The sequence below is a fragment of the Oncorhynchus mykiss genome, chromosome 18 (genome assembly GCF_013265735.2).
Source record: "Oncorhynchus mykiss isolate Arlee chromosome 18, USDA_OmykA_1.1, whole genome shotgun sequence".
In the NCBI taxonomy this organism is placed as follows: Eukaryota; Metazoa; Chordata; class Actinopteri; order Salmoniformes; family Salmonidae; genus Oncorhynchus; species Oncorhynchus mykiss.
Window position 1 is genome coordinate 34,849,214 of NC_048582.1, and position 109,907 is coordinate 34,959,120.

Below are 109,907 nucleotides of genomic sequence, written 5' to 3' on the forward strand. Positions count from 1 at the left end.
CATGAAAAACTACAAGTAATCTAGTAAAAACCTTTAATTCACAAGAGTATAAAACAGAAAATTAAAAACATTGACAGGTCAGGGAATCAGCCTCAAAATCCTTCATCAGTGATTTAAAAACACCAATCGGGACAAGTTCTTCCAGTTTAAAAGTATTTTGTAAGGTGTTCCAAGACGATGGTGCAGAGTTCATAAAAGCCCTATTACCAAGGATAAAGTCCAGCGAACGAAGAGAGTACCCACCACATTTCTGAACAATAAAAATGCACAAATAAAAAGGTAGTAAACCCAAAATGGCTTTGTAAATAAAAGTATACCAGTGACTGAGCCTACGAGTGACTAGAGAAAGCCAGCCAACCCTGGTATACAAAGTGCAGTGGTGCGTAAGGGTTTTGTAGTTTAAAATAAATCTCAAAGTGCCATGGTAAAGAGTGTCAATTGATCTCAAACACTGAGCGGAAGCATTCATATATAAAATATCCCCATAGTCTAGTAAAGGCATAAATGTAGCTGATACTAGCCTCCTTCTGGCTTCAAAAGAAAAACAGGCCTTATTCCTAAAATAAAATCCCATTTTCATCTTCAATTTTGTGGAAGTTGTGGAATATGCAATTTAAAAGAGAGGCCGTCATCAATTAAAATTCCAAGATACTTATATGAGGTTACAACCTCAATCTCCTTGCCCTGACAGGTAGTAATAGGTGAAAGGTTCAGAGGTCTATTTCTTGCATTAGAAAACACCATTAGTTTAGTTTTGTCAGTATTGAGGATAAGCTTCAATTGACACAAGGTATGTTGAACAGTGTAAACAGTATACTTGTGTGGACTACCACTTCGCGGCTGAGCTGTTGTTGCTCCTCGACATTTCCACTTCACAATAACAGCATTTACAGTTGACCGGGGCAGAGATAGCAGGGCAGAGATTTGATAAACTGACTTGTTGGAAAGGTGGCCTTCTATGACGGTGTGAAGTTGAATGTCACTGAGCTCTTCAGTTAAGGCCATTCCACTGCCAATATTTTCTATGGAGATTGCATGGCTGTGTGCTCTATTTTATACACCTGTCAGCAACAGGTATGGCTGAAATAGTCAAATCCACTAATTTGAAGGCGTGTCCACATACTTTTGTATATATAGTGTATATCCCAGCTACCAAACATATATGTAGTGCGTCCTTAATAGACCCACTAGAGTCGATTGACACGCTGCATCTCAATCCACCGCATCCGCTAAGGTCGGCCTTCAGCATCTGTGTTGGAATGTGGCAGAGCTACAGCGTGTTTGTCAGACCAGGAGACATCCCCAAAACTGGTCTTCTCACGAAAACGTCTTTATCGTCTGAATGGTTTGGTCTACAAACTAATATTACCCCCCACCATCGAAAGCTGAGCCTCTCATGAACATGTACATGTTTTGCTCTGTGACGCCCACAAGACTCATCTGAATGTAACCCGGTACCAGTTAAAAAAATTATTGAAAGAATGGAAGTACTTTAGTGCCCCCCCAAAAAGAGGTTAAAAATGGGTCCATTTTTAAAATTTTTATAAATCCTTATTTCTCTCAGATAAAGGACAGACACTTCAAAACCTACTTCCTTTCAATGTATTTTTTTACTATCTTAATAAGTATGAATATGTTATTCAATGCGTTTCTATGGGATAATACCAGTAAGGCCAAATTCAATATTTCTTTAAATAATACAAAAATATATATATTTATACCTACAGTGGCCCTAAAATTACAAATCAAATACCGAAATGATCCTTGGTATGACTATCTTAAATCCAACCAACAAAAATCTTTTGTCTAAAATACTTTTTAGTCTTAGTCCCATTTTAGTCATTTCATCGTTCATAGTTGTCGTCATTATCAATCTACTAAAACTCTGAACAATTTTTGTCTGGTTGTAGTCACAGTCATTTTAATCACATTAAACTGTTCTTTCTCCATGAAATAACTCATATTTACTTGTAACTTCCATAATGTACACATTAAGATAGCCTAGTTCAACCTGGCCTTCCTATCCCCCTCATATAGCTGGAAACATTGCTATTGCAGCAGATTGTAACCAATACCAGCCATAATTTACCATATAGAATACAAAGCCTGGGATACACTTTAAACAATTTAGGCCGACAGCTCAGATTTTCTCCCCATCATAATCTTGTGATAGGTAAATAATAGTGATTCCCTTAAAAATGGTTTAACCTTTTAAACTCTGACACCCTCTGGTGGCATTTTGTCAGTGACACAAATTGTAAACTACCTTCGTTAAATACATTTTGATTTCTAAACTACAAGTCCTACAAATGTATTCTTAGTACTCTTAGAAAGGTAATAACTGTGGGATTCTGATACATGTGTACAGCAACAAAGTGATTATTATAGAGCCAGAGCAACAGCAGGAAAATATTATATGAATAAATATATATACAGTACCAGTCAAACGTTTGGACACACCTTCTCATTCAAGGGTTTTTCTTTATTCTGACTATTTTCTACATTGTAAAATAATAGTGAAGACATCAAAACTATGAAATAACACATATGGAATCATGAGTAACAAAAAAAGTGTTCAACAAATCAAAATATATTTTACAATTGAGATTCTTCAAAGTAGCCACCCTTTGCCTTGCTGACAGTTTTGCACACTCTTGGCATTCTCTCAGCAAACTTCATGAGGTAGTCACCTGGAATGCATTTCAATTAACAGGTGTGCCTTGTTAAAAGTTAATTTGTGGAATTTCTTTCCTTCTTAATGCGTTTCAGCTAATCAGTTGTGTTGTGACAAGGTAGGGGTGGTATACAGAAGATAGCCCTATTTGGTAAAAGATCAAGTCCATATAATGGCAAGAACAGCTCAAATAAGCAAAGAGAAGCGACAGTCCATCATCAATTTAAGACATGAATGTCAGTCAATCAAGTGCAGTCGCAAAAACCATCAAGTGCTATGATGAAACTGGCTCTCATGAGGACAGGAATGGAAGATCCAGAGTTACCTCTGCTGCAGAGGAAAAGTTCATTAGTGTTACCAGCCTCAGAAATTGCAGCCCAAATGAATGCTTCACAGAGTTCAAGTAACAGACACATTTCAACATCAACTGTTCAGAGGAGACTGTGTGAATCAGGCCTTCATGGTTGAATTGCTGCAAAGAAACAACTACCAAAGGACACCAATAATAATAAGAGACTTGCTTTAAACACAAACAATGGACAATAGACTGGTAGAAATATGGCCTTTGGTCTGATGAGCCCAAATTTGAGATTTTTGTTTCCAACCGCCATGTCTTTGTGAGATGCAGAGTAGGTGAACGGATGATCTCTGCATGTGTGGTTCCCACCATGAAGATGGAGGAGGAGCTGTCTGTGATTATTTAAAATTCAAGGCACACTTAACCAGCATGGCTATCACAGCATTCTGCAGCGATATTCCATCCCATCTGGTTTGCTCTTAGTGGGACTATCATTTGTTTTCAACAAGACAATGACCCAAAACACACCTCCAGGTTGTATAAGTGCTATTTGAACAATAAGGAGAGTGATGGAGTGCTGCATCAGATGACCTGGCCTCCACAATCACCCGACCTCAACTCAGTTGTGATGGTTTTGGATGAGTTGGACCGCAGAGTGAAGGAAAAGCAGTGTGGCAAGTCCTTAAAGGCTGTTGGAAAAGCATTCAGAACATGAGGATATCTTCTGCTGCTAAGCTTCCCAGTAAATCAATGAAAGCAAGTAAGCATCCCGGAAGAAAAGTGCTCAAAATAGCCCACGTTAATATATGTAGCTTAAGAAACAAGGTTCATGAAATCAATAATTTGCTAATAAGAGATGACATTCGTGTTCTGACTATCTCTGACACTCACTGAGATAATACCTTTGACAATACAGTGTTTTGCAATACAAGTTTATAACATTTACCGAAAAGACAGAAATGCCAGTGGTGGAGGTGTTAATGTTTCTATTCAGAACCACATTCCTATAAAGATTAGAGAGGATCTCATGTCAAATACTGCTGAAGTAATATGGCTACAGATTCATCTGCCTCACCTAAAGCCCATTCTGGTGGGAAGCTGCTGTAGACCACCAAGTGTTGATCACATATTTACTAATGCTGCAGAAATTAGCTTTAACGCAGTATCCAGGTCCATTGGATCTGGTGATAACAATATAGTAGCCATATCTAGGAAAACCAAAGTTCCAAAGGCTGGGCCTAATATAGTGTATAAGAGGTCATGCAATACGTTTTGTAGAGATTCCTATGTTATTGATGTAAAGAATATCTATTGGTCCATGGTGTGTAATGAGGAGCAACCAGACACTGCACTTGACACATTTATGAAATTGCTTATTCCAGTTGCTAATAAGCATGCACCCATTAAAGAAATGGCATTAAAAATGGTTAAATCACTGTTGATTGATCAGGAATTGAGGCAAAAGCATGAGGCGTGATGAAGCAAAAGTAATGGCAAATAAGTCTGGCTGCACAACCGATTGGCAAACTTACTGCAAAATGAGAAATCCTGTGACTCATCAAAACCAACTGACACTGCCAAGAACTTTAATGATTTTTTCATTGGCAAGATTAGCAAATTTAGGCATAACATGCCAGCAGCAAATGCTGACACTACACATAAATTCTGTAAAGTTCATGTGGAAGAGGTGAAAAAATGATTGTTGTTTATCAACAATGACCAGCCACCGGGTTCTGACAACTTGGATGGAAAATGACTGAGGATAATCGCAGATGATATTGCCACTCCTATTTGCCACATCTTCAATTTAAGCCTACTGGAATGTGTGTGCCCTCAGGCCTGGAGGGAAGCAAAAATCATTCAGCTCCCTAACAATAGTAAAGCCCCCTTCACTGGCTCAAATAGTCGACCAAAACAGCCTTTTACCAACCCATAGTAAACTTCTGGAAAAAATGGTGTTGACCAGATACAATGTTTTTTTGACAGTGAACAAATTGACAGCAAATGTTCAGCATGCTTACAGAGAAGGACATTCAACAAGCACAGCACTTACACAAATGACTGATGATTGGCTGAGAAAAATTGATGATACAAATATTGTGGGTGGTGTTTTGTTAGACTTCAGTGCAGCCTTTGACATTATCGATCAGTCTGTTGCTGGAAAAACGTATCTGTTATGGTTTTACACCCCCTGCTATATTGTGGATAAAGAGTTACCTTTCTAACAGAACACAGATGGTGTTCTTTAATGGAAGCCTGTCCAACATGTTCCAGGTAGAATCATTAATTCCCCAAGGCAGTTGTCTAGGCCCCTTACTTTTTTCAAATCTTCATCATGAATTGCCACTGACTTTGAGGGAAGCCAGAGTGTCTATGCATACGGGTGACTCAATACTATACATTTCAGCCACTACAGCGACTGAAATGACTGCAGCATTTCTTCGAATGCTGTCTTTTATCTATTTATAAATACTACAAATAGAATGTTGAAAATGTATTATTTTACAACATTCCCTATCTTGAAGAGTATAGTGTATTTTTTGTTTTCCTGTTTTTTATTACAATCCCTACCATGGATAGTATTGGGTGTTCCATTTTTCGACTCCTCTATGGGAACTTTGTAATATTTAGAATAGCCATTAAGTAGTCTTGGTGTCTCAGAACATTTGGTTATCTATGTACTGTTTATCGACTACGAGAGCTACACATTTCCTTTTTTAGTCTATTCACTTTGAGGAGTAGGTACAGAACTTTGCTTCATTCTGCAAGTTCCTTCGGGAACTGATCATTCATGCCTATTTTCGTCCCGAGTCTTTGGCCCGGGCTTTTAACCATTATTTTATGCTAAAAGAATGCAAATTTGGCAACGATTGTGCGCTCATATCTCTGTCCTTTCTGTCCAAAACGATGTACACGTTCGAGTTTGATTTTGCTGACTGGAATCTGTAGTGCTTTAACCAGGAAATGTTTCACCGCACTCCCGGATCTTCACCCTCATTCTCTTTAATACCAGTAAGTACCATATTTTCTCGCATAGATCTAGTATGTTTTTCAAGTAAGGCTTCTCTCAGAAGAATGTTCTCTTTTTTAAGTTCTTTAATGTTCATTTCAATAGTGTTGACTGTACGTTTTAGCTTGTTTGTTTCTTTATCAATTGTCATGGCTTTTCTTCACGGCATTTCGTCAACTCCTTTGTATCTTTACTGACTAGTTCAAGTATGCCCAATTTATAATTTATGAACTTTAGCAAGTCGGTTTCTACACTTACCCTTCCAGGTGATGAAAATCATAAATCGTCTGTCAGTTGAGGAGTCTCGTTTTCTTTTGGGAATTGATTCTCCATGCTTACACTCCGACATGTTCAAATTAAATCAAATAAAATTGTATTGGTCACGTACACATGGTTAGAAGATGTTAATGTGAATGTAGCAAAATGCTTGTTCTGTTGTGACTGTGTTGGTAATATTGGTCGATACATTTCTTTAGCCTTATAAATTGTTTTGTGTTGTTATCCAGACTGAAAGTTATTGCCCACAAGTATTTGAGTATTGTTACATTACAGCTGTACTCTAAAATGGATTAAATCATTTCCCCACCTCATCAATCTACACACAATACCCATTACTGACAAAGCATTTTTTACATTTTAGCAAATGTATTAAATGTAAAAAAAAACTCTGATAACCATGGTGGAATTGTAGCCATATTGCTTACATCTGACACCTGGAGGTGGTCTTGAGAAGGGCCGACCGGGCTCTCTTTCAGTTACGACAACACGGCTCAACGGTGGACAAACATCTGGGCCGAAGGTATGCCGAACTCTTCCTCTTGCTCAGGGAAGAGCGGGGGCTGACAGCCCAGGGAACACTCAAAGGGCGAGAGACCCGTGGCAGAGCAAGGAAGGGTGTATCGGGGCGTATTCGACCCACACTAGTTGCTGGCTCCAGGTGGTGGGATTGGCGGAGACCAGGCAGCAAAGAGTCATTTCCAAGTCTTGGTTGGCTCGCACCGACTGGTCGTTGAACTGGGGGTGGAACCCGGATGACAGGCTGGCCAATGACCCAATGGGCGTGCAGAATGCCTTCCAGAACCGGGACGAGAACTGAGGACCCCGGTTGGAGACCACGTCCACTGGGAGTCCATGGATCTGGAAGACATGCTGCACCATGAGCTGGGCTGTCTCATTGGCAGAGGGTAGCTTGGGGAGAGGAATGAAGTGGGCAGCTTTGGAAAACCGGTGCACTACTGTCAGGATTGCGGTGTTGCCATCAGACAGGGGAAGACCTGTGATGGAGTCCAGGGATATGTGAGACCAGTGACGGTGAGGGACAGGCAGTGGTTGAGGAAGATCAGTCGGAGCTTGCCAAGGTGTCTTGTTCTGCGCACAAACTGTGCAGGCAGCAACGAACGCGGAGACGCCCGGGACCATGGTAGGCCACCAAAAGCATTGTCGCACAAAGACCAGGGTTAGACGGGAGCCTGGGTGGCAAGCCTGAAGGAGTGGGCCCACTCCAGGACTGAGGAGCAGACCGTGTCAGGCACAAACATCTGGTTATCTGGGTCCCCTCCAGGGATCAGCTGGCAACGCTGCACCTCACGGGCCTGCTTACCTAATCCCCAGCTAAGTTCTGTCGCTAGACATGAGGTGGGAAAGATCGTCTCGGGGTGCAAGGGTGTAGCCGTGGGGCTATAGCGACGTGACAGCGCATCGGCTTGATGTTCTTGGATCCTGGTCGGTATGAGAGGGAGAACTTGAACCGGGTGAAGAGCAGGGCCCACCTAGCTTGCCTGGAATTGAGAAGCTTGGTGGTGCGGATATACAGTGCCTTGCGAAAGTATTCGGCCCCCTTGAACTTTGCAACCTTTTGCCACATTTCAGGCTTCAAACATAAAGATATAAAACTGTATTTTTTTGTGAAGAATCAACAACAAGTGGTCCACAATCATGAAGTGGAACGACATTTATTGGATATTTCAAACTTTTTTAACAAATCAAAAACTGAAAAATTGGGCATGCAAAATTATTCAGCCCCTTTACTTTCAGTGCACAAACTCTCTCCAGAAGTTCAGTGAGGATCTCTGAATGATCCAATGTTGACCTAAATAACGTCCCTTCTTGATGAGCCTGGTTCTTTAATGGCCAGGTAGCTACGAAATGTCCCGTAGCTCCACAATATAGACAGCTCTGGTTGTGGATTTGGCATAAGCGCTCAGCCGGAGTCAATCTAGCCCTGCCCAGATGCTTCCCCAGAGAACTCAGGTGACGTCGGGTTCACTCGGACCTGTAGACTTCGGGGGTCTCCGAGATTTGTCTGAGGCAAGGTGGGAATCGATGGCGAATAAGGACGACTGTACACAAATTCCCTCTCCCTCCTATGTTCTCAATGCTGCCCATCAATCCGGATGGTCAAAGCTATGAGGGAGTCAAGGTCCATGGCCAGCTACCGGGCTGCAAGCTCCTCTTTGACCACCTCTGAAAATCCGTGAAGAAACATGTCAAACAATGCTTCCGGGTTCCAGGCACTCTCAGCCACCAACGTGCAAAAATCCACAACGTAGCCAACCACACTATGGGATGCTTGGTGTAGCTAGAGCAGCTTATGAGCAGCCTCTCTCCTGGACAACGGAGAATCAAACACCTTTTGAACTTCCGCCACAAACTCCTCTAGACTGAGACAGACGGTGGACTGTTGCTCCCAGACATCAGAGTTATGATGTACGCTATCCCCGAGCGGTCCAGGGTGAATGAAGAAGGCTGCAGCTTGAAAATGAGGGAGAGATAAGCCTGGCAGGTGCTGGAATCCCCAACGTAGCGCTCCGGAGGAGGTAAGCAGGGTTCTTGGGACACAGGCGTAGGCTGGGAGGTTATGGGTATGACCCGCTGCCCAGTGGGGAATCCGCAGAATTGCTCCAGCAAAGTCTCAAACGCCTGGTCATGGCAGACAGTGTGGAAGTAACAAACGTTCATTACTAGAACAGGGGGCAGGCAGAACGACAGGTCAAGGGCAGGCAGAGGTCAGTAATCCAGATCAGAGTCCAAAAGGTACAGAACCTCAGGCAGTCTCAGGGTCAGCAGAGTTTAATAATCCAGTGTGGTGGGGCAAGGTACTGGACGGCAGGCAGGCTCAGGGCAGGCAGAATGGTCAAAACAAGGAAATCTAAAAAACAGGAACCATAGAAAAGACAGGAGCCAGGGGGAAAACATTTCTAGGCTTGACGAACAAAACGAACTGGCAACAGAAAAACAGAGAACATAGGTATAAATACACAGGGGATAATGAGGGGAGATGGGAGACACCTGGTGGGGGTAGAGAAAGCACAAAGACAGGTGAAACTAATCAGGATGTGACAACAACCTGAATATAAAATGTATGAATTATTTTTTTTGTCACTGTCCTACACACAGGTGAAACTAATCAGGGTGTGACAACAACCTGAATATAAAATGTATTAATTATTTTTTTTGTCACTGTCCTGAACCCCATAATTTCAAAGTGGAATTGTGTTTTTCAATTATTTTTTTTACAAATGAATAAAAATTGTAAATCTGAAATGTTATGAGTCTTACGGCAAGCCTAAATAAGTAAAATTCCTAAAAAAATACAAATGTGCTTAACAAGTCACAAAATAAGTTGCATGGATATACACTGTGTGCAACAATAGTGTTAAACATGATTTTTGAATGACTATCTTATCTCTGTACCCTCACACACATATGTAAGGTTCCTCAGTCAAGTAGTGAATTTCAAACACAGATTCAACCAGAAAGACCAGTAAGGTTTTCCAATGCCTCGCAAAGAAGGGCACCTATTGGAAGATGGGTAAAAAAAGAAGCCAACATTGAATATTCCTTTGAGTATGGTGAAGTTATTAATTACACTTTGGATGCTGTAACAACACACCCAGTCACTATGAAGATACAGGCGTTCTTCCTAACTCAGTTGCCGGAACGGAAGCCAATCGCTCAGAGATTTCCCTGTGAGGCCAATGGTGACTTTTAAACCTTTACAGTTTTTAATGACTGTGATCGGAGAAAACTGAGGATGGATCAACAACATTGTAGTTACTCCACAACACTAATATAAGTCACAGAGTGAAAAGAAGGAAGACTGTAGAGAATAAAAATATTCCAAAACATGCATCCTGTTTGCAAAAAGGCACTAAAGTAATACCTCAAAAATATTTGCAAAGCAATTCACTTTTTGACTTGAATACACATTGTTATGTTTGGGGAAAATCCAATACAACACATTACTGAGTACCACTCTCCATATTTTTAAGCAGAGTGGTGGCTTCATCATGTTATGGGTATGCTTGTAATCGTTAAGGTCTGGGGAGTTTTTTAGGATAAAAAATAAATGGAATGGAGTTAAGCATAGGCAAAATCCTAGAAGGATTGTTCAGTCTGGTTTCCCACCAGACACTGGGAGATTAATTTACTTTTTTAATGGGACAATAACCTAAAACACAAGGTCTGAGATGATGGTGTTGATGTGACCAGCCTTTCAAAGCATTTCATGGCTACAGATGTGAGTGCTTTGGGGCGATAGTCATTTAGACAGGTTACCTTGGCGTTCTTGGGCACAAGGACTAAGGTGGTCTGCTTGAAACATGTAGGTCAGGGCTGCCCAACACTCTTCCTGGAGATCTACCGCCCTGTGGGATTTCAGTCCAACCCTAATTTAATACACCTGATTCTACTAATTAGCTGCTCAACAAGACCTTAACTAGCTGAATCAGATTAGGGTTGCACTGAAAACCTACAGGACAGTAGATCACCAGGAAGAGGGTTGGGCAGCCCTGATGTAGGTATTACAGACTGTCTCAGGGAGAGGTTGAAAATGTCAGTGAAGACACTTGCCAACTGGTCAGCGCATGCTCTGAGTGGGCATCCTGGTAATCCGTCTGGCCCTGCAGTTTTGTGAATGTTATCCTGTTAAAAGGTCTTACTCACATTGGCTACGGAGAGCGAGATCACACAATTATATAGCTATGTTCAGCAGTAAATATATCTGAATCCAGTGGAGGCTGGTGAAAATTAAGAGGATGGGAGACCCAGGGTATGGGTGTGAAACGCACGGAGACGACAAAGCGTGTTTAAAAATGTGTCAAAGACTTATTATTATTTTAACCTAAAGCATTTAATAAAGACTGTACAATATTATGGGGAATGGGAATGAGAGGGCTACTTACACATTGTTGGGAAGGGATCACAGCAGTGAATGAATGAGGGTATGCAGCATGAGTTGAGGTGTTCAGATGCTTGAGTGCAGGACAGGCGCATCATTGATGGATAGGGAAGGAGAAGAGCTCAACTCTTCCACTGAGGACAGGACAAGATTTGACTAGGAAGACAAAAAACAATAACACAATACATTACGCAGTTAGACAAAAGAGCTAAGAATTCATGAGTTCAAGCGAGGAGTAAAATCCTTGATGTGAAATAATGTGATTGTGATTGTGTGTGTGATTGATTCTACATACAGTAATGAGAGAAAATTGATGTGGCTACTCACAGAGCTTGGAGAAGAAACATTCATGGTGCCAGTGGATGAGTGGGCACATGAGACGTGGCTTCACTGTCAGGAGAGAGTTGACAGTGGTAGTGGAGTGGTCACCACCTCTTAAACAGGGAACAGGAAGGGACATAGTTGTGTACAAACAGCAGATACATTCCATTACAGGCACGCTATCGTAACTCCCCTGGGGCCTGTAGTTTTTCTGTTATCCTCACCAAGAAAACTCTGGACCCTGTAAGGTATGACAGTGATTGATCAGTTGTGAAACGGTTTCAAATGGAGTATGATGGGACCAGTTTTTCCAAATCACGTCACATGGTTTTAAAGAAACTCCTGAAAAAAAACTCCTGGCTCTGGGGGGGGGGGGGGGGGGGGTGAAAACCCTGTCAAACTGCTGCTACCTTATACTTGTTCATATTCATTCCATTTAGAATAGATTAAGAGGGGGATTTCCTCTTCACAGAGACAACAACTGATAAGCAATAGAACTCACAGGGCTGAGCCTGCTTTATGAACGTTTCATCATTCATCGTTTCATCAAAAACTAAAACAAAACCCTCAGTGTTTCCGTTAGGATGGAATGTAAAATACGGCGCTGTACAACGTGATTGTCGGGAATAGGCTACAGGATTGGTGGATTTTGTTCCAATATTTATGTAAATCAGTGATATTTATTCCCATAGTAATTCGTTATGGATCTATAACTAAATCATCATCTGCATGTTGAAAGAGTATTTTTATCATTATTTTATTAACGAAATGTATTTATTTATTAGGCTACTGTGCAGTCTACAATACATAAAGGCATGTTTGTCTATTTCGCCAAATATCTTGCAATGTGTATATTTATTTTTTCAAGTCGGACTCCATTTTAATCATGAGAATCTCCTCTTTCTAATTATGTAAGCCTGGGAAGCTAGTTCGATTGTCATCAAATGCTAGCCCCAAAATCATTTTTGCCCTTGGATGATCCAGAAGAAGATTGGGAGAATGTCATATGGTCAGATCAAACCAAAATATAACTTTTTGGTAAAAACTCAACTCGTCGTGTTTGGAGGACAAAGAATGTTGAGTTGCATCCAAAGAACACCATACCTACTGTGAAGCATGGGGGTGGAACATCATGCTCTGGGGCTGTTTTTCTGCAAAGGGACCAGGACGACTGATCCGTGTAAAGGAAAGAATTAATGAGGCCATGTATCGTGAGATTTTGAGTGAAAACCTCCTTCCATCAGCAAGGGCATTGAAGATGAAACGTGGCTGGGTCTTTCAGCATGACAATCATCCCAAACACACCGCCCGGGCAACAAAGGAGTGGCTTCGTAAGAAGCATTTCAAGGTCCTGGAGTGGCCTAGCCAGTCTTCAGATCTCAACCCCATAGAAAATCTTTGGAGGGAGTTGAAAGTCCGTGTTGCCCAGCAACACCCCTAAAACATCACTGCTCTAGAGGAGATCTGCATGGAGGAATGGGCCAAAATACCAGCAACAGTGTGTGAAAACCTTGTGAAGACTTACAGAAAATGTTTGACCTCTGTCATTGCCAACAAAGGGTATATAACAAAGTATTTAGAAAAGTATTTGGTCAATAAAAAAAGTTTATTTTCCCCCATAATTTGCAAATAAATTCAGTAAAAATCCTACAATGTGATTTTCCTGATTTTTTTTCACATTTTGTCTGTCATAGTTGAAGTGTACGTGTGATTTTCTTTTTATTATTATTTGACCTTTATTTAACCAGGTAGGCTAGTTGAGAACAAGTTCTCATTTGCAACTGCGACCTGGCCAAGATAAAGCATAGCAATTTGACACATACAACAACACAGAGTTACACATGGAATAAACAAAACATACAGTCAATAATACAGTAGAAAAGAAAAAGTCTATATACACTGAGTGCAAATGAGGTAAGTTAAGGAAATAAATAGGCCATGGTGGCGAGGGTAATTACAATATAGCAATTAAACACTGGAATGGTAGATCGGCAGAAGATGAATGTGCAGGCAGAGATACTGGGGTGCAAAGGAGCAAAATAAATAAATAAATACCAGTATGGGGATGAGGTAGGTAGATACAGTAGATGGGCTGTTTACAGATAGGCTAAGTACAGGTGCAGTGTTTTACTCCGTCAGCCACGGAGAAGGAGGGGGAGGCGCACTCATTGTTAGCGTGCCGCAACGGTGGCACTGTATTGAAATCAAAGCGGTCAAAGAAGGTGTTTAGTTTGTCTGGAAGCGTGTCGTCGGTGTCCGTGACGTGGCTGGTTTTCTTTTTGTTTATTTCCTGTAGACCCTGCCACATACAGTGCCTTGCGAAAGTATTCGGCCCCCTTGAACTTTGCGACCTTTTGCCACATTTCAGGCTTCAAACATAAAGATAGAAAACTGTATTTTTTTGTGAAGAATCAACAACAAGTGGGACACAATAGTGAAGTGGAACGACATTTATTTAATATTTCAAACTTTTTTAACAAATCAAAAACTGAAAAATTGGGCGTGCAAAATTATTCAGCCCCTTTACTTTCAGTGCAGCAAACTCTCTCCAGAAGTTCAGTGAGGATCTCTGAATGATCCAATGTTGACCTAAATGACTAATAATGATAAATACAATCCACCTGTGTGTAATCAAGTCTCCGTATAAATGCACCTGCACTGTGATAGTCTCAGAGGTCTGTTAAAAGCGCAGAGAGCATCATGAAGAACAAGGAACACACCAGGCAGGTCCGAGATACTGTTGTGAAGAAGTTTAAAGCCGGATTTGGATACAAAAATATTTCCCAAGCTTTAAACATCCCAAGGAGCACTGTGCAAGCGATAATATTGAAATGGAAGGAGTATCAGACCACTGCAAATCTACCAAGACCTGGCCGTCCCTCTAAACTTTCAGCTCATACAAGGAGAAGACTGATCAGAGATGCAGCCAAGAGGCCCATGATCACTCTGGATGAACTGCAGAGATCTACAGCTGAGGTGGGAGACTCTGTCCATAGGACAACAATCAGTCGTATATTGCACAAATCTGGCCTTTATGGAAGTGGCAAGAAGAAAGCCATTTCTTAAAGATATCCATAAAAAGTGTCGTTTAAAGTTTGCCACAAGCCACCTGGGAGACACACCAAACATGTGGAAGAAGGTGCTCTGGTCAGATGAAACCAAAATTGAACTTTTTGGCAACAATGCAAAACGTTATGTTTGGCGTAAAAGCAACACAGCTGAACACACCATCCCCACTGTCAAACATGGTGGTGGCAGCATCATGGTTTGGGCCTGCTTTTCTTCAGCAGGGACAGGGAAGATGGTTAAAATTGATGGGAAGATGGATGGAGCCAAATACAGGACCATTTTGGAAGAAAACCTGATGGATTCTGCAAAAGACCTGAGACTCGGACAGAGTCTTCCAACAAGACAATGATCCAAAACATAAAGCAAAATCTACAATGGAATGGTTCAAAAATAAACATATCCAGGTGTTAGAATGGCCAAGTCAAAGTCCAGAACTGAATCCAATCGAGAATCTGTGGAAAGAACTGAAAACTGCTGTTCACAAATGCTCTCCATCCAACCTCACTGAGCTTGAGCTGTTTTGCAAGGAGGAATGTGAAAAAAAATCAGTCTCTCGATGTGCAAAACTGATAGAGACATACCCCAAGCGACTTACAGCTGTAATCGCAGCAAAAGGTGGCGCCACAAAGTATTAACTTAAGGGGGCTGAATAATTTTGCACGCCCAATTTGTCAGTTTTTGATTTGTTAAAAAAGTTTGAAATATCCAATAAATGTCGTTCCACTTCATGATTGTGTCCCACTTGTTGTTGTTGATTCTTCACAAAAAAATACAGTTTTATATCTTTATGTTTGAAGCCTGAAATGTGGCAAAAGGTCGCAAAGTTCAAGGGGGCCGAATACTTTCGCAAGGCACTGTATGTCTCGTGTCTGAGCCATTGAATTGCGACTCCACTTTGTCCCTGTAACGGCATTTCACTTGTTTGATTAAATGCAGTTCTACACGAATGTCGCCTTCCATCCATGGTTTCTGGTTAGGGTAGGTTTTAATCGTCACAGTGGGTACAGCATCTCCAATGCACTTCCATACATAAAGGAACATTTTGACATTTGCCATATGGTTAGTGAGAGTCTACATTGCAAATGTACGGTCCCTTACTAGACGTCCGAAAAACGTTTCTAAAATTTCGGCATCGGGCCGTGCGGCAGGGCCGGATCTTCCAGGAAGTCATCAAACGATCTCTCTCGGACATTCGGTTTCCTTTTTATACAATAATCAAATTTTGGTTATTTTTCCGCTGGCACGGTAAATCCCACAAGAGGGTGAATGGAATCATATTGCAAATGTACAAAACATCACGAATCACGACGTGGCCTTATCTCCTAAACAGAAAATATTTTGAAGCCGAAATTTGGTGAGCATAGGTTTGGCAAAATGGGCAGTTGGCCCCGAACAAGATGGTGTCTAGGCCTCAACTGTTTTTGAGTTATGGCCATTTTTCTGGGATTAAACGTCCAAAATTAAAATAGAGCAATAATTTTTCCGCTTCACGTCAAGGTAAAGGAACCTACAGTGTCCATTAAAAAAAAAACAGCCATCATTTAAGAGAAATCATACAATGCCAAATTGGTGATGTTCAAAAATAGTTTAAAAAAAAGAAACAGTTACAGATCCAGTTGCAGCGTGTTCATACTAATCTTTTTAAAGAGTGTTTCGGAGCTCTGCGAGATTTCTGTGATTTTCTGTGATTTTTTGAAATAACACACACTCACTAAACCCTCCGTAAATAAGTCAGTTCTTAAAGTAAAGACTTAAAACTCTATAATAAAATTATATAATTGCCTACCCCAAGGAGGATATGTGTTCACTTTCAGCTTCCTGTGTAACCCGAAAGTGCCTTAAAATGGTGTCATAGGTGCTGTTTCGAAGGGTTAAAAAGGTCAGATCTTTTCAAAACTTCATATGTGTGATTAGGCAACCCTCATGAACTGTAAGTCAGTCATTTCTCCCAACAGATGTCAAAGAAAAGCTCTCTCACACACACACACACACACACACACACACACACACACACACACACATATTCTCTAGGCCGTGACGAGTTCAAGGAGATGACCCGCTTGACCGTAGCTCGCTCTGAGTGCAGCGACCGTGAAAAAAGTAGGCCCAAAATGAAGCCTATCAAAATAAAGAAAGTCGCACACTCAATGTGGAATCTCCCAACAATTTAATGGGTATTTACCAACGTTTCAGCATCACGGTACCTTCCTCAGGGTGCCTTCCTCAGGGTGCCTATTAAATACCCATAAAATTGCTGGGAGATTACACATGTGTATATACTGTATTTTATACCATCTATTGCACCTTGCCTATGCCGCTCGGCCATCGCTCATCCATATATTTATATGTACACATTCTCATTCACCCCTTTAGATTTGTGTGTATAAGGTAGTTGTTGGGGAATTGTTAGGTTACTTGTTAGATATTACTGCACTGTCGGAATTAGAAGCACAAGCATTTCGCTACACTCGCATTAACACCTGCTAACCATGTGCATGTGACCAATAACACCTGCTAACCATGTGTATGTGACCACTAACATCTGCTAACCATGTGTATGTGGCCAATAACACCTGCTAACTATGTGTGCGTGACCAATAACACCTGCTAACCAGGTGTATGTGACCATTAACATCTGCTAACCATGTGTATGTGACCATTAACACCTGCTAACCATGTGTATGTGACCATTAACACCTGCTAACCATGTGTATGTGACCATTAACACCTGCTAACCATGTGTATGTGACCATTAACACCTGCTAACCATGTGTATGTGACCATTAACATCTGCTAACCATGTGTATGTGACCATTAACACCTGCTAACCATGTGTATGTGACCATTAACATCTGCTAACCATGTGTATGTGACCATTAACACCTGCTAACCATGTGTATGTGACCAATAACACCTGCTAACCATGTGTATGTGTTAGGTAACATCTGCTAACCATGTGTATGTGACCATTAACACCTGCTAACCATGTGTATGTGATCATTAACACCTGCTAACCATGTGTATGTGACCAATAACACCTGCTAACCATTTGTATGTGTTAGGTAACATCTGCTAACCATGTGTATGTGACCATTAACACCTGCTAACCATGTGTATGTGACCATTAACACCTGCTAACCATGTGTATGTGACCATTAACATCTGCTAACCATGTGTATGTGACCATTAACACCTGCTAACCATGTGTATGTGACCAATAACACCTGCTAACCATGTGTATGTGTTAGGTAACACCTGCTAACCATGTGTATGTGACCATTAACACCTGCTAACCATGTGTATGTGACCATTAACACCTGCTAACCATGTGTATGTGACCATTAACACCTGCTAACCATGTGTATGTGACCAATAACACCTGCTAACCATGTGTATGTGTTAGGTAACATCTGCTAACCATGTGTATGTGACCATTAACACCTGCTAACCATGTGTATGTGACCATTAACACCTGCTAACCATGTGTATGTGACCATTAACATCTGCTAACCATGTGTATGTGACCATTAACACCTGCTAACCATGTGTATGTGACCATTAACATCTGCTAACCATGTGTATGTGACCATTAACACCTGCTAACCATGTGTATGTGACCAATAACACCTGCTAACCATGTGTATGTGACCATTAACACCTGCTAACCATGTGTATGTGACCATTAACATCTGCTAACCATGTGTATGTGACCATTAACACCTGCTAACCATGTGTATGTGACCATTAACACCTGCTAACCATGTGTATGTGACCATTAACATCTGCTAACCATGTGTATGTGACCAATAGGATAGTGGATAATCAGGGACATACAGTAAGAACATTTCTGATTAGCCTAGTATGTAAATGTAAATTAAAGGACATATCGTGCTGCAGGCATTGTCCTTTCTTTTTGTCATTAGTTCCAATAGGAACCCTAGCCATAGCTCACTATTTGGGAGACAGAGATACTAACGAATATCCACCAACAAACTTTATTCTAGAGCTGAATATGTTTTCACGTATAACTATTTCAGGTTTGATGATGAATACTACCTCCAAACGCGGGCTACATATTCGCTCCGAGCTATGTTAACCTCTATGTGGGTCTTTTTGAAGAACGTTTTGTTAATAATGAAAACGAAAATCAATTTTTGAATAAAGTCCTGAAGTGGTATGGATATATTGACATCATTTTTTGCATATGGGAAGGAACGGAAAAAGAGCTGTCAGATTTTATTGCACGACTCGATGACATTGACCCCAATCTCAAATTCACTATTGAATGTGACACTCAACGTGTTCATTACCTTGATATGTAGATTGAGAAATCAAATGGAACCCTGTTTACAACTCTGTATAGAAAAGAAACGGACAGAAATACTCTATTACAGGGGGACAGCTTCCATCCTGAGCCATTAAAAAGAGGACTTTCAAGAAGCCAGTTTTTCAGACTGCGCCGTATATGCCACTCCACAGAGGATTATCTAGAAAAAGCAGCGGAGATGCGCATTATGTTTCCAAGAAGAGGCTATTCGCCACAATGTGTGGATGAAGCTCTTAACTTGGCATTAGGGAAAAACACGAGATGAACTGTTACAAAAAAATACCCGTTTAAGATAAACACTCCGTAATGTTCACAACCACATATACTTTAAACTCGCGAAAAGTGGGAGGTGTGGTCAAGAAACACTGGCATATTTTATCATCGGACCCAGTTTTGCCTGCTGAATTTAAAACTCCACCACGTATTGTGTATAGGAGAGGTCGCAATTTACGCGATAAATTGGTTCATGCCAACTGCCAGCCACAAAAGACAATCAGCCAGCCCCTTTTACGCTTCCTACCAAATGGTAGCTATAAATGCAGAGGATGCGCACAGTGCAACAATATGATGAAGTGTGAATATTTCTGCCACCCACATACAGGAAAACGGTTCCAAATAAATGACATTATTACGTGTTCCACCACCCATGTTATTTACATTATTAAATGTCCATGTGGGCTGTGCTATGTCGGTAAAACCTCTCCTTCTCTCAAGCAGAGAATCAGAGAACATAAAAGTTCAATCAGGAGAAATGACAGCGATTATCCAGTCGCAGTACATTTCAATGGCATGAAGCATGACATTTCTACCTTTAGATTTTGTGGCATAGAGAAAGTTAAGATATCAGACACGGGAGGTGATATTAATAATACTCTGAGTAGAAGGGAACGTTTTGGGATTTTCACCCTCCAGACATTATTTCCTAAAGGTCTTAATGATGAAATGCCTATGTATGTTATGTTGTGAATTTGAACATGAATTATGCCCCTATTTAAGATTACTCTGATTTCGTACGATGTACCCAATGATTAATGAAAACTTGTCCTCGTGTCCTCATTGTGGTTTTACAGACGTGTTTAATACGTCTTATTTACACACTTTATTTTAATATTTATGAAATGCATGTTGTTATATTTGGTAGCACTTATTTGTTTTTCCCTCGCCTCCAAACACATTCGATGCGTGAGACGGATGTGGGTGGGGCTAGGTCTACATAAGGGTGCTAATTTAAAAAAACTCACAAAAACTCTGACGAAGGCGGTGAGGACAATACGCAGAGCTTATTAAAGATCAGTGATACTGTCAAGAGCAGAGTGCGGTTTCCTTTTTCCTTCATCTTGTTCAACTTTTGCCAGGCACCTGCAAAAAAGATTGCTCAGATGTGCGAGTGCCTTTTGAAATTTGGAATAATACTGTCAAAGTGTGAAAATTATTGCTCTTTGCTAAGAAGCTATTTTCGTTTCTTTTGATCATTTTAATTGAAAACAATCACAGTGAGGTACTTAATTGTTACTTAACTGTTAAACCCCCACACGCGCGCGCACACACACACAGTTTTGAGCCTAGTTAGAATATAACAATGACAAATACAGGCAGTAGTCAAAAGAATGCTGTGGCATTCAGTGGAAAATGTGCATAATTCGTATTAGTTTAACATCCTTAGTGTGGCTATAGGGGGCAGGAAGAAGGGGCTAGGGGTAAAACAATTTACAACAATTTTCATACGTAACTCAAACAGTTTTATTGTAATTTAGCATGCATTTTATACATCATAACCTCATCTTTAATGTGGAAAAAACTGCATTTTTTTGTAATTAAACTAACACAAATCTAAACAGCATCTCTCCATAGTAGAGCGAGTTAATTTGCACCTGATTTGCATCATAGGAGAGTGCTGCCATCTAGTGAGAAAGTCTACTCTGTGTGAATTTGATCAGGGACCTATAGTATGGTGCGGCATTGTTTATTTGATTGAAAAATACTCAATAAATTAACTTTTTTCACAATAAATGTTTGCATTGATACAGTTGTAATGCTAAATATTTAATCCAATAACATTAAAACTTCAAACGTACTTTGGTATCATCCAGCTGCCAGATAAAGGCCTGTACTGTAAACAACATTTACAGTACGACAATCAATAAAAATGGTTGGTTTCTGAGAATATGAAAATATACTTATTCATGTCACTAATGGAATGCTACGGTTTAGAGGGTCTAGACCAGAGGTTAAGGGTTATAGGAGGAAAGTAGATAGTGTGTGCAACTATGCTTGGAAGGTGTTGAATGCAGGGAACACGATCGCATGTGACACTACTGATAAGGGGAGAAACCACTGAAGGCTCATATCACTTAGTTCCCTGCTTAGCAGTAATGATGCAATGTTTAGAGATAAGGAGGAGACTCCACTCAAAGTGGGGTATGAATACCACCACGGGGTAAGCCATGTCAGTCTGATTTACAGCTGTATCGACCCTTTGGGAAGAATTCAACTTGGTTCAGCTTCTCTAGTGTCCGTGAGTTATTTATTTAAGATTAGAACCTAAGAAAATTAATACACTAAATGTAGACCATCATTTAGTCAAACTCATAATTCATGCTATTAAGTATTTCTTAAAGATGAAACATGATCTTTATGGAGTTCTCTTCCTGGAAACATCATCATCCTTCTTCTTCTTCTTCTTCTTCTTCTTCTTCTTCTTCTTCTTCTTCTTCTTCTTCTTCTTCTTCTTCTTCTTCTTCTCAGTCCCTTTTTGGTGGGAGATAAATATCTCAGCCCCCATATCTACATCCCAAATAGCACCCTATTCCCTATAGAGCTAGTGCACTACTTTTGACCATTGCCAATACGGCTCTGGTCAAATGTAGTGCACTATGTAGGGAATAGGATGCTATTTGAGACGTACCCTCAGTGTGTTCCTTACCTCTGACAAGCTGTTCATCACAACACTAGGTGTCAGCATTAAATAATTTCAGCGGTTATGACAGGAACATACTGCCTTGGACCATGACTACTTGTTGAGCAAGAGAGAGAAAAAGAGAGTGAGAAAGAGAGTGAGAGAGGGGGGGGGGGGGGCAGGCTGAAAAGAAGGGGTATAAATTCATACAGGTTTGTGAAATCACTGTGCTTCCGTGACACTCCTTGTTAGAGGTCTCATCCAATTTGCTTCAGCTTTGAGACGTTTTTGGAAAGGAGAGAAAATGGCATCAATTTTCCACCAGATAATTATCCAGCAAACAGATGAAATGTATTTGTCCACATGGGGAAGTAATGGACAATAGAAAGTGTACTGCAGGTTAACGCAGGTTTTAGGCTACCTTCCCACATACTTCTTATAGGCTGTGATAGCCCTGGATTAAATTTAACAACCATTATTACTAAGCACAGGCGAATAAAGCACTCTTGACTGCTCCTTAACAGAAATACCATACACCCCCACTTTGTCAGCAGTTTGGAATTAATCGGCCCCCACTCGACACGATGATAGGAATAATCTCTAAGAGCGAGACTGACAGTTCATTTCAAAATCAATATTTACAATTTACTTCTTTCAAAGTTCATTCTGGGAGAGGGCTCCATATTATCCTCCTCCCAAATAAGCTGATCATATCTCCGCCGGCCCTGGAATGAGTTTCCTCCCCAAAATGTGGATTTTTTCCCCCTCTCTCTCTCCCTCTCTCTGAAATCAATGTCTGCGTCTGTGCGATTTAATCTGGCCTCTGATGACAGTAAATCTTTATCTCTTTATGGGCGAAGCAGCAGTGGATTCGCTGACACCATTTCCCATCAGAACAAAGCAGGCAGGCCTGTGTGGACTCTGGGAGATACATGAGCTACTAATGTGGCTGGACATGTTTCAACAGGGTCATTAATCAGACGAGGTGACAGCCAACCCTTTCCCATTTGCAGCCCAGAGGCCTGCCTGCACCACCACCACCACCACCACCTCTCCACATGCTGTAGATGGGGATGGGCAGCGAGTCTAGGACAGGTGGATAGAGGAAAGAAGATGAGTCTTCTATGCAGGATTCTTTTCACCTTTGTGACAATAATACAGTGTAGATACTGCATTATTTATGTACTTTACTCCTGTCATTAATGGTTTATCAGTAGTTTAATTTACAGTACCAGTCAAAGGTTTGGACAAACCTACTCGTTCAAGGGTTTTATTTATTTTGACTATTTTCTACATTGTAGAATACTAGTGAAGACATCAAAACTATGAAGTAACACATATAGAATCATGTACTAACCAAAAAAGTGTTAAACAAATCTAATTATATTTTAAATTTGAGATTCTTAAAAGTCCATATTATGGCAAGATATCAATATTAACAGCTCAAATAAGCAAAGAGAAACAACAGTCCATCATAACTTTAAGACAAGAAGGTCAGTCATCAGGAAAGTTTCAACAACTTTGAATGTTTCTTCAAGTGCAGTCACAAAAACCATGAAGCGCTATGATGAAACTGGCTCTCATGAGGATCGCCACAGGAAAGGAAGAGCCAGAGTTACCTCTGCTGCAGAAGACAAGTTCATTAGAGTTACCAGCCTCAGAAATTGCAGCCCACATGCTTCACAGAGTTCAAGTAAAAGACACATCTCTACATGAACTGTTCAGAGGTGACTACGTAAATGAGGCCTTCATAGTTGAATTGCTGCAAATAAATCCCTACTAAAGAACACCAATAGGAAGAAGAGACTTGCTTGGGCCAAGAAACACGAGCAATGGACATTAGACGGGTGAAAATCTGTCCATTGGTCTGATGAGTCCAAATTGGAGATTTTTGGTGTCAACCGCTTTGTCTTTGTGAGATGTATTTCCCACTGTAAAGCATGGAGGAGGAGGTGTTATGGTGTGGGTGTGCTTTGCTTGTGACACTGTCTGTGATTTATTTAGAATTCAAGGCACACTTAACCAGCATGGCTAACACAGCATTCTGCAGCGATATGCAATCCCATCTGGTTTGCGCTAGGTGGGACTATAATTTGTTTTTCAACAGGACAATGACCCAACACACCTCCAGGCGTAGAAGGCCTAAAAGGCCAGGATCCCTGCATCACCTCCTCACTGTTGATGTTGAGACTGGTGTTTTTTGTGTGCTATTTAATGAAGCTGCCAGTTGAGGACTTGTGAGGCGTCTGTTTCTCAAACTAGACACTCTAATGTACTTGTCCTCTTGCTCAGTTGTGCACCGGGGCCTCCCACTCCACTTTCTATTCTGGTTAGAGCCAGTTTACGCTGTTCTGTGAAGGGAGTATTACACAGTGTTGTACAAGAATTTCGCCGAACAAGAATGAACTGACGAGTTTCAGAAGAAAGTTATTTGATTCTGGCCATTTTGAGCCTGTAATCAAACCCTCAAATGCTGATGCTCCAGATACTCAACTATTCGAAAGAAGGCCAGTTTTACTGCTTGTTTAATTATCTTAACAGATTTCAGCTGCCCTAAAAAATGATAAACTTTGATTAGCTAACACAACGTGCCATTGGACAGCAGGAACGATGGTTGCTGATAATGAGCCTCTGTACACCTATGAAGATATTCCTTAAAATATCTGCCATTTCCTGCTACGATTGTCATTTACAATATTAACATTGTTGGAACTGTATTTCTGATCAATTTGAAGATATTTTAATGGACAAAAACTGTGCTTTTCTTTCAAAAACAAGGACATTTCTAAGTGGCCCCAAACTTTGGAAGTAGTGTATTTGTGTTCTCTATAAAGATTATAAAAATATAATAAAATACCATTAGGTATTGGCTAGCTAGTTGCACACTTAGAAAAACAGGTTTCAAAAGGGTTATTCAGCTTTCCCCATAGGATAACCCTTTTTGGTTCCATGTAGAACCCTTTTGGGTTTCTGTAGAAAGGGTTCTACATGAAACCCAAAAGGGTTCTTCAAAGGGTTCTCCTATGGGGACAACCAAAGAACCATTTAAGGTTCTAAATAGCACCTTTTTTTTCTAAAAGTATAGGTCAGGGGTCCCCAAGTGATTGCCCCGCAGGCGGTTTTATTTGCCCCCCCAAGTTTTCTGAGCAGAAAAATATTATCCTTGTTGGACATAAAAGACTGTAAAAACATGTTTCCAAGTATTCACACACATAATAGAGAGACAAGTGATCACATACAAATGTTAGCAAGGTTTGAAATGATTGTGTTTTAGTCAAATATTATATCTGTTTGGGCTTCTTACAGTCGATTTGAAGTCTACAAATTATTTGTAATTATAAACTGGGTGGATCGAGTCCTGAATGCTGATTGGTTGACAGCTTTGAAAATTCCAGCAAATGATGTCATGGCTTTAGAAACTTCTGATAGGCTAATTTACATAATTTGAGTCAATTGGAGGTGTACCTGTGGATGTATTTCAAGGCCTACCTTTAAACTCAATGGCTCTTTGCTTGACATCATGGGAAAATCAAAAGAAATCAGCCAAGACCTCAGAAAAATAATTGTAGGCCTCAACAAGTCTGTTTCATCCTTGGGAGCAATTTCCAAATGCCTGAAGGTACCATGTTCATCTGTACAAACAATAGTACACAAGTATAAACACCATGGGACCACGCAGCCGTTGTACCGCTCAGGAAGGAGACGCGTTCTGTCTCCTAGAGATGAACGTACTTTGGTGTGAAAAGTGCTAATCAATCCCAGAACAACAGCAAAGGACCTTGTGAAGATGCTGGAGGAAACAGGTACAAAAGTATCTCCACAGTAAAACAAGCCCTATATCAACATAACCTGAAAGGCCACTCAGCAAGGAAGAAACCACTGCTCCAAAACCGCCATAAAAAAGCCAGACTACGGTTTGCAGCTGCACATGAGGACAAAGATCGTACTTTTTGGAGAAATGTCCTCTGGTCTGATGAAACAAAAATAGAACTGTTTGGCCATAATGACCATCATTATGTTTGGAGGGAAAAGGGGGAGGCTTGCAAGCCGAAGAACACCATCCCAACCGTGAAGCACGGGGTGCTGGCAGTCCGACAGACAAATCTGGGTTTGGCGGATGCCAGGAGAACATTACCTGCCTGAATGCATAGTGCCAACTGTAAAGTTTGGTGGAGGAGGAATAATGGTCTGGGGCTATTTTTCGTGGTTCGGGCCCCTTAGTACCAGTGAAGTGAAATCTTAACACTACAGCATACATTTACATTCTTTACGATTCTGTGCTTCCAACTTTGTGGCAGTAGTTTGGGGAAAACCCTTTCCTGTTTTAGCATGACAATGACCCTGTGCACAAAGCAAGGTCCATACAGAAATGGTTTGTCGAAATTGGTGTGAAAGAACTTCACTGGCCTGCACAGAGCCCTGAACTCCGACAAACACCTTTTAGGATGAAATTGGAATTGGAACTGTAATTGGATACTTCAGTTGTAGCTGGTTCTGTTGTGCTGTTTACAGTTGAAAAAACAACTTGAGCCAAGTTCCAAATTTCTACTTTATTTGGCTTATAGAGAAATCTAAATGTCTCCAGGGCTGCAGCATGGGCTCTTTGTGGAATTAAAGATTCTGCTCGTCTCCAGTCATGTAAAATGATTATTTTTAGAACCACAAATAGGATGATAGATTCATGCAGTGTTTTTAATTTAATCAAGATCTTTTCACCCCTACCTACTACCCTGTCCACGATGCTCTGTGAATCCACAACCCCAAATAAAATAAAATTAAATTTGATTGGTCACATACACATGGTTAGCAGAAAATATTGCGAGGGTAGCGAAATGCTTGTGCTTCTAGATCCGACAGTGAATATCTAACAAGTAATATCTAACAATTCCACAACAAATACCTAATACACACAAGTCTAAGTAAGGAATGGAATACGAATATACTGTATAAATATAAATATAAGGATGAGCAATGTCAGAGCGGCAAGATGCAATAGATAGTATAGAATATAGTGTTTACATATGAGATGAGTAATGCAAGATATGTAAACATTATTAAAGTGGCATTATTAAAGTGGCCAATTATATCAAGTCTGTATGTTGGCAGCAGCCTCTCTGTATTATTGATGGCTGTTTAACAGTCTGATGACCTTGAGATAGAAGCTGTTTTCAGTCTTTCGGTCCCAGCTGTGATGCACCTGTACTGACCTCGCCATCTGGATGGTAGCAGGGTGAACAGGCAGTGACTTGGGTGGTTGTTGTCGTTGATTATCTTTTTGGCCTTCCTGTGACATCGGGTGCAGTTGGTATCATAGTTTGCTCCCGGTGATGCATTGTGCAGACAACCCTCTGGAGAGCCCTGCAGTTGCCATATCAGGCAGTTATACAGCCTGACAGGGTGCTCTCAATTGTGCATCTGTAAAGGTTTGTGAGGGTTTTAGGTGACAAGCCACATTTCTTCAGCCTCCTGAGGTTGAAGAGGCGCTGTTGCGCCTTCTTCACCACACTGCCTGTGTGGGTGGACAATTTCACTTTGCCAGTGATATGTACGCCGAGGAACTTAAAACTTTCCACCTTTTCCACTGTTGTCCAATCGATGTGGATAGGGGGGTGCTCCCTCTGCTGTTTCCTGAAGTCCACGATCATCTCCTTTGTTTTGTTGATGTTGAGTGTGAGGTTGTTTTCCTGACACCACACTCCGAGAGCCCTCACCTCCTCCCTGTAGGCTGTCTCTTTACTGTTGGTAATCAAGCCTACTCCTGTTGTGTCGTCTGCAAACTTGATGATTGAGTTGGAGGCATGCATGGCCACGCAGTCATGGGAGAACAGGGAATACAGGAGAGGGCTGAGCACGCACCCTTGTGGAGCCCCAGTGTTGAGTATCAGAGAAGTGTAGCAGTAACAGTTGGATAAGTTGTAACAGTTGGATAAGATGAGAAAAGTTTGTTGAAACCTTCTGGCTACTTTGCCATGTAATGCTTACAAAACAAAAAACAGTTTTTAAAACTGCATATATAAGACTCTGGTCTGTCCTAGGAGTGCAGGTAAATGGAATGCATGTTCTCTGCTCTCCACTTTGATTTAAATATTATTTTGGGAATAGCGGAGGGTCACTAGTTTTTTTTCAAGCGTTCAGGTAGCGGTAAAAATATATTTGACTAAAGGGAGGAACATTGTCACACCCTGACCTTAGAGAGCCATTTTGTTTCTCTATTTGGTTAGGTCAGGGTGTGATGTGGGGTGGGCATTCTATGTGGTGGAGCGCACAGTGTCTCCAGTGCGCGTTCACAGCCCGGTGCGCTACATCCCAGCTCCCCGCATCTGCCGGGCTATGGTGAGCATCCAGCCAGGTCGGAGGATGCCAACTCAGCGCGCCTGGTCTCCAGTGCGTCTCTTCGGCCCAGGATATCCTGCACTGTCTTTGCGCACTGTGTCTCCGGTACGTCTGCACAGCCCAGTGCATCCTGTGCCAGCGCCCCACATTTGCAGGGCGAAGATAACCACCTAGCCAGGACGGGTTGTGCAGGCTCTAAGCTCGAGACCTCCAGTGCGCCTCCACGAACCAGTGTATCCGGTGCCTCAGCCAAGGACAAAGCCTCCTGTATGTCTCCCCAGCCTGGTGAGTCCTATGCCTGCGCCCAGAACTAAGCTTCCTGTATGGCTCCCCAGCCTGGTGAGCCAGGCCTCCTGTGTGTCTCTCCACTCCAGTGATGATCAATGGCACAAAGCCTCCAGTGATGATCCATGGCAAGAAGCCTCCAGTGATGATCCATGGCAAGAAGCCTCCAGTGATGATCCATGACACGGAGCCTCCAGTGTTGATCCATGGCAAGAAGCCTCCAGTGATGATCCATGGCACGAAGCCACCAGTGATGATCCATGGCAAGAAGCCTCCAGTGGTGATCCATGGCACGAAGCCTCCAGTGAAGTGTCATGGCACGAAGCCTCCAGTGAGGAGTCATGGCACGAAGCCTCCAACGAAGGACTCCAGTCCGGAGCCTCCAGGGACGGTCTCCAGTCCGGAGCCTCCAGAGACAGTCTCCAGTACGGAGCCCCCAGCGACGGCCTCCAGTCCGGAGCCCCCAGCGACGGCCTCCAGTCCGGGGCCCGCAACGAGGGCGCCCAGTCCGGGGCCCGCAGCGAGGGTGCCCAGTCCGGGGCCAGCAGAGAGGGTCTCCACACCAGAGGCGCCACCAAAGTGGGGTGAGCCAGAGGTGGAGCAGGGTCTATGTCCTGCATTCTATGTTTTGTTTTTCTATGATTTTGTATTTCTAGGTTTTGGCCGGGTATGGTTTTCAATCAGGGACAGCTGTCTATCGTTGTCTCTGATTGGGAACCATACTTAGGTAGCCCTTTTCCCTCATTTCTTTGTGGGAAGTTAACTTTGTTTGTGGCACTAATGCCCTGTAAGCTTCACGGTTGTTTTTTCGTTTGTTGTTTTGTTGGCGACATTTTGAAATAAAAAGGAAAATGTACGCTCACCACGCTGCACCTTGGTCTTCTTCCAGCAACCGCCGTGACAGACATTTATTTTAATTTCAGAGAGGTCAGATAATAGGTGTCCCTCATTATTAAAACATACAGTCCCTTATCAGTGAACTGTTGTCTAGAGAGCATGCACGAAAACCAGATTGAGTAACTTTGCCATTTATTTCATTAATTTGTGTGACAAAACCATTGATAGAGGGGAAAATGCAATGGATACACATTGAACTTTTGTTATTTTATTCAGTACATGAGAAATTTAGCGCAAAACTGTAAGCCTTTTCTACACATCAAGTCCGTTTTGATGGGAACAAACCTAGTGTGAAAATGTACATATTTTATAACATTTGCATAGACATTTTATCAATTTAGCAAATGCTCTTATCCAGAGGGATTTACAGGAGCAATTAGGGTTAAGTGCCTAGGTCAATGGCACAGACGGATACATTGTTTTACCTGGTCGGCTTGGGGATTCGAAACTGCACCTTTCGGTTACTGGCCCAACACTCCGCTAGGCTACCTGCCGCTTGCATGAAAATATGTCACAAGTTGGATGGAAATCTAGCTACTTACATTTCTCTTGGAATCATATTAGTGATACTCAGTGGCGTAGGACTGAACGACCATATGATTTGCTTCAGAGACAAAATAACATTACTTTTGTGGTTATTTACGGTTTTGAATTGGGCCTGACTTTCATAAATGTTTATGTCATATAAAATGTTAGAATAAGCAATAGAAATGCTGAAACAAGTTTTACAGCTAATATGGTCAACCATGTCTTTCAACGTGTACATTTACATATTCAGCTGAACCACTAAAGTTTTCTGAAGAGGGCAAAAAATTCTGCACTTTCGCCTGACAGCTAAGCCAACTAATGAGTCATGACTGGATGACATTCTGGGCCCAGAAAAACTCAGGGTCCTATATATGACTACTAATTTACCATGGTGGTAAAGACTCTCCAGTTCCAAATATAATCATGTTTATGACTAATATTTCATTTTTGTATGCATAATATAGTAGGTTAGGACCACCTATGACATTTAAGTAACACCCTGTGCTCTTTCCTACTCACTCTCTTTTAACAATGCTATTGCTTTGCCATTGGAATACGACTCCGACTGAATAAGTACATTTTTTTTGTGTGGTTACACTCTTAAAAAAAAGGTTTAAAAAAGGGTTCTACGGCTGTCCCCATAGAAGAACCATTTTTGGTTCCAGGTCGAAACCATTTTGGTTTCAGGTAAAACCATTTTGGTTTCCATGTAGAACCCTTATGGAAAGGGTTTTGAATTGGGAGCGTATATATTACACATACACTGAGTGCACAAAACATTAGAAACACCTGCTCTTTCCATGACGTAGACTGACCGGGTGAATCCAGGTAAAAGCCTTGATCCCTTATTGATGTCACTTGTTAAATCCACTTCAATCAGTAGATGAACGGGAGGACACTGGTAAAGAAGCATTTTTAAGCCTTGAGACATGGATTGTGTATGTGTGCCATTCAGAGGGTGGTTGGGCAAGACAAAACATTTAAGTACCTTTGAACAGGGTATGGTAGTAGGTGCCAGGCGCACTGGTCTAGGTGTGTCAAGAACTGCACCGCTGCAGAGTTTTTCATGCTCAACAGTTTCCCGTGTGTATCAAGAAAGGTCCACCACCCAAAGGACATCCAGACAATTTGACAACTGTGGGAAGCATTGGAGTCAACATGAGCCAGCATCCCTGTGGAACACTTAACTCCTTGTAGGGTCCATGCCGTGATGAATTGAGGCTGTTCTGAGGGCCAAGGGGGTGCAACTCAAATAGATGGTCTGATATTAAGCTATTGAGTAATAGCCATGGTGTAAAGGTACAGTCGCCATCAAGGAGTTTGAATAAATAATATGTTCAACAGCTGCTCGGTAATGCTTGCTTTCCTGCTTATACTCTCTTTCAGAGGGTTTCTGAGGTTACAATCCAACCATTGCTACTGTCAGTCCTGATAAATACAGGTGAACAACACTAATATGTATTGTTTATGAGACACACTAAAGGATCACTATGAGGCTCTGCTATACATCTATGCTGATTGAGGTGTCTCGCTGATGCCACTCAGTATGACCTGGATGACACGCTTGTCCCATGACCTTCTTCTATAAGGCCTTAATACGTGTGATATTGGTGTCCTAGCCCTACATGACCTTCCCACGTTTTAGGCAGCCTGTAGATGAGGACATGGGCATGGCCATAATCTTTCACCATTCAATTGACACAGGCCAGGAATGGGGCTTTTGACTGTTTCCTGTGTCTTATAAAACATTGTCCGTCTGTGGTTATTGTCTGTTGGATCATTAGGATGTGATACATGGCACTCAAATAGAACAGTATTTATGTAGTACCTTTAAAGCATAGTTCTGTCGTACAGAGTGGTCAATGACTTTGATGTAAAGGGTCGGCTTGGTTTCTGGAAAGAGCCCATTGTTTGGCTGTGAACTCTTAAGACCTCTGAACTCATCAGATCAGCTGTAAGACTTTAGCTTTTCCCACTGAGTGTCCTCAGATCCTTTTGGCTGGTTGAAACAATGCAAATGTCTCAACTCTAGAAAGCCAGCGATTCCATCAACACTTGGCAGAGGCCACTGCCCAGGCCCGAGCACAATGCGGCCATTTGTTTTTTGTCACAACAATGTCATGCTCTTTTGTTTCGACCCAGAAGCCAAATCATATATTGTGCTGCTGCTACAAGATGCTTTGATAAAAAACCAATGCTGATAGAAGGATAATAAACAAGCTCCTAAGCTCTTCTGACATGTGTAACATGCGATAGCATACTCATGATAACAGACAGAGGACAGTTATCTGTTATCAAGTTTATCATTTGAAATCCCAGTTTTCATTACAGACCTAACGGTCAGTCAAGACTGAATATCAAATTATACTGTTTCAGTGTATGATCTTGGAGAAACAACTTAATAATTTCCAACAACCAACCTGTTACAATGGACGAGCCCTCAAATAAGTCACAGTACCATTCGTAGCCTTGCTGATGTTATTTGTTTATGTACTGATACAGTATGTTCAAGAAGCAGTATAACTGCTGTTGTGATAAGAGGCCTACCAAACAACCTCCTGTATTGTCTATCCCCAGCCACGTGATGAAACAGAGGAGATTTGTCTCCCTGACTGGTGGGCTCCTAAGGCACATTGGCAACACAATGCCTTGTTAAGTAGTAGAATCTCCTCTGCTACCCTAGGTGGGTGTCCTGGTTTCTAGATCTACATTCTTCTCGTGGTTCAAGGATATCTCCCGTGTTTGTGTCCCACAGTTTTCCTCCATGGCCCGTATTGTTTTCCCTGCGGTCTCTCTCGACCCTCCAAACTGGTGGGACAAAGCCAAGAGTCTTTTAGACACGAGGGCACATGCAGTGCAGTCGACCCACTCTGTGCATTCCTTCTCTCTATCAGGCCAGTGGGCGCTGTTCAGAGACCCTCCCTGACAAAATAGGTGGACTACTGTAGACATGACATAATGGACAAACATGTCTCCCTCCAAGTGTACTCCATTTATAGAGTGGCCAAAAGCCATTAAAACCGTGCTACTATTTAGACACCATCTAGGCCACATACTATATATAGTAAGGAGGCACATGTGCAGTACACGAAGCAATGTGTCTACCCATGGACAACATAACTCAATGGAATAGCATAACTCAAATTCTCAAACTCTTCATCACATTCCTTCATGGTTCTTATGTGGTTTGTTCCATGTCAGTGAGTCTGGTCCTTTATAGAATTAACTGTAACTGTTGGGCAAGCCACAGTCTGTTCTCATGGAGTTTTGACTAATGACCAGCATGCAGTGAAAAATTAGCATTGTGCAGATTTAGTTTAACACACAGTTTATAGGCCAAAGGATAATTGCTTTTTTTTTGCATGGCATACAATGTGTAGTTCACATTTTCTGAAGAAACATTCTATTTTACGCTCCTTTTAACACTACGATTTTATTTTAGCTGCTTATCTGTTCTTCTGATGTTTCACAGCAGTCTAATCTGACTTTGTGGAAGTTATTATCTGTGCTCTCATTTGGTGTGCAGAGCAGAGGCCTCAAAGTTTATCGGAAAACAGAGTGAGATCTGTGAAAGTATTATTTGGAATGTCTTTAAGGCCATTGCAGGTTAATCCTACTAGGTCAATATTTTGCAATGTGAACTGTTTAACTTTAAAATGGTATTAAATATTTGGAATTCACCCCAAATTATCACGGGAAAACTAGAGTTTAGAAGAGTTGGTTCTTTTGCTCTTAAATTTACCTTCTTGACATAGCTTTCTTTGTAAAAAAAAAAAACCACCTAAAAAACAAAAGGCATCTGTTCCAAAATATGAATATGCTAATGTTAGGGTGTTTTCGAACAGAATCCGCTTTGTTTCACAGCTGCTGCGGCGTCTATGGATTAAAACAACACAATCGAGTTTGATTAAAAAAAAATAGGTAAATGTGTATATTGCATTGGCAAAACAGCATGAGTAAATATCAGCTATAATAACTATTACCTAATAAATGCATTGAATTTCGGATGAATTATGAGATAAATAAGTAGGTATGGTTTCTATGTCTGTTTCCATAACTGACCAAAACTTTTGTGTAGTTGTGATTAACAACTTATTTCATGGAGAAATTATTTCCGTATGTTTCAACATTAGTTAGCATTTACGTGTTTCCTTTTCTAGTCAACTGTATGGAAAAATCTTATTTGAATATAATCAATCAAAAAGATATATGGGGTCCATTTAAACAATGGCCTCACAGTGCTGGAGACTGTTTTGCATCAGGGCCCTAGTTCAGGCCGGGGGGAGGGTGGGGTGGAGTGGGGTGGGGGGGGTACAATGGCTGGCCCACGCAGAGGGCGGTAGTGACTGACTCCACAGGCACTGTGAGGCCAAAGAACGCCTGGAGTCAGGCCAGCACCATGTACGCCACTGTGCCCGCCTACCCCCACCTGACCTGCCTCATCTCCCATGATACATTTGGGCACAGGGACGGCACCTTCAAAGACTGCCCATTCAACGTCAGACAGATAGAAAAGTATCCAAGGAGCAACATCAGAGTGTTTACAGAGTTGGTTTGAAAGGTCTTCATCCAAGATACAGAGCGGTCGTCCAACCCTACCTAACCACTATCCAGCATGGCCACAGCGAGTACCTCAGGGCAAAGCTCATTTGGACTGAGCAGGAGGAAGAAGGCCCCTGGCCTGATGGATCAGATTAGCACGTTCTTTGGAGGTGACAAAAATAAAAGGGGCAAGGTGAGCATCTGGGGTTACCAACTGTTATGATCAATGGCCTCACCAAGACTCTTCCAGTCTATAGAGTTCTAATATGACGATGGTAAGGATAGATCTGTCCGGTTTTTGTGTGCGGTCGAGAGAGATTCTTTGAAAAAAGGTGATTTATTTATTGTGCAGAGCTAAAATACTTGTAGAATACCTGATGTAAGAATCTTAGATAATTTGTCATTTAATGTTTATTCTAGATCTACCCAAAATATCAAATGGACTACTTGCTGTACAGATTGTTTGGCATTGTTTCTCCATGTTAAGGATTTTTTGGGGGGGGAAATGAATAGCTATAGAACCGCTAAAGATAACAGGGATTCTCGTTGATTAACAGGAATACACCATTTATTTGCTGACAATCTCTTAGAGATTTTCCAGTACGTTTGTATACTTTTTGGCCTGTAGTTCTTATTAAAGTAGCGCTCATAGGCCAAAACTGGTCCATGAAAATTGTGTACTACGGCAGACATGTGCACCATGTCGTCGATGTCTCTCTTGCTCTGCTGTGTATACATCCTGCTAGCTGTCACTCAAATGGCGAGGGGCTAGAGCTCATTGGCTGGAACTTGAATTGCATGCGGTTGGCCCACAAGTGGGAAAATGGAGGGGAAATGGTGCCGCACAGCTTCCAGTAAACAGTCGCTTTCAAACTAGGAATTTTGTGGCTAATTGTGCTAAAAACGTAATTCTGCTCATAGATTATGCATGTATGAACTACATATTGACACGTTCAACCCAACCCAAATATAAAAAAATAGTTGCTAGTTGTCAAAGTTCCGAGGCATGTCTTTAATGTTTATGACCAACATTGAAAAATCAATACCTTACCTCTTAAAATATTGTTAAAATATAGTTCCTCAAATTATTGCAATAGTCAGAATCAAGTCGAGTATATTCCAAAGGGTTCATCTAATTTCCATTTTAGTTCTAAACTTCTTTTTAGGCTTGAATCTCAATTGACCACTGAATTTATTTTACTGACCCCAACCTGGATAGCTGTGTGTTTGACTGGGTGTTTGCTGTGATAAGTGCATTGCTACAAATTCTCCAGAAGCTTCCCCATTTAGATAGTGTGAGAATTTAACTTTTGAAATGGACAGGTGTGTTTCGTATGATCACAGTTTGAAATCAGGTGTCTAATATACAACTATTGCATAGCTTGAATTCATAAAACTTTGATCACCATTTATTTAGCTGTACAGACTTGATAGCAAACAGAATATCCAATGTGATCTGTCTGCATCATGCACCAGTTGTTCCTCTTACAAGGTCTCATGTTTTTTCCTAAAGCTAAGCAAGTCGATCAAACACCCCCAAATGATTCTGAACTTCGTCTTCAGCGTATTTTCTCTAGAGTTTATTGCAACCAAAACTAGGGAAGGGGGGCACATTGCTGAGTGATGGCAGGTTAACAACTGCTTATCTCTGATGTTATGAATTTAAAAAAAATGTTTTGTCAATATATATGCAATTTAACCCGGAAGATTGCATCATTTTCCCATTACAGACATTCTAAAATAATATCCAGTCTTCTCCACTCATTGCTTGTATTAATCACTGTCAGCTATGATCATGGAAATTAACATAATGGTGTAGGTTGGGTTACAGACCTAGGATCTTATTTTGACCAGTATTTATCATAGCAAAATAATCCTGCTGCAACAGGATTTGAACGTTTAGCCCATAATGTTGCTTGATCTGTGGTTATGGGCTGGACAAAAGTAGGCTACAAAGTGCAAGACTGTTAATATAATCGTGTCTTAGTGCGGATTTTCAGTACTAATTTGTGTAAATCACAAAGCTCCTCCACATTTCCTGCAGTGCAGGAAAATTCTTAGCAACAAAAAAAATATCCAATTAAAACCTACATCTGGAGGGAGGGGCCTTGAAAAGGCTTGAATTCAGGCTGAATTTTCTTGCTGTAGTAAAGTTCTTGGATATCAGAATTTATTTCTGCACAATTATACTTTACTTTCTAGAGTAGGTTATTTATACACATTTTGAACATCTTCCAATGAAGTGCAATCCTCCAGGCAGACAGCTTTTAAAAAACAACTCCCAATCACTTTCACGTAAGGGAGCATTTGGTTATGCAACCCTTTTTTAAAACTCATCCGTGTGCATTTAATTGAATTTCTAATTCCCATGTAAAAAAAACTAACTCTGTGAACTAGGTTGCATAACATTGCAAAGAAATACAGAGCAGAGTATCTGTTCAGAAAGTCCCCTCAAGTTGAAAAATTGATTAAAATACATACAGTACATACTGTACAAAGTAGTTTATGGACCCATTTTCGCCTAAAATGACATAGCCAAATCTGTAGCTCAGGACCTGAAGCAAGGATATGCATATTATTGACACCATTTGAAAGAAACACTTTGAAGTTTAGGGAAATGTGAAATTAATGTAGGAGAATATAACACATTAGATCCGGTAAAAGATAATACAAACAAAAAAACATGCATTTTCTATTATTAATTTTTTTCATCATCATTGAATGCAAGAGAAAGGCCATCATATAATATTGCAGTTTAGGCACAATTTAGATTTTGGCCACTAGATGGCAGCAGTGTGTGTGCAAAGTTTCAGATTGATCCGGTGAAGAATTGCAATACTGGACAATATTTTGTATCAAGTCTGCCCAAATGTGCCGAATTGGTCAATTAATACATTTACAAGTACATAACTATAGAGAACATACAAAAATGATATGGTAATGCAAAATGTAAGTTTACACACTACCAGGAATGTCATACATGATGGATTATTAGCTCATACACTAACTTTCACACATCTAGATGGCCGGGCATGGTGGGTGTGGAGCAAGAGACAGCGGGGGTTCAAACTGTAGAACCCAGTTCCTACATTTGACTATAACAATAGATTTTATCAAACAAAACTATGCTATATTTTATCTCTGGGACCCTCAGGACGACAAATCAGAGCAAGATTACTGAATGTAAGTATCAGAACTCAGGATAAGACCCAGAGGCAGACAGCTAGAAACACAGATGTTTATTGACCCAAACAGGAGGCAGGGAAAAGACAGGTCAAGGGCAGGCAGAGGTCTATAATACAGGGCAGAGTCAATAAGGTACAGAACAGCAGGCAGTCTGTTCTAGAAACAGAAGACAAAGGACAGTGAGACACAGGTTTTTATCTTGGACATGAAACGTAGGATGGATACAGAGGGTGTGGGGCAACAGAAGGCGAACAGCAGAGGGGCTAAATATTTTAGAGATGGGGAACGGGCCAATGAAATGGGGGGAAAGTTTACGGGACTCCACCTGGAGGGGTATGGTATGCTGACTTCTTCCTCTTGCTCAGGGAAGAGCGGTGGCTGATATCCCAAGGAACACTCAAAGGGCAAGACACCAGTGGCCGAGCAGGGAAGGGTGTTGTGGGCATATTCCACCCACACGAGTTGCTGGCTCCAGGTGGTGTGGTTGGCAGAGACAAGGCAACGAAGGGCCGTCCCCAGGTCCTGATTAGCTCACTCCGACTGGCCATTAGATTGGGGATGGAAACCAGAGGACAGGCTGGCCGATGACCCAATGAGATTGCAGAACGCCTTCCAGAACTGGGACAAGAACTGGGTACCCCAATCGGAGACCATGTCGACCGAAAGTCCATGGATCAGGTGCTGCACCATGAGCGGAGACGTCTCCTTGGCTGGGGGTAACTTTAGAAGGGGAATAAAATTGGCGGCTTTAGAAAACCTATCCACCACCGGCAGGATAGTAGTGTTGCCGTCTGACGGGGTACAGTAAGCCCAGTAACAAAGTACAGGGAAATATGAGACCAGGGGCGGGGAGGAACAGGGAGTGGTTGTAGAAGGCCAGCTGGAGATTGCGGAGGAGTCTTATTTTGTGCACACACCGTGCAGGCAGCGACGAATGCAGAAACATTTGGCACCATGGAAGGCCACTAAAAGCGTCCGATGGGAGCCTGGATGATAGGTCAGTCTGGAGGAATGTTCCCATTCCAGGACCGGGGAACGGGCAGAGTCCGGGACACTCTGCCAGTTCCCCGGTACTCCGGATTCCAGCTGGGAACGCTGCGCCTTACAGGCCAGGCTATCTTTTCCCCAGGTTTCGGGGTCAGATGGAGTAGCAGCGGGGCAATACAACCGTGAGAGTGCGACCGTCTTCACGTTCTTGGACCCTGGGCGGTAGAAAATAGTGAAATTGAACCAGGCGAATAACAGGGCCCAACGAGCCTGCCTAGAGTTGAGGCGCTTGGCGGTGCAGATATATTTCTGGTTCTTATGGTCAGTCCACACCAAGAATGGGTGTTCTGCCTCTTCCAACCAGTGCCTCCACTCCTCCAGTGTCATCTTGATGGTGAGGAGTTCTCCCACATCATAGTTCCTTTCAGCAGGGGTAAGATGATGGGAGAGGAAAGCACAGGGGTGCAGCTTTTGGTCCTGGGCAGAACCCTGGGACAGGATGGGTCTGGATGGATTAAGATGGTGGCTGTAGTGAATTGAAGTTTTAGGCCAGAGAATGCCTGGTCACCTGCTGTCGACCATGTGAAGGGAACCTTGGGAGAGGTGAGTGCTGAGAAGGGGGAAGCCAGGATGCTGTAAAAACGGATGAAGCAGCAGTAGAAGTTAGCAAACCCCAGGAAATGTTGCAGCTGCACTCTGGATGTTGGTTTAAGCCAATCCACCACCTTGTCTGGATCCATCTGTACTGTATATGTCCTATATGACGTATCCAAGGAAGGAGATAGTGGAGCGATGGAACTCACACTTCTCCGCTTTAATGAAAACCTGGTTCTCCAGGAGACGCTGAAGGACTTGTTGGTGGTGGAGGACGTGTTCTTGAGCTGACCAGGAAAAGACCAGGATGTCGTCGAGGTACACAAACACGAACCAGTTCAGCACATCCTGAAACACCTGGAACACAGCGGGAGCGTTGGTCAGCCCTAATGGCATAACTAATTACTCATAGTGCCCGCTAGCTGTGTTAAAGGCAGTCTTCCACTCATCTTCTTCCCATATCCGAGCCAGATGGTAGGCGTTCCCGAAGGTCCAACTTGGAGTAAATGGTCGCTCCCTGAAGCCGAGGAGATGAGTGTTGTTTTTTTACAGTGATATCATTAAGACTCCTGTAGTTGATACACAGGTGCAGGGTTTGGTCCTTCTACTCCTCAAAGAAAAAGAAGAACCCTGCGCCGGCATGGGGGGGGGGGGGGGGGGCAATGGGCGAAACCTCCCTGCAACGAGTGAATTCTCAATGTACTCCTCAATAGCCTTGGTCTCCAGACCTGACAGGGAGTAAAGCCGCCGCCGAGGGGGTGTGGTGCCCGTGAGAACTTCAATGGCGCAGACATAAGGGTCGATGGGGATGGGGAGAAGTAGCACTGGCCTTGCCGAAGACCTCCCGGATGTCCTGATACTCCGCGGGCATGGCGGGGAGGCCCGAGGCTTCTCTCAAGCCTTCTCTCAAGACATCCCGGAGCAGGCTGGGCTGACTTGAGACAATGAGTATGGCAGAATGGGTGCCAACCCACAATAGCACCAGTAGCCCAGTCGATCAGGGGATTGTGCTTCTGGAGCCTTGAATATCCCAAAACCACAGGTACATGGGGAGATTTGATGAACAGGAACTGCATACACTTTGAAACTCGTAGGTCGATAGGAATCGTATTGCAGGTGACTCTGCCCAATAGAGCGCCCATCCAGCTCTCTGACATCCATTGGAATGGAGAGGGGCTGAGTGGTGATACCAAGCTCTGACACCAAGGTAGCATCGATAAAGCTTTCATGGGCCCCAGAGTCATGGAGCACCCGGAGTGATTCGTCCTGGTCACCCCATAACAGGGTGGCATGGAGAGGGTGCGAGTAATGATTGGAAAATCTCTGTTCGGCTCACCAGATTATTTTGTGCCTACTGATGAGCCTGATCTTTTCAATGGACAGGTGGAAATATAATGTCCTGTAGTCTCGCAATACAGACAGCTCCTGGTGTTCAGTCTGTGTTAACATTCATCCTGAGACAATCAAGCCCTTCCCAGTAGCTTGGGCTCTGGAGGAAGCGAGTCGACCGCTCTCTGCGATTCCTGTGAGCACTCGGGTGATGTCAGAGTCTCTCAGAAATGCCTTCGGGGGTTTCCAGGATTCCTCAGAGTCGAGGCGACAGGGGACAGATTCCCTCTCCCTCCTACATTCTTGTAGCCGCCCATCGATTCAGATGGTGGAGGCTATGAGGGAGTCGAGGTCCATGGGCAACTCCCGGACTGCCAGCTCATCTTTGATCACCTCCGATAATCCGTGAAGGAACATGTCGAACAATGCTTCCGGGTTCCAGGCATTCTCAGCCACCAACATGCAAGAATCCACTACATTGCCTGCCACACTGAGGGCATCTTGACATAGCTAGAGCAATTTACGAGCAGCCTCTCTCCCCGGACAACGGAGACTCGAACTTCCGTACTTCCACCACAAACTCCTCCAGACTGAGGCAGACGGCAGACACCGCCGTAGCCCAGGCGAGTGCCCTCCCGGACATCAGCGTTATGATGTACGCTATCCTCGAGCGGTCCTAGGGGAACGAAGAAGGCTGCAGCTCGAAGACGAGGGAGCACTGGGAGAGAAAGGCCCGGTAGGTTACTGAGAGTCTGGGGAATAACTGGTGTGGCTTGCTGCGTTGTAGGGAATACGCGGAATTGCTCCAGCAATGTATTGAACGCCTGGTCATGGCATTCCGCCAGGGTATGGAGTCCCTCCATAAGGCATTGCATTAACTCCTTGTGTCTTCCAATGGCTTCTTGCTGGGAGACAGCATTGTGGAGCTGGTCTGAGTCTGCTGGGTCAGTCATGGCCAGTTCCTACCATCAGAACTCAGGATATGACCCAGATGCAGACAGCTAGAATCAAAGATGTTTATTGACCCAAACAGGGGGCAGGTAAAAGACAGGTCAAAGGAAGGCAGAGGTCTGTAATCCAGGGCAGAGTCAATAAGGTACAGAACCGCAGGCAGGCTCGGGGCATGCAGAGGGTCGTAATCAGGTCAAAGTCAGGCAGGGACAGCACGGCAGGCAGGCTCGGGGTCAGGGCAGGCAGAAATGGTCAGAACCGGGGGAACTAGGAAACAGAAGCGTGAGAAAGCAGGAAGATGGGAAAACAAGCTGGTAAGACCTGAAAAGACAATACGAACTGGCAACAGACAAACAGAGAACGCAGGTTGAAATGCACAGGGGATAATGGGGAAGATTTGCGACACCTGGAGAGGGGTGGAGACAAGCACAAAGACAGGTGAAACCGATCAGGGTGTGACAGTAAGTACATTATTTACCTTCAAAGGTGAATGTATCAAACCAGTTGCCGTGATAAAAGTGTTTTGTTGTTGTGCACTCTCCTCAAACAATAGCATAGTATTTTTTTTCACTGTATTAGCTACTGTAAATTGGACAGTGTCGTTAGATTAATAAGAAGTTAATCAGCTTTCTGCCCATATAAGACATGTCTATGTCCTGGGAAAAGTTATTGTTACTTACAACCTCATGCTAATCACATTAGCGCACGTTAGCACAACCGTCCTGGTATAGGGACACCAATCCCGTAGAGCAGGGGTGTCAAAGTCAAATGGACGGAGGGCCAAATAAAAAAATCAGCTACAAGACGAGGGCCGGACTGTTCGAATGTTCATTGAAAAATTTTTAAATGACGCATATAGTCTAGTGAACCTAATTGAACCTACTGAAAACCTAACAAATATATTACAATATGATCAGATAAATAAAGCAATATTTTCTTATGGCTCTGTCAGTAATCTTTAATTTTCAACAGACACAAAAGACAAATTTCCTTTATATAAATATCCCCATAACATGAACATTAAATGAAAGAAACCGGTATTCAAGGCACCATCAGTAGACTATATTTTCTATTTTAGCAAAAGTGGGCTAAATTTACTTCAAAGAAAAAACAATAATAGCAATTTTCTATCATCCACTCAACTGAAATATTTTTAAAATATAATTGGATTGAAATACAAAAAAATAAAGTGCAAAAATCTATTAATCAAAAACAACACTTTGTTTAAGGAGAAGTAACATGCAGTGAAAACAAATATAAAATTTTAACTTTTAAACTTGAACTGAGTAAAAACTCTAAATATGTGATTGCACAGTAATGTTCACTTGTTTGAGGTTGAGGGTGATACTTGGTGGTGTCCCATCTTTTCCACAAGTTCATCAATGTTCGGGGTAAGGCTCTGAGCTGAAGAAATCCTCAGAATTGAGTGGAGGTGTTCAGCAGTAAGTCGACTTCTGTGTGATGTTTTGTTCAGGTTCATCAAAGAAAACAGTTGTTCACACAGGTATGTGCTGCCAAACATAGACAACGTTTGAGCAGCCTGGATGCGCAGCTGGGGCATTGTGCCGGGGAGGAAACGGGCGAACTCCGCAGCACCCACTGCCGCATATTTTGCCCTCAGTGCATCATTGCATTGGAGGTCAATCAACTCCATTTGGAGGTTTGGTGGTGAGCTTTCCACGTCAACAGCAAATGGGTTACCGAGCAGTTCCAACCTGCTTTTTTGTGCTTCAAAGTCAGCAAATCGGCGTCGAAAGTCAGCGGCAAGCATACCTATTTTATCAGCCAACTGTGTGCTCGGGAACGCACTGGTAGAGAGCTTGTCTTTCATGGTCTGGCAGCTGGGAAAGTGGCTCAAATTTTCTTTCCGCATCTGCGTCTCCCACAGAGTCAGTTTGGTTTTAAATGCCTTCACTGTACTGTACATATCAGAGATGACACGATCCCGACCCTGCAGCTGCAAGTTTATTGCATTCAGATGACTCGTAATGTCACACAGAAAAGCCATTTCACACAGAAACATTTCGTCTCGGAGTTGTGTTGTGTCTTTCCCTTTGCTGTCCAAGAACAGACAAATCTCCTCACGAAGCTCGAAACATCTTTGAAGCACCTTTCCCTGGCTTAGCCATCGCACCTCTGTGTGATAAGGCAAATCACCATGCTCCGTTTCTAACTCCGTCAGAAATGCCTTGAACTGGCGGTGATTCAAACCTTTGGCTCTGATAAAGTTAACTGTGCGCGTGATGATGCTCATTACATGCTCCATTTTCAAGGCTTTACCGCACAACGCTTCCTGGTGTATGATACAATGATAAGCTGTCAGCTCACCTGTCGCGTTTTCCTCTTGCATCTTTTCCCGTATCTTCGCCACCAGTCCGCTCCTGTGTCCACACATCGCAGGTGCTCCGTCGGTTGTCAAACCCACGAGTTTTTCCCAAGGCAGCTCCATCTCATTTACACATCTTGACACCTCTTCATACAAATCATGCCCCGTAGTTGTGCCATGCATAGGACGTAAAGCCAAAAACTCCTCTGTCACGCTTAGGTTGGAGTCCACTCCGCGGATGAAAATTGACAACTGGGCAATGTCAGAAATGTCGGTGCTCTCATCCACAGCCAAGGAATATGCAATAAAATCTTTTCCCTTTTTCACAAGCTGCTCTTTTAGATTGATGGACAACTGGTCTACTCTCTCGGCAATGGTGTTTCTGCTCAGACTCACATTTAAAAAGAGTTGCCTTTTTTCTGGGCAAACTTCGTCACAAACTTTAATCATGCAGTTTTTGATGAAATCCCCCTCCGTAAATGGCCGGGCTGATTTAGCGATCTCTTCTGCCAAAATAAAACTGGCCTTGACAGTTGCGTCCGCGTGTGTGTCCGCGTGTTTCGTTTCATAATGTCGTCTCAGATTATACTCTTTCAGTACCGCCACACTTTCTCCACACAGAAGACACACAGGTTTTCCAGCTACCTTCGTGAACATATACTCCGACTCCCACCTTGTTTGAAACCCCCGGTTCTCAGTATCCACCTTCCGTTTTGCCATTTTTGATGGGTATCTGAAAGTTAATTTTACTGTGATGCTGACGACTGCTGTGCCAATAAATATTGAAATGAAGCAGCCTACTGCTCGGTGCGTCACCTTTGCATTGTGGGAAATGTAGTATTGGTGCGTGTAAAAGATCTGCGGGCTGCCGGCTTGCTGCGGGCCGGTTCTAATAATAAATCAAGATCATCCCAGGGGCCGTAAAAAACCTTCTTGCGGGCCGGATGTGGCCCGCGGGCCTTGACTCTGACATATGTGCCGTAGAGGTTCATGTACTCATAGCCATTTAATTGAGCCTGATTGTCCAACGTTAGCAGTGAGACTTCTGTGAGTTTTTGACTACTGTTTATACCTTTAGGGGTCCTTCCGGGGTCACGCCACCTCCCCCAAGCCAGCCCCTCGACGTCGGGCTAATGAGAATGCAGTAATGCATTTCTTCAGGAGCTTGAGCGTGAGTATCTTAGATTGACTACCTCTGTGCGATTTTATATATTATAACTTGTATTGTATTTGTTTTCTTTAAACAAATTGTAATTGTAAAGTTGAAAAGGTTGTAAAATAAATATATTGAACTTACTCTTACACAAGATGTTTTGTTGTCGAAGAATTTTAAACTAGTTTAATTCTCAATGGTATTTATCTTACATGAAGCATTGTAGAGACCTTGGAGAAAATGTATTACCTGAAGTTACATCCGCTTTGGTCAACGGTGATTGTTTGATGCAGTATAAGAAGGGCATGATCAAACTTGCCATACAATTGGAACAAGATTTACTAGTAGCTGTAAATAAGCGGTTTGTTGTGCATACAGTATTCATCTTCACCCATTCATGTTCCTGCTCACAGAATAATGTAGCAGTATGTTCTCTCATCAAGATACATGTAAACTTGGACAAAGTTATTTTTCACCTATTGAAGTTCTCCAGCAACTTTTGGTTTCATTATTCATAATCTGGACAGACCAGATGTTTTGCCGAGCTCTGGTCCTCAAGTGGAGACATATCCACAAGATATTGGGTAGAGTAGTTATCTAGCACAAGTCAGTTTCTCTAGGCCTGCACCACTGCTTCAAACTTTCCAAAGTACTGTTTTTTAAATCTGCTGTTGCAAAGGGTTTTCCCCATTAGCCAATGTCCATATGTTTCCATCTTTGAACTCATGGAATAGGACCTTATCATTTGTTGGGTTCTGTATCCTCAGGTGACAGCCTCTCCCCGTCCCAAGTCCAGGGTGAGTTCCATTACCTCCTTTAAAAAACATTTGACTTTACTGTGGTTACTGTTTCTTTAGGCCTCTGTCAGGTAATTAGCTTTAAACTGTTCCTTGCTTTTTACAGCGCATGACTTCATGGGCCTGTGCAAGTTGGCTAGCTAGTATAGTAGGTTTACATTTTTTGTCGTTATAGTAACAGGCGCTGCTCCAGTAGGCCTTCATGAATCTTCCTGATTCTCTCTTTTTCTTTCATGTCTAGTGGAGGGAGGTCTTGGGCTTGGTAGGTCATTCAAACTCAACCCTAAACCCCCAAAACAGTGTTGACCTCACAGCCCTGTGTTTGATAATGACATCTTAAATGTTTCCCTCTGTCTGAAGACTTTCTCTAATGTCCTTCTGTGAGCGTTTTGATTGTGTTCTTCCCTCTTATTTAACTTTTACTCTCCCAACTCTGCATCTTCCTTCCCTTGTGTGATTCTTCAAGACAGTTAACATCCAAAAGAATGTATATATATTTCTTAGAAAGCCTAAATAACATTGTTTACCTTACTCTTCTTACTCTAATGGAAAATGTCAGATGCATGAATCAACGTCGAACACAGTTTTCCTCGCATTGGAATTATTCATGGGAACGTAGTGGCTGATGAAAAGCTCAAATACAGCTTATACTGTGGTGACATTACATCTCATGATTTCTGTTTTTCTGACATTTTAATTTAGAGTCACTGCTTCTGGATGACTTTGACACTGCTCAACTATTTCTGAATCGCAACCGGTAAAGACACTCTTCAGGGACCCCTATATACGACAGTTTCCGCCTTCCTTTCCACCTTTCCTTTCCTCATACCAGTCTGTTAGACTCTTTCATCGCTGCCCCATTCTCTGTTCATGGTGACTCACTAATCTTCCTGCATTAGTGTGTTTCTTCATTCAACTCCTCTGTGTCCACAGAGTGAGCTGTCCAGGGTGTAAGAATTGAAATGTGCTCCTCGCCAGTTCTCTGTGTTATGTGTGCTCTGAAGTAATGCATGCCTTTGTCTTCCATCTTTTTTCCCCCTAAAGGTTGCTGTAATGTTGGTCATTCCTCATTTATTTCTCTTCCTGTCTCGTTCATACCATTCTTTTACAGTAACAGACCACTGAATGAAGTAAACTGATTTTGATAGAAACATGACATTTCTGGGTTTAATGCAAAAGAGCATTGTAGTAATGTAACATTTATACCTATTGTGTTTACCAAAATATATTCAAACTCAATATAACTACTAGTTCAACACCATTTTGGTGTCCTCTCCCTACTTCATCCAATGAGAGCTGAGCACTGATTTATACCCAGGTCCAGCCACGTTCCATGTGTTTATAAAGCATCTTGTTCTAGGCCTCGCCACCACATGCTGATGCCACAAAGTCATCTTACAGATGCCGCAGAGACCAAGGGACACTGTCCAAAATCTTCAACCGGGTGAGACATCCTGATGTTTGTGTCCCAGGTTTATCTTGTCGCTACACAGTTACACTGTCTAAAGAGTGCACCTGGTAAACATTGTTTCTTATTTGTGTTTACCTCCCAAAACAACAGTGGTGATATTATCAAAGTGAGTACATTAGAGATATCCATCCCGAATCTTCATTCATTTAGACATAAATCACAAAAAAAAAAAAAAAAATTACATTGTGATTGATTTGACATCATACTAAACTAACATGTGCATTAATTAAATTGACACAATTATATAATTTTAACTTGACTGGTTGAGCTACACTTTATGATATACAGTATGCTCCTGTAGGTACACATTGATATAAACAGGTATTACTGTAAGCAAACAGGTATATAAGTACACTGTAATTACACTGTACCTGGCTATGTCATTTTCATGTAAATGCATAGGTATTAGAGAAGTGAATGGTAAAGTGGATGGTGTCTTTTGTTATCAATACTTTTTCAGTTTAATCTCTATTGCACAACTCATTGATGTCTTTATTGATGTCTTTATACCTACCTCAACCCTCTTTCCTGAGAGTATGTACTAACTTTGAATCCCTGAAAATGTGACTTTTGACAATCATGTCAATACAAATAACAAATTTAACCCTAATCTTCTCATAGAAAATACATTTCCTTCTTTCCATCGAAAAGAGACACTCGTACAACCATGACAAGCAATTTTAAAGCTCTATATTTCCTCTTTTGGTCGTATAGAATTGAATATTTCAGATATCAGTCTAATGTACTGCTTCCCTCTGTTTACAGGAGACCAAGTCCCGCCTTCCCCCCAAACGCTGGAGCACCATCTTCTGAGCTCTCCTTAGATGAGAAAACCATGGAAAAGGATGAAGAGGAGAAAGTTCTCCGTTTGACAGACTCACAACAACCCTTGACAACGTTAACACACTAACACCAGCATGTCTCCTTTGTTTGTAGATAGTGACACAATCTTGGCGCCTAATATTTAGCATGCTGGGATGAAAGTGTGCAGTCATTGAGGGTGGGAGCTGTTGAGTTTGTCAATAGCCTTATAATCTGAGTTTTAAGGGAAAGTTCTCCTTTAGAGTTTTGGAAATGCAACAAAATGATTCTACTCTAACATCTGGCTCAATGGGCTATTCGCCTCATCTAGCGCCCTGTTCTGATGACGCTAGAGTCTACTATTAATGGGTTGTTGTGTTTTTCTATTTGTCTGCATTTTGTACGTGGATGATCTATTCTACTCATAGAAATAGGCTTTATATTCCCCCTTGTTTCTTTTAGGTACTCAAACACACAACTGTGTTTCGTTTTGTACGTCGCCAGTTATGTGAAATCTAGTCTAAGAAAGTGTTTGTGGGTCTTGTTATGCATGCAATTGTCAAAATTGTCTTGTGAAAGTATGTTATGAATGCAGTACTTGCGCATTTGAAAATGTAATGCGAAAACCTGCAAAAGTTATAAACTAACATTATGTAGTATAAAAATTGCAGTTGATTCGTTTAGCCATACTACAAAAGTCGTGTTTTATTTAGGCACTTAAATCATCAATGTTGTATAGTGTTATGGTGTCCAAGCCTATTAAAACAGCTAATTAAAACAAACGCCCTTCCAAACTGCACTGTTAAACTTTGCAAATATATATTTCAAAACTGTTTAAGAGCATTTAACATATTTTCTGACTAATCTTTAAATTTGTAGTTTCAATGCTTTGGTTAATTTGAAGTTAGCTTTTTGAGTAGAAGAGATGGTGAAATGGAAAGTTGTTAAGAGGTCTAATAAATCTCCAAAGTAAAAACGCGGGTAAGAGCATGTAGTTTTGCAAATTCTCTCTCAAACAATTGTATTATGTGTTTGATTAATTTGTCACTTCCCTTGTGTGCACATATCTGTCTGTTCACTGTGAGTGTTCAATAAAAAATATGATTAAAACTTTATAAAATCATACATTTTTCTGAGGGTGCTCAATAACATAGACTTGGTGCTAAAGGTGGAGAAATGGATTGAAGACCAGAATAATGTGTTTCTTGTAAAATGCTCTTTGAAATAAAGATTTTTAAATTGCCAACAAGTTCTCAGAATCATACATTTAAATAACTGAAATTGAAGTCCAAAATCCACCTGTCAGGAAGATGGATTATCTTGGCAAAGGTGAAATGCTCACTAACAGGGATGTAAACAAATCTAGGTTTTAGGTTATTGTCCTTCTTAAAGATACATTTGTAACGTAGTGTCTGTTGGAAAGAAGACAACCAGGTATTCCTCGAGGATTTTGCCTGTGATTAGCTCTAATTTGTTTATTTTAATCAACAAAAAAACTACCTATTCCTTGCCGATGAGATGTATACCCATAACATGATGCAGCCACCACCATGCTTGAAAATATGAAGTGGTACTTAGTGATGTGTTGTGTTGGACTTGCCCCAAACATAACGCTTTGAATTCAGGACATAAAGTTCATATCTTTGGCACATTTTTTTGCAGCTTTACTTTAGTGCCTTATTTCAAACAGGATCCATGTTTTGGAATATTTTTATTCTGTACAGGCTTCCTTATTTTCACTCTGTCATTTAGGTTAATATTGTGGAGTAACTACAATGTTGTTGATCCATCCTCAGTTTTCTCTTATCACAGCCATTAAACTCTGTAACTGTTTTAAAGTCACCATTGGCCTCATGGTGAAATCCCCTGAACAGTTTCCTTCCTCTCCGGCGACTGAGTTAGATAGGATGCCTGTGTCTTTGTAGCGACTGGGTGTATTGATACACCACCCAAAGTGTAACTATATAACAACTTCACCATGTTCCTAGGGATATTCAATGTTGGGTTATTTTTATACCCATCTACCAATAAGTTCCCTTTTTTACAAGGCATTTGAAAACCTTACTGGTATTTCTGGTTGAATCTGTGTTTGAAATTCACTGCTCGACTGAAGAACCTTACAGATAATTGTATGTGGGGGGTACAGAGATAAGGGAGTCAGACCCCTTGGCTTTTTCCACATTTGTTATGTTACAGCCTTATCCTAAAATGGCTAAAATATTTTTTCCCCCTCAATAACCTACACACGATACCCGATAATGACAAAGCAAAAACGAAAATATCACACTGACATAAGTATTCAGACCCTTTACTCAGTACTTTGTTGAAGCACCTTTGGCAGCGATTCCAGCCTTGAGTCTTATTGGATATGACGCTACAAGCTTGACACACATTTATTTGGGGAGTTTCAAGGATTCTTCTCTGCAGATCCTAACAAGCTCTGTCAGGTTGGATGGGGAGTGTTGCTGCACATCTATTTTCAGGTCTTTCCAGAGATGTTCGACTGGGTTCAACTCCGGGCTCTGGCTGGGCTACTCAAGAACATTCAGAGACTTGTCCCGAAGCCACTCCTGTGTTGTCTTGGCTGTATGCTTAGGGTCGTTGTCTTGCTGGAAGGTGAACCTTCACCCCTGTCTGAGGTCCTGAGCTCTGTGGAGCAGGTTTTCATCAAGGATATCTCTGTACTTTGCTTCGTTCGTCTTTCCCTCGATCCTGACTAGTCTCCCAGTTCATACCGCTGAAAAACATTGCCACAGCATGATGCTGCCACCAGCATGCTTCACCGTAAAGATGGTGCCAGGTTTCCTCCAGACGTGACGCTTGGCATTCAGGCCAAACTTGGTTTCATCAGAACAGAAAATATTGTTTCTCATGGTCTGAGAGTCTTTAGGTGCCTTTTGGAAAACTCCAAGCGAGCTGTCATGTGCCTTTTACTGAGGAGTGGCTTCAGTCTGGATACGCTACCATACAAGGCTTGATTGGTGGAGTGCTGCAGAGATGGATGTCCTTCTGGAAGGTTCTTCCATCTCCACAGAGGAACTCTGGAGCTCTGTCAGAGGGACCATCGGGTTCTTGGTCACCTCCCTGACCAAGGCTCTTCTCCTCTGATTGCTCAGTTTGGCCAGGCTTCCAGCTCTAGGAAGAGTCTTGGTGGTTCCAAACTTCTTCCATTTAAGAATGATGGAGGCCAATGTGTTCTTGTGGACCTTCAATGCTGCAGGCATTTTTTGGTACACTTCCCCAGATTAGTGCCTTCTCACAAACCTGTCTCGGAGCTCTATGACAATTCCTTCGACCTCATGGCTTGGTTTTTGCTCTGCACTGTCAATGGTGGGACCTTATGTAGACAGGTGTGTGCCTTTCCAAATCATGTCCAATCAATTGAATTTACCAGGTGGACTCCAATCAAATTGTAGAAACATCTCAAGGATGACCAATGGCAACAGGATGCACCTGAGCTCAATTTTGAGTCTCATAGCAAAGGGTCTGAGTACAAGTATTTCTGTTTTTATTTTGTATACATTTGAAAACATTTCTAAAAAACCTGTTTCCTTGTGATTATGGGGTATTGTATGTAGATTGATGAGGGGAAAAAAACAATTTAATCAATTTTAGAACATGGCTGTAACGTAACAGAATGTGAAAAAAGTCAAGTGGTCTGAATACTTGGGCGCCGACAGACAGCTCTGCTTCTAGCTCCTAAGTAACTTTGCAGTATTATATTTTTGTGTGTTATTTCTTACATTATTAGCCCAGAATGTTTTTTGTTTTATTACATACAGCCTTAATGAACTTTTGGATATCAGAGCGGCAGTAACTTTGTTCGAACTCCCCAGGGCAATTGAAGTTATTCCAGATGCTGCTCCATGATGCTGCCGGCGAAGAAGAGGTATTCGGTGTGGACTTGAAGTCTGACTCAGGAGGCACACCATCCACCGCTTCCGAGTACATTACTCGCTAAATAAAGTAGAGTCTCTGAATAAAGTCGACGAGCTCAGGGCGAGGATCTCCTTACAGAGAGACATCAGGGACTGTAGCATACTCTGTTTCACGGAATTATGGCTCTCTCGGGATATACTGTCCCTGTCCATACAGCTGGGTTTGCAGTACATAGACAGGAATAAAGAACTCTCCAGGAAGAAGGGCGGTGGTGTATCTTTCATGATTAACTACTCATGGTGTGATTGTAATTACATACAGAAACTCAAGTCCTTTTGTTAATCTGACCTAGAATACCTCACAATCAAATGCCGACTGTATTACCTCCCAAGATAATTATCTTATAGTTATAGTCACAACTGTGCATATTCCCCCTCATGCCGATACCACGACGGCCCTCAAGGGACTAACCTGGACTTTGTGCAAACTGGAAACTACATATCCTGAGGCTTCATTTATTGTAGCTGGGGATTTTAACAAAGCAAATTTGAGGATAACGCTACCAAAGTTCTATCAACACATTGACTGTAGTACTCGCTCTGATAAAACACCCGGCCACTACTACTCCCCCTTTTGAAATGCCTACAAGGCCATCCCCCACCCTCCCTTTGGCAATTCCTATCACGACTCCATTTTGCTCCTCCATTCCTACAGGTAGAAACTCAAACAGAAAGTACACGTGCTAAGGTCAACTCTGGGCTGACAAATCTGAATCCATGCTTTACGATTGTTTTGATCACGCAGACTGGGATATGTTCCGGTAGCCTCTGAGAATAACATTGATATACACATGGACACTGTAACTGAGTTAATCAGGAAGTGTATAGGGGATGTTGTTCCCACTGTGACTATTAAAACCTAACCAAACCAGAAACCGTGGATAGATGGCAGCATTCGAGCAAAACTGAAAGCGCAAATCATCGCATTTAACCATGGCAAGGTGACTGGTAATATGGTTGAATACAAACCCTGTAGTTATTCCCTCCGTAAGGCAATCAAACAGTAAAAACGTCAGTTCAGAGACATTGTGGAGACGCAATTCAACGGCTCAGACACAAGACGTATTTGGCAGGGTCTACAGACAATCACGGATTACAAAGGGAAAACCAGCCACGTCGCAGAGACCAACGTCTTGCTCATGGACAGGCTAAACACCTTCTTCGCCAGCTTTGAGGATAACACAGTGCCACCGACGTGACCGTTCCCACGGACTGTGTGCTCTCCTTCTCCGTGGCCGACATGAGTAAGTCATTTAAACGTGTTAACCCTCGCAAGTCTGCCTGAACAGACGGCATCCCTAGCCGCGTCCTCAGAGCATGCGCAGACCGGCTGGCTGGAGTGTTTACGGACATATTCAATCACTCCCTATCCCAGTCTGCAGTCCCCACTTTCTTCAAGATGTCCACCATTGCTCTTGTACTCAAGAAAGCAAGGTATATGAACTAAATTACTATCGCCATGAGGCACCCACTTCTGTCGTCAGTGCTTTAAGAGGCTAGTTAAGGATCACATCACCTTACCTGACATCTTAGACCCACTTCAATTTGCTTACCGCCCCAATAGATCCACAGATGATGCAATCGCCATCAACTGCACACTGCCCTATCCCATCTGGATAAGAGGAATATATAAGTAAGAATGTTGTTCATTGACTATAGCTCAGCATTCAACACCATAGTACCCTCCAAGCTCATCATTAAGCTCGGGGCCCTGGGTCTGAAACCCACCCTGTGCAACTGGGTCCTGGACTTCCTGACTGGCCGCCCCCAGGTGGTAAAGGTAGGAAACAACACCTCCTCTTCGCTGATCCTCAAGACAGGGTTCCCACAAGGGTGCGTGTTCATTCCCCTCCTGTACTCCCTGTTCACCCATGACTGCGTGGCCACGCACGCCTCCAATTCAATAATCAAGTTTGCAGACAACACAACAGTCGTAGACCTGATTACCAACAATGACGAGACAGCCTACAGGGAGGAGGTGAGTGCACTGGAGTAGTGGTGCCAGGAAAATAACCTCTCACTCAACGTCAACAAAACGCAAGACCTGATCATGGACTTCAGGAAACAGCAGAGGGAGCACCCCCATCCACATCGACGGGACCGCAGTGGAGAAGGTGGAGAGCTTCAAGTTCCTCGGCGTACACATCACTGACAATATGAAATGCTCCACCCACACAGACAGTGTGGTGAAGTAGAAGAACCTCAGGAGGCGGAAGAAATTTGGCTTGGTCCCTAGGACCCTCACAAACTTTTACAGATGCACAATTGAGAGCATCCTGTCGGGCTGTATCACCGCCTGGTATGGCAAGTGCACCGCTCGCAACCGCAGGGCTCTCGAGAGGGTGGTGCAGTCTGCCCAACGCATCACCGGGGGTACACTGCCTGCCCTCCAGAACACATACAGCACCCGATGACACAGGAAGACCAAAAAGATAATCAAAGCCATCAACCACCTGTTCACTCCGCCATCATGCAGAAGGTGAGGTCAGTACAGGTGCATCAAAGCTGGGACCGAGAGACTGAAAAACAGCTTCTATCTCAAGGCCATCAGACTGTTAAATAGCCATCACTAGCCAGCTTCCACCCGGTTACTCAACCCTGCCCCTTAGAGGCTGCTGCCCTATATACATAGACATAGAATCACTGGTCACTTTAATAATGGAACACTAGGCACTTTAATAATGTAACGCTAGGCACTTTAATAATGTTAACATTCTGCTTTACTCATCTTGTATGTATATACTGTATTCTATTCTGCTGTAGATTAGTCAATGCCACTCTGACATTGCTCGTTCTAATATTTATATATTTCTAAATTCCATTCTTTTACTTTTAGATTTGTGTGTGTGTTGTTGTGAATTGTTAGATAGTACTGCACTGTTGGAGCTAGGAACACAAACATTTCGCTACACCTGCAATAACGTCTGCTAAAAATGTAAATGTGACCAATAAAATTAGATTGGATTTATTGCACAGTGTGAGTTTTTTTTACCCATCTACCAATGGGTGCCCTTATTTTCGAGGCATTGGAAAAGCTCCCTGGTCTTTGTGGTTGAAATTCACTGGCCGACTGAGGGACCTTACAGATAATTGTATCTGTGGAGTGGTCATTCAAAAATCTTGTTCAGCACTATTATTGCACACAGAGTGTGCATGCAACTTATTATGTGACTTGTTAAGCACATTTTTACTCCTGAACTTATTTAGGCTTGCCATAACAAAGGGGTTGAATATTTATTGACTCAAGACATTTCAGCTTTCCATTTGTTCTTAATTTGTAAAATATTCTAAAAACATAATTCCACTTTGACATTATATGGTACTGTGTGTAGGCCAGTGACAACATCCCAATTGAATCCATTTTGAATTCAGGCTGTAACACAACATGTGGAAAAAGTCAAGGGGTGTGAATGCTTTCTGAAGGTGCTGTATATGCATCAGCTAATACCAACTCAGAAAGTCATTGTAGGATTGTGTAGGGGTCTTCTTTTTCCCAATATTGCATGTCCCTTTGGAGTGGAAATCTCTATACCCCCTGGTTTAAACTGTGCACCTGAACACATCAAAACCCTATCAGTCCATAATCTCCATCTCTTACTGGCTCAATGTCTAGTATTTCAGCTCAAGGCTTTCTTGGCATAGTGTCCTTGTACAGGCTTTGATCAACTCTGTGTATTCTATGTGTGCATCCCAAATGGCACCTTTTCCCCTATAATAGTGTACTACTTTTGACCAGATGGTGCACAACCTGCACTATATAATGAATAGGGTGACATTTGGGATGAAGCCTATGTGTGTGTTTGATCATGAAAACAATTTTAGCAGCAAACTATGAGGATCACAAGACATCACCCTTGCTGCGTTTAGCAAGAGACACTCGCTGTGTTCCCTGAGTTCTACTACTCATAATTATTGTAGAAGTGCATTTAGCCGGCATATACTCAGTGGTCTAAAGTACTTAAATAAAAATATTTTGGGGGTATTTGTACTTTGCTATTTATATGACTCTTTTTTTTCACATTTTTCACCCCAATTTCATGGTAGGTATCCAATTGGTAGTTACAGTCTTGTCTCATCGCTGCAACTCCCATATGGAGAGGTGAAGGTCAAGAGCCAAACCCTCCCCTAACCCGGACGGGTCAGCTGCGACAGAGCCTGGACTCGAACCAGGATCTCTAGCGGCACAGCTAGACCACTGTGCCACTATTTATATTTTTGACAACTTTTACTTTTACTTCACTACATTCCTAAAGAAAATATTGTACTTTTTACTCCATACATTTCCCCTGACAACCCAAAGTAATCGTTACATTTTGTATGCTTAGCAGGACAGGAATATGGTCCAATTCACACACTTATCTAGAGAACATCCCTGGTAATCTCTACTGCCTCTGATCTGGCGGACTCACTGAACAATAATGCGTTGGAGTGTGCCCCTGGCTATCTGTACATTTTAAAAACAATAAAATGGTGCTGTCTGCATTGCTTAATATAAGGACATTAAAATGACTTATATTTTTACTTCTACTTTTGATAGTATATTTTAGCAATTACAGTTACTTTTGATACTTAAGTATATTTAAAACCAAATACTTTTTGACTTATACTCAAGTACTATTTTACTGGGTGACTTTCACTTTTACTTGAGAAACTTTCTATTAAGATATCTATAATTTTACTCAAGTATGACAATTGGGTACTTTTTCCACCACCGCATAGACTTTCAATGTCATTTCTTCAAAATTCCTGGGAAGCAAAGGACCATACTTGCGGCATTCCGTAAGTTACCCAATTTGACATGAATGAACCTGATAACTTATTGTTCAAACCATATCTGTGCAAACAAGATTTTATTGTCTCAATTACATTCACAGAAGGCTCATGATAAGATCATTTGGCTCATTTAAATATACAAAATATCAGGGAAGCAACTTTTATTCGGGAAATTGCATTTTTGTCCCCCCCGGTTTTATCGTTGGAATGTGATACAAAAATAGGCAACATTAGGACCATGCGGACACCTCCAAGCGGTCAGGTAGGCTGTTTGGAGTGTTTATCCAACTAGATAAAATATATATATATATATATATATATATATATATATATATATATATATATATATATATATATATATATATATATATATATATATATATATATATATATATATATATTATATATATATGTATATTATATATATATGTATATATATATATACAGTTCCAAATACAATTCCAGGCAAGATTTTAGACACACCTACTCATTCAAGGGTATTAATTTATTTTAACAATTTTCTACATTGTAGAATAGTGAAGACATCAAAACTATGAAATAACACACAAGAAATCACGTATTAACCTAAAAACTAATCAAAATATATTTTATATTTGAGATTAATCAAAGTAGCCACCCTTTGCCTTGATGACAGCTTTACACACTCTTGAAGAGTTGAAGTTTAAAATTGTAAATATATTTGTTCAACCCTTTTTTGGTTACTACATGGTTCCATATGTGTTATTTCATAGTGATGTCTTCACTATTATTCTACAATGTAGAAAATAGTACAAATAAAGAAAAACCTTTGAATGAGTAGGTTTGTCTAAAATCTTGCCTGGTACTGTATACATATACTACCGATCAAAACTTTGGGGTCACTTAGAAATGTCCTTGTTTTTGAAAGAAAAGCAACATTTTTGTCCAATAACACAACATCAAATTTATCAGAAATACAGTGTAGATATTGTTAATGTTTTAAATGACTATTATAGCTGGAAACGGCTGATTTTTTATGGAATATCTACATAGGCGTACAGAGGCCCATTATCAGCAACCATCACTCCAGTGTTTCAATGGCACGTTGGGTTAGCTAATCCAAGTGTATAATTTTAAAAGGCTAATTAATCATTAGAAAACCCTTTTGCAATTATGTTAGCACAGCTGAAAACTGTTGATCTGATTAAAGAAGCAATAAAACTGGCCTTCTTCGGACTGAGAATCTGGAGCATCAGCATGTGTGGGTTCGACTACAGGCTCAAAATGGCCAAAAACAAAGCACTTTCTACTGGAACTCGTCAGTCTATTCTTGTTCTGAGAAATGAAGGCAATTCCATGAGAGAAATTGGCAAGAAACTGAAGATCTCGTATACAAAATCAAATGCAAAATATACACACTCACATCACACTTCAAACTTTTAAAACCACATGATTCACATTGAGCAAATGACATGTTTCTTCCCTCTCTCGAGATATCAATGACATGATGGGATAGTCCTTTAAATAAATAATAACGCAGAAATCTCCCTCATACAAGTTGTTCAAACAGGCGTATCAACATTGATCTGAGTTAATGGTTTACACATGGACCATGATGAACATAATTATCACCTTACCTAATAGCACTTTCAAGTGCTGCGGGCCCTATATTACACAATATTTCACCGTCCTCCTTCCTTTAGCTTCAGCTAAACCTGTTGCTGGCTTCCTCCTTAAAGCTGTGACTAACCACAATCCTTGACTGAGAGCCTAATTCAGCCCCAACCCCACCCCCACCCCCACACTCATCCCAGACTCCGCCTCCCCCTGACAGTCTGCCTGCTCCACTTTCACCTGACCGCCCTGTGAAAAAAAACCCTCCCCCTCCTTGAACCCATAGGCATAACCATCGTCCATGTCAGCAGCCGCTGTGGTGTTACTACTGGCAGCGGCTCCATCGTAGCTTTCGGCCAGTCTCTCACAGCGTGCCTGGTGGCGCAGGAAACTATCCCTCCAGATGACCTTCTTCCCACACAGGCCACACTCATAGGGCCGCAGCCCGCCGTGAGTCTTCAGGTGCTTGGTGAGGTGGTGCTTCATCTTGAAGCTCTTGGCGCACACGGGGCAGGCGAAGGGCCGCAGGTTGAGATGCTGCATCTTGACGTGGCGGTCACGCATACTCTTCAGGGTGTAGGCCTTCCCACAGTGGCAGAAGTGCACTTTTCCTGTGTAAGGGGCCCCGGCAAGGGAGATGGAAGAGGAGGAAGATGGGATGGGGGGTGAGGAGGAAGGGGGGAATGGAGCAGGAGATGGGGACAGGTGGCAGCTGGAGGTGGAGGTTGGGGTACCACCATCATGGGTCATGTTTGACCCATTGGGCCAGTTCAACCCTGAGGCCCCCAGGATAAAGTCATTGTCATCAGGAGAGGTAGGTACTAAGGGTCTCTGAGAAACTTGTCCGGTGCCATCCTCAATCTCATCATAGGTTTCCCTTCCAAAGGCACCATCCGCAAATCGGCCAAAGTCCACTTCCCCCTCGTCATCTTCTTCGTCGTCTTCTCTTCTGTAGTCTTCCTCTCCAGGTTGCAGCCTAGCTACTTGCTGAGACCAGGGACTCGCCTGCCACTGCTTTTGGGTAGAGGGTGTAGAAGCTAAGCAGGAGGGTCCAGGAATCACCTCATCTGGTTCCCCAGCATGGGGAGAAGTCAGGGCTGAACTTCTCCCCAACTGTCTCTCCTCTTTCTTCTGCAGCTCCCCTGAGATCTTTCTCCCCTCTGGCTGTCCTCCCTCCTCACCTTGGTGTACACTAGAGTGGAAGTCCACTGGAGAAATACAAACAGAGTGATGTACAATGGACATAGAGAAATATATAAAGATATTGTATTTAAGGCACTGGGAGGTGTGCTTATCACGGATAAGTGCTTATCCTCTCGTAAATATGAGACACATGTTTAAAGGGACAATCAGCAGTTGAAACAATAACAATGCGAATCCCCGCCCCCGGTTTCGGTAAAAAGCTAAGGGATGGGGCTAGATAAATGTAGCCACTCTCAAAAACATACACAGAGCTATGGATGCAAGGACTGACCATCCATGATATCAAAAATATAGTTGTAACCATGTTTTGAGGCTATATAGTTTTTGTTTACATTACTTTGTGTACAAACATTGGAGTAAAATTTATATATAATTATATATTATATTTTATATTTTGGCTTCTGATGGGGTACGTCTTATAAATGAATGACTTATAAAAGAATGATATGTTACCCAATGATTATTGAAGAATATAACTTATAAAGAATATATATATATATATATATATATATAACTTATAAAGAATATATATATATATATATATATATATATATATATATATATATATATATATATATATATATATATATATATATATATATATATATATATATACATACACTACCATTAAAAAGTTTGGGGTCACTTAGAAATGTCCTTGTTTTTGAAAGAAAAGCAAATTTTTTGCCCATTAAAATAACATAAATTTGATCAGAACTACAGTTTAGACATGGTTAATGTTGTAAATGACTATTGTAGCTGGAAACAGCAGATTTTTGGGGGAATATCTACATAGGTGTACAGAGGCCCATTATCAGCAACCATCACTCCTGTGTTCCAATGGCACGTTGTGTTAGCTAATCCAAGATTATCATTTTAAAAGACTAATTGATCATTAGAAAACTATTTTGCTAGTATGTTAGCACAGCTGAAAACTGTTCTGATTAAAGAATCAATAAAACTGGCCTTCTTTAGACTACTTGAGTATCTGGAGCATCAGCACTTGTAGGTTAGATTACCGGCTCAAAACGGCCAGAAACAAATAACTTTCTTCTGAAACTCGTAAGTCTATTCTTGTTCTGAGAAATGAAGGTTATTCCATGCGAGAAATTGCCAAGAAACGGAAGATCTCGTACAACTCTGTGTACTACTCCCTTCACAGAACAGCGCAAACTGGCCCTAACCAGAATAGAAAGAGGAGTGGGAGGCCCCGGTGCACAAGTGAGCAAGAGAACAAGTACAATCGAGTGTCTAGTTTGAGAAAGAGACACCTCACAAGTCCTCAACTGACATCTTCATTAAATAGAACCCGCAAAACACCAGTCTCAACGTCAACAGTGAAGAGGCGACTCCAGGATGCTGGCCTTCTAGGCAGAGTTCCTCTGTCCAGTGCCTGTGTTCTTTTGCCCATCTTGATCTTTAATTTTTATTGGCCATTCTGAGATATGGCTTTTTCATTGCAACTCTGCCCTTAAAAATGATAAACTTGGATTAGTTAACACAAGTGATTAGTGATGGTTGCTGATAATGGGCCTCTGTACGCCTATGTAGGTATCCATAACAAAATCTGCCGTTTCCAGCTACAACAGTCATTTACAACATTAACAATGTCTACACTGTATCTCTGATCAATTTGATGTTATTTTAATGGACAAAAATGTGATTTTCTGTCAACAACAAGGACATTTCTAAGTGACCATATACAGTTGAAGTTTACATACACTTAGGTTGGAGTCATGAAACTTGTTTTTCAACCACTCCACAAATGACTTGTTAACAATAACTATAGTTTTGGCAAGTTGGTTAGGACATCTACTTTGTGCACAACACAAGTAACTTTCCCAACAATTTTTTACAGACAGATTATTTCACTTATAATTAATTCACTGTATCACAATTCCAGTGGGTCAGAAGTTTACATACACTAAGTTGACTGTGCCTTTAAACAGCTTGGAAAATTACAGAAAATGATGACATGGCTTTAGAAGTTTACGAAATCAGCCATGACCTCAGAAAAAAATTTTGTAGACCTCCACAAGTCTGGTTCTTCCTTGGGAGCAATTTCCAAACGCCTGAAGGTACCATGTGAATCTTTACAAACAGTAGTACGCAAGTTTAAACACCATGGGACCATGCGCAGCCATCATATCGCTCAGGAAGGAGACGCATTCTGTATCCTAGAGATGAACGTACTTGGTGTGAAAAGTGCAAATCAATCCCAGAACAACAGCAAAGGACCTTGTGAAGATGCTTGAGGAAAAAGGTACAAAAGTATCTATATTCACAGTTAAACGAGTCCTATATCGACATAACCTGAAAGGCCGCTCAGCAAGGAAGAAGATACTGCTCCAAAACCACCATAAAAAAGCCAGACTACAGTTTGCAACTGCACATGGGGACAAAGATCGTACTTTTTTGAGAAATGTCCTCTGGTCTGATGAAACAAAAATAGAACTGTTTGGCCATAATGCCCATCATTATGTTTGGAGGAAAAAGGGGGAGGCTTGCAAGCGGAAGAACACCATCCCAACCGTGAAGCACGGGGGTGGCAGCATCATGTTGTGGGGGTGCTTTGCAGCTGGAGGGGCTGATGCACTTCACAAAATAGATGGCATCATGAGGATGGAAAATTATGTGGATATATTAAAGCAACATCTCAAGACATCAGTCAGGAAGTTAAAGCTTGGTCACAAATGGGTCTTCCAAATGGTCAATGACCCGAAGCATACTTCCAAAGTTGTGGCAAAATGGCTTAAGGGCAACAAAGTCAAGGTATTGGAGTGGCCATCACAAAGCCCTGACCTAAATCCCATAGAAAATTTGTGGGCATAACTGAAAAAGTGTGTGCGAGCAAGGAGGCCTACAAACCTGACTCAGTTACACCAGCTCTGTCAGGGGGAATGGGCAAAAATTCACCCAATATATTGTGGAAAGCTTGGGGAAGGCTACCAGAAACATTTTACCCAAGTTAAACAATTTAAAGGCAATGCTCCCAAATACTAATTGAGTGTATGTAAACTTCTGACACACTGGGAATGTAATTCTCTGAAATACCAATTGAGTGTTTGTAAACTTCTGAACCACTGGGAATGTGATGAAAGAAATAAAACCTGAAATAAATCATTCTCTCTACTATTATTCTGACATTTCACATTCTTAAAATAAAGTGGTGATCCTAACTGACCTAAGACAGGGAATTTGTACTGGGATTAAATGTCAGGAATTGTGAAAAACTGAGTTTAAATGTATTTGGCTAAGATGTATGTAAACTTCCAACTTCAAGTATATATATATATATATTATATATATATTACACACACATACACACATTGTATATTTAAAAAAAATATATATACAAATATAAACACTTTATAAACACATCAATGTCCAAGTCCTGTTTACATTTCACATTCTAGGACTACTTACCAGAGTGTCCTCTCAGCTCAGGACCCTCCCTCTTCTCCTCTTCCAACTCTTTTCCCATTCCTTCACTTGCTTCAATCACTCTTTCAGTCCCCTTCTTCTCCTGAGGATCTTCCCCATAGCCACTTCCTCTGTCCCTGCCATGCAGCTTCTCAGGACTTGGTGGTGCTGCCCTCTGTCTCTGTCTAGCTCTCAGTCTCAATGCCTCACCAGGAAATCCCCCGTGCCTGGTGTGGTTATGGTCCAGTCCTCTCCCATCATGATGGCTTAGGGGGCTGGCTTTGCTGTGGCTGGACATCCACACCTCCTCACAGCTGGAGTAGTCACTCTCCCCAGCAGGGTGGGAGTCCAGCTGTGAGTCAGCTAGGTTCTGGACAGGCATGGACATGGCTGGCTGGGGTGAGGGCCTGGGGTGGCCCCACCTGGGGAACTGATGGGGCCTCCTCCACGTGGCCAATGGCGGCAGAGCATTCTGCACCTGGCCGTAGGTCCTCGTCTCCTTCTCTTTCCCCTCTCTCTCCATGTATAGGCACTCAGTGCTGCTTGGGGACTGCTGCCTTGAGGAGGCACCATGGCGTGTGGCAGCTGCAACATCCACAGGGTTGCATTCTGTTGGGGGTCGGGGTCTCTTCAGGATCTCTGTGCATTTGTCAACAATATGCCACATCTGGAGAAAGCTGGCTACCGTTACATAGTTGACAATGTCATCACGCACTATGCTCAGTCGGCCGGTGTAGGCTGAACTCAGGACACTCTCAAAGGCCACAGGGTCCATGACAGAGGGCAGAGACACTGTCGTCACATTCTTCAGCAACACCTGGCGAAAGTAATGGAAAAACCTAGGTTTTCGAAGCTATTTTTCCAGACAACAATGCACATGACAGAGCAAAGACACAAACTACTATTGTGTAGAGACAGGCAAAGACAGACGTCTCGCTCTAATACACTAGTCACGGAAACCCAGACCTAGGCAACTGCAGTGACTAGCCTATGTTTGGGATCAATAACGGACTCTCTTGGTACCTTCGAAAAGGGGTACCAAAAAGGGGTACCTTCGAAAAAATTCAGGGGAGGGTCCTCTTCAGATAGACATAGGCTAGTCACATAGGCTAACTCCGCCTTTTCCTCTATGCTGTTAACGTACAGAGAGACTACTAGTACACACGCTCATAAACACAGACAGACCTGATCGTGAAAGTATGGCGAGGAGGCAGCCAGCACACAGCGGTGGGCCCTGAACACCTGTCCCTGCACCTGGATGGAGAGGTCACAGAGCCGGCCCTCCTCCCGCTGTCCATTCAGGCTGTCCAAAACTGCTGCACGCACACTGGGGAAGCATACTTGGACCACCGGGCCAGCAGGGGCACCAGAGACAATGCAGTCCTGATCCATTGTGCCTAAAGAATAAAGAAGAATAAAATCATCCTGTTAGCTAGCTAGCATTTACAGTTAGTGCTATCTGGGGATCCTTGGGATGTCCCTAAACCATAACCTGAACCCCTACCCTTGTTGGGTTTTGAGAATGTGAAATCTACTTATTCATGTCACTGATAGAATGCTAAGGTTTAGAGGGTCTACACCGGAAGGGTTATAGGAGGAAGGTATATAGTGTGTGCAACTAAGCTTGGAATGTGTTGAGTGCAGGGAAGTGATTACATGTGGCAGGCATTGATAAGGGGAGACGGGTGGAGATCTTAGAAACTAACAATGTCACTGAGGGAGAGAGGGTCATGTATAACGTTTACATTATGTCAGGATATGTTACTGTTAACCCTCAGTGATCTTATGGGAGGGATCCTCTGGGAGGAGAAGACACACAGTCTGGTATCAATAACCACGACAGCCTTGAGTTGGGGAGGAGTAAGCACTATGGGGTAGAGGTCAGGTTAGATGAAGTGAGGAAGAACAGATATCACTAAGGTTCTGTCGAAACAACAGAGATGGATTGGCTGTTCAGTTGATTAGGTGGAGACTCAACCTAGGAGAAAGGGTTAAATATCAGTGCTTGTGTGAAACGTCATTTGTCTGAATTACAGCTGTAATGACTCTTTGGGAATAATTCAACTTGGTAAAGCTTCTCTAGTGTCCGTGAGTTATTTACTCTGAAAATTAGGTTCTAACACCATTTTAAATGTACATTTCAATGGAGAAGGGTGCAATTGTGGCCTGCAATTCAGGGTGTTCCTGCATGTTGGCATTCCTGCATCTGCAGGAACGCCTCTTTATACTTCTATTGGTCCATTTTTAACCTAGGACAGGCGAGAGGTGGGGGCACTCCAGTACAGTAAGTTCCCGTTGGTTGCCATCCGCCAATAAACCCCACAGAAGAAAAAGAGGTGAGGGTGACAACGGTAGACAGTGTCCTTCGTCTCCTCCTGTCGGGCATTGTTTTCCTGCAGTTTTGTTAACGACGGCGAGGACAGGTGTTTGGCCGGCGGGAGCAAAGGACATTGTGTGCTAGCTAGCTAGTCCTAGGAAAACTGAGGTACACAGCATGCGGGAGCAACACCGTGAGCTCGCTAACTACCAAGTTAGCGAGCACACAGTGTATTTAACTAGCAAGCTAGCTAGTTAGTTAGCACACAGTGTCGTCCCCACCTCCCGACTGCTGTGTACCGTAGTAGCTAGCGGGAAGTGGGGATGACCGGTAGGCAGTGTCCTTTGCACCCGCTGGTTGGGGCACTGATTTCCCGCAGTTCTGTAAAATATGGTCAGGGCAGGTGTTCTGCCGGCGGAAGTGAAAGACACTGGTGTCGCCCCCGCCTCCCGCTAACGTAAACTCACTCACTTTTGTACATCGCCTTGGTCCGTACAATTGACCTTGTTTTAGCGCCCCGAAAACATAATACTTCCAGATCAACTGTAATGTCAATACCATTGTAAAGCACAATTTCTTCCCTTTCCAACAAAATCAATAACATGACCTAAACGCTGCCCGTTTCTGCATAATTCAACAAGACAATGAGCTCTGTCGGGTCTTTTTAAAAATGGCGGGTGGGGAAGCGAAACTAATGCGTGATAGTGAGAAGGACAGTTGTCGTGTGGGAAAACTGCTTTTTTTCACTCGATCTGTCCAACTTATCACCTTATCGCATCTAAAATTTAAATACAACACTATAAAGAGTTTATATAATGTGTCATTACATACTTATTTGAAGGTTTGTGTCGAATTTGAATATTTTTTTCAGGGCGGTGCTAAAGTGATCTTCAGAAGTAAACAGCGGCTTTGAGAGTCATGATCGCATGCAATGATGACGCAAAAAATGACTAGGTATCCCCCCTCTTACCCCCGTCACTGTCCATTTCTTGTTTTTAAACGATGAGAGAAGTGCTAAAACTGTGACTAAGAAAGTTCTTAGTCAACAAAGCATGCAAGAGTCATGAGGCTAATAGCAAAATGCACAAGTAGGCGTCACCCACTTGGGAGAAGCTTTTATTTTTTCTGAAGGCAGATTTCTTGTAGAAAATGCCAGTGGATGGTCTTTGAACAGCAGGAGGCGGCTTCAAGGCCTCTGGATCTGGGTGGGGTAGCCTGCCATGTATTGGGCTCAAAGGCTTCAACAGTGTAGGGAGCATTGAGTGTAGGAAGCATTCCAAGTAATTCCATCCAAAATCCGGTTGTAGGTTTGCTGTTTCGATTTGGAATGAAGGTTATGTTGTTTAGGGTAGCATCCTGTGTATGTCCATCCCAAAAAATCTAAGTTAATCTAACTCTAAATCTATCTATTTTTAAAAACATGCTGAAAAATGTGGGAGCTCATCTGCTCAAGACCTCTCTCTCCGGGGTGACCTCTCTCATGTAATGGACATACACAAAATGTTCCAAATTGGTGAAGTGAAATGAAAAAAACTACTTATTAAAAAAAAAAAAAAAATTTTTTTTTACCTGAAAACTGTTGCGTGCGGATGTATTCACCCCCTTTGCTATGAAGCCCCTAAATAAGATCTTGTGCAACCAATTACCTTCAGAAGTCACATAATTAGTTAAATAAAGTCCACCTGTGTGCAATCTAAGTGTCAAGCTAAGCTACAAAGCTCCACAGCGGAGATTGGAGTATCCGTCCATAGGACCACTTTAAGATGTACACCCCACAGAGCTGGGCTTTACGGAAGAGTAGCCAAAAAAAGCCATTGCTTAAAGAAAAAAATAAGCAAACACATTTGGTGTTCCCCAAAAGGCATGTGGGAGACTCCCCAAACATACTCTAGTCAGATGAGACTAAAATTGAGCTTTTTGGCCATCAAGGAAAACGCTGTCTGGCGCAAATCCAACACCTCTCATCACCCCGAGAATACCATCCCCACAGTAAAGTATGGTGGTGGCAGCATCATGCTGTGGGGATGTTTTTCATCGGCAGGGACTGGGAAACTGGTCAGAATTGAAGGATGGCACTAAATACAGGGAAATTCTTGAGGGAAACCTGTTTTAGTCTTCCAGAGATTTGAGACTGGGATGGAGGTTCAACTTCCAGCAGGACAAACTGCTAAAGCAACACTTGAGTGTTGTAAGGGGAAACATTTAAATGTCTTGGAATGGCCTAGTTAAATATTAAAGATTGCTGTACACCAGCGGAACCCATCCAACTTGAAGGAGCTGGAGCAGTTTTGCCTTGATGAATGGGCAAAAATCAAAGTGGCTAAATGTGCCAAGCTTATAGAGACATATCCCAAGAGACTTAAAGCTGTAATTGCTGCAAAAGGTGGCTCTACAAAGTATTGACTTTGGGAGGGTGAATAGTTATGCACGCTCAAGTTTGATGTTTAAAAAAAATCTTATTTCTTGTTTGTTTCGCAATAGAGATTGACCTTAGATTCTGCATCTTCAAAGTGGTAGGCATGTTGTGTAAATCAAGTGATACAAACCCCCCAAAAATGTATTTTAATTCCAGGTTGTAAGGCAACAAAATAGGAAAAATGCAGAGGGGGGTGAATACAAGCCACTGTAGTCTGCCACTTAAAGAAGAAGAAGCAGAAGCTCCAACTAAAACATTGAATTGAAATCTGTGCTTCACGCGCAGGCTGCCAGTTTGAGCGCATCCGTCAACCTTCCAATATGATTCCATAAGGAAGTTTGGTAAGAGCGCCCGGTAAAGCTATACAACAACAACAACACAGCTGGAAAACAACGACAGTTTCTAGAAATGTACACCTTTTTTTGAATTTATTTTTTTAGATTTGACTAAGTGGTAGTCCCTGTTCCCCTGCATTCTTGTTTGACTTTTGTAAGTAAATCGGAGGTTTGTTGGGGAGAAGAACGTGAAAGAAAGATTTGCAAGCAAGCTACTGTAAAGCTAGTTAATTTAGCTGGCTGGACACGTTACATTTTTAACATTCATTGCATCTGCCATAGAGTCCAGTTTCATAATATTACCATACGTCCCAGCTGCCCACGTCAACATCGTAGGCTTGCCTCAGGTAACTTATTATTAACAAGGTTACGACTACTTGGTGCGCAAGCTCACTGTTCACCTGGATACACGTGTTGACCCACAGTGCGAAGCGACGGATGGCGCTTATCCATCAAATGTTAAACAATTATTTTTTGGGGACAAAAGTGTAAAACCTAAAGAAACGTGTGTCCCTGTCCTCTTTTTCAAGTGTCCGATTTAAAAAAGAGGAAGATTTTTATTTATTTATTAAGAAATAACATTTTATGTTTTTACGATTTGTTGTTTCTAAATGCCTGCTGGGTAATTTCGAAATCTGTCGGTTCGTAGACATCTAATTGAGCGAATGCTGCGCAGGTTCACTGAGTTGAAAACCAAATTAATAGGGCTATCTCATTGATTTGTAGATCTGATGCAGTTGCTTCCTCAGATTATGAGCCTAGCAAGTGTCGTAAATGAGTTATGTAGTACCCACAGAAGGCCACAGGGAGGAGCAAGAGATCTATAAACCTATACTGTTTTTTTGCCTTATAAACCCTAAACCTACGTATAACCTATTTTAGTCCTAACCCTAACCCTAGGTATAACCTATTTTAGCCTTAACCCTAACCATAATTCTTGGGTAACGTAACCTAGAACACTTTTAGATAACAATTTTACTAATAATATGATGTTAGTAAATACCAACGAGCTCTGCTGTCATCAAATGCTAGCCTTTCAAATGTCAGAAATTTCACATTACTGTTGGAACTCTAAGGATGCCCCATTGTTTACCCATGAGGATATTCTACACAGACATGTCTGTCTATTTCGGCAAATATCTCACAATGTGTATATTTCGATTTTTTCAAGTCGGACACCATTTTAATCAGGAGAATATCCTCTTTGTAATGATGGAAGTCTGGGCAGAGAGCTCGTTTGTCATCAAATTCTAGCTCCAAAATACTTCTTGCCCTTTGAACCCTGAGCTCCGGCCATTGTTTTCCTATGGAGAGACTGGGCAATGAGCCCAATATTTTCCCTACTTACGCAGACATAAGCACAGTTGACACCATAGAAGTGCAGATGTTTACTTTCTACATGAGTTGTTCTTTTTCAGTTTCATGCTAAGAACAGATTGTAGTGGTAAAATAAAAAGGGATACATTTCTTTGTACCATTTAGAGGACATTGAATTCCAAGCATCACTCCAGTTATAAGAGGCTCTGCGAAGGTTCGTTTCAATTCATTTGCTAAGGCCTCGCGCTAGTGTTCTAGCTCAGCCAACGTTCTTTGGCCATTTTTCAGCCTTGGGTGAATATTGACGTGTTATATGGTCCAGCCGAGTGTGAGATAGAGAGGGGGAAGAGAGATGATGTCAACATTGTCGTGCTAGCTGTGTGTGTATATGAAAGAGGGGGGGATGGTACATGAATACACAAAACATTAATTGTTTGTGTGTGTAAGAGAATAAACTAGGCTCATTCTTGAAACTTGTACCCCCAATATGGATGTGAACATTTTCCTGATTCATCACAGATTTTGTATTTGAAAATACCGTACATTTTGCCAATCCCTGCTCTCCATCAACACACATTCCAAGGTTATACCTGTCAACTGCCCTTTTCAATTCTTGATTCTCTGTTTTTGCATGGATCTTCTAGCTTGGATGGAAGGAACAATTGGAAGGACTACAGAAGTTATCCAGCCTGCTGACTAAGAAATGTAAATAGACAGCAAAGCATAGGCTCTCTCTCTCTCTCTCTCTGTGTCTGTCTGCCTAACTGCCAGATTGCTGAGGGGCAACATAGTCAATGTACTTGCTAGGCTAAGTCTAACTTGGTGAAGACCTTAGGTAATTGTTAATAATGATTAGTCTCTGTCTTTACATTTCCTGAAATATGTCAATGATATGATGCCTCTACAGCAGTTACCAATGTCCTATTCTACCACGTTCCACATTCTGCCACAGTCATGTAAAGTTTCTCAAATTCTCTCTTGCTCATACTCCCTGTTGCTCAATCAAACACGTGTGCAGTTGCAGAGAAGAGGAAGAGATTTGCCAATTACACCCATTTCTAGCACTGTTTGTTGCAGCAATGGTATGACGGGACAACTTCTGAACAATATCATATTTTATTGTATCTTTACACACTACCGTTCAAAAGTTTGGGGTCACTTAGAAATGTCCTTGTTTTTGAAAGAAAAGCACATTTTTTGCTCATTAAAATAACAGCAAATTGATCAGAAATACAGTGTAGACATTGCTAATGTTGTAAATGACTATTGTAGCTGGAAACGGTGGATTTTTAATGGAATACCTACATAGGCGTACAGAGGCCCATTATCAGCAACCATCACTCATGTGTTCCAATGGCACGTTGGAACAGCATCCCGGAGTCGCCTCTTCACTGTTGACATTGAGACTGGTGTTTTGCGGGTACTATTTAATGAAGCTTCCAGTTGAGGAATTGTGAGGCGTCTGTTTCTCAAACTAGACACTCTAATGTACTTGTCCTCTTGCTCAGTTGTGCACCGGGGCCTCCCACTCCCACCTCCCATTCTATTCTGGTTAGAGTCAGTTTGTGATGTTCTGTGAAAGGAGTAGTACACAGCGTTGTACGAGATCTTCAGTTTCTTGGCAATTTCTCAATTTCTCACATGGAATTGCTCAGAACAAGAATAGACTGATGAGTTTCAGAAGAAAGTTATTTGTTTCTGGCCATTTTGAGCTTGTAATGGAACCCACAAATGCTGATGATCCAGATACTCAACTAGTCGAAAGAAGTCCAGTTTTATTCCTTCTTTAACCAGAAGAACAGTTTTCAGCTGTGCTAACATAATTGCAAAAGGGTTTTCTAATGATCAATTAGCCTTTTAAAATGATCAACTCAGAACGGCAGGTAGCCTACTGGTTAGAGCAGTAGGCCAGTCACGGGCCAGTCACCGAAAGGTTGCAAGATCAAATCCCTGAGCTGACAGGGTAAAAATCTGGGCAGTTAACAAGGCAGTTAACCCACTGTTCCTAGGCCATCATTGTAAATAAGAATGTGTTCTTAACTGACTTGACTAGTTAAATAAAGTTTAAATAAAAAATATATAAATAAAATAGCTAATACAACGTGCAATTGGAACACAGAAGTGATGGTTTCTGATAACGGGCCTCTGTACGCCTATGTTGATATTCCATAAAAAATCTGCCGTTTCTTGCTACAATAGTCATTTACAACATTAACAATGTCTACACTATATTTCTGGTCAATTTGATGTTATTTTAATGGACAAAAAAAATTGCTTTTCTTTCAAAAACAAGGACATTTCTAAGTGATCCAAAAACCTTTGAACGGTTGTGTACGTACTTGAATTTTTGCATTTAACTTTCTTTTTTTAAGACTGCCAAACTGTCCTCAATTGGGAAACCTCTGACAGGAACAATGTCCTCAGGATTATGGAGCGGTGTGTTTATAAAACGTTGTTTGAATTACAACATGTATTAGGATTAAGCAAAACTTTACCATTTAGAGAGGAGTTAAACATTTCCATTATCCAACTGTTTAATTTTGATATCCTCTTAAAATGTTTCAGATTGATGACCAATTAATTAATGTACCACTTCAATATGAAGGGACAGAGGAGCAAACATGCTGTTGCTATCGCTCTTAGTACTGTAGATTCTGACTGTTAAAGATATTTTACTGTGCGTTACCGTTATGTCTAATGTCCTGCATGCCCACATGATGCCAATCATCTTTTTATTTGACATTTTTTAGGCTTACAGTGTCATGAAAACCAAAAAACTCAGGAGGTTGATGTGTTGCGGGCCCTCTGAAAATTCCCGAAATGTGCCCCTAAGTCATGTTGGAGAAGGACGCAAAGTATGTAAGCAAGTTGCTCTTTTTTAAAGACATTTCTAAGCTGCCACAAAACTCAACTAGTACCATGGAAATACTTTTAGTCAGCTGAGTCCACAAAGTTTCTTCAAGAATCTCCTTTCTAGTTTGCTTATAAAATCTCTAATTGATGAAGTTGTAATGCGCTGATTCTCTCCGCAGCAGATCTGATCCATCACACGACTCTTCAAGAGGGCCACTACGCTCTAGATGTCAGAGTTCCCTGATGAGGATCTACCCCATCACACCACTCTAATGAATCATTCAATAAAACAATGGGTCTTTATATACTCCCAGTATTTCTATGCATTATGAAACAATTACTGTATGCAGATGTGCAGAAAATTGTGATTGCTTGACCTACTTTAAATGTAAGAATATGTTGCTGATTAACTTGAATTGGGGACTATGGAAACAAATAGAAATGTAATGAACAATGTCTGCAATATCCAACTTCATCCTCTGCAATACTTTTTTACAAAAGGTAGAACCTAAAAGGGTTATTCAGCTGTCCCCATAGGAGAACCATTTTGGGTTCTATATAGGACCCTTTCCACAGAAGGTTCAACATGGAAACCAAAAGGTTTCTCCCTGGAACCAAAAAGGGTTATTCTATGGGAACAGCCAAAGAACCCCTTTTGAACCCTTTTTTTCAAAGAGTGTAGGTAATAAGCTGTAGTCAGGGGGTTATTACCAGTTTATAACAAGGTCTTAACTATGACCTTGAGAGCGTTGGGGAGTGTAGGACTAGTAACCGAAAGGTTGCAAGTTCGAATCCCCGAGCTGACAAGGTACAAATCTGTCGTTCTGCCCCTGAACAAGGCAGTTAACCCACGGTTCCTAGGCAGTCATTGAAAATAAGAATGCGTTCTTAATTGACTTGCCTAGTTGAATAAAGGTAAAACATTATTTTTAAAAGTAGGCTACATATGGCAGTCCAGAATATGGTTTATTTTCTGTCAGTAAAAAAACATTGAAAAAACCTAATTTTTTAACCAGTTTGCAACCTGAATGAGGCATACAAAGTTGCCATATTGACTTATTTTCAACCAGGTTTTGCTCACTGAGAAGCCCCCCTCTTAGTGTGAGTGAGGTGAATTTGAAACAACTGATTGTAATGTGTATTAGAAGTAGTGTTCACATGCAAACTTTACATGTCTGAACTCAGAATCAAACATGCTTCCCAAAAAGAACATGTTTGCTGTGGTAGAATGCTTATTTTGATTGGCAATTTTCTGCATTTATCAGAGTGCCATCTTGTAGCCTGATTTCAGATGTTTCCATGTAAAAGGGATTTTTAGGGGAATCGTTCTTGCAAAGCATGTACATTTTTTTATCGAACTATATTATATTAATATGACTATCCACAATCATCACATTTTTGTGTGCAGGTAACCATACTATCAAATCCTCACTGCAAGTTCGCTAGCTACAGCTTCACTTGCAACATTGTATTAACTAACCTATTCTGTGCCCTCAGTTTCCTGGGCCAGTGAGCTCCGGACAGACAGCTGTTTTTTTAGGACGTTTCCACTGGATATATGGGATCATCAGATCACGATATTTCGCTCTTTCACTTTGAGACTTGGTAATTATCGACGCCGAGGGAGCGAAACAACGCCCCTCTATATGTAGCCCATGTATCTGAAGCTGTATGGCCGGAAATAGTGTCATGTCATACTCTTTTGATCCAGACAGCATCAGATACATGGTCTACAAATATTGAGACAGAGGGGCGCTGTTTCGCTCGCCCGGATACGTCTTTCTGTCGGTGCGCGTCTCGGTCAAATAAATGAACAATATTTCAATATTTGATTTGGACGGGCAAGGAGGTAAGGTAGGGCGGGCAAGGAGGTAAGGTAGGGCGGGCCAGACCCTTAAAACGACCCTGAGTTCTGGGAACCATTTCGCTCCATCTTCCCCCACTGTCGGCCGCTGGGCGTGCTCTCATCACCATCTGGTGGTGAGTGGAATGGAAACGCCAACCGGATGCTTCAGATTTATACAACCGGTGAAACATTTGGTTCTATCTGTGGTGTGGCTAGCTAGCTTGTTAACATTATCTAGCTACATTAGCTAGCTAGCTACAACCAGAAAGGGTTGAACGGCCCAACCGTAATCTTCGCAGCCCTAACTGTGCGCAAATTCATTGTCAGTCTAATATAGCCAGGAACAGTGAACATTAGCAAGACCAATAATTGTTTATCTAGTCCATTCAACTCGTAGTCAGTGGCTAGCTAGTTAGGCTAGCCAAGTTAGCATGAAACAAAAATGTGTGCAATTCTATTAGCTTCAGTTAGCTAATTACCTCTTATCAGGTTCTCCAAACGCGAAACGAGTCTTCAACATATGCCAGTGATTTCAGCTAAAGCACATTCTTTGCAGCGTTGTTCAATCACTCAGTCCTTCTCGTTTGGTAACGCACACTCAAACTCGACACAGTTCCATCATGTCAAGTGGGTGTAGGGTGGGAGTGTAGAGCTTGTCTGCGACTGCCCGTCATGTACCAAGTTCCAACCATTGCTAACTCATGTCGTTACAGTAGCACAGAACTAAAATAATGTAGGTTTGGGCAGCTACCAACCCCTCTTTATTTATTGTCAATATACCCGATTCCTAGAACTACCCATCCATTATCAGAGGCTGATAATCATTAGAGGCATGGTCATTATAGCCTTGGCACTTTTAGTGATGAATTATCTATTTATTCATCTATTTATTAGGAGTTTAGGCCTATCATCACAATGAACATAATAAAAAGACAAGAATACTTGTGACTTTATGATTTTCATTTAAAAGAATGCAGACTACTTAACCTTTATTCATGATTTTACAATTAGAATATCCCTATAAAAAGGCTGGCTGCTACATTCTTGTCCCTTTTTTCATTACCATAAGCAGTTCACTTTGCAGAAAAATTCATTGAAAGTATAGGGAGCATTATTTTTTCCACCGCGATCAGCGTTTACCCCCTTATTGTTTTTACCCCTACAACAATGACCATGTGGTAAAGGGACCAGCACACTGTGTGCTTTGAGTTCCACCCATAGACTTAGATAGACATTGCTTTATTGTATGTCCCATTATGGCATCTCTGAGAGCATGGGAAGTGCCATTGAGGCCATCTCCATTTTGAAGTAGTCCATTTTCTCCTTCTGCTACTTCTATGAGTTGGCAAGCAAATTGAAAGGGTGCATACTGCCCCCTGGAGGGTGTTGTTTGAACAGGTATAAAGACACTGCCACCTGCAGTAAATGTGTTTACTGACAACAAAGCCCTGAGACAGGGATTATACTACCAATGTAGCGAAATTGTTGGTAACAGCTCCATGGTGTGGCATGAACCAACAACCCTGCTAAGGGTGATCACACTGTCACCTGTGCCATGAAGATTCAGACCTCTTGGCATATAGTTTAGCAGATCCCAATGAGTTCTGGAGCAGTTGCAATCATTTTCAATGTATTTCCAATTGTCAGTGGAAAGGGAACCATAGCAGAACACATGGCAGTCTCATCTCGCTTAACAGTTCTTATTCCTGCACAGAGTCACACACAACAAGAACAATCCCAACATAGGTATGCTAAAACTCCCCATTATGAGTAGTGAGGTAAACTGGGAGCGGTGTGCCTGGGTGCTACTGTGGAGCAATTTCAATACCAACAGAAATTGTATTTGAATTCCATAATTTTGAATTATTGCACAAATGTAATCATTAAATTCAAAAAATGAACATGTGTTTCGTAATTTCAAACTGAATTGAATGAATATTGCATTGTTGTTTTACAATTAAATGCCTACTTTAATTGAATATTCAAGTTCAATATTTATATATTCAGTTTCAATATTGTAAATATTGCATTCAGTCTTTGTATCAAGTTTACAAACTATCATTTCAAGTTTATCAAAATGTCATATATTCAACTTCCTCAGATACAGATTCAGATTCAGTTTTGAAATTCTGTTCTCTAAATTCAGATTCAAAACCAGAGAAAACATTATAGCCAGGAAAGGTAGAGGAGACCAGATAGAATCAAATAGAAGCTTCTGGCAGTTTCTCAGTTGTGGAAAAAGGACTCAATTGTCATACTTGAGTAAAAGTAAAGATACTTTAAAAGTAAATGACTCAAGTAAAAGTGAAAGTCCCCCATTAAAATACTACTTGAGTTAAAGTCTAAAAGTATTTGGTTTTAAATATACTTAATCATCAAAGTAAATGTTATTTCTAAAATATCAAATGTAAAAGTATAAATCATTTCAAATTCCTTATAGTATGATTAAAACTAGACGGCACCATTTTATTAATATTTTGTAGTTATTTAAGGATAGCCAGGGGCTCACCAACACTCAGACATCATTTACAAACTAAGCATGTGTGTTTAGTGAGTCCGCCAGATCAGAGGCAGTACAGATGACCAGGGATGTTCCATTTATAAGTGCGTGAATTGAACCATTTTCCTGTCCTGCTAAGCATTCAACATTTACCGAGTACTTTTGGCTGCCGGGGAAAATGTATGGAGTAAAAAGTACATTATTTTATTTAGGAATGTAGTGAAGTAAAAGTAAAAGTAGCCAAAAAATATAAATGGTAAAGTACAGATGCCCCAAAATACTGTAATTTAGCTGAGAAAATAAAAAATAAGGCCCACAATGGAAATAAATCCACAACTTTATTTTGTAATCCCTTTTAAAGATCTTTGTGTATATACAGTACCAGTCAAAAGTTTGGACACACCTACTCATTCAAGTGCTTTTCTTTATTTTACTATGTTCTACATTGTAAAATAATAGTGAAGACATCAAACTATGAAATAACCCAAAAAGTGTTAAACAAATCAAAATATATTTTCTATTTGAGATTCTTCAAAGTAGCCACCCTTTGACAGCACACTCTTGGCATTCTCTCAACCAGCTTCATGGGTTAGTCAGCTAGAATGCATTTCAATTAACAAGTGTGCCTTGTTAAAAGTTAATTTGTAGAATTTATTTCCTTCTTAATGCAATCGAGCTAATCCGTTGTGTTGTGACAAGGTAGGGGGGTATACAGAAGATCGTCCTATTTGGCAAAAGACCAAGTCCATATTACGTCAGAACAGCTCAAATAAGCAAAGAGAAACGACAGTCAATCATTACTTTAAGACATGAAGATCAGTCAATCCGGAAAATTTCTAGAACATTGAAAGTTTCTTCAAGAGCAGTCGCAAAAAGCATTAAGCGCTAGGATGAAACTGGCTCTCATGAGGATCGCCACAGGAAAGGAAGACCCAGTTACCTCTGTTGCAGAGGAAGAGTTTATTAGAGTTAACTGCACCTCAGATTGCAGCTCAAATAAACGCTTCAACTGTTCAGAGGAGACTGTGTGAATCAGGCCGTCATGGTTGAATTGCTACAAAAAAAACACTACTAAAGGACACCAATAAGAAGAGACTTGCTTGGGCCAAGAAACACAAGCAATGGACATTAGACAGGTGGAAATCTGTCCTTTGGTCTGATGAGACCAAATTTGAGAATTTTGGTTCTAACCGCTGTGTCTTTGTGAGACACAGTGTAGGTGAACGGATGATCTCAGCATGTGATGTTCCCTCCATGAAGCATGGCGGAGGAGGTGTGGGGGTGCTTTGCTGGTGACAGTCAGTGATTTATTTTGAATTCAAGGCATACTTAACCAGCATGGCTACCACAGTATTCTGCAGCGATATGCCATCCCATCTGGTTTACGCGTAGTGGGACTATAATTTGTTTTTCAACAGGACAATGATCCAACACACCTCCATCAGCCAACAAGTGCTCAGCATATGTGGGAACTCTTTCAAGACTGTTGGAAAAACATTCCTCATGAAGCTGGTTGAGAGAATGCCAATGGTGTGCAAAGCTGGCATCAAGGCAAAGGGTGATACTTGATTCCATATGTGTTATTTCATAGTGTTGATCTCTTCACTATTATTCTACGATGTAGAAAATAGTAAAAATAATATAAAAACTTTGGGGACCTTTAACTGTATGTGACTGGCAGAACGGGTGTTGTATGTGGAGGATGAGGGCCACAGTAGATATCTCAGATAGGGGGGATTGAGGCCAAGAGGGTTTTATAAATAGGCATCAACCAGTGGGTCTTCGAACAGGTATACAGAGATGAGGAGACAGAGGAGTATAGAGTACAGTGATGTGTCCTATAAGGAGCATTGGTGACAAATCTGATGGCCGAATGGTAAAGAACATCTAGCCGCTCGAGAGCACCCTTACCTGACGATCTATAAATTACATCTCCATAATCTAGCATGGGTAGGATGGTCATCTGAATCAGGGTTAGTTTGGCAACTGATGTGAAAGTGGAGCTATTTAGATAGAGGAAACAAAGTCTAGATTTAACTTTAGCCTGCAGCTTTGATATGCGCTGAGAGAAGGACAGTGTACCGTCTAGCCATACTCCCACATACTTGTATGAGGTGACTACCTCAAGCACTAAACCCTCAGAGGTAGTAAACACACCTGTGGGGTGAGGGGCATTCTTCTTACCAAACCACATGACATTTGTTTTCAGAACAAGGTTAAGCATAGAGAAAGCTTGTTGGACACTAAGAAAGCTTTGTTGTAGAGCATTTAAAACAAAATCCGGGGAGGGGCCAGCTGAATATAAGACTGTATCATCTGCATATAAATCGATGAGAGAGCTACCTACTGCCTGAGCTATGTTGTCAATGTAAATTGAAAAGAGTGTGGGGCCTAGGATCAAGCCTTGGGGTACACCCTTGGTGACAGGCAGTGGCTGAGACAGTAGATGTTCCGACTTTATACACTGCACTCTTTGAGAGAGGTTGTTAGAAAATCAGGCCAAAGACCCCGCAGAGACACCAATACTCCTTAGCCGGCCCACAAAAATGGAATGGTCTACCGTATCACAACAGCTTTGGCTAAGTCAATAAAAATAGCAGCACAAAGGACCTTCTGGGTGGCGCAGTGGTCTAAGGCACTGCATCGCAGTGCTAGCTGTGCCACCAGAGATTCTGGGTTCCAGCCCAGGCTCTGTCGCAGCCGGCCGCGATCGGGAGGCCCATGGGGCGGCACACAATTGGTCCAGTGTCGTCCGGGTTAGGGAGGGTTTGTCCGGCAGGGATATCCTTGTCTCATTGCGCACTAGCGACTCCTGTGGCGGCCCGGGCGCAGTGAACGCTGACCAGGTCGCCAGGTGCACGGTGTTTCCTCCAACACATTGGTGCGGCTGGCTTCCGGGTTCGATGTGCATTGTGTCAAGAAGCAGTGCGGCTTGGCTGGGTGGCGTTTCGACCTTCGCCTCTCCTGAGTCCGTACAGGAGTTGCAGCTATGAGACAAGACTGTAACTACTACCAATTGGATACCATGAAATTGGGGAGAAAAAAGGGGTAAAAATATATATTATAACATTTTATTTTTTTTAAACTTCAAAAAAATATCAGAACAACATTGCTTAGAATCAAGGGCAATGGTGACATCATTGAGGACTTTTAAGGTGGCAGTGACACATCCATAACCTGAACGGAAACCAGATTGCATACCAGAGAGAATACTAGAGACATCAAGAAAGCCAGTCCGTTGATTATTGACAAGCTTTTCCAACACTTTTGATAAGCAAGGCAAAATAGAAATAGCCTATAACAGTTAGGATCAGCTTGATCTCCCCCTTTAAATAAAGGACGCACCGTGGCTGCCTTCCAAGCAATGGGAACCTCCCCAGAGAGGAGAGACAGGTTACACATGTCAGAGATAGGCTTGGCGATGATAGGGGCAGCAACCTTAAAGAAGAAAGGGTCAGAACCATCTGATCCAGATTTTTTGGGGGGGTCAAGTTTAAGGAGGTCCTTTAGCATCTTGGACTCAGTGACAGACTGCAGGGAGCAACTTTGTAGTGGGGCAGGGGGAAAAGAGGGAGGAGTATCGCGGCTAGGCACATTAGAAGGGGTGGGAGATGAGGAAATGTTGGACAGGCAATGAGGCATGGCTGAGTCAAATAGGAATCCTGACTTAATGAAGTGGTGATTAAAGAGCTCAGCTGTGTGCTTCTTGTCAGTAACAACCCCATTATCAACTTTAAGGGACATGGGCATCTATGAGAAGGAGGGTTTATTCTCCAGGTCTTTAACCGTTTTCCAGAATTTCTTGGGGTTAGACCCACAGAGAGAGAACTGCTCCTTAAAGTAACTAACTTTGTCCTTCCGGATAGCCTGAGTGCACTTATTTCTCATTTGCCTGAACGAGAACCAGTCAGCATGAGTATGCTTGTGCCGAGCCTTTAGCCAAATGCAACTCTTGAGGTTGAGTAACTCTGCAAGATCACGGTCGAACCAGGGGCAGAACCTGTTTTAATTCTCTTTTTTTATGGGGTGTGTTTGTTGACAATATCACTCGAAATATCAAAAAAGAAGGTGGGGATCAAGCTGATACCATCTTACAGAGGCCAGTTGACGAAGGAAGGTTTGCTCATTAAACTTTTTTAGCAAGGAAAATGCTCAATTCACACACTTATCAAGATAAATATAGTTGCTAAAATATACTTAAGTATAAAAATCATTTCAAATTACTTATATTACGCAAACCAGACGGCACAAATATTTTTTTTATTTTTTTATTTACAGATAGCCAGGGGCACACTAACACACAGACAACATTTACATAACAAATAATTTGTGTTTAGTCAGTCCACCAAATCAGGGGCAGTAGAGATAAACCAGTGTGATAAGTGTGTGAATTGGACCATTTTCCTTTCCTGCTAAGCATTCAAAATGTAACAAGTACTTTTGTGTGTCAGGGAAAATGTATGGAGTAAAAAGTAAATCATTTTCTTGAAGAATGTAGTGAAGTAAAAGTCAAAGTTGTCAAAAATATAATTAATAAAGTACAGATACCCCCCAAAACGACTTAAGTACTTAGTACTTTAAAGTATTTTTACGTAAGTGCTTTACACCACTGATGTTAGCTAGCTAGCTATCGCCAGTTAGATAATGTGCTTTCACTTATTGCATCTGCATGCTTGTTGCATTCTTTCTCCGTGGTGCCCTCGTTCGTTCGTGAGCTATCTGCTCATTCTAAATAGTATAATCTAATCTGTTCAAAACAGTTTAGCAGTGGTCATTCAGTTTTGACATACAAAAGTATTTATGCTGTTGTTCAAATGCACAGATCGCTTTTTATATCTTCTCTAAGAAACTACTGGTAGTTTGAAAACTTGGCATCATATTTCTGTCATGCTGCTTTGTTGACAACTCCAACCACCTCACGCCCCGGGTATTCAGCCAATCAGCGGCATCCACTGGCTGAATGTCTATACTGCAGTCCCAGGCACAACAATGGTATCAAAGAAGGCCACTGTAGATGTCCTTATTTAGGCTACCAGAGGTGTAATCCATATAATTACAACACATGGTCTGCATTACGCTTATGGTCATATCATATGGTCATATCATATGCCATATAGTACTGACACCTTGATAGGCAGTACATAATAAATGAACTTTTCAACCACATTTTTGTTTTATTATTTTTGTACATCCACTTGTCACTGGCCTAGATTTATAGGCTATGTTCCTATGATCATTATGGTATCTAGCAGTAGGCTACCCCACCAACCAAACATGCACACACCCACCCCTTCACTCTTCACAGCCATCACACCCAACCCGGCCCACAGAGAACTGATATGATATACATGTTGTTGGGGTGGGATAGGTGTGGGGGATCCGTGGATGGCATTTCAACATTTCTTTGGATTCCTCATGTCTAACTCATTGTTAGAAAGCGAACCGAACCAAATTATATTTCAACAAAATAATGTTGCAGGGAGGCTAATCTTATCTGTTTCAAGCTACAGAAACGATTTAATAACCATCTGAGATGGTAAGTGTCGAAGTCCTCTTTCTTGTGCCTTTTGGCTCCATCCTGGACCTGCTGAAGAAGACCACTACTGCTGAAGAAGACCACTACAAGATAGTAGCTACTACAACAATTGGATACCACGAAATTGGGGAGAAAAAGGGGTAAAAAAACTTCTTAAAACTGACTTGCCTAGTTAAATAAAGGTTCAATTTAAATGCTAGAATCGACATCCCCTCACATAGGTGGGCCATTCCCTGACCAAGCTATGAGGTAAAAGGAATTGTCCAAAGAGTGCCGAGACAGGATTGTGTCGAGGTACAGATCTGAGGAAGGGCCTTGGTCAGGGAGGTGACCAAGATCCTGATGGGTCACTCTGGTTCCTCTGTGGAGATGGGAACACCTTCCACAAGGACAACCATCTCTGCAGGACTCCACCAATCAGGCCCTGGAAACAACTCCTCAGTAAAAGGCACATGACAGTCCGCTTGGAGTTTGCCGAAAGGCACCTAAAGACTCAGACACTGAGAAACAAGATTCTCTGGTCTGATTAAACCAAGATTGAACTCTTTGGCCTAAATTCCAAGCGTCACATCTGGAGGAAACCTGGCACCGTCCCTACGGTGAAGCATGGTGGTGGCAGCATCATGCTGTGGGGATGTTTTTCAGGGACTGGGAGACTAGTCAGAATCAAGAGAAAGATGAACGGAGCAAAGTGCAGAGATCCTTGATGAAAACCTGCTCCAGAGCGGAGAAGGTTCTCCTTCCAACAGGACAACGACCCTAAGCACACAACCATAACGCAGGAGTGGTTTCGGGACAAGTCTCTGAATGTCTTTGAGTGGCCCAGCCAGAGCACTCTGGAGAGTTCTGAAAATAGCTGTGCAGCGACGCTCCCCCATCCAACCTGACAGACCTTGAGAGGATCTGCATGAGAATGGGAGAAACTCCCCAAATACAGGTGTGCCAAGCTTGTAGCGTCATACCCAAGAGGACTCGAGGCCAAAGGTAAATGTGATATTTGTTTTTATTTTCAATAAACGTGCCTAATTTTCTAAACCTATTTTCGCTTTGTCATCATGGGGTATTGTGTGTAGATTGAAGAGAAAAAAAAACAATATAATCCATTTTAAACCAAGGCTGTAACGTAACAAAAATGTGGAAAAATCAAGGGGTGTAAATACTTTCCGGATATACTGTACATGTCCTCTTCAGGTTGGGACGTGGAGCAGGGTAGTACAGACGGACTCCAGCCAGGTATGCTAATCACCCTGAGAAGTCAGCACACACATCCATGGACGCCACCAGTATCTAGGGATGCTTCCTGAGTACCAGTTCAACCCACCTCAGTGCCCCAATACTGACTGTGTGTACCAGCTGCAGTAGTGGCAAAAAAAATGTTTGAGGGGGTAAACGGTGATTGTCGTTTGTAGTGAGTAACGTAACGCTTCCAATATTTTGCATTTTACTCCAATTGATAGGCATTTACATGTGTTTAACCTCCACTACATTACTTGTGCCAACTGTATAGGAGAAAGGCTATGTAAGTCAAGTTGGAGTTTGAGAAGTTATCAACATCTATTATGAATTTGATGAGATTTGCATGTACTGTTCGCAGGAAAGGTTATACTTAAATGAATGGGTCTTTTGCTGATGCAGTTAGCTTTAAATGTTTGGGCGTTCTTGTGAGACAATTAAAAGTTAAATCTAAAAACTGGTAAGATCAATCTTCACTTCAATGAGGTTTATTTTTTGATTTATCATCACAACACTGTACATTGTAGACAGTCTATCACAATCAATCACATTCTATTATAAATACCTTTTGAAGTTTAGTACATTTCGTGGTGATTGTGCATTATCTAGAAGACATACAACAGGTGGAGTGGATGGATTTATTAATACAGAGTGTGATAAACACAGAGGTCCTGTGACATTTCTTGAGCGGGTATGTAATAAACCCTCAAAGTTCAAGAATGGGATGATAATGGCAGTCATTGTAGTAAAATAAAATTGGAATGAATGGCAGTAGAGGCATAGGTGATGCATTTCCTGCTTTTACTTATGCAGGAAAATAAAAGTAAGGCAGGTGATATATCAGAAATTGTGTAATAGAATTATTGTCAACCTAAATATGGTCATAATTAAAAAGTACCAGTCAAAAGTTGACACACCTACTCATTAAAGGGTTTTTCTTTATTGTTTACTATTTTCTACATTGTAGAATAATAGTGAAGACATAAACTATGAAATAACACATATGTTATCATGTAGTAATCCAAAAGTGTTAATCAAATCAAAATATATTTGATATTCTTCAAAGTAGCCACCTTTTGCATTGATGACAGCTTTGCACACCCTTGGCATTCTCTCAACCAGCTTCACCTGGGCACTTGTTGGCTGCTTTTCCTTCACTCTGTGGTCGAACTCATCCCAAACAACCTCAATTGGTTTGAGGTCTGGTGATTATGGAGACCAGGTCATCTTATGCAGCACTCCATCACTTTCCTTCTTGGTCAAATAACCCCTACACAGCCTTTAGGTGTATTGGGTAATTGTCCTGTTGAAAAACAAATTAAAGTCCCACCAAGCACAAACCAGATGGGATGGCATATTGCTGCAGAATGCTGTGGTAGCCATGCTGGTCTAGTGTGCCTTGAATTCTACATACATCACTGTCACCAGCAAAGCACCCCCACACCATCACAGTCCTCCTCCATGCTTTATGGTGGGAACCACACATGCGAAGATCATCCATTCACCTACTCTGTGTCTCACAATGAACCAAAAATCTCAAATTTGGACTCATCAGACCAAAGGACAGATTTCCACCGGTCTAATATCCATTGCTCGTGTTTCTTGGCCCAAGCAAGTCTCTTCTTATTATTGGTGTTCTTTAGTGGTGGTTACTTTGCAGCAATTTGACCATGAAGGCCTGATTCACATAGTCTCCTCTGAACAGTTGATGTTGAGATGTGTCTGTTACTTGAACTCTGTGAATAATTTATTTGGGCTGCAATTTCTGAGGCTGGTAACTCTAATGAACTTAATCTCTGCAGCAGAGGTAACTCTGGGTCTTCCTTTCCTGTGGCGGCCCTCATGAGAGCCAGTTTCATCGTAGCGCTTGACGGTTTTTGCAACTGCACTTCGAAGAAACTTTCAACGTTTTTGAAATTTTCCGGATTGACTGACCTTAATTTCTTAAAGTAATGATGGAATGTCGTTTCTCTTTGCTTATTTGAGCTGTTCTTGCCATAATATGGACTTGGTATTTTGTCTATACCACCACTACCTTGTCACAACACAACCGATTGTCTCAAAAGCATTAAGGAAAGAAATTCCACATATTAACTTTTAACAAGGTACACCTGTTAATTGAAATGTATTCCAGATGACTACCGCATAAAGCTGGTTGAGAGAATGCCAAGAGTGTGCAAAGCTGTCATCAAGGCAAAGGGTGGCTACTTTGAATAATCTAAAATGTAAAACATATTTTAATTTGTTTAACGCTTTGTTGGTTACTACATTATTCCATGTGTTAGAAAATAGTAACATTAAAGAACAATCCTGGAATGAGTAGGTGTCCAAACTTTTGACCTGTAAATACAGGTTTTATAGAAATGTTCTGTATAAATTGCCTCAAAAATGTTTTCAATGTTTGTTTTCTTGGAAAGTTGTGAATCTTATAATATAATACAATATCAGTTACTTGTTGCATTTACATTTTGTCTAAGTCATATCACCAACTGATTTCAGCCTGTGTATTGACTACATTGTTTGTTTGGAATGTCGGACATATTGGCAGTCATTTAGAAAAAAATGATGGAATCATTCTACTAAAACTGGCAGACTAGCTAGCTAATAAACATTACTGTGCATATAATTCATTGTTTTAAATAACATCTTCTCACAGCACTCGCTGACCATTGTGGTTGACCAACTCCTTTACCAAAATGGCTGACCTTTTACTCTATCATAAGAAAGTTCATGTCCATTCTAGTATTCTAATTCCAAGGTGATCTCGCTATAACCCTTCAATCAGATTAATTCTCTCACTGTCACACCCTGATCTGTTTCACCTGTCCTTGTGATCGTCTCCACCTCCTCCAGGTGTTGCTTATTATCCCCGGTGTATATATCTGTGTTTCCTGTCTCTCTGTGCCAGTTTGCCTTGTTTGCCAAGTCAACCAGCGGTTTTTCTTGCTCCTATTGTTTCCCAGTCTCTTTTGGTTCTAGTCCTCCTGGTTTTGACCCTTGCCTGTTTGGACTCTGAACCTGCCTGCCTGACCACTCTGCCTGTTCTGTCTTTAAGCCTGCCTATCCCCTTATACTGTTAGGACTCCAATCTGGTTACTGAACCCCCTGTCTGACCTGACCTCAAAGACTGTCCTTCGCCTGGTACTGTTTTGGACTATGACCCAGTTCGTGAACTCTCGCCTGTCCCTGACCTACATTTTGCCTACCCCTTGGATTAATAAATATTGGAGCTCAACCATCTGCTTCCTGTGCCTGCATTTGGGTCTCGCCTTGTGTCCATATGCTCACAATACCTCTTAATATAAATGTACATACACTTTAGAGGGAGATACCATTACAACTGAAAAATAGGATTCATACACATACTACTCTAAAAGTAATCATGTCATCATATCACATTTATCCATTAACATTGTAACAGGAAAGGTAATAAAGATTCAAAGATACTATACATCTTCCGGGTCATGCAAAACAAGGGGTCGTATCGGTGATGAGGCCAGTATGTAGATGGCACTGCTTGAATTCCTGAAAGCAGAATTAAACATCAATACATTACACATGGTTCATCCTGTGACAAGAGAGAGGTCAAGGACAGTTGAACTCTTGTTAGATGTAAATGTGCATATCCATGACAAGCCTCGATTCTACAATAATTACCTCTCCACTCGCTTGATGCTTGAATCTGGTTGAATTGTGTGCATAGAATATAGTTACTTTTTTTCCAGAAGGAACTTCAGTAATGGCAAGTCAGATAAGATATATGTATACAAAAGTATGTGGACACCCCTTCAAATTAGTGGATTCAGCTATTTCAGACACACCTGTTGCTGCCGTTTATAAAATTGAGAATACAACCATGCAATTTCCATAGACAAACATTGGCAGTAGAATGGCCTTACTGAAGAGCTCAGACTTTCAACGTGAAACCGTCATAGGATACCACCTTCCCAACAAGTCACATTTCTGCTCTGCTAGAGCTACCCCGGTCAACTGTAAGTGCTGTTATTGTGAAGTGGAAACGTCTAGGAGCAACAACGACCCAGCTCACAGAATGGCATCGTCGAGTGCTGAAGCGCGGACCAATCGTCTTTCCTCGGTTGCAACACTCACTACCGAGGTCCAAACTGCCTCTGGAAGCAACGTCAGCACAAAAACTGTTTGTTCGGGAGCTTCATGAAATGGGTTTCCATGGCCAAGCAGACCCACACGAGCCTAAGATCACCATGCACAATGCCAAGCGTCGGCTGTAAAGCTCGCTGCCATTGGACTCTGGAGCAGTGGAAACGAGTTCTCTGGAGTGATGAATATATTAATGCTCATGATTTTGGAATGAGATGTTCGATAAGTAGGTGTCTACATACTTTTGGTATTGTAGTGTATATTGTAAACAAATTAACAGTGACATTCACACATGACAGATACAAATGCTTAGACGGTAAATTAAAGATAAATGTAAGGGACCGTTCGAAAATTATCCAACTCGAGATGTCCCCCCCCCAATAACGCACCCTCCTCCCCAACATTACATTTTTTCCCACATGATCCTCCCCTTGTACTTGAAAAAAATGTATGAAAAAAATTAGAATTAACTCAAAATATGTGACAATGTAGGCCTAGGCCTTACTACTACGATCAAGGGGGGGAAAAAAGGCTCCTGAAAAAAAATACTACTTCAGATTTCATTTTACGACTAAAGACATTAGCAGAATGTTTTTTTTTAATACCACAGTTTTTCTCAGCTATTAGTCGGCGGACCAGAACATAAAATAATAGCAGCCCAATTTATAGACCTACAGTACACTCTTTTTAACACTGGCATCTGGTAAGTACATTATCAATTCAATGACAATAACATAATAATTTTGATAAAATCAACAATGTCTCTAATAAATGAGTTTTGTCTTTCTTGGTACTCTACTTTTTATTAGCTCAAAACAATCAGCTCACTTGCAAGAGAAAATGTCGCTCTCAAAAAGTCCCAAAAGAAAAGCAGATTTAGAAAATAAACTTTCCATGGAAGAGATATGCGTTCATCTTACCACATTTCCCCATGCCAAACCAGTGTGACTTGTTTGCAACGAAACTGATGCTGTTTGCAAATAATTTGATCTGAGACGTCATATGATTCTAAATATTGTAGCCTAAAGTTATCTTTCCAGTCCAGACAGAGGTCTGACGCAGAACAATTTAAGCTTTAACTGATAACTACTCTTCCGTGACTTAACCCAAAAAGAGAACCCCACAAGTGCGTCCCAAAAATTATGTTTTCTTGTGTTTTGTACCATATTGTACAACAGTTGATGAAACAAACACTGTAAAAGTCTGAAAAAACGTGATCAGTGTTATTTCCTGAAAGTTGCTGGTTGAAAATACAATCTAACCAGGTTTGCATGGGCAGGAGTTTCAGCTTTCCACGGTGACATCACCATGTGGTAAATTGGTTAATAGAACAATAACAACAAAGAGAGTTCCAAACCTTTCTGCCCATAACAGCTAGTTTTCAGTTTTACCCTCCCCACGCAGACCACTACTAGACAGTCCTAGCAAAATTCTTACTGAACTTAGATTTTTTGCTAAAAAGCTATTTTTGCCAATTTTCAACGGAAAACTATTACAGTAAAGTACCTAATTGTTACCCAGAAATGATATTGATATAAAAACGTCTGCATTGAGCATTTAAACATCTCTTTAACAGAAAGCGAATAGCTCAATTGAAAGCGACGGAGTTACACACTGTAGGCCTATTTGAATGAAGGAGACCGGGGAACCAAGTAACACTTTTAGGGTTGGGCTATATTATAAAAATGTTATTGAGTTAGATGAACAATATTGTTATACAAACAACTTACATATCTCAGCTACCATTACACACTGTAACTACAACATACCAGTCATTTACAATTCAACCGAAAGTGGAGGGAGTGTGAAATGTTACAATTAACCCAGTATGTGGGGTTAAATGTAATACTGTCTTCAATGATAAACAATTATGATTTTAAACTGACATTTTGATTTTATCTTTCAGGCATGTCATATTGACCAAAAACTCAAAAGTTACCAAAATATATATATAGCCTATTTTATATTAGCATTCAAAAGTATGAATGTGACTTTTTATTGGATTTTTCTAAGGTATTATCTTAGCTGTACTGCTAAACTTGATGTAAAGAAGTGACATTTTATATCATGATGTGAATGTGTCTAAATACCATACACAGTTTTATGTTACATCTAACCCCCCAACATAAGACCCTCTAATAATCTGAATATTTTGACAAAAATACAACAATAATTATTGTCATCAAGTATACCAATCAAAAGACCTCATCTTACTGATAAAAAATGATATATGTTTGGATACATGTAGAAATGCTCCACAGGTCAATAATTTAAAAAAAGAGAGGCAGCAAGTATATTTACTTGTTTTCATTCCAATAAAAAACAAAATAATTGAAGGATTTAAACGAAACTTCTTAGGCATTTAGACACTAACCAAACATAAGCACATTGAATAACAGATTTCTAAGTGGTTTCTAATTTGAGTTATTAAGCTGTTACAACTGACCTGTGTTACTTTGTTCCCCGATCTCCCCTACTTCCAACTTCCTGGCTCAGCCTCTGAATGCCACAGAGATGAACCAAAGATATCCCCATATGCATCAGACACATCTTTCTTGTGTTGCTTGCTTCTAGCATAGAGCATCGTGGAGGAAAGCGTCGTTCTAAATCGCTTTATATAATCAGAACATGTTTTAGTTTCTTATAAATCTTAAACTAACAAGGAGTATGCATTTTGACATGTTCTTTGACAAAAAGTAGGCTATGGCATACCTTCAAAGACCTACCCCCTCAATTCGAGCACTGGTTTTAACTTACCACACCAAGCCCTTCACGGACACAGAGGTTTTTAAGGAGTGGTGACACTATTGGAGGAATTGGCTGGCAAATCTACGGATAGCCTAAGAGACTGTTGAAATTAATTACTTGAATTAGCCTAATTTCAGCACCATGTGCTGTCTACCTCCCGACAGGTTACACGCCTCTCCCCTATTTTGTAACACGCCTCTCCCCTATTTTGTAACACGCCTCTCTCCTATTTTGTAAACCCCCTCTGTAATTTTTTAAGTTTCATTTAAAAGCCATACTGATGCTGGTACACAATTGTTAGTGCCTCTCTTGTTTTTATGAGGTAAACACCTGAGTCTGCGCCCTGATGGGAGTACTGCATATTGATTGATCAGTGGATGTGTTAGATCCTAAATTAGATCCAAGATCCAAAAAGCTGTGCCATCTTTGTAAAGGTCTCTGAGAACCTTTTGGTTTCTCCTTACAATCTTCCCACTGACAGGAAGGCATCACTCTTTCTAAGCTATTCTAACTTGCCCATGTGTCAAACAAGGTAAATACACTATGCTTCCTTTGGCTTGCTGATTACGTTTTTTCTCATGACAAACCTGGGTTATTCTGCCACTTGCACACCACAGTTATCTTTACTCTCCGAGGCAATAGCTAAATATTCTGCATTCCTGGAAAGAAAGGAGAAAGGGAAGTGGTTAGAATGTCATCACCTGCTTATTATCCTTCCATTCACATTTTATTCACCCATCTATCCATCTACAGTATAACCATTCTAGCCACTCATCACTTAAAGCATTTCAATCATTTCAACTACACTGCATATCTCCTACGTTTATTCCAATCTTTCAACCTCTCTTCATCTATTAATTAATCCCTTTCACCTCTCTTTATCCATCCACTTACCCCTCTAAATGTTCTTTATCCATCCAACAACCCCTCTAACCTTCATTCATCACTCCAGCCTTTTTTCATCCATCCATAACTTCCTTTACCCTTCCATCAAGCAATCATCCATCCAATTTAAGTAACCAGACCCATTGCTTTAATGTAGAGACGCAAAGCAAGCAGTGTCAGCTGAGCTAACATCCAATCAGAGACTGAACATAATTGGTTTTAACACTTCACGACTGCTGAGGCAAGCACACACATTTTCTTTAGGAAATATACCTTCTTTGGCTTTTCTAGAGTGGCAAATGTGACGACACGAGGATGGAAAGATTGAGAGAGTGGGAGTGGAAAGGAAAACAAATAGAGAGAAAGACAGATAATATTGAACAAATGGGAACAGAGTAATTGTACGACTCAGCACTTTGAAAGACAGTAGAGAATTCAAATCAACAGGATGGACAAGTACAGAGCATACAAGGAAGGGAGGACAGTGAGATTACTGTATACGGAGGGAGACAATAGAGGAGGACCTAAAATGAAAGGATACAGCTGCATGAGAGGAAGTAGGGTGACTCACGCGCTTTCTCGTAATGCTTCCTCTCCTGCAGCAGAGATCTTTCTGTAGCAGTATACCATCTCTATGTAGAGCCAAGCCTGTAGCCCGATGATGGACACGTACATCATCACCTCAGAGACTATGGAGGCAGTCCCTCTGGTGGCTGTAGAGACAACGAGGAGGGGGGGGGGGGGGGGGGGGGGGGGGGGGGTTCAAAGCACTCAAAAGGCACCACAGAGTCTCTCACTAAGCACTTACAAAGCACTTTTCGAATTTAACCACAGGTCATAAATGTTTCCTAACAATTGAGATAATTGGCATCGGAATTCCAATTGCATGCAAAGCCATGAGTCTGTATAGTAGTACTGAACCTTTAGCCACCACTGTCAGGTGCACAAGCTTGCTGACAACGGTCTGGTATTCGTAGAACTCGTACGTCAGGAGCCGGTGGAAGAAGCAACGGTAGGTGCCCGAGTCATTGAAGGTGACATTGAAGAGGTAGATGGACGCATCCTGTATGTCATTGCTCTGCTTACTGCCGCTCCAGTCCACGCGGTCCTCAAAGCGCTCATCCACAATGTGCTGGCCCTCCTCATCGTAATTATATATCTAATGACACAATGACATCTGGGTCATTCACCTGGCACTGAAAATGTCTCCAGTTTCACTTCCTAGATCGCGACCCGTAGCTGGCAACATCCAAGAAAATGGACTCAACAGGATGCAACTGTGTTTTGAAAAGGCTTCCAGTAGGAAAGTATACTCAAGGTTACATAGCTGTGAGCTATGCACTATCTGCCCATCTGCTGTCCCAGTGGCTCTTATGCTCTCTGAGGGCTACAATGGCATCCAGGTTGATTCAATAGTAACTGCATGCAGCACTCTGCCATATCATGTGGTTGGGCATTGTGTGTGTGTGCATACCTTTGTGCGTTGTGCCTTGTGGTTGTGTGCTTAGGGATGGGCTCTGGGCCATGTGGCGTTTCTAGAGCGGCGTTTCCCAAACTCGGTCCTGGGGCCCCCTGGATGCACGTTTTGGTTTTTGTCCTTGCACTACACAGCTGATTGAAATAATCAAAGCTTCATGATGAGTTGGATATTTGAATCAGCTGTGTAGTGCTAGGGCAAAAACCAAAATGTGCATCCAGGGGGCCCCAGCACCCAGTTTGGGAAACCCTGGTGTAGAGGACTATGTAAACCTAACCCATTTTTAAAAGCACTGGCATACTCTAAACAGACTGTAGTCTATCGTGGCAGCATGTTTTGTGTGGGCACCAGAGCAAACAAAACCCCAACCCTAATCCTACAATCTACTACCATGGCAGTAATTTGGAATACTATAGCAATCATAATCAGTCTCAGATACTCACATGTGCAAAGTCAGCTTCCCCTTTGGCCTTGAAATACCAGTCGACCGTGGCAGAAGCCTCCACCTCGGGCCTCATCTTACAGGAGATGCAGCCCAGTTTGAACCCTTTGCCTGCAACGGCCTCAGTGTCCGAGTCCACCTCTGCACAGGCCCCATGGCACAGGGACACTTGTTTACAGGAGAGAAGAGTTATTAGCGCAATATTTTGTTTGTAGAAATGGGTAGCTTCATAATTCAACAGTATACAGACAAATATCCATATGTTGAAAGATGTTGTGACTATCCACAAACATTCAGTCTACACATCTACACTCACATACCAAAGAGGGCACAAAGCAGAGACAGGAGCAGCAGCCGCACAGCAGACATGTCCTCGGGTGTAATGTAGCACGATAGTACAGATCCTAGGGCTGAGAAGCCTCAAAAGCTATCAAAAAATATCCCAACAGTCTCTTTGAACACTTGAGAGTGTGATATTCCTTTGAGATGTTATCCAGAAAGACTTTGTTTGAGCAAAGTAAGAAATGGTAGGGACTGAAGTTGCTTCCCCCTAAATTACCTTGGAAATAACAAAAATAGTACATTTGATGTGGGTTTAATTCCTTCAACCAACACTTATTTTCAAATGGAAGAAATATTCTCAGACTATTGCATTAATTAATTGATTTGTTACATAAGCTACTGTTTTTATAGGCTTTTTCATTCACAATATGCTTTTTCCATTCACTTTTAGGATGCATGCAAGTATTTACCATGCACATTTGTTTAAAATGTTAATGTTTTAGGAAGACTGGAGCTTGATCATTTCAATTAAATATAATGTGCCTTTAAGTGGATGCTTCATCGCGCTATTAAAGTGCAAACGAATAAATGCCAATTGTCCAAGGAGAGACTTTCTAGAGAACAAGCAGAATACAGGGTAAGAGTGGTAATCTAATATCCAGTTAGGCCTATTTAAAAGCCTCCCTTATTTAAAAAGATAGCTGCAGCGAACATACTATTTTTCTTTATTACATTTACTGATATTGACATTTCTGATTTATATGTCCCCCCTAGGATATAATAATGAATAATTTTACGTTTCAACTTCCATGGGGTGACGGCAGAGTTGGACGTCCCAAGGTATCCTGAATAGCAAGGTCAAATATCTATTATCTTTATAGGCTATTTATAACAACTGTAGCCTAATTTTCTATAGCAATAATAGGCCTACTTCTAAATGATATTAACACTGTTATGCAATGCACCACAGAATAGGGCATCGACTGTAAATGCGTTCAAATAGCGTACTCGTCATGATGCTTATTTGAATGTGTCGACACTGTATGGTTTAAATACAGCAAAATCGCATTCCACTTGCATACATTAATAATACATTGCATGCCAATCATTTTATTTTAACACTGTAAGAGTGTCATTGCTCTATTTATATTAGGCTAAATGATCGTAATTTGCAATGTCTCACATTTTACTGTCCTGACGATGTCCCTTCTGAAAAATAGCCTCCTTATCCCGATTTGTCCTTTCTCCGGGGAAAAAAATGTAGGCTACCCTTCCCTTCTGATGGATCAACACATTTATCTACACAGCGCTGTTCTTTTATGGAGCAACACCGTAGGCTAGGCTACTTGTTGAAGAGATGTTTCGCCAGGGCTGGCATTGCGTATTCAAATAATATAGCATTATCTCACACAACCAGCGAACAGGCCCACACATTTTTACGAAATCAACTAAATCTGATAAATCTAATCAGCGTCTCATCAGCAGCACTAAAAAAACACTTCCGGTTCGCGAAATGTTGAATCATTTCTAAATAAAAGTACCCCACGTAATAGTAGAAAAGTGTCAATATAATAACCTTTATTTATTCATCATTTATGATAAATTATTGTTTAAACATAAAAATAAGGATTGATATTTGTTCATATTTATGTGACATTTGCATTACATTTGTGTTTTAAAACTTTCTAAGGTCCCATAAATGCCACCAATGCGAATCACTGCATATCGATTACATGTTGGCTTATAGAGCAAAACCTATTCTGGGTGCCACAGTAAAAGCATTGTAGGGAATAGTCAGTAGCGTCTGTAGAATGTATATATGGTGTCATTTCATGGGGCTCTGAAGAACAGATCCCCATGAATACACTAATATTTGTGTTAACTCTTCAGAATTGTAATCTGTTTATGTCACTGAGTAGGCTGAGATCCCATTTCATGGACACAAGACCCATAGGTAAGGCTGTATATTGCAATATGAACGTCAATACATACAATAGGCTAGATAGTGAGGTGATTGTCCACAGTTAAAGGGGAACTGCACCACTGATTTGACCTCATTTTTTTGGCTTGCTCCTCAAGAAATGCTGGCGGCTATGACAGAAGCCAAACCTAAGTTGGCTTGGGGGCTTGTGGTTTGCTGTGGGTGTTTCTTGAGTGTGTCCTTGCTACCACGAAGACACACCCATCTGTCAGAGCCTTTCCCGCAGCTGTTTCCCCCCAACTCAATCGCAACAAACAAACCTCCTGCAGGTTGAGTTCAATAACTACAGGCAGATGTATGGTGAGACGCTGGAGGAAGCTTTGAGTGTGTCAGTAACCTACAGAGTAATATGAGAACGCAATTGTTGAATTTATGTAGATATTCTAAACTAAGTGTTTTGATAACTTTCAAATGTAGTAACAGGTCCATGCAGAATAAACAACCCTTTACATAATACCATAGAAGAAGTGTTCTGTAATCTGTCATTGTCCTTCCCAGCCGATACAGATACTGTGCCTATCTGCATTTTATCTGGTGGTAATGGGGCCAACTTGGCTAACACGTCAGAGACTCAAGAGTGGTCTAACCTTCTTGTGTGGTAGGTCCCAGCATCCATTCATGACCAGGTGATCGGTCTGGCACCCAGCTGGGTATTTTGTCTAACAAACAAACAGGGTCAACAATTGTAATCATCCATTAATTATAAACATAGCTTAAGAAATAACATAATCTAATTTGGAAGCTAATTCTATGCTTTCCAGACTGGATTAGATTCAGGCTGGTGATGCCGTTAACTCATGCAACCAACTGTGACATGTTTTGCTATGGCCCTGGGTTGGTCGTTGTTTCAGAGGTGGGTTTTGTATCAGACATTCAACATTATTTTTTATTTATTTAACCTTTATTTAACTAGGCAAGTCAGTTAATACAAATTCTTATTTACAATGACGGCCTACCCCGGGCAAACCCTAACCCGGAAGACGCTGGGCCAATTGTGTGCCGCCCTATGGAACTCCCAATCACGGTCTGGAATCAAACCAGGGTCTGTAGTGACGCCTCTAGCACTGAGATGCAGTGCCTTAGACCGCTGCACCACTCGGGAGCCCAAATCTCTTGTTCGCAATAACTTTTGCATTGATTGTCATAGAAACATCAAAACAATTACTAATTATTCTAAAAAGGTCTGGCCTACTTTTACAACCTTTGATCCTTCATAAAAAGTAAAGTGATGATTTTATAGAAATAATTAAATCATATAAAAATGCATTTAGATCTCTTGTTCACAATATTTTTTTCATTGATTGTCATAGAAACATCAAAACAAGTGCAAAGTATTCTAAAAACATCTGGGAAAGACACTCAAAGAAGAAACCGATACTTGAATTGGAAAACAGTAAGTATACACTCGCATAGCTAATTTTTAAAGATTTGTGGAAAAGGAAGAGGACACCAGTGTGATTTTGAATTGGAAAACAGTAAGTATACACTCGCATAGCTAATTTTCAAAGCTTTGTGGAAAAGGAAGAGGACACCAGTGTGACTTTTGACAATGCGCATCACAGTCCACAACATTAGGTATACAGCTGAGGGATGGGCCAGAGAAATGTCACCCCTAACTAATTAATGAATGTTGAATGTCAACACCATGTCTTATAATCCACTGACAGGGCAGTTTCTGAATAAACCACTACCTCAAGCTGAACTGGAAGAGGTGGTCCATGTTGTGTCCAAAACAGTCTCCAGAATCCCACTGAAGGATCCGGCACCCGACCGCAAGGCGCTACAGATGGTAGTGTGTAAATCTCAGTACATCACTGGGGATGAACTCCCTGCCATCCAGGACCTTTATACCAGGTGGTATTTGTACTTGTATTTATTATGGATCCCCATTAGCTGCTGTCAAGGCAGGAGCTACTCTTCCTTTGGTCCAGCCCTATTAAGGCAGTTATACAATTTAAAAACATTACAATACATTCACAACAGATTTCACAACACATTGAGTGCCCTCAGGCCACCAATCTATGACCACATATCTGTGCCTGTGTTTGAGTTAACTCACAGTCCCCGCTGTTCCATAATGCATATTGACAAGCATATTATAATGTTAGCTCTCTGTGTACATCCAGGTACAGCCGTGCTGCCCTGTTCTGAGCCAATTGCAATTATCCTAAATCCCTCTTTGTGGCACCTGACCACACGACTGAACAGTAGTCCAGGTGCGACAAAACTAGTGCCTGCAGAACCTGCCTTGTTGATAGTGTTGTTAAGGAGGCAGAGCTGAAATATTTAGGATTAATTTATTCCTTGCCACCCATTCTGAAGCTAACTGCAGCTCTTTGTTAAGTGTTACAGTCATTTCAGTTGCTGTAGTAGCTGATGTGTATAGTGTTGAGTCATCCGCATACAGAGAGACACTATCTTTTCTCAAAGTCAGTAGCATGTCATTACTAAAGATTGAGAAAAGTAAGGGGCCTAGAAAGCTACCCTGGAGAATTCCTGATTCTACTTGGATTATGTTGGAGAAGCTTCCATTAAAGAACACCCTCTGTGTTCTGTTAGACACAAAACTTTTTATCCACAATATAGCAGGGGGTGTAAAGCCATAACACATACGTTTTTCCAGCAGCAGACTATGATTGATAATGTCAAAAGCCCATTTTTGTGGTGGGCGTGTTACATTCCCCAGTTTCTGTGTTGTTGTTTGTGTATTTGAGTGTGTTTCAGGAGATGGCTTCCTGAAATCCCCCAGCAGCTGATTGGTCGACTCTACGATTAATCGACTCCACGATTAATTGATCTCCAATTTCCAATGCCTTCTGAAGCTATAAAAGCCAGTGTTCTATTGTTCAGGGAAGAGATTGATCGTTATTTAGATCATTGCTGAGAGAGGAGGTTGATGGCTGAGGGGTATAGCATGTTGGTAATCAGTATGTACTATGTTTAGTTGTTCTTGGTAGCAGCTTTGGTATATTCTGTGTTTGTTGCTTTGTCAGAGCTTCTTTAATGGCCCGAGTTAGTTTTTTCTCAGTTTTGTTGTGAAGTGGATTGTTTAATATTCTGTTTAATTTGTTCCCAGGGGGGAAGGGGAAGGCACCTGGGGAGTGCTTAGGCAAGAGGCCCGCGGGAATACATATACCCGTAGTATATACTCTGTCTATGCACACTGGGTAAGACCTGGGCGGACCACCCCCTGTATTTTGGTTAGTGCACCAGGTGGTGCTAAGTTAGATAAGTAGTGGTTAGGCAGGTAAGATAGGAGAGGGGGGGCTTTGATATTTACTTTCTTTGCTTTGGTTCCATCCAGCCCCTTTTCCCCATATTACCGTGTGAAGGAATAAATTCCTAATAAACGGTAAATTCTCAGCCTTTTATCATCCTTACTCGCACCTACAGTCCCATACCTCTTTCACTCCACGGGGAGTTGAGTTGTAGCAGGGTGTTGCGTTCCCTCTTCATATCTTCCAATCTTTTTATCATTAATTTCTCTTAGCCAATCATCAGTAATTTGTGTAAGTACTGTGCTTGTTGAATGTCCTTCCCTATAAGCGTACTGAAAGTCTGTTGTCAATTTGTTCACTGTAAAATAGCATTGTATCTTGTCAAAAAACCATTTTTTCCAAAAGTTTACAATTCTTGTCTTTCATAATTTGGTGAGATATACTTGGATGTGTAGTGTCAGCATTTGTTGCTGGCATGTCATGCCTAAATTTGCTAATCTTGCCAATTAAAAAATAATGAAAGTAGTTGGCAATATCAGTGGGTTTTGTGATGAATGAGCCATCTGATTCAAGGAATGATGGACTGAATTTGCCTTTTTTCCCTAAACTTAATTTAAGGTGCTCCAAAGATTTTCACTATCATTCTTTATAAAATGTATCTTTGTTTCATAGTATAGTTTCTTCTTCTTTTTATTCAGTTTAGTCACATAATTTCTCAATTTGCAGTATGTTTGCCAATCAGTTGTGCTGCCAGACTCATCCCTCTCAAATGTATGGTGGTGTCAGAGGAAGGCACTAAAATTGGTCAGACTACAGCCACCCAAGTTGTAGACTGCTCACTCTGCTACCGCACTGCAAACCAGAGAGGTAAGTCTGGAACCAAAAGGCTCCTGAACAGCTTCTACCCCCAAGCCATAAGACTGCTAACCAAATAGCTAACTGGACTGTCTGCATTGACCTTTTTACTCTTTTGACCCTATACACACACACACTGGACTCACACATACTGACACTCCAACAAATACACACACACACACACACACACACACACACACACACACACACACACACACACACACACACACAACACGTTCACACAGGCACACACACACTAGACTCTACCGATACACTCACACATACTGACACTCCAACCACTACACACACACACACACACACATAACACGGTCACACAGGCATGCATTCGCCACACACACACTGGACTCTACCGATACACTCACACATACTGACACTCCAACAAATACACACACACACACACACACACACACACACACACACACACACACCTATCCACATTGATGGAACAATAGTGGAGAGGGTAGCAAGTTTTAAGTTCCTCGGCATACACATCACAGACAAACTGAATTGGTCCACTCACACAGACAGCATCGTGAAGAAGGCGCAGCAGCGCCTCTTCAACCTCAGGAGGCTGAAGAAATTTGGTTTGTCACCAAAAGCACTCACAAACTTCTACAGATGCACAATCGAGAGCATCCTGGCGGGCTGTATCACCGCCTGGTACGGCAACTGCTCCGCCCACAACCGTAAGGCTCTCCAGAGGGTAGTGAGGTCTGCACAACGCATCACCGGGGGCAAACTACCTGCCCTCCAGGACACCTACACCACCCGATGTTACAGGAAGGCCATAAAGATCATCAAGGACATCAACCACCCGAGCCACTGCCTGTTCACTCCGCTATCATCCAGAAGGCGAGGTCAGTACAGGTGCATCAAAGCTGGGACCGAGAGACTGAAAAACAGCTTCTATCTCAAGGCCATCAGACTGTTAAACAGCCACCACTAACATTGAGTGGCTGCTGCCAACACACTGACCCTGACACTGACTCAACTCCAGCCACTTTAATAATGGGAATTGATGGGAAATGATGTAAATATATCACTAGCCACTTTAAACAATGCTACCTTATATAATGTTACTTACCCTACATTATTCATCTCATATGCATACGTATATACTGTACTCTATATCACCGACTGCATCCTTATGTAATACATGTATCACTAGCCACTTTAACTATGCCACTTTGTTTACATACTCACCTCATGTATATACTGCACTCGATACCATCTAATGTATCCTGCCTATGCTGCTCTGTACCATCACTCATTCATATATCCTTATGTACATATTCTTTATCCCCTTACACTGTGTATAAGACAGTAGTTTTGGTATTGTTAGTTAGATTACTTGTTGGTTATTACTGCATTGTCGGAACTAGAAGCACAAGCATTTCGCTACACTCGCATTAACATCTGCTAACCATGTGTATGTGACAAATAAAATTTGATTTGATTTGATTTGAACACATTCACACAGGCACACGCACACACTAGACTCTACCGATACACTCACACATACTGACACTCCAACCAATGCACACACACACACACACACATAACACGTTCACACAGGCATGCATTCGCCACACACACACTGAACTCTACCAATACACTCACACATACTGACACTCCAACCAATACACACACACACACACACACACACACACACACTGGACTCTACCAATACACTCACACATTCTGACACTCCAACCAATACACACACACACACACACACACTGGACTCTACCGATACACTCACACACACACACACACAGGCACGCATTCGCCACACACACACTGGACTCTACCGGTACACTCACACTCCAACCAATACACACACACTTTACACTCATCACATATGCTGCTGCTACTGTCTATTATCTATCTTGTTACCTATTGACTATACCCCTACCTATAAGTAAATATCTACCTCGTATCCCTGCACATCGACTATGAAATATTATTTTGTGCCTATCCATATGTAATATAATATTTTGTGAAGTATATCTAGACTAGATATTGGTGGAACTAGATGTTCGTGTTGGTTAACCAGATTAGCATAATATGACAATCCCCATCAAAATCTGTCGGTTTAAGCTAGAGATATCAGTTTTTTTGCATGGGCTAAGTTTACCTTTTGAACCAATTGTCTTGCTGTATAAATTGTAGTATCATCTGCAAATATAGTAGCTTGAGTTACAAATAAGCCATAAGGAAGGTTGTTGGTATATATTAAATAAAAAAGTGGCCCAAGGCAGCTGCCCTGCGGTATTCCACAGTTTAAAGCATGAGGGGAAGAAAATTAAGGATAAGAGTTAAATGCATTTGTATATGATTTGATTATTTATATCAAATTAACACTTGACTTTTTATGCAAATCAAAGGTTGTAAAAGCAGGTCAGACCTTTTTAGAATAAGTAGCACTTGTTTTGATGTTTCTATGACAATCAATACAAAAGGTATTGCGAACAAGAGATTTGGGCTCCTGAGTGGTGCAGCGGTCTGAGGCACTGCATTGCATTGTAACTGCAGTTAGAGTGCAGTACTGCAGTTATTCTGAAATTACACAGTTGACTGCAGTTACTGCACTTTTAGTGTAGTTTCAAAACTGCAGTATTTTTTGTAAGCGGCCCCATTCAATGAGGGGGTTCATCTAGCCCGTGTTACCCCGGTGGGATGACTTTGAACCGAGTGAAAAGTGATTGCATTCGTTTTGGACCCGGGCAGTTTTGGAATTGGCTCAAAACAATAGTGACTAAATATGATATGATATGTTGAGTAGGATTATGTGTTTTCACATGAAAAAGTGAATGTTTTTTATAAAAATGTGGTATCTGCCTTCCCAATGAAAACTCGTTTGAAAAATCTGACCCATTTGAAATGACGTGCAGTTTACAAAGGCTTCATAAGCCTTCAGAAAGCCTTCATATAAACTACGTAAATGTGTCAAAAATAATCTATAACCACATATCATGCTTTATAAAGGGTTCATAAATGTGGCATAACCGTGTGACCACTGATGTTACTTACTACTACTGATATGACAAAAACCTGTGTTTTATAAAGGGTGGCATAAGCTCTGCTTTTCTAAAGGCTTTATAAATAATATTAAATTGAGGTGTCACAAAGCATTTATAACTTTTTCATGCATCTTGGTAGAGCATTGCAATGCCAGGATAGTAGGTTGTACTCCCGGGACCACCCATACGTAAAAATGTATGCACAGATGACTAAGTCGCTTTGGATACATTGTGTTACTCCAAAACATTTCTAGGATGGCCCAACCTCTTTCCTTCTTGGGTGCATAGCCAATATTGGACCTGACTGACCTTAACTTTTCCCAAAATGCTGTGCTGCAGGATGACACACAGTCTAAAGTGCAGTCATGCACAGCAAAAAACGTTGGTAGAGCCTTTTTAAACCCGTATGTATTTCTTGCCTAATTCAGTTTTTTTGCCTAATTCAAATTTGCTTTTCTTCCATTTTTTTTCACACATTTTTTTAATAGAAAAATTAGATTTTCTGTTGTCACAACAATGCTTAAACCACATTGGGGGATAACTTTTGAGGTCTGGTAAAAATGTAAGAAACTTAGATTTTTGAGTGTTAAACTGAGCGGTTGTTTTGGGCCTTGTGAGTTTGGTGGGTATCCCCCCTCCAATTTTTTAAAATAATAATCAGAAAATAGAAAGTGGCATCATTTGAAAGCTACAGGCCTTGTCGTTTTGGAAAACTCAAGTCTTACTGCTGGCAATGTCATAAATCCCTGTCAGGCTTGAAAATCCAATCCACAACTGGTTTCAAGTGGCCAAGAGATGTCATGTGATCTCCTACTGCTGTCTAGTGGACAAACTGGGAATTAGAAAGATGATATGGTTACGTCAATGGACAGGTTGTCACGAATCCCGCTTCCTGAGTCTGTGTTTGCCTGTGTTTCTGTCCTGGAGTGTGTTTCCGGTGTCCTGGAACGCACCCTGTCTGGTTGCCGGGCGAATTAGCTTGTTGGGAGATCGATGTTCACCCGCACCTGTATCCCATCAGTAATCTGCACACCTGTCCTGATCATCACCTCTCCCCTTCAAAAGCTCTGACCTGACATCCATTCCCTGCCGGATCGTTAGCCATGAACAGTATGTTGTGCCATAGTATCAGCCTCAAGTTGGATATAATTTGTTTTGTTTTTTACGTATTGCTTGCCTTAAATTTACCTCCGTTTGTTCTGTCTTCAGTTACTCACCCGGATCATTTACCCCATTCCTGCCTGGTCGTCGGAGGATTCCGCTACCCCATTGGATCCACCTATTTACTCCCATCAACTCACCACCGCAGCCCGCTACGCCACCTGGATATATCTACCCATTCACATTCACTTGTAAATAAATACTCACCTTCTTCCTACTCTCCTTGTCCTGGTCTGCTTCTGGGTTCGATTTTGAAAGAACGTGACACAGGTAGAGACTTCAGTTTACTGTATATAATAATATGGCACGTTGCACAAGCCCAGCACTTTTAAAATAGCTGTGTTTCAATGGGAATTCGCACATGTTTAGAGCCACCATTAGGTAAAAATATATTTTCTTAAACTATAACTTTGGAACAGTAATTGGTGTAACAGCATGTACTTGTAGGACTTATAGTTTTGAAACTGAAATGTACTTTGAGGGTGTTGCAGGGACCGGATGTTGGAGCAGTCTTAACCTTAAGGTCAAAATAGTGTCCAGTTTATTAACAGTGAAAAGGTATTTCCCGGTGAATGACGAAATCCAATTAATATTTACATCTACAAAAGGTATTTACAAAATGAACAGACTGTCACGTTCATCACGAGGAGACCAAGGCGCAGCGTGATATGAATACATTCTTTATTTACACGAAGAACACTAAACAAACTAACGTGCCGCTATACGCCACGTGTGCTGACAGGCAACTACACATAGACAATAACCCACAAAACCAAAATGGCAACCTTAATAGGATTCCCAATCAGAGACAACAAACAGCTGTCTCTGATTGGGAACCAATTCAGGCCACCATAGACCTACATTACCTAGACATACAAAACCCCCAAAGATATACAAAAACACACATACCCACCCTCGTCACACCCTGACCAAAATAAAACATAACTAAGGTCAGGGCGTGACACACTCTCAAAATGCAGGTTTGAATATAAACTGAAACCCTAAGCCTCAATCAGGCCTACCCAGCCAAACCAACTATAGCAGGTTGGGGTATACCAGGCTATGGACAGCCTCCCCACACAGCTCACATACCAGAGCTAGAACATCCCTCCAGCTCCCAGGTGAACCAGGTACCTTTATATCTATGGCCACTCCCTCTGGACCATACCATTAACCATGGAGCTCTTTACCCAAATATGGCATATTAAATAACGTAACAGACATCTACATTATACCCACATTTACATATTCTGTCTAAAAAAAAACATCTTAAACATTCCTGGCTTATCCTCAAATTGGGAATACTTTCCATTAATGAATACACATTTCATAACAGTTCTGCAGGCTCTGAGACACAAACTTCAAACACAGGACACATTACAATATGGAAATAAACTAACTTTGTCGTCAGAGTAGCAAGTGTTCACAGGCACCTGAACACCGCATCCACTGGGGCGGTTGCAAAATGGTCAAATAAATATGAAACTGAAATGTTTCACAATGCTACTTGACCAAACAATTCTTCAACACATAATTAGCATTGCGCACAGTAAACACCTATGATACTGGCTTTAGAGGAAAGGACAACAGCATATACATTTATGATAAATGAAATTACTACATATGGAGAAACATGAATGTGCTAAACTATTTATAAGGGAAATTAAATAATGCATGTTCGTGACGAGAGCTACCGAGTCAGCTTTGTCACAGAGGATAATATACAATATGTGACGTTTAGAAAATGCCACCAGAGTGGGTCAAAGTTTAACAGGCCTTATATCAGTGTGCATGCCCTGCACTGTTGCTTGGTTAGCAGTGTATCAAATCAAATGCTATTGGTCACATGCACGTGATTTCTCAGATGTTATAGCGCGTGTGGCGAAATGCTTGTGCTTCTAGCTCCAATAGTGCAGTAATATCTAACAAATTACACAACATACACCCAATACACACAAATCTAAGTAGTAATGAATTAAGACTATATACACATGGACAAGTGATGTCAGAGCAGAACAGACTAAGACACAGCAGAATAGCGTAGAAAAAAGTATATACATATGAGATGAGTAATGCAAGATAGGTAAACATTACTAAGTGAATGAGATACCGTAGAATAGTATAGAAAACAGTATATACATATGCGATTAGTAATGCCAGATATGTAAACATTAAGTGACTAAGATACTGTAGAATAGTATAGAATACAGTATATATATGTAACGCTCGTCGAAATGGGTAGACCAAGGCGCAGCGTGATTTGGGTTCATCATCATTTATTAGAATGTGAACCAGCAACAAAAACAATAAAGAGAAACAAACAAACGAACATACAGCCTTGTAGGGCTCAAAAGCAACAATACAAAAACAAGATCCCACAAACAACAGGTGGGAAAAGGCTACCTAAATATGATCCCCAATCAGAGACAACGATAGACAGCTGCCTCTGATTGGGAACCATACCAGGCCAACATAGAAATAGAAAACTAGACTACACATAGAAATAATAAACTAGAACACCCCCCAGTCACGCCCTGACCTACTCCACCATAGAAAATAAAGGCTTTCTATGGTCAGGACATGACAATATACATATGAGATGATACATGCAAGATATGTAAACATTATTAAGTGACTAAGATACTGTAAAATAGTATAGAATACAGTATATACATATGAGATGAGTAATGCAAGATATGTAAACATTATTAAAGTGACTAGTGTTCCATTCCTTGAAGTGGCCAGTGATTCCTGGTCTATGCCTATGGCCAGCAGCCTCAAATGGGCAAGTGATGGCTATTTAACAGTCTATTTAACTATTTAACGGTCCCAGCTTTGATGCACCTGTACTGACCTCGCCTTCTATATGATAACAGGGTGAACAGGCAGTGGCTTAGGTGGTTGATGTCCTTGATGATCTTTTTGGCCCCGGTAATGCGTTGGGCATCACCCTCTGGATAGCCTTGCGGTTGCGAGCGGTGCAGTTGCTGTACCAGGCGGTGATACAGACCGAAAGAATGCATTAATTGTGCATCTGTAAAAGTTTGTGATGGTTTTAGGTGACAAGCCAGATTTCTTTACCCCCCTGAGGTTGAAAGGGAAAGAGAAAGGGAAATGGGGACACCTAGTCAGTTGCACAACTGAATGTGTTCAACTAAAATGTGTCTTCTACATTTAACTCACACCCTCTGAATCAGATAGGTGCGGGGGAAGAGGCTCTGTTGCGCTTTCTTCACCACACAGTCTGTGTGAGTGGTCCATTTCAGTTTGTCAGTGATGTGTACTCCAAGGAATCTGAAGCTTTCCACCTTCTCCACTGCGGTCCCATCGATGTAGAAAGGGGGGTGCACCTGCAACTGTTTCCTGAAGTCCAAGATAATCTCCTTTGTATTGTTGAGTGAGAGGTTGTTTTCCAGGCACCACACTCCCAGAGCCCTCACCTCCTCCCTGTAGGCTGTCTCGTCATCATTGGTAATCAAGCCTACCACTGTAGTGTCGTCTGCAAAGTTGATGATTGAGTTGGAGGCGTGCTTGGCCACGCAGTCATGGGTGAACATGGAGTAAAGGAGGGGGCTGAGCACGGACCCTTGTGAAGTGTGTGTTGAGGATCAGCGGAGTGGAGGTGATGTTTCCTACCTTCCTACTATGGTGTTGAATGCTGAGCTATAGTCAATAAACAGCATTCTTACAAAGGTATTCCTCTTGTCCAGATGGGATAGGGCAGTGTGCAGAGTGATGGCGATTGCATCGTCTGTGGATCCATTGGGGCTGTAAGCAAATTGAAGTGGGTCTAGGGTGTCAGGTAAGGTGGAGGTGATATGATCCTTGACTAGTCTCTCAAAGCAATTCATGATGACAGAGGTGAGTTAACATGTTTAAATGTTTTACTGACGTCAGTCACAGAGAGGAGAGCCCACAGTCCTAGGTAGCGGGCCGCGTCGGTGGCACTGTGTTATCCTCAAAGCGTGCAAAGAATGTGTAAAGCCGGTCTGGAAGCAAGATGTCGGTCTCGGCAATGTGGCTGGTATTCCTTTTGTAGTCCGTGATTGTCTGTAGTCCCTGCCACATCGTATCTGAGCCGTTGAATTGCGACTCCACTTCATCTCTATACTGACGTTTAGCTTGTTTGATTGCCTTGCGGAGTGAATAACTACACTGTTTATATTCTGCTATATTACCAGTCACCTCGCTATTGTTAAATGCGGTGGTTCACGCTTTCAGTTTCGCGCAAATGCTACCATCTATCCACGGCTTCTGGTTAGGGTAGGTTTTAATAGTCACAGTGGGAACTACATCTCCTATACACTTCCTTATAAACTCACTCACTGTATCCGTGTATGCATCCAGATTATTTTCAGCTACCCGTAACATATCCCAGTCCATGTGATCAAAAAAATACTGAAGCGTGGATTCCGATTGGTCAGACCAGCATTGAATTGTTCGAAGCACGGGTACTTCCTGTTTGAGTTTCTGTCTATAGGACGGGAGGAGCAAGATGGAGTCGTGGTCAGATTTGCCAAAAGTAGGGCAGGTAGGGCCTTGTAAGCATTCTGGAAGTTTGAATAGCAATGGTCGACAGTCTTAGCAGCGCGAGTAGTACAATCGATTTGTTGATAGAACTTTGGCAGCCTAATCCTCAGATTTGCTTTGTTAAAATCCCCAGCTACAATATATGAACATCGGGATACGTGGTTTCAAGTCCAGTGAAGCGCTTTGAGGGCCGTTGAGTGATCAGCTTCAGGTGGGATGTAAACGGCCATGGCAATGACGGAGGAAAATTCTCTTGGGAGATAATATGGTCTCCATTTAATTGTGAGGTATTCTAGGTTGGTTGAACAAAAGGACTTGAGTTACTATATGTTCCTAGAATTTCACCATGAGTCGTTAATTATGAAACACACCCCTCTGCCCTTCTGCTTCCCGGAGAAATATTTATTCCTGTCTGCGCGATGTACTGAGACTCCTGCTGGCTTTACCGACTCTGACAGAGTATCCCGAGAGAGCCATGTTTCTATGAAACAAAGTATGTTACAGGCCCCGATGTCTCTCTGGAAAGAAATCTTTGCTCTAAGCTCATCAACTTTGTTATCCAAGGACTGAACATTAGCGAGTAATATACTCGGAAGCGGTGGGTGGTATGCACCCCTCGTAAGTCAAACCAGCAGGCCGCCTCGAGTGCCTCTCCTCCACCGGCAATGTTTTGGGTCGGCCTCTGGAATAACTTTAATTGCTCTGAGGGGAGTGAACAAAGGATCTGCTCCAGGAAAGTCATATTCCTGGTCGTAATGCTGGTAGTTCTGGTGAGTTACCGCTGCTCTAATATCCAATAGTTATTTCCGGCTGTATGTAATGACACAAAACATTTCTTGAGCTAATAATGTCAAAAATCGTTATTTCAATCAAATGTAGCTAGCTAACAGGCTCAGCTAAATAAAAATCCTCCTAGATACAGCCACGTCTCATAGTCATGTCAATCAATCAATCAAATGTATTTATAAAGTCCTTTTTACATCAGCAGATGTCACAAAGTGCTTATACAGAAACCCAGCCTAAAACCCCAAACAGCAAGAAATCCAGATGTAGAAGCACAGTCGCTAGGAGAAACTCACAAGAACGGCAGGAACATGTTTAAATCATATTCGACATAATGGGTTATATCACATTTGACATGGGTGATTATGTCACCGTGTTATGCCACGTTTATGAACCCTTTAAAGCATGAAATATGGTAATAGATCTTTTGTAACACATTTATGTAGTGCTAATTTAAAGTGGGAGATGTTTCTGGATGATGCAACTAGCTGCCTTGTTGACATCATGACCGAGTGGCGCAGATTAGCCTAATGTGAGAAGAGCGCTCCTCACTCCCTGCTTGCTCCAAATGACATGACGGGCCATTTCCCGGTGCATCCCGGGCCAGTGTAATAGAACTCCCTCAATGAAGGGAAGCGAGTGGGCGGAGGGGCGATTTGCACGTGGAGCTTGGCAAAAGGGGGCAGGATTTGTTGACATAATTGTAATCCAATCCCAATCTTAATTTTCTTGTTGTGACTCACTGAGGTTCAAAACTCTGTTTAGATAAGACTGACTTTATGACCAAAATTATCCTATTTACACGTGGTGGTCAATTTTGACCCTAGAATAATGTTTTCTGACTCAAGTCAATGCTACATAGACCTTTTTCAAAGGGATTAGTTGGTTTCAAGGGGCAGTTGCTCTTTAACGTTCCCTAATAGTTGTGTTCTGTGTGTGTCACTGAGTAGGCTGTGGGTGTTACAAAGCATCTATAACCATTTGTCATGCTTTAAAGGGTTCATAAATGTGGAACCCAAGATCCCAAGATCCATAGGTAAGGCTGTACATTGCAATATGAATGTCAATACGCACAATACGCTGTATTGTGAGGTGATTTACCACAGTTAAAGTTCCCTAATATAATATTTGTGTAAACTCTTCAG

General features: G+C 41.6%; 3 protein-coding genes and 1 long non-coding RNA gene across 7 annotated transcripts; 2 read left to right on the plus strand and 2 right to left on the minus strand.

Annotated features, from left to right (window-relative positions):
* The first annotated feature begins 34,278 nt into the window (after positions 1-34,278).
* On the plus strand, positions 34,279-49,200 carry mbpa (myelin basic protein a). 4 transcript variants are annotated; one of them, XM_021571748.2, is made up of 7 exons: positions 34,279-34,552; positions 44,811-44,903; positions 45,653-45,682; positions 45,924-45,944; positions 47,043-47,126; positions 47,244-47,259; positions 47,919-49,200. In XM_021571748.2, the coding sequence occupies exons 1-6, from the start codon at positions 34,433-34,435 to the stop codon at positions 47,247-47,249; spliced, it is 354 nt and encodes a 117-aa protein (XP_021427423.1). In that variant the 5' UTR covers positions 34,279-34,432; the 3' UTR covers positions 47,250-47,259; positions 47,919-49,200. The 4 variants fall into 4 exon arrangements, with proteins under 4 accessions (XP_021427423.1, XP_021427420.1, XP_021427424.1 ...); XM_021571745.2 differs by lacking the exon at positions 47,244-47,259; XM_021571749.2 differs by lacking the exon at positions 45,924-45,944 and having other exon boundaries at positions 34,281-34,552.
* An 8,709-nt stretch (positions 49,201-57,909) lies between these two features.
* On the minus strand, positions 57,910-74,743 carry zbtb22a (zinc finger and BTB domain containing 22a). The gene is made up of 4 exons (XM_021571750.2): positions 74,448-74,743; positions 64,070-64,281; positions 62,888-63,701; positions 57,910-59,466 (listed from the first exon to the last, which is right to left on the minus strand). The coding sequence occupies exons 2-4, from the start codon at positions 64,274-64,276 to the stop codon at positions 58,415-58,417; spliced, it is 2,073 nt and encodes a 690-aa protein (XP_021427425.2). The 5' UTR covers positions 64,277-64,281; positions 74,448-74,743; the 3' UTR covers positions 57,910-58,414.
* On the plus strand, positions 69,324-72,538 carry LOC110496074. Its single transcript, XR_002469505.2, has 4 exons — positions 69,324-69,483; positions 69,914-69,974; positions 72,020-72,124; positions 72,302-72,538. It is a non-coding gene; the product is annotated as an uncharacterized LOC110496074 (long non-coding RNA).
* Positions 74,744-85,394: 10,651 nt separating the features above from the next.
* LOC110496076 (sodium channel subunit beta-1) lies at positions 85,395-94,678 on the minus strand. The gene is made up of 7 exons (XM_036952542.1): positions 94,374-94,678; positions 93,229-93,467; positions 92,910-93,076; positions 91,911-92,148; positions 91,561-91,702; positions 90,692-90,763; positions 85,395-86,762 (listed from the first exon to the last, which is right to left on the minus strand). The coding sequence occupies exons 2-6, from the start codon at positions 93,275-93,277 to the stop codon at positions 90,697-90,699; spliced, it is 663 nt and encodes a 220-aa protein (XP_036808437.1). The 5' UTR covers positions 93,278-93,467; positions 94,374-94,678; the 3' UTR covers positions 85,395-86,762; positions 90,692-90,696.
* Between the last annotated feature and the right edge of the window lie 15,229 nt (positions 94,679-109,907).

What these genes read in the sequence shown, in the direction of transcription:
- mbpa (XM_021571745.2), top strand. Translation starts at nt 34,433, where the DNA reads ATGGCCACAGCGAGTACCTCAGGGCAAAGCTCATTTGGACTGAGCAGG. An exon ending in ACAAAAATAAAAGGGGCAAG is followed by an intron (nt 34,553 to 44,810) that starts GTGAGCATCTGG and finishes TTATACCTTTAG; the next exon opens with GGGTCCTTCCGGGGTCACGC. An exon ending in ATTTCTTCAGGAGCTTGAGC is followed by an intron (nt 44,904 to 45,652) that starts GTGAGTATCTTA and finishes CTGTATCCTCAG; the next exon opens with GTGACAGCCTCTCCCCGTCC.
- zbtb22a (XM_021571750.2), bottom strand. Translation starts at nt 64,276, where the DNA reads ATGGATCAGGACTGCATTGTCTCTGGTGCCCCTGCTGGCCCGGTGGTC. An exon ending in CGCCATACTTTCACGATCAG is followed by an intron (nt 63,702 to 64,069) that starts GTCTGTCTGTGT and finishes TACTTTCGCCAG; the next exon opens with GTGTTGCTGAAGAATGTGAC. An exon ending in TGAGCTGAGAGGACACTCTG is followed by an intron (nt 59,467 to 62,887) that starts GTAAGTAGTCCT and finishes GTATTTCTCCAG; the next exon opens with TGGACTTCCACTCTAGTGTA.
- LOC110496076 (XM_036952542.1), bottom strand. Translation starts at nt 93,277, where the DNA reads ATGTCTGCTGTGCGGCTGCTGCTCCTGTCTCTGCTTTGTGCCCTCTTT. An exon ending in GGGAAGCTGACTTTGCACAT is followed by an intron (nt 92,149 to 92,909) that starts GTGAGTATCTGA and finishes TTGTGTCATTAG; the next exon opens with ATATATAATTACGATGAGGA. An exon ending in CCTGACAGTGGTGGCTAAAG is followed by an intron (nt 91,703 to 91,910) that starts GTTCAGTACTAC and finishes TTGTCTCTACAG; the next exon opens with CCACCAGAGGGACTGCCTCC.